This window comes from Lithobates pipiens, unplaced genomic scaffold (assembly GCF_037356315.1).
Source record: "Lithobates pipiens isolate NorthernLeopardFrog02 unplaced genomic scaffold, aLitPip1_a1.2 Scaffold_16, whole genome shotgun sequence".
Taxonomy (NCBI): domain Eukaryota; kingdom Metazoa; phylum Chordata; class Amphibia; order Anura; family Ranidae; genus Lithobates; species Lithobates pipiens.
The window spans coordinates 634,814,953-634,959,131 of NW_027507748.1; the positions used below are offsets into that span (position 1 = coordinate 634,814,953).

The 144,179-nt window shown below is 43.5% G+C and overlaps 3 protein-coding genes across 3 annotated transcripts in view; 2 read left to right on the forward strand and 1 right to left on the reverse strand.

The window, feature by feature from the left end:
* Nucleotides 1-13,500: 13,500 nt before the first annotated feature.
* VPS36 (vacuolar protein sorting 36 homolog) lies at nt 13,501-81,657 on the reverse strand. Its single transcript, XM_077484214.1, has 14 exons — nt 81,407-81,657; nt 63,942-64,010; nt 57,371-57,441; nt 53,019-53,133; nt 49,696-49,785; nt 46,085-46,171; nt 28,405-28,437; nt 28,235-28,312; nt 23,843-23,977; nt 23,683-23,748; nt 21,006-21,070; nt 19,272-19,356; nt 17,256-17,332; nt 13,501-14,339 (listed from the first exon to the last, which is right to left on the reverse strand). The coding sequence occupies exons 1-14, from the start codon at nt 81,500-81,502 to the stop codon at nt 14,246-14,248; spliced, it is 1,161 nt and encodes a 386-aa protein (XP_077340340.1). The 5' UTR covers nt 81,503-81,657; the 3' UTR covers nt 13,501-14,245.
* Nucleotides 81,658-82,347: 690 nt separating this feature from the next.
* CKAP2 (cytoskeleton associated protein 2) lies at nt 82,348-99,028 on the forward strand. The gene is made up of 9 exons (XM_077484215.1): nt 82,348-82,474; nt 87,275-87,359; nt 89,558-89,636; nt 89,913-90,778; nt 92,534-92,777; nt 93,491-93,661; nt 93,998-94,058; nt 95,645-95,891; nt 97,783-99,028. The coding sequence occupies exons 1-9, from the start codon at nt 82,432-82,434 to the stop codon at nt 98,036-98,038; spliced, it is 2,052 nt and encodes a 683-aa protein (XP_077340341.1). The 5' UTR covers nt 82,348-82,431; the 3' UTR covers nt 98,039-99,028.
* A 28,046-nt stretch (nt 99,029-127,074) lies between these two features.
* LOC143983992 (serine/threonine-protein kinase Nek3-like) overlaps nt 127,075-144,179 on the forward strand; it is a 43,543-nt gene continuing 26,438 nt past the window's right edge. Inside the window, 5 exon segments of the mRNA XM_077484217.1 lie at nt 127,075-127,263; nt 135,384-135,505; nt 138,178-138,271; nt 141,700-141,797; nt 143,518-143,601. Of these exon segments, the coding sequence (XP_077340343.1) occupies nt 135,389-135,505; nt 138,178-138,271; nt 141,700-141,797; nt 143,518-143,601 (393 nt within the window). The 5' untranslated portion in view covers nt 127,075-127,263; nt 135,384-135,388.

A 144,179-nucleotide genomic window follows, 5' to 3' on the forward strand; every position in this document is an offset into this window, starting at 1 on the left:
GAGCAAGTGGGGGGGGGGGCAGCTAGGGAGTGAGCACGCACGGGTGCCCCCATGGTCAGCAGCTTTCCATGGGGGAACTTGCCCAAGAGGAGGAGCCAGGAGCGCCAGCGGGGAAATCCCAGAAAAAGCGGATGGGGGCTGCTCGGTGAAAAACCATTGCACAGAGCAGGTAAGCATAACATGCGGAATATAGGAGCAATATCACAGGAACAATGGAGGAGAATCTTAGAGGCATCCTTGATGGTATCGGTCGCCCCGTCACAGAAAATATTGCAGTTAATGTTGTTAAATAGAGCATATTATACCCCCAAACTTTTATTCAAGTTTGGAAAAAGAGCGGATGATTGTTGCCCGAGATGCCGGGGATCCGGCGATCTACATATGCTGTGAAAGTGCCCTGAACTATTTCGTTATTGGGAAGGAGTGATTAAAATCCTGCAAGAAACGTTTGAAATTAGGTTGAAAAAAGCAGTGGTATGTTGGGTTATACTGGGTTATAGGCAGGAGCAGGGTGAAAATCTGAGCACAGCGGTAGCTATTTGGAGGAGAATATTTCAAGCCAGGAAACTGATCGCAACAAGATGGCGATCAAAGGTGCCTCCTACAGTTAGAAATTGGATTGATGCAGTGAATGAAACCCTCCCTAAAGAGAGAGCAGCTTATGCAAGGAGACGCAACCTCAGGGAGCTTGATAGAATGTGAAAACCTTGGCTGAAAGGAAAACATAGTCATTTATTAGGAAATTTAAATATAGGTGGTGCCGATAGGGGGGGGGGGGTCTATTTTAGGAAAAAGGTAAAAGTACCAAATTTATAAATGTAGATAAAAGGAGAAAGTGGGGGTGGGCCATCATTCTTGTGCTCCTCCTGGTGCGTCTCTTTGATGGTCTGCCTTTTTTGGTCCGATTGTCTCTGTTTATAGTATTGTTACGTCTTCCTTAACCACTTCGCACCGGGTGGACATCCTGGGACGGCCTCGACTTTCCGGGGTTATATCTGAATGATGCCTGAGGCTACAGACATCATTCAGATATCGGCATTTTCAGTCGGCGATTCCCTGCACCATAAGAATGATCATAGCGGCTGCTCCACCGCTCCTCCGGTACTTCTACCGACTCACCTCTTCCATTGGTGAGTCGGACACAGGATCCGCCGGCCCCGGATAATGATCATAGAGATTTCCGGCGGACCAGATGGTCACCGGAGTCTCTATGATCGTTCGGAGGCCAGGCGCGATGTTATGACGTCACGCCAGGCCTCTGCATTTAAATAACGGCGCCGCCTTGGCTGGGAAGCCGTGATTGTTTTTTTTTATTTTATTTTAGGCTTCCCAGCCTAGAGGTGAGATGTGGGGTCTTATTGACCCCATATCTTACTGTAAATAGGTCCGATCATGCCATATTCCTATTACAAGGGATGTTTACATTCCTTGTAATAGGAATAAAAGTAATCAATTTTTTTTTAAAGTGTCAAACGAAAAAAATAAAAGTAAAATTAACAATAAATAAAAAAATAAAAAAATTTAAAGCGCCCCTGTCCCCGTGAGCTCGTACGCAGAAGCGAACGCATACGTAAGTCCCGCCCACATATGAAAACGGTGTGCAAACCACACATGCGAGGTATCGCCGTGAACGTTAGAGTGAGAGCAATAATTCTAGCCCTATACCTCCTCTGTAACGCAAAACATGTAACCAGTAAAAAATGTTGGGGATTTTTAAAAACCAAAGTTTGGCACCATTCCACGAGCACGTGCAATTTTTAAGCATGACATGTTGGGTATCTATTTACTCTGCGTATCTTCATTTTTTTTTTAAAGCATGAAACAGGTTTTTTTTCTGAAAAATACCGTGCGAGATAAAAAGTTGCAACAACCGCCATTGTATTCTCTAGGGTATTTGCTAAAAAAAAAAACATATGTAATGTTTGGGGGTTCTATGTAATTTTCTAGCAAAAGAATTATGAATTTTACATGTAGGAGAGAAATGTCAGAAATGGCCTGGGCGCGAAGTGGTTAATTATTATTATTATTATACAGGATTTATATAGCGCTGACAGTTTACGCAGCGCTTTACAACATTAGGGTAGACAGTTAAGACGCTCTCTCTTTGTTTTTAATATATGTTGAGCTTTGGGGACTAAACAAATGTGTGTTTTGTAATGTATATATTTGTTAAGGCAATATAATGCTGTTATGGTTTAATAATGTTGAAATGATTTGTATGGGGAAAAATAAAAAAATAAACTTAATAAAGATTACATAATAATAAAAAAAAATGTATAACTTTATAATTATGTTGGTTATTTTAATTAAAAAAATAAAAATAAAATTAAGCTTTAATGTAGCTTTAAAATAATACCGGATAATCTTGGCATGAAGGTCCCTTTTCTGGCACTAACTATGCAAGCAGCTGCCCTTCTGCTTACTGCACACAGAAGGACGCTTGCTTGGCATGGGTGCCAGGGAGGAGGACAGGGGTAGTGTATGGCAGGGGTCAGCAGCTTGAAGGCCAGTGTACAGGGGGATCAGCAGGGCAGAGCATGGGTGGTCAGCAGGGCAGAAGACAGAAGGCCTGCAGGGAAGAGGATGGGTGGTCAGCAGGGCAGAAGACAGAAGGCCTGCAGGGCAGAGTATGGGTGGTCAGCAGGGCAGAAGACAGAAGGCCTGCAGGGCAGAGGACGGTTGGTCAGAAGGGCAGAAGACAGAAGGCCTGCAGGGCAGAGGATGGGTGGTCAGCAGGGCAGAAGACAGAAGGCCTGCAGGGCAGAGGACAGTTGGTCAGCAGGGCAGAAGACAGAAGGCCTGCAGGGCAGAGGACGGGTGGTCAAGCAGGGCAGAAGACAGAAGGCCTGCAGGGCAGAGGACGGTTGGTCAGCAGGGCAGAAGACAGAAGGCCTGCAGGGCAGAGGATGGGTGGTCAGCAGGCCAGAAGACAGAAGGCCTGCAGGACAGAGGACGGTTGGCCAGCAGGGCAGAAGACAGAAGGCCTGCAGGGCAGAGGATGGGTGGTCAGCAGGGCAGAAGACAGAAGGCCTGCAGGACAGAGGACGGGTGGTCAGTTTGGGAGTGTACAGGGGTCAGCAGTGCATAGGACATATAATATGTTCTTAAAGGCAAACTTAGTATAAGTAATATGTAAACAATAACCATATTAACAATACTCAAGTAATCTGACTGTTTTTACAATTAAAAAGGTCAAAACAGGACGAGCAAGACTAGGATTGTGAAGGACATGGGGAATACTGGGAAAGAACAGAGAAATAAATTTTGCGATTAGCCACTGGGGGGTCCTAAATGGGAAATAAATAGAATCTGCGCCTGCTCTATACAAGGCACACCTATAATATAATCCTTGTACCCACCAAATACCAAATACTGTGCCACATCTGTCAGTCTCACAGACACAAATAAACCTCAGGACAAAGAATTTGGCTAGTAACACACCTGCTGTATTAGAGTGCTGCCACTCTGGATGAAGGGGCATATTTGGACAACAGCATTGTCCATCTTGGGGGAAGGGAGTGTTAAGGCCTGAACACACGATAAGAAAATCGGAAGTAAAATATCACGCGACAAACGATTGGCTGATTATCTGATCAATGGTATAGTGCTTTTTCGACAGCCGACTCCGACTTTTCAGACTACAAAACCTGAAGGTGCAGGCTACAAGTTTTGATCATTATACGTGAACATAACGTGCAATTTTCGTTTAACCACTTCAGCCCCGGGAAGGATTTACCCTCTTAATGACCAGGCCACTTTTTGCTATATGGCACTGGGTTAACTGACAATTGCGCGGTCATGCGATGTTATACCCAAATAAAATTGATGTCATTTTTCCCCCCACAAATAGAACTTTCTTTTGGTGGTATTTGATCATCTCTACAGTTTTTATTGTTTACGCTATAGACAAAAAAAGACAATTAGGACAATAAAAAAAAAAACTAAAAAAAAACTTATTTTTTACTTTTTGCTGTAATACATAGCCAACAAAAAATGTAAAAAAAAACACTAGGAACAGATGATCTCCATGTTCTCCCCTATCAGAACGGGGATCTGCTTTGCTTACATCCCCGTTCTGCCTCTCTGAGAAGCGATCGCGGGTGGCCGGTGGACCCGTGCGACGTATGGGTACTTGGTTTTGCACAATATGGCAGCCCTGCCGCAGTACATATGCAGTGGGTGGTCCTTGAGTGGTTAATTAGTACAGTTTTCGTCTGGAAAAAAAATCGTAAGAGCAAGACTATACATGCTCGGAAACGAAAGAATACATTCCAAAACAATTCAACACATTACATCACTTCCAAAGTTGCATTGTCGTATGTAAATTTTTGTAAATTGAGTAACCTCTTCACTTTCGATATGAGACTAGCATGCAAATAAAAAATAAAAAAATTATCCGTTAAAAAAAAAAATGAATTATCCGTTTGATAATCTCATCAAGTGTACTAGGCTTTAGATTAACTAGCAGATTTTAATATACTAACAAATAGAAGCCGAGCGCGCACTTTATAATCTGTTATAGCAGTAACTGATATAGCTGGAAGAACGTTTATTCTTTCAAAAAACAACATACTAACTGGATCACCAAAAGGAAATAGAAGAAAGAAGCCTAAAAAAGAAAACTAATACAGCTATCACATCTAAGAATTGGTAAACTGCAATATAATAAATGTTTGCTTTTGGGTTTTATTCTGCTTTAATTCTTAATAATAACATGTTTTAACCTAACACTTCAAATCTGACTTTCATCCTACAGCTGTATATAGATATTTTTGCATGGTAACATTGATCCAGCTGGACAAATGTAAGTATGTTTGTGCTATACCTGTGGAATCCCTCTGTAGTAGCGACGTGACTTTCATACCTATGGGAGATCACTGTAGTAGCGGTAGGCGCTGCTACTACAGTGATCTCCATTTGCTTTCAGGTTCCACACCGAGCAGCTGTCCTGTTACATTATAAACCATGGTCGGATTTAGGGTAGGGTGCCCACCTGTCCCGGATTGTCCGGGATTGTCCTACAATTCCCATTTGTGTCCCGTGTCCCAGGCACCTTCATTCCAGGACAATACAGTGTCCCGAAAAGAAATGAGTACACATAGTCACCCTAATAGAAAATGCTAAACTGGTTGCTAGGGCCACCCCGCCTGGTGTCTAGCAACCATTGACGTCACATTCGCACAGTCTCAGAGCAAGGCCGAGGGAAGCAAGGCCTTTATCCGGTGCTGCCCTTAAAAGTTGAGCAAATGAAACCTGATTAGAGCAGGTCAGATGGCATTGGGGCTGGGGACAGTATGATAAATGAGGCTGACAAAGTGGAGCCCTGCCTGGGGGGCAATAAAAAATGAGGCTGACAAATGGGGGGGGAATAAAAAAATGAGGCTGACAAGTGGAGGCAATAAAAAATGAAGCTGAGAGGTGGGGGCAAAATGAGGCTGACAAGTGGGGGCAATAAAAAATGAAGCTGAGAGGTGGGGGCAAAATGAGGCTGACAAGTGGGGGCAATAAAAAATGAAGCTGACAAATGAGGGCAATAAAATGAGGCTGACAAGTGAGGGCAATACAAAATATATATGTAGAGAATGTATACCATCTGTCTAAACTAGTGACCACTGTTTGCTTTTGTTTTTGCAAAAATTCTAAAAAGTATCAAAAATCTGCTTTTTTTCTGCTGGCACGAGGGTGTGCCTGAATGGCAGTTTGGAAATGTGGGGGGTGCTGGGGTGGGCTACACTTCCCCAGATTTTAGTTGTGCCCCCTCAGGCAACCCATGGACTTTATCCAATAGGAGAAGCTGTCTGCAGCAGCTCACACCACACATCCAGTACACTAAACCCCTCCCCCCCCCTACATGGGCAGGAGAGGAGGGAGATCAATGTGCACTGCCTCCTCCCACCCCTCTCCTCCTGTCTGCCATGCCCACACTCACACGGGTCATGAATGGGTCATGTTCAGCAGGCACTGTGCCCACAGAAAGCATCAGCGGATATAATTCCTGCTGTGACCACAAAACATCAGAGTGGCAGTGTGCGTACACCGCCAACCATCTAAATTTACAGACAGTTTGTGTGAAACAGACACAAATAGAAAAACGAATGCAGCCATCACATCAAATGATTGCCATCTGTAATATATTAAATTTTTGGTTTAATACCACTTTAAAGTGGACCTTCAGTTATTTTTTCATCTTTACATCTATTAACTCTCCTGTCCTTGTTGTTTTAACTTTGGATAGTAAAACTTTTTTTTTTCTGCCAGTCAATACCTTATACAGCCCACTTCTTTCTTGTCTGGTAAAAAGCCTAGGCTTATGACATCATGCACAGATCTCTCTCTCACCAAGTCATAAGAGGGCCAATGAGAGCTGGCTGGAGGTGTGCCTCTGTGTGTCTGTGTAAATCCAGGAAGTGAACTGGTAGCAGCTTCAGCTGCCCACAGTTAAAATGGCTGCAGCCAGACTCAGTGGAGGGAGATTTCTGCAGCATATTTGGCAAGTACAGAATCACATTATATATAAAATAATAGGGAAGCTTCAGAATGGCAAAGATGGTTTTATTACAAATTATGTGAGCAGACTGCAGTTCCTCTTTAACCACTTGCCGCCCCCCCATAATGAAATATGACATTGGCAAAGTGGTTTAGTTATCCTGATTGGATGTCATATGATGTGATTAGGATAACAAGCCGTAGCGCGCATGTGGGGTTGAGGGGGGGGTTCAAATCGGTGGTGCTGTGTGTCAGTGTGACACAGCGCAACTCCGATTGTGGTATGGAGCCTCTGATGGAGGCTTCTTACCATGTGATCAGCTGTGACCAATCACAGTTGATCATCACGTGAACCAGGAAGTGCTGTAAATGGAAGTCCTTAGTCTGCACTGATAAGGAGAGCCAATTGGCGGCTCTCCCTGTCAAAGGGGGGGGGGGGGGTCTGTGCTGATGATGATTATCTCTGCTAATATTGATTATCAGTGCAGCCCCCATTAGAGGTGGTAGAGGTGCCCATCAGCTGCCAGCCTGTGCCCCATAAAGAACTCCTGTCAGTGCCCGTAAATGTGCCAGTCAGAGCCCCATCAGTAATGCCTGTCAGTGCCCTTCAGATGCCACCTATCAGTGTCCATCAGTTTCTGTTTTTTTTCCAAAATGTCTGTCTTTTTTAGTTTTTTTAGCAAAAAATAAAAACTGCAGAGGTGATCGAATACCACCAAAAGAAAGCTCTATTTGTGGGAAGAAAATTATAAAAATTTAGTTTGGGTACAGTGTTGTATGAACGTGCAATTGTCATTCAAAGTGCGACAGCGCTGAAACCTGAAAATTGTCCTGGGCAGGAAGGGGGGAAGGTGCCCGGTATTGAAGTGGTTAAGCTGTCCATAAGCAGCTTAAGTTTTGGGTCAATACTGCTTTTGAATGGATCGCACGATAATCTGATTGTTAGTACACACTTTCAAGACTCCGTCACGACAGTTCATTCCATATTATCCGATGGGACATGCACGAAAAACGCTCTCGGACGATATCAGATCGTGCGATTTTCGTTTAATCAGTACAGTCGTTGCTTTAAAATGCAATATAAATACAACACATTACATCACATCCTAATTTTTATTCTGTCGCATGAGAATTTTTCGGCACTTTAGTAAACTATTTTCGATATATAAAACTAGTGTGCAAAAAATAAACCGGATGATCATTCGTCTGATAATCTCATCGTGTGTACCAGGCATAAAGCTGCCCAGTTAACAGTAGATCATCAAAACAACTTTTTTTCTTTGATCTCAGTGAGAAGGAAAATCAAAAAAGGATAGCACATGTTTCATAAATGAATGAAATTCTAACTGTAAATGTGGTTTTTGATTGGGGGGGGGGGGGGGGAATTGTACTTATTGGAAAGTGGGTCTTAAAATTGAACATAAAATTGAAAACACTGGCATGGTAGGTGGACACATTGTACTAATGACACTGGCTGGAAAGGGGCTAACATCTAGGGCAATCAAGGGCTTAAAAGTGTGCCTATAGGTAATGTGTACTGCTTTTTTACTAAAGATCTCTCAGTTTCTTATCCCTGCTTTGCTCCTCTGCACTGAGCTCTGTATTGTTTACCAACACAAAGCTCTGGGCTCCAATTGCACACAGCCAATCAGCGTGTCCCGACCCCCGGGCGGAAGGCATGCATGGTGGTTAAAGAATACATAAACCCTAGAACAAAAACTTAATATATTCCAGCCTATGTCCCTTGATGTGGTGGCTGTGTTTGTTTTCATTTTTTAAGAACATTTTCAGAAAATACAGACACCCCTGTAGAGCTTAATAGAGATGCAGTGTCCTTGTCTCTTCTGTAAATTGAAGTGAAATCCCAAACAGTTATCTTCCTTCCAAGCTATCTTCTGTAAACTACAAATCCTCCTCCACACAGGTATTGGAGATGCAGAAAGGAAGATGTGTCAGTAGTCCAAAACAGAAAAACAATCTGTGTGACAACCATGGCTCCCTCCAGAGATACAGTAGTCAATGTAGCCACCCAGGGAGAGGACGTGTTGTATTTGTAGGATTACCAGGTGAAAATTAACCACTTCGCGCCCACGCTATAGCCAAAAGACGGCTGCAGCGCGGACGCTATATGCCGGGAGGCCGTCCCTGGGTGTCCTCCTTTTAACTTCCCCTCTGCATGCCGCCGCTGGCACGCATGGAAGTTCTGTGCTGGCCGTGTCCCCCGGACACAACCAGTCACAGATCGCTGTAAACGGCCAATCACAGCAGCCGTTTACAGCATGATCGGCGTGCCCAATGAGAGATGATCTCATATGTAAACATATGAGATCATCTCTCATCACCGGCTTTCCCTCCTCACACAGAGACAGCGTGTGAGGAGGGAGAGATGTAAAAAAAAAAAATATATGAAAATAAAGTGCCCATCTGCCCCCTGTCAGTGCCATCTGCCCCCACTGCCACCTGTCCCCAGTGCCATCTGTCATCAGTGCCACCTGTCCCCAGTGCCACATCAGTTCCATGTGTCATCAGTGCCACATATTAGTGCCATCTGTCATCAGTGCCATCTGTCAGTGTCACGTGTCATCAATGCCAGGTATCAGTGCCATCTGTCATCAGTGTCACGTGTCATCAGTACCAAGTATTAGTGCCATCTGTCATCAGTGCCACGTGTCATCAGTGGCACGTATTAGTGGCATCTGTCATCAGTGCCACGTATCAGTGCCATGTCGGTGTCACGTGTCATTGTCCTGGTGCTCCAGGGCCTTCAAAAGTGTAATAGTTAGTCAACAAGTTAGATGTGTAATTTATGCTTCTAGAACACGTAATGGCGCTCCCTGCATGTTGGGCCTCTCTGTGTGGCCAGGCTGTGGAAAAGTCCCACACATGTGGTATAGTAATACTCCGGAGGAGTAGCAGAATTTATTTTGGGGCATTATTTGTGGTATACACTTGCCATGTGAGAGAAATAACCTATTACAATGACAAATTTTGTGGAAAAAATTTAAATAAAATAAAAAATCTTCATTTTGCTAAGAATTGTGGGAAAAAAATGACAACATCAAAAAGCTCACCATTCCTCTTACTAAATACCTTGGAATGTCTACATTCAAAAAAGGGGTCATTTGGGTTTTTTGGTGCCGAAACCGATACCGAAAATGAAAAATACACTAGGCCGAAAACCGAAACCGATACCGAAACAGCACCGATACCGAAAATGACTGTTTTTAAAAAATATTTTTATACAGGAGGTGGTCAGAGACTGGGGACATGGTACAGGAGGTGGTCAGAGTCTGGGGACATGGTACAGGAGATGGTCAGAGTCTGGGGACATGGTACAGGAGATGGTCAGAGTCTGGGGACATGGTACAGGAGATGGTCAGAGACTGGGGACATGGTACAGGAGATGGTCAGAGACTGGGGACATGGTACAGGAGATGGTCAGAGACTGGGGACATGGTACAGGAGATGGTCAGAGACTGGGGACATGGTACAGGAGGTGGTCAGAGTCTGGGGACATGGTACAGGAGGTGGTCAGAGTCTGGGGACATGGTACAGGAGATGGTCAGAGTCTGGGGACATGGTACAGGAGATGGTCAGAGACTGGGGACATGGTAAAGGAGATGGTCAGAGACTGGGGACATGGTACAGGAGATGGTCAGAGACTGGGGACATGGTACAGGAGATGGTCAGAGACTGGGGACATGGTACAGGAGATGGTCAGAGACTGGGGACATGGTACAGGAGGTGGTCAGAGACTGGGGACATGGTACAGGAGGTGGTCAGAGACTGGGGACATGGTACAGGAGGTGGTCAGAGACTGGGGACATGGTACAGGAGGTGGTCAGAGACTGGGGACATGGTACAGGAGGTGGTCAGACTGGGGACATGGTACAGGAGCTGGTCAGAGACTGGGGACATGGTACAGGAGCTGGTCAGACGCTGGGGACATGGTACAGGAGCTGGTCAGAGACTGGGGACATGGTACAGGAGATGGTCAGACAGGGGACATGGTACAGGAGATGGTCAGAGACAGAGAACATGGTACAGGAGGTGGTCAGAGACTGGCGACATGGTACAGGAGGTGGTCAGAGACTGGCGACATGATAAAAGAGATAAGTGCAGCCAGTGTTGCATCCCAGTGATGCAGCCAGCGATGCCCCCCAGGTGATGCAGCCAGCGATGCCCCCCAGGTGATGCAGCCAGCGATGCCCCCCAGGTGATGCAGCCAGCGATGCCCCCCAGGTGATGCAGCCAGCTATGCCCCCCAGGTGATGCAGCCAGCTATGCCCCCCAGGTGATGCAGCCAGCGATGCCCCTGTGCAGCGAAGAGAGCCGTCTGGTTGACTAGAGCGTCGGGAACATCACAGCTTTAATTTCAATAGCTGTGTGTTCCCTGTCACGCGCCGTCACACACAGCCCCTCCCCCTTGTCCAGGCACTTTGATAGACAGATCACCCATCCAATCTGGACAGGTGATCTGTCTATCAAAGTTCCCCGGACAAGGGGAAGGGGGTGTGTGTGACGGCGCGCGACGGGGAACACACAGTTATTGAAATTAAAGCTGTGATGTTCCCGGCGCTCTAGTCAACCAGACGGCGGCGGCTCTCCTGCGCTATACACCCCCCATCATGGGCGGCACCAGGGGCGGGGTGGGGACGGAGCTCTGCCCCCAGGCCCTGCCCCATTTTCGGCTCAATTATCGGCCGTTTTTTCCTTTCGGCAAATTGCCGAAAAGGGCATTTTCGGCCAATATGTTTCGGCGGCTGAAATTTCGGTGCATCCCTAGTTATTTTTACCAAAGATATGTAGCAGTATAAATTGTGGCCAAAATTTATGAAGAGCAATTAATAATTTGCAAAATTTTATCACAGAAACAAAGAAAAATGTGTTTTTTTTTTTTAAATTTTCGTTATTTTTTCATTTATATCGCAAAAAATAAAAAACCCAGAGGTGATCAAATACCACCAAAAGAAAGCTCTATTTGTGGGAAAAAAAGGACAAAAAATTAATTTGGGTACAGTGTTGCATGACTGAGTAAGTGCCCGTTCACACAGGGGCGACGCGACTTGCAGCGCGACTCACAGACGCGACCTGCACACGACTTCAGCGGCGACTTGCAAAATGACTTCTGTATAGAAGTCAATGCAAGTCGCCTGAAGTCGCCCCAAAAATAGTACAGGAACCTTTTTCTAAGTCGGAGCGACTTGAGTCGCTCCTATTAGAACGGTTCCATAGTACAGAATGGAGCGCGACTTGTCAGGCGGCTAAGTCGCCTGACAAGTCGCGGTAGTGTGAACGGGCACTAATTGTCATTCAAAGTGTGAGAGCACCGAAAGCTGAAAATTGGTCTGGGCAGGAGGGCTGTTTAAGTGCCCAGTAGGCAAGTGGTTAAGGAAAAAAGCTAACAACTAATACAGCCACCTCATCTAAGGTCTATTATGCATATTTGAATTATTTTTAGGTTGGGACATAATGGGGGTTATTTACTAAAGGAAAATCCACTTTGCACTGAAAGTGCAGTTCGAAGTAAAGTCGCTGTAGATCTGTGGGGGGGGGGGGGGACACATGCAAGGAAAATAAAAAACAGCATTTTAGCTTTCACATGATTGGATGATAAAATCAGCAGAGCTTCCACTCATTGCAGATCTACCCCTTAGATTTAGAGAGACTGCACTTCAAAGTGGATTTACCTTTCGTAAATAACCCCCATTGTCTCTTACGACATAAAACCTTTTTCCTTTAGGCCTCATTCACACAGACAAGAGTGTTTTTTTGGAAAGGTATGCTGGTTCCTTCTGGCAGAAAAATGCATCCATTTAGATGCATTTATATCAATTGCATTTAGATGTGTTTACACTGATTTCACACGTACATTGGGGAAAACACAGGATCTGTGTGGCCACTGACTCATCTCTGCTCCATTTGTTTACTCTGCTAAACGCAGCACTACATAACAGCCCCCAATGCATCTGTCTGAATGTCCAAATTCATTTCAATTATGCTGAATACAGATTAACCTGCATGCATCTCTAACCAATGGGGTTGGTTTACTAAAACTGGAGAGTGCAAAATCTGGTGCAGCTGTGCATGGTAGCCAACTTCAGTTTGTACAATTAAGCTTTGACAAAATAGATTTTGCACTCTCGAGTTTTAGTAAATCAACCCCGATATGTCTGTGCAGCCATGTGCCCCATTAGAAGTGAGTGGGACTCTGGCACAGGCATACATGCAATACCTGTGCATTCCCATGCCGGTAAAAGATAACCCTGCACAGGGGACGCATGGTCTGCACCCTGTGTGAATGGATCCCTTATTGGGCAAGTAGGGGAGACTGCTGTTAGGCAAAGCTGTAACTGATAACAATGGCTGACGTTTCACTTTAAGCTTAAAGTGTTATAAACCCAGCAGTAACATTAGTCTGTATATGCAGTAAAGCATGCATGTTATACTCACTGTGAATCCTGAGGGGTCAATCCTCTGTATTGTCTAAAAAAGGCTATTTGATCCTGTCCTCTCTGATACTCCCCTACTTCCACTGTCCCCAATCCATCTCCTGATGGAAGAGAGCCTCTGGGTGGACTCTGCACATGCTCAGTTTGGTGTGTATTGCTAGAGATGTTTTTTTTTTTAGAGTGCTTTTTTTGAGGGCCAGTCTGCACAGGGCCAATCAGCACTGTCCAGACAGAGGGTCTTGCAGCCTCATAGGACAGTCAGAGGAGAATGAAAACTCCTCCTACAAGCTTTAACCAGTGCTCGGCAGGACACTGATAGAAGTCACAAGACTGCTATATACTGCTGATGAGAAAAGTTTTTTAGCCATTTATATTCACTAAAATAATTGCATCTCCATGTTCTGTGTACTGTGGGAGACCAGATATAGTGACTGCATGCTCCTAGGTTTAGTAACACTCACTTTAAGCTTTGACAAAAAAAAAAAGCCGATTGACTGCAAGGCACAGTTATACAGCACAATATACTTTCTTAATAGAAAAAAATAAAGATAATAGATTGTAGTTGATATAAAGAATGATTTATTTGCAGATATCAGTTACAACACTGATATTTGTTTTTACACATGACATACAAATCAGAAAGTCTACTACAACCAGTAAAGCCACCGCATGATCAGTCTGACCTTGGAGTGAAAACACCCACTGAAGTATATGAGACTAAACTTCAAGCCACATGATTTCTTCCTGGACAGATTCATCCACTAGGTGATGATTTTTTAGCAGGCTGCTAGATCTAATCACAGGAATATACTTTGGAATGGAAGCCATTTTTGCTTTAAAGTTGAAGGGAATCTGTCATTAAGAAAAATACCTGAGTGAGAAGCCACTGTTAGAAGTTACTATTCTCGAACTCCTGGTGACAAAATAGTACTGCCTGCAGTAAAGCAAAGAATGTTCGCCTTCAGGGACTCAGAACCAGCTTGCAATCCAGAAGACGAAGGATAGCAGCTTCAATCTGAGCGTTCTCACACAGGTATTGTGCTTATGATGGACTCCCTCTACATGGCTGGCAATGTGACCTTTTGTCTTTTTGTCAGTGGTTTAATGATGGTGATATGCCAAATTCTCTATTGCACGTTGCAGGACAGTTGAGAGGAAAGAAGCTCAATTCTCCCTCATGTTCCTCATATAAGTTTTTACTTTCTTTAGATGTCCTTTACATGATCACCCAACAGACAGTACACCTTGTAAGCTCCACAGTAAATCACACCGAACAACATGTCCTCCGACACTTCCCATGTCCGATGTTAACTCTGCGTCAGAAATAGGTTTGGGTAGAAGCGCAACCCTTCCACAGAGTCATCCCGGCAGAGATGTCCCATGTTCTCTGCAAGCAGGAGTCTGCAATAAACAACAACAAGATTGGATGAACAGGAAGGACAACACAATGACCAACTCTGTTAAGGAGCAATCATGAACAAGTAATTAAAGTAGAACTATGCACAACACTTTAATTTTGGATGGAGTAAGGAAGGGTTATAACCCTTGTTAGATTTTTGCCATCTGTGTCCCATTGAGGAGATTTCCCTTTGCTTCCTGTCTCACAGCCAAACAGGAAGTGAGAGGAAATTCCTGCAAATTAAAGGGATCTCTTGGGTCCCCCAGGTCACCAGTACTAGTGTCCCCATTGGAAGATTTCCCCTCTATTACTTTTCTTGGGAAAATCCAAATTTGGGGATTTTCTTCTACTTTCACTTTCAATGATAAAGGTAAACAGGCCAAATAGAGAGGGCAAATCTCTTTCACAGGGGCACAGACAGCAATACAAACTGTTAGCCCGCGTACACACGGGCGGACTGTTCGCCCAACTTTGTTCGTCAAACAGTTTGACAAACAGTCCGCTCAAAATTAGCATGAGCGGACTTGACCACACACGACGAACGAACAGTCCGCTGAAAACTTGCGCGATGACGTGAACGGCACGTACGACGGGACGAGAGATTCGAAGTCCTATACACTGCAATGCAACCTTCGGCGTGTAAATCCTTTCTGAGCATGCGCGGAACTTAGTTTGACGAACAAGCCTACACATGAGCGGACTGTCCGCTCAAACCAAGTTTCAGCGGACAGTCTTACGGAAATTCCGAAAAACTTTGTGCGTCAGACTGTCCGCTGAAACTGTCCGCTGAAGCCCACACACGAGCGGACTGTCCGCTGAAACACTGTTCAGCGGACAAAGTTGGACGAACAGTCCGCCCGTGTGTACGCGGCCTTAGGCGTTCTAATCTTTCTCAATCAAAAAACAAAGAAGAAGGAGGTTTGTCTGCAGTTATACTTTAATTATTGATTAAAATATTGAATGCTGCAACAAATACAGTATCGACAATGTATCATCTATAAGAAACAACATGTAGAAAATGACCATTTAATTTTAAACTTAAAGATTTTTGTTTGATCAATGAGAAACTATCAATAAGATTCTAACCTGGCTGATCAACGTGCCAGCGGTTACATTGATTAAAAGCTGATATATGAATTCAATGGTGAGTCTGTGGTTAGAGGTTCCTGATCATTTTAGTCACATCAAATGATTGATTGAATTATCATATAGATATGTGTATTGCCACTTTAAAGTGATTGTAAAGATTTTATTTTATTTTTTTAAATTTTTTAAATTAAAATAATAGAGGTTTATACTTACCTGCTCTGTGCAATGGTATTGCACAGAGCGGCCACTTATCCCATATTTTGGGGTCCCCCCACTGGCACTCTACACTACATCTCTTTAGCATGTGCCCCCCCCCCCCCCAATGCAAGCCGCTTACTATGGGAGTACATATGTGGGCTTGCTCCTAAGCTGGGCTGTGTGTGTCCATAGATACACACAGCATGGCTTAGCGCTGCCCCCTCCCCCCTCCTTACTATATTTGACTGACAACAGCAGAAGCCAATGGCTCCCCCTGCCATCAGCAAAGCCTGTGAGACCAGGAAGAGAAGACCTGCAGTCGGGCACAGCGCTGGATTGATAAAGGACTCAGGTATACGACGGCCAGTAAAGCCACCACATTATCACAGTCTGGCCTTGGAGTGCAGGGATTTTTACCCTAATGCAGAAATGCATTAAGGTAAAATAAAAAATAAATAAAAATAACTTTAGTGTTTTAACTGGTTCCCGACCGGCGCATGCTGATGTACATCGGCAGAATGGCACAGCTGGGTAAATGGGCGTACCTGTACGTCCCTTTAAATTTGCCGCCATGCCATCGCATGTGTGCCGCCGGCCAGGACCTCCGTGAGTCGGGTCACGGATCCCACAGACTTGATCGCCTCACGGAGAGGAAGAACGGGGAGATGCTAATATAAACAAGCATCTCCCCATTCTGCCTAGTGACACTGTCACTGATCTCTGCTCCCTGTGATCTGGAGCAGAGATCAGTGACATGTCACACGTAGCCACGCCCCCCATAGAAACACTCCCCAGGACACACTTAACCCTTACACTGCCCCCTAGTGGTTAATCCCTTCACTGCCAGTGTCATTTACACTGGAATCAGTGCATTTGTATAGCACTGATTGCTGTATAACTGACAATGTTCCCAAATAACGTGTCAAAATTGTCAGATGTGTCCGCCATAATGTCGCAGTCATGACAAAAAATGCTGATCGCCGCCATTACTAGTAAAAAAAAAATTATTACTAAAAATGCCATAAAACAAGCCCCTATTTTGTAAAGACTATAACTTTTGTGCAAACCAATCAATAAACGCTTGTTGCGATTTTTTTTACCAAAAATATGTAGAAGAATAGGTATCGGCCTAAACTGAGGAAAAAAAAAATTTTTTTTATATATTTTTTGGGGGATATTTATTATAGCAAAATGTAAAAAATAATGTGTTTTTTTCACAATTGTCGCTTTTCTTTTGATTATAGTGCAAAAAATAAAAACCGCAGAGGTGATCAAATACCACCAAAAGAAAGCTCCATTTGTGGGAAAAGAAGGACGTCAATTTTGTTTGTAAGCCACGTCGCACGACGGCGCAATTGTCAGTTAAAGCGACGCAGTGCCGAATTGCAAAAAGCGCTCTGGTCAGAAAGGGGGTAAAATCTTCTGGGGCTGAAGCAGTTAAACCACTTTAAATGGTATTAGCATCTATTTTGTGTTCCTTTATGCGACACAAATGGCACTGGCACAATGTGCACAGGAATGTTGGGTCTATGTGGACATTCAGACATCTTTGTGCACGTTTAGGCTGAAATTAGGATTTTAAGAATCATCTTTCTGTCAAGTTTGTCAGCCAGTAAAACAAATACAAATACCTTTCTTTAGCCAGCAGAACAGACATTCCCACTATTTTGGCAAATTCCTCAGAGGTTAATGATCCCCTTTCAGATACCTGTTAAAAAAATAAAAACAATTATCGTTCTTTTTGATGCTTTGTAATATTCGGTTCATAATTTTAACAATTAATTAAATCTGACCTTTATAAAGATACAAAACACACAAATAAATGAAGCTCTTCATTCATTAATACATCTTCAAATGGATCTAGTAATAGTTGGTCACATTCAATTGGACTTGTTCTGTAATGTCTAGATCAGGGATATGCAATTAACAGACCTCCAGCTGTTGAAAAACTACAAGTCCCATCATGCCTCTGCCTCTGGGTGTCATGCTTGTGGCTGTCAGAGTCTTGCTATGCCTCATGGAACTTGTAGTTCTGCAACAGCTGGAGGTCCGCTAATTGCATTTCCCTGGTGTAGATGTTCATAGCTTCTCCAAGCCACGTCTTCAGTTTTAATGAGTGAGGAGGATACCCCAGCATTTACACCCATAGACAAATGCCAATGATATACAGTACAGAAAATAATGGGCTATTTTCCTGACCAGAAGTGGCTTGGATAAGCTATGAAACACCTTCAACATTACTCCATAAGTCCAGTTGAATGTGACTAACTACTACTAGACGTACCATGACCTGAATAAATGAGAACCTTCGTACATAACATTAAATGTATTTTTTTTTTATAAATGCAAGCAATGTTTAACTTGTATTAGCGCCTCTTGTGGCAAAATAGCAGAGCTCAGACTGGGAGGGGACAGAAGCAGCACTAGCAGCCAATTGGTTGTGCTGCGGTGATTATGTAACAATGATTAACAAGGAATAGAGGTGAGAGCAGAGTGACAGAAAGATGAGATTAACAGTCTTCTGCTTCTCCACCACTGTCCAATAACAGTTTGAGGGCCTGGGACAAGACAGAGATGTCTTACTGCAGCAGAGTTACATTACCAGATAGGGCTGCACCGTGTTGTAGAACTGAGTAAATCTCAGAACTAGATAGAAATACAAAAAGTATGGCGGGTAAATGATGTTCTTTATCTATGTACAGTATGTGTTTGTCTGTAGTTCAGCTTTAAGCTAGGCCATTTAGTAATTGTACACAAATGTTTCCTACATGTATATCAGCCACGTCCAACACAGATCCCCCCAACACTTCAGACCTGTATCCTGGACTGTGCCAGGAGGAATATACAGGCTTGTTTAGTCTGCTTTACCTGAGTCTTCCACTAGGGACAGAGAAGAACACAGAAAGCTGAGCTTAAAGCGGTTGTAAACCCTGTTACACCACTTTTCACTACAGGTGAGCCTATAATAAGGCTTACCTGTAGGTACTGTGACTATCTCCTAAACTTGCACAGTTTAGGAGATATTCACTGTATCCGCATGTGCCGACTTTATCGGCACATGCGCACTGAAGTAACGGCCCGCTTGTGCCATTCCTTCAGTAACTGAGCTCGCAGGCTCATGCGCGGGAATGACGTAATCGCGGCGCTGGTCAATCAGCGCCAGAAATAACTCTGGGAGACATGTCGCCGGTCAATATTCATTCGCTGTTGCAACACACCTGGGTGGGCTCTGGATGCATCCTCTGCGACCAAAGCCCACCCTATTTTGGAGCCTATTAGAGCCTGAGGCTCTAATCAGGTGCTTCAACAAAAAAAAAACGTGGCGACACCCGGGTGCCCCTAATGGATGGGCCACCCCTGGTCTTTAGGCATCTTCATTAGCCGGTGCAGGATGACCTAACTCATGCACAGGAATCAGTCATCCCGGCACACAGAGACCAAGCAGTTCAGTTAACATTCCATAGTAGACTGTGAGGAGGCAGATAGGTATATTTTACTGCAGAAGAGACATTGCACGTCTTTTATGAAATAAATAGCCTGCCTGCTTGTAAGTTTTTTTTTTTTTTTTTTTAAATGCCTTTAGTTTTGCTTCAAGTGAAAGGGTAGAAAACCTCCAGATATATAAGAGCCGTGACTGGTCTTCGTACCGTTTCTAAAGCAGCAGCAACCATTTCCTCTTCATTGTGAGACTGATGTTCAATTACCATGACACCACTATCAAAAATACGCAGCCTGTAAAGAAGAATGAAATTGAATTAGAGCCCACAGGTACCCACACATTGTACACTACTATTCAAATCAAAGACATATATCAATGGTAAAATATATAGTACACACAGAACAAAATGTGGCCGGTGCAGCAGGGACTGGCTGAATTTCAATCTGCGTGTTGTCCTCTCTGCCCCACAGAAGTTGATCAGTAGATAGACTTCTGTCAAACAAGACTACTTGAAAACAGAGAAGTCCCACCGTCAGAACGCAATAGTACAGTGAGGATAAATTTGGGTGAATTAAAAAAAGCTTTAAAAGGATGCCTGTTTTTTTTTTGGGGGGGGGGGGGGGGGGGACTTGCTGGATTGACTTTCACAACTGTCAGGCTAAAAAACTGATTTTGGCCACCAATAATTCATATTATCCCACATCTGATTCATGCCTAACATAGGAACTGCACCCCAATTCTTCACAGAGAGAATGGACCTACTAATAAGAAAAACCCTGCCAGGTCCCTGAATCAGCACCTGACCCCTCTGCTTTAACTGCCCCAGTACCGGCATGTTTCTTCATTTCTAAGAAATTGTGGTGAAAATGAAATCCCCCTTGGGGTGTCTACATTCCAAAAAAAAGGGTCATTTTGTGGGTATTAGCACTGTCCTAGCATTTTTACTTAATATGTTTTATAACAGAAGATAAGGGAAACGTTTTATTTTATTTTTTTCGTTATATAGTAAAAAAAAAAAATATATATATATATATATCAAGTACCACCAAAAGAAAGCTCCATCTCAAAAAATATACATAAAATATATCCGAGTAATTGTCAGTCAAACGCACGTGTAAAACCTGAAAAATTGACTGGTATTAAAGTGCTTAAAACCATTCCCGGAACTGTGGCAATTCATCCCAGCACAGTTTTTCTGGGTATTATCATTAGAATTGCTGGCTGCCTAGGAACTTATTCACAATTCTATACTGCTACCCCAGGAGCTGATTAAAGTATTGTTTTGGTCTTATTCACACAGGCATAATCAGTGCACCCATGCAAAGTGCGGTCTCTGCCTGCATGGGATGCATAGGTGCTCCATGCATCCACATGCAGGCAGCCCCATTCATATCTACTGGGACTCAGTGGCTACACAGATGCAGCCGCTGGTTCCAATTTGACAGCCATGCAGATGTGTGTCCCAGAACGCAGATAGTGTGCATTGGCATAGCTGTCGAATTGGAACCAGCGGCTGAGTCAATGCCATCGCTGCGTTTCAATAGACATTGACAGGGCTGCCTGCATGCAGATGCAGAAAACACCTGTGCATCCCGTACAGAAAAAGATGTCCCTTTGTATGGGTGTACTAATAGGTACGCCTGTATGAATGAGCCCAAAGTGATAAATCAATCAGCTCCTGGGCTAGCAATATTGATGCATAGTTATAAGAATAGGGATAAGTATTAATCTATTTGATAGTGGGGATGGATAAAGTGTTCCCAAATTGGATATAAGAGAGAAAGTGTTACCTAAGACTATGCTCACAATCTTCATACAAGAAACCTTATTTGTCATATAGAAAGGAAAACAGTCAGAGAATGGGATATTCGTGGCACAGGCTGCAGGCAGAAAAACAAAGGCCATGGTAAAAGGGCACAGGAGGAAATGTCCAGTTTCTTACCGCACAGGAAGCTTCAGAGATTCAAACATTTTGCATGCGTTTACTAGATCCTCTGGAGACAGCAACTGCAAGATAGCAACACGTATTCAACATATGTCTATGGTAAAACTAGAATTCTCGGTTTTAAATCGCATTAAAAACTCTTTACTGTGAAATTCTAAAAAATGTCTTAGTAAGTACCCCCATATTTACCTATAAAATTAGGGTACTACGCTAGCACTCAATACAAAAATATTTTAATGTGCCTGTGAGAGTGTTTTTAAAGTGAACAGTTAGGAGTGATTGGGATTGAATATGAATATTATAATACATGTGCTTGTTTATTACGATCTAGACTACAGAACACCTCCATAACTTTCAGGGGGAAGGTGTTCTGTAATTCAGTGTTAGAGAACCCAGGTAAGGCTTACAACACTGCTGTATACCCAAAAGCATTTTCTTCCCAATTAGGATACACTAAGGGAAGGGTTAAACCTGCTATCAGTTTTTTTTTTGGCCTGTGGCTCATTAGGGAGATTTCCCTTCAAAATGTTTCCTTGGTTTCTGTTCTCAAAATTATGGATTTTCACTTTCATTCACCACGACTCACACCTCTGCATTTTTTTGTGCATTTTCAGTTTTGCAGAAACACACTACTTTGAACATGGTTTCCTATGGGTCGCGTTCACATTTGTGCGTTTTAAGGAAAGGGCCAGGGGCTTTTTTTCTGGTTTTTGGTTCCATAGACTTCAATGAATCAAAAACATGTATTGAAAAACGCAAAATGCACCTGGAATAAGCAAGCTGCAATGGTTTAAACCAGGCCTTAGCCTACAATGTATCAATGGTGGTAGACACAGACAGATACAAATGCTTTTATGCAGGAGCCCTTCCCAATTCGACGCCTCCTGTATCTACCAGGGCAGACATACACAATACACCAAGGATGCAACAAATGTGACTGACTTTGTTTAAATAGTGAGTATATCATATCTAAAGTACACAATCAGGATTTGGGAACACACTTTTTTCAACCGTATAATTTACATGTTTATTTTTCTTTAGATCACAAAAAAAACAAGAATGGAGCCACTAAACTTCCAAAAGTCCAGAGCACATTTATTAATATCATCCAATATAGGGAAAGTTCACCTGCTCCTCTTATGCATATAACGCTATCAGGAGCTTAGTCATAGAGACTCTCTGACTAAGCTCCTGATGCAGTGAAACATGTAAAAGGAGACAGTGGACTTTCCCTATATTGGATGATATTAATAAATGTACTCTGGACTTTTGAAGGTTGAGAATCCCTATTCTTGTTTTTTTTTGTGCTACCATTCTGAAAATACTAAATGACTGTCTGACTCATGCAGCAAATTATGCAGCAAAATACCTACATACTTCCACCTATACAGGATTATTTTATTTCTCCTTTTTTTTCCCCCACAGTTTTATATAATATACTGCAAGCTTCTCATTGCACTTCCCAGTGGGGCTGCAGGTTCTGTCCAAATGTAATTCTGTGGTTCTCACTGAATTACCGCAGGAGGTGCTCAGCTTTTTAACCCTTCAGAAGTTCATTCTCAGTAGGACATTGCTGCATGCAATACTTACCCTCTCCATGGCACTGTTGCATCCCCCCCCCCCCCCAAACTCACCAACGTGAAACCCTTCATTTGTCCTCTTCAGGCTGAATGATGGCCAGTATCATTCAACCCATTTATGTGAGCCGGGGCATAAAGGACCTCTCCCCCTGAGGATATGTCATCAAGCCGGACCTGCCCCTCACAGGAAAATGATGAGGTGGGGGGGTGTCTACAAGGCACCAGACTTGTGCAGCATTGAAGGAAGAAGGCCCTTGACATTCAATGACTGGACTGAAGACCCACAATAGAAAGGTAGGTAGACAAAAAGGTTAAAAAAAAAAAAAAACCTGCACACAGTTATCACATCTCTCCTTCACAATCATTATATCTTTACTTCATAAAAGCACAAAGTAACCCTTTATTGATGTTTTCCAGAGTACAAGGCTAATTCACCTGCTTATCTATCGCATTTCATTCTGTTAGGTGCTCTACGAATAAGTTCCTATCTAGATAGCAAGCAAATGTGCTGCAAATTTGAAAATGACTTGCTAAGATATTGCTAGACTTACCAGGCTTCACAAGTTTGTTGCACAATTGCAGCAAGTCCACATTGCATGACTCCAGATCAACTTTCTTTGCAAACATTCTGCAAGTCTGCTGCAAGTTCTGGTTCAGTTATGTTGCACAATAGTCATCCCACCACAGGGGGCACTGTGACTTGCAGAGCTCTTGCTGTAGACTCACCACTGCAACTTTGCTCTTGCTAGAGACTTGCCACACTAATTTGCTACAAATTGGAAAAGTGTCAACCAGAACTTGTGCTTCAAGTGCTCTGCAAGTGTACAACTTGCCAGTGAAAAATATGCAGCAAGTTAATAGACTTACAATTCAACACTGCCACAAATTTGTGGCAAGTTATCCTTACTATCTGGGTAGTGGAGTGAAAATGCATTAGCACAGCAGGTGGATTCGTTTTGTGCCAATAATGGTTTACTTTGGACTTTTATAAAGGAGAGTGGCTTCTTTTCAATCTGTCGAGATGTCATACTATGGAATCAAGTTATATGAACCAGATAGGGTGACAATGGCCACCTTCCATATACCATACATACCTCCATGCCCCTGGCTCTGTTAACTAGACAGTATACTTCTGTAAGAGACATTATACCTCCTCGTTCCTGGAAAAGGAAAACATATTGGATAATAATGCAGCATTGAATATATAATATATGTAGATTCATAAATTAACATATCCAAATTTACATAACGAACCTCTAATGGGTTTTGTAACATTGTGGCCAGCTGCTTTGCCAGTTGCATGTGATAATGAGTGCCCGATCCATGAGTTTCCCGGGTCACTGGATTGGCAATGCCCATGCTCAAGAGGTAGGATTTAAACCGAATGGTCTGAAAATATAAAAAAACAATACATGATTATATTGTTATATGACTAGGAGGAAAAGTCAAATTCATCTGTTTGTAGAGATTTTTTAATTGGCTTCAAAATCTCTGCAGTCGGCTCTGAATGGTCTCGCCAGAAGCTGAGCTGACCTCTGCTACTGAGAATATTACTTGCCTGGCTGTCACTCTAAACTCAATAAATTTGAAAAAGAACTGGAGTTCTGACTTGACTGACACAATAGCTGAACACTTGCTCCAGGCTGGCCACCTAAAGAACTCAAGCCAGAAACAGCCAAGCAGCTGGCAATTTCACAAGGGGAGAGGAATGGCAGGCAGCATATGTCTCTTTTTACAGGTCTCCTTTCATTAGTTGAAAAGGAGATGGCGTATTAATTCTGGCACGATTATCAATAAAATATTTTTGGGAGGGACTGGCCCTTTAAATGGACTTTCTAGTTCACCTGTAATTGTATTTACAGCTTTTGTAAAGTCAATTATTTTTTTTTAAATAACAAACATGTTACAGTTACCTGCTCTATGCAGTGGTTTTGCAGAGAGCAGCCCTGATCCTTCTTTTCTCGGGTCCCCAGCCGACTCCTCCCCCTTGCTGAGTGTCCCCACAGCAAGCGGCTTGCTCTAGGGGCACAAGTGGATGCTCACTCCCTGCCTCTGTGTGTCTTGTGTGCACCAAATGCCTTTGCAAACCCAGATAATGCCTTGTAAAAGGAGCTGTAAACATCACTGTGTTTTGCATAGCATGTGCAGAAAGCAGAGCCCAATCTACTACAGGCTGCCTGCAGAAAATGACATGAGGGGGGCGGATACAAGACCAATCACTCTGTCCAACGAGAAAGCAGCAACAACTGGTCTTTATTACAGGAAACTCCTGTAGAGAGACAGTTTTACACTGGATTACTGCACACATCTGTAAAAAAAAAACCTAGACTAAAGACTCAAGTAAGAATACACACACCTCTTGTATTTTGACAATATTTGCTTATAGCGGAGTTCGGCTTTAATACCCTCTTGGTAGTTCACGTTAATGCCCAGTTCCCCCCTGCATTATCTAGCCCGTCCTTCACCCCTCCTCATTCCATTCTATTCATCCATTGGAGCAAAGAGAAGTACCCAGTTCTGCTGTCAAGATCATGTGACTTGCTACCTTACTCCAATGTGACAGTATTGGTGTTTAAACCTATGTTGTCAGATGGGGCAGGGAAAGAGTCCTCAGCCCTGTGTAAGCCCCAGTCCCCGATCACACTTATGCCCCATACACACGGTCGGATTTTCCAACGGTAAACATTCGATGGGAGCTTTTTGTCAAATTCCGACCGTGTGTAAGCTCCATTAGACATTTTCCATCGCACAAAATTTTAGATTTGGTTCTCAAATTTTCCGACAACAAAATCCGCTGTCGGAAATTCAGATCGTGTGTACATAATTCAAATGCACAAAGTTCCACGCATGCTCGGAATCAAGCAGAAGAGCCACACTGGCTATTGAACTTAATTTTTCTCAGCTCGTTGTACGTGTTGTACGTCACCGCGTTCTTGACGTTAGACTTTCCGACCAACTTCGTGTGACCGTGTGCATGCAAGACAATTTTGAGCCAACATCCGTTGAAAAAAAACACGGGATTTTGTTGTCGGAATGTGCGATCGTGTGTACAAGGCATAAAAGGTTAAAAGGGCTCTGAGCAGTAAAGTGAACCATAGATGGATTGAAGTTCAGGCGGTTCAGCAGAGACTGGCTAAATGACTGTCTCAATAGGCATCGAACATTTGATCGAATTCAGTTGGAGAATGTTGGAAACATTTTCAGGATCAGCAGCTGATCAATGTTCTGACAACAGCAGATGCCGCTGTAAGAAAAATAGGCTCTATTGGGGAATGGGGGGGGGGGGGGGCGTGGATGGAGTAATAAGTTAAGATTTTTTGCATTTTGTTGACTGAATAAAGGAAAAAAAAAAAAAAAAAAAAACGATCTATTGCCGGCGGGAGAGAAGAAAATGTAAGAATTAGATTTAAGTTTAAGTTTTTTAGTCATTTATATGGATGTTGACAATTTACAGCATTTTATATACTATACATTCACATCAGCCTCTGTTCTCAATGAGCTTACAATTTATGAACCAGTTTGGACATAGAAGAGCCAACTTAGAAAAGGAACCAAACTCCATGCTAAACACTAAGTCAGCCCATAGATGACTTCATTTTCTTTCCTTCCACCATGGGTGAAAGGAAAGAAAACCGCTTAATTCCCCCATCAACACAGTCTGTGTTATTGGGGGAATGTCTCCCACAGCGCTGTTGTGTTCTGCCATGGGGGGGGGGGGGAGCATTCCTGGTAAGCAGAACTCACTGATTACTGCTAGAAGCTATAGCCGCTGGCAGTAATTGATTGTAAAGGATCCTCCAGGCAGGTTATACCCAATCGATGGATCGGCTTGGATACAATGAGCCTGTCCATTCATGGATAACATCTCAGCAAGTCCCTGTTGAATAGGCTGAATTTTGATCTATGTATGGCCAGCTTAAGACTGCGTTCACACTAGTGCAAATTCAGATGCAACTTGAGTAGCACAGAAGCATGACAGTGAATGTCACATTGTTTTCAATGGTCCCGGACAAAACATTCTCACATTCGTTTTATGATCCCTGTGGTTTTCTTGCTATATCAAATGGCCCCTGGTGTTTCCGGGTTCATTTTAATTGTTGTCTAACAAAAATGATGAGATTTTAGATTTTTTTTCCCTTTTTAGTTATATTTTTTGCTTATATCCCAAATCCTCACTCCCTCTACTGTTGTGGTTTGTTTTCTTTCAATGGGTCCCATTTACATAAATGCAACTCAGCATTTGGCACACATTTTGGAAAAGGTTCCTGTACTACTTTGGTGCGATTCATCACGATTTTGGCCCCATGGACACAAACCACTTCAAAGTAGCATTCAAGTTGGGCTACTTAATCACACTGAAAGTCTGATCAAAAGCAGATTGCAGTGGTGTGAACCTAGCCCAAGTCACTGTTACCTACTGCGGGGACCAGCTTTAAAGTAAACCTGTTGCCTTGCCCTCCATGGGTAAAGGACAGGTTCATTCCTGCACCATGACTTCCATCTTAATACGATATCCATAAAATAAAATAAAAATAGGAATATTTTAGGGCTGGGAAAATTAAAGATTAATTCCTCGATTAATCGTTAATTTTTTTGATCGATCAACATTCTTTTGATCGGTACTCACCTCTCTGCCGGCTTCCGGGTCTTCAGGGAGTTCCGTCTGAGATTCAGTGATGTCACGGACATCAACGTCACCGGACTCCTCCCCCCTTCCCCAAGTGCCTCCGTCTGCTAATGAAGGGAAGGGGGAGAGGAGTCCGGTGACGTAAATTTCCGTGACATCACTGGACAGCCTGGACAGTGATGGTAAATATGGATGTGGTTAACTGGGATCATTCAGTGAGCTAAGTGTAGGCAAATTTGATAACCTCTGTTTTTAACATTGTTGTAAAAAAATAAAAAATTATTTAAAGACTCTGGTATGTCTGCATGACTGGCTAAAGTGATGGCTACTATAAAGTGACTGACAGTCAATATATAACTTTTTATGTTTTTCTTAAAGTTTAATAAAAAAATAAATAAAAAATGACTTACATCAGTGCTACAGTTTGAATTTAAAACATATTTGTGTGAACTGTGAAGTTAAGTCATGGATTGTGGAAACGAAGTAGTGTCGGGTGATTGTATATAGTGTATGCCACATTTACCACTGATTAATGCAGAGTTGCAATGCAAGGGGATCAGCTAAAAGTAGTTGGATCTGTCTGTGCGTTATAATTAATTGAAGTTAGTCGATGAAATCGATTAAAAAAAATTGAGTAATCGAACACGAAAATTTTAATCAGTAATAGCCCTAGAATATTTTTAATGCCCACAGCAATCATCAATGTCTCCATTTTAAGTGCTGCAAACATGGAAGAGAAAAATAAATAAATAAAAGATTCCGATTCTTGCCTACACGAGGCCCACATTGTTAACCTGCAAAAACAGACTATATAGGATGTGAATTGTAATTTGATAGAAATTTAATATTAATATGAACAGTACAGACAATATATACGATATCCGGAGACATAACAGGTGCAGATGTTATGTCAGACACAAACTTTATGTTTTCCCTGGAAAGAGTCCATATAAAAATACGGTGCTGTTTATCTTCCCAGTTTTACCTGGCAGCCCATGTGTGCACACACACTCTCATACCTCATCTTCTGTGATGTCCCCTTGTTTGTCTTTGATTTTGTTAGCTATCGATTTGGACAGTTCTACCATTTCCTTGGCCTGTAAAAATAATGAAGACAACCATCTTTCACTACTGTGCTGACAGGAAATGGCTGTGCTGGACGTGGACTCACATTAATGTTTCAGCGTACCTTTTCCATCAGCTTGCTCAGATCCTCAAAGGCCTGGAAAACATAATAAAGAACGTATATAAGGTTAATGAGATGAGTCAGCCATGTGCAACATCATCCCTACTAGAACAGATTCTGAGAACTACCTACCTGCAGTGACACCAGCCAAACAATGAGGTTAGATAAAATGTCCCTCTATGAACTTATTATTGGATGTACGCAAGCAGGACAGTGATCCCATTATTTCTTACTGTGGAGCCAGGGCTGTGGGTAAACCGATGGGGTTTATTTACTAAAACTGGAGAGTGCAAAATCTGGTGCAGCTGTGCATGGTAGCCAATCAGCTTCTAACTTCAGCTTGTTCAATTAAGCTTTGACAATAAGGCTGGGTTCACACTGCTCCAACATGGAAGTCGGACAACATCCAATCTGACTTTGCCCTGCCACTTCATGTCTGGCGACTTCAATGAATGGGTTCAGACTTTGATCTGGCCATACCTGGCCCTTTGAGTCTGGTATGAATCTTGAGGGGGGGGGACCTCACACCAAAATAAATAAAAAAAGGGACAAGGGCCTCTTCCTGACAAATCCTGGTGGTGGTTGTGGGAGTCTGTGGGCAGGGGGTTTATCAGAATGAAGTCACTGGATGGCCAAGAAGCTGGCACAACTGTGGGAGCTAGTGTTGGAGAAGGACTGGGTCAGTGGCGGAGAAGACAGCAGGGGGAGGAGAAGACAGAAGGCGAAGGAGAAGACAGGAGGGGGGGGGTCGCTCTCTTGTCCCCCCCCCCCTCTTTTCCTGCAGCCTGCCAGGTTGCGTGCTCGGCTAAGGGACTGGTGTGGATTTTTGGGGGAACACCGCGCCATTTTTTTGGGCGCGGAGTTCTCCTTTATATCCATACCAGACCTGAAGGGCCTGGTAATGGAATTTTGGGGGACCCCTACGCATTTTTTTTTTCAATGACTTTCAATTACTTTTATGTGTATCGTCAGGACCGACAATTCATTAATAGCCGGAACTAGCGCTAGTGCTTTTAAATTACTTTTTTTCCTTTAGAAATGTCATTTTGCTCTGTGACTGTTAAAAACACGGGAAACCTGCTACTTTACAGGCATACTATAGAATAAATATATAATTTCAGGTATGAAATTTAAAGGAATATTTCACTTTTATTGGTTCACATTAAGCATTATTAAAATCACTGCTCCCAAAAAAAACTGCAGTTTTTAAAACTTTTTTTGCATTGATACATATCCCCTGGGGCAGGACCCAGGTCCCTAAACACTTTATGACAATAACTTGCATATTAACCTTTAAAATTAGTACTTTAGATTTCTCCCATAGACTTTTAAAGGGTGTTCCGCGGCTTTTCGAATTTACAGCAAACACCTCAAATTGTTTGCTGTTCAGCAAACAGCCAATGTTCGAGTCAAACTCATGTTCGACTCGAACAGATAGCCCATCCCTACTTGTGTTGTGAAAACAGAAGGATTATTAACAAGTTTGCCATCCTTGTGTTTTTCCAGCCCAGCAACATGCAGAGAAAGAAGTTTGTACATCCAAAAGACTCAATACCAAAGCACTAGAGAAGTGATTCATTATTGTAAAAAGTGTAAAGACTTGAATTATGATGTGACCAAACAAGTGCTCAGAAAATGGATGACCCAACATATGAGGGTGAATTCTGCAATCTTCCTACACCTTACAGCAGATCTTGAACCTGAATTAACCACTTAAAGACCGGAAGATTTTCCCAGGCCATTTTTTGCGATACGGCACTGTGTCGCTTTAACAATTGCAACGTTGCACCCAAACAAAATTGACTCCCTTTTTTCCCCCACAAATAAAGCTTTCTTTTGGTGGTACTTGATCAACTCTGCAGTTGTTATTTTTTGCTCTATTTTTTGGGGGGGAAATTATTTTTATTCACATTTTTATAAAGAAGAACACAGTGCAACCATTGCTCCCCCCGACCCCCCCCCCTTTCCCCGTTGTGCAATGTCCCAAAAATTACAGGCAGTTAAAAAGTATTAAATTACCGTATCAGCATCCTTCCATCAATTAAGGCAGTGTAGACTAGATGAGATATAGAATGGTACACATAATCACTTGGTGGCTGCTAAGCATGCCAGACCATTTCCATTTATGCATTATTTAAACCCCTTATTTACGGAGTGTCATTGGATGAGAGCTTTTTTTTTGCTCTATAGACAAAAAAAGGTTGATGACTTTATATTATATATATATATATATATATATATATATATATATATATATATATATATATATATATATATATACACACACACACACACACACACACACACACACACACACACACATACATATATATATATACACACACACTTTTTTTTTTTTTTTTTTTTTTACTTTTTTATAAAATAAATATCCCCCCCCAAAAAAAAAAATGTCTTTGTCAGTTTAGGCAGATATATATTCTTCTACGTATTTTTGGTAAAAAAATAAAATAAAAAAAATCGCAATAAGCGTATATTCATTGGTTTGTGCAAAAGTTATAGAATCTACAAAATAGGTGATAGATTTATGACATTTTTATTATTTTTTTTACTAGTAATGGTGGCAATGTGCGATATTTAGTGGGACTGCGAGATTGTGGCGAACAGATCGGACACTTTTGACCCTTTCTTGGGGGCCTGTAAAAATGCACTGATTACTGTGTAAATGTCACTGGCAGAGAAGTTAACACTATTGATCAAAGGGTTAAATGTGTTTCTAACTGTGGGGGAATGGGAGTGACTGGAGGAAGAGATACATCGCTGTTCCAAATCACTAAGAACAGCAGATCTGTCTCTCCTCCCCTGTCAGAATGGAGATCTGTCTGTTTACATTGACAGATCCCAGTTCTGTCTCTTGTGCCCTCGATTGTGGGTGGCCGGTGGACATCGCAGCCGCCGACCACGTGCATCCGGTACCCCGCTGTGCAGCGGGCACATGCCTGCTATCGCACCTTAAAGCTGCGGACGTACACCTATGGCGATTTGCGGAAACGTGACGATCTGCTGCAGTATAAATACGGTGGCTGGTCGAAAAGTAGTTAAACAAGGTCTGCTTATTCAGCTCAGGACTCTCCTCATCTTAAAGCTAAATGTAACTGTATCTGAGCACCACAAACTGAAAATGCGTCTTAATTAATTTTTAATAGACAAAGCAAACTTCGCTCATCCTTCCATGTCTTCATGTCTTCATGCTGTATTTTGTTGAGAAATCTCTTTTAAAAACTGCCCCCCCCCCCACATTGAGGGCATGTGGCCTGGCATGTTCCAGGAGCAGGGGTTCCCCAATTTACATATTCTCCTGCTTAAAGGGACACTAAAGTTTTGCGTTTTTTTTTTTTTTTTTTTTTTTTTTTTAATTAACAAAGATATCATACTTACCTCCACTGTGCAGCTCATTTTGCACAGAGTGGCCCTGAACCTGGTCTTTTGGGGTCCCTCGGTGGCTGTTTAAATTGCAAAAGTTCATGCTAAGCCTACCTGTAAAAAAGGCCCTAAGCAACTTGTCAGAAGAGGGATTTGCTAACAGATCAGATGCTTCCCAGAACTAATTAGTAACATGCTACAACTCATCGCTCAAGATAGAGAAGTAAGGACAAAAGGGAACGGCACACACCTAACAGGAACTTCCTCCCATAAACAGAATCCTGCAGCCCCGTCGCCTTATCAGCGGCCAGCAGTAGATGCAGGAAGCTGCGAGAAGCCTTTATTAATTACAACTCAGCCACATCACAACTACTGTGGCTGGATGTCACTCCCATTACCCACTTTACAAAATGTCTTTCTGTGATTTTTATGGTTATTCACGTATTATGAATAAACAGTGGAATGAAAGTGCAGAAATGGGAACAAAACAAGCAGGAAAAATAAAATAAATAACACTGAAAAAATTAAAACGACTAATAAAAAAAAAAAAAAGAAAGACGAAGAAGAGGGCAAATGTATGTGAGTGCCCTCTAGCAGGCTATTTCACGTGGCCCTCGTGTCTGTCCTGCAGCTGTGGCACCCCCTCGTCTCTGCCCCCAGCTTGTCTCAACAGAGAGGACAGAACTCCTCAGCTAGATCCTGCACTTCTCTGTGCACCTACATCACCCCCTCATCTCTCCCTCTCCTGGACTATGGCAGATAACCCCAGTCCTCCTCTGCTCCTCCTCCAGACCCTGCACTGTTTCCCAGTTACTCCCTCAATTTTTTCCTGGTAGCAGCACAAAGGAGGTGCACTGTAATGTAGGTGAGGGTGGAGGATACTTGACTTCTGATGTGGGGGGGGGGTTGGGTGGTCTGGACATCTGCTTATAATTATGAGAATAATACAATTCTGTGCCAGTGAAAAGGAGGGTTGCAGACCTACGGTATCATCCACAAGAAACTTTATTGGAGATTGCTCAGACAGAACACTATGGCAGAACCGTTTTCTGTCTGAGCAGTCTGCGATAACGTTTCTCGTGGATCATGGCAGCGGTGTGCAACCCTCCTTTTCAGACTTGCATCATCTGCTACAGAAGTATAAGTAGGCTCCATGCCAGTCTGCACCTGCCCTTCACAGCTTAAAGCGGACCTTCAGTCATTTTTTCATCTTTCCATCTATTAAATCTTCTGGCCTTGTTGTTTTAACTTTGGATAGTGAAACATTTTTTTCTGCCAGTAAATACCTTATACAGTCCATTTCCTGTGACATCATGCACAGCTCTCTCTCTCTCTCTCTCCTGTGATAGTTTGCCAGGAAAGGAGAGGGGATGAGTCATAAGAGGGCCAATGTGAGCGGATCGGGTGCCTAAAACTGATTTTGGGTCTCCTAGACCTAAACAAGCATTTAACACATGCAGTGCCGGGGCAGCTCCACTGCAAGGGAGCAGGTTTTCTTTTCCCAGAGCTCAGCTTTAATGCTACGGAATACAAAGATGCTTTAGATTACACAATGGTGAATAACTGTTTGGGGGAAGTACTTTTTTCTGTTCCAGCATGATTGTGTCCTTGTGAACAAAACCATAAAGACATGGATTGATGAATTTTGTGTGGAGGAACTTGAGCGGCCCACAGAGCGAGTCCTGACCACATTCTACTGACCAGCTTTGGGGGCAATTGGAAAGCCAATTGAGAACCAGGTCTTCTTGCTTGTGTATGTGTGTGTAATATATATATATATATATATATATATATATATATATGCGCATGAAAATAAAAAAAATGATATACCGTATATAAATGTAATTTCATTTTCATGCATGTATTTATATGCACACACACATGCTGAATGCAAGCAAGCCTAGATGTAGCACTTTACCCCTTAAAAGGTAATGCCCCAGAAGCCCAGACTCGCTCATGGCAGCTGAAGACCTTTCCCAGACTACTTCCCTTAGCAGAAGTCGTCTAGGAATAACAAGATGTATCCGATTCTAAGATCACAGTAAAAAGAATAGTTCAAAAGCAGAAAGTTGTGAACTCGAGTGTTCACAGACAGGAAAATCTAGGAGGAAACTCCAAGAGGAAGCGAAAAAAAAGAAAAAAAAGAAAAAAAAGACCTCTGTTATACAGAACAGCCTCGGGTCTATATAAAGAACATTACAGGAGCTACACACACAGATTTTAAATTCTAACAACGTAAATGTAATATATTGCAGCTTACTGATCCTTAGACATGGAGGTTGCATTAGCTTTTTTTTTTCTTTTTCTTTAAATTGTTTTCCTTTATTTCCACCTGATGATCCAGCCAGTATGACCTCTTTCACACTGCCGGCGCCCGGGCGTCAGAGGTAAAGAGCCACTTTGCCATCGTTTTAGTGGCACTATTCGGCCCCTACCGGGGCGGATTTAAACCCTGCTAGCGGGCAAGAAAGGGTTAAAAACCAGCTGTGAAAGGGTTAAAACCACCGCAAAGCGCTGCTACAGCAGCGCTATGCCGGTGGTATAGCCGCGCTGCCCCACTACTTTCAATAGGCAGGAGCGGTGAAGGAGCAGTGTACACACCACTCCTTCACCGCTCCAAAGATGCTGCTAGCAGGACTTTTTTTTAGTGTCCTGCCAGCGCACCGCTCCAGTGTGAAAGTCCTCGGAGCTGGGAAGTTCTGTAGTTCTCAGGGATAACTAATAAGAATTCAGCACAGGCAGAGAGCACAAGTAGTTATCAGCTGACAAGAATTTTGATTAGACCAGCCGTTTGTTTTGCAACAGATATGAAAAAAGGATGCTGGGATTTTTCAGAAATCCCCGTACGGTCCCACTGAATCGGGGATGGTTGGGAGGCCCCTGTGGTCCTGCCCACGCTATGCCACTGATTTGTTGTTAGTGTTTACATACCTTTTAAGGGAGCGGGTTACAGAAGTCAGTGCAAGCATTACTTGAAGTAATATCATTTCTGAGACATGTAGAGCAGACAACATACGGCTCTGGTATTATAGAGATGCATGTCAACTTGTTTATTTATTTGTTTAACTTTGAACATGTATACCAATGTAAATTACCAGACATAATTGTATCTCGGCAACATGTTCAAGTGATAGTAACTCTATATATATATATTTTAATCACAAACATATCATACTCCCCTGCTCTGTACAATGATTTTACACAGAACAGCCCCGATCCTCCTCTTCTTGAGTCCCCCTACCAGCGCTCCTGGCTCCTACACCCCCACTCAGTGCCCACAATAGCAAGCTGCTTGCTATGGGGCACTTGTGCAGGCTTGCCCCCAAACCGGCTGTGTGTGTCCTCACGGCTCCCTCCTCACTGGCTAGGACTAACAACAACGGCTCCCGCTGCGGTTTCTGAGCCTATGAGGAGGGAGAGAGTCGGGAGAGCTGCTGCTCATGTGCACAGCAATGGATAGAGATTGGGATCAGGGAAGTATGGTAAGATGGGGCTGGAGGGAGAGCTGCAACCTTCTGCCTTTAGAGACACTAATTGTTGATTTCACTTTTTTTTGCATTTTTTTATATTTTAACCACATCAATACAGGGCACTTTCACCCCCTTCCTTCCCAGACCAATGTTCAGCTTTCAGCGCTGTCACATTTTCAATGACAATTACTCAGTCATGCTGTTCACACAAATAGAGCTTTCTTTTGGTGGTATTTATTCACATCTCCGTTTTTTATTTTTTGCAATATAAACGAAAATAGCGGGAAATTTGGGGAAAATAAATATTTTCTTCTTTTCAATTCAAAAGAAATACAATAAAATCGAATTTGGTCATAAATTAGACACAGCCGTCATGTGATCAGGAGGGCAAATCACAGGGCCCTCCTGCCAATCAGAGATGTGTGTCCGGGTGATACAAGCGCAATGGGGTTCACACCGCTGTGCGGGCACGCGATCCATCCTCCTTCCGAGAGATGTTCCTGAAGGAGAGAGCGCCCACCCGTCCGTTTATGTGCAGTGGCCGGGTGGGAAGTGGTTAAGGCTTACATCCAGATTTAAACTTAGACCGCTGAAGACCCACACCAGGAAGAAGCTGGGGAAAAGCTGTTGGCACTGGTAAGGGTTTTGGACTGTCAAAACAAAGGGAAGTACAAAAATGTGCATTTATTATTTTTTATAGCAGGAGCCTGTAAAGTATTGTACCAGTGATCAGCAGATCACTAATGCCATGCAGGACTCCTGCAGATCTGTCAGTGTATAGGCTTGCTTGTACCTCATATGAGGAAGCCGATACATACTGACAGAAAGAATGAATGAAATACCACAGTGCTCCCAGCGCAATGGTAGTTCATTGAAAACTACAAGCCGACAGCCGCAAAGGCTGCCAGACCTTGTAGATTTCCATTCAGAGCGCTGTGGCGGAGCCCCCCACGGCCACTTTTTACAAAAAAAATTTACAGCTAGCAGGTGGAGAATCCCCACTAGCTGGTATAGGGGGAATTAAGGAGGTGTGGGGGCTGGTGCATTCATAACATGTTTCATGTTAAACCCCGAATATGGGTGTTACATGTAACATGTTAAGAACGGTGAACTTATCCTTTAAGTAAAAGTGGTTCTGTTACCAATAGCAACCATTTCTTTACTTTATTTAAAAGTTAACATTTGACTTATTGGTAAGACAACAGCTCCATTTTGGCATCATGTTTTGTAAGCACCCATGCATATCCAAAACTTATACAAATGAAATTGAACAGCTTGCTGTTCGTTCTGTTCCCTATAGTAATATAATAAAGGTAAGTAATTACCAGCTATAGTAAGTTATTTGAATAACACACTAAAAAGTGATAATGTGCATAGTATATTAAAGTCCATAAATCACACTTTGATAGGGTCAAACTATGTGTCGACAGTTGATAACTTCATCCAACACTACATCACATGACAAAAACGTGTCTCCACTCCCCAGTTTGGATGTAAACTCACCAGAAAGATTTGCCTCACACTCTTGTGTTTTGGCAATCAAGCAGTTAACCACCATAGGATTCAGAGGAATCCGGTCAGTGCACGTTCCCTAGCATGTAATATAGGAGAAATAAGACTCCAAATAGTGTGATATCATCAAATTTAAATAAAGCATTTATTAAAAAACATAGCCCGATGGTAATATACTCACAAACAGGATAAAAGTGCGTTCATATGATGCAGATGCCAGAGATACCCTGTCATGGTGGACATAAGGTATAGGTCATTCTTCCCCTGATCTGATCATTCAAAACACTTGGATCGTTACTTCCGGTGGTGTGCGAATGCTACGTACCAACACGTTTCGTCATACCGACTTCATCCTGGGATTGGCTGTATGGCGCGGTAACCGTCTTTAAATACACCCACTTATGCAAATGACAGGAAATTGCTTATCCACCCTCACATTGTCCCCACAGCAATGCTATCTCTAGCATCCACCACAGACATAGCACATTAATCCATATGACTTTAAAACGTCATCACAATCAGTTCACAATTGAATACTTTTCATATAATCAATATACTGTCGATATAATTGGACTGAATATAATGTATATCAATTAAAACGATAATTAAAAGAATCATGAGCAAAACACTTAAATAACGTTCAGAATTGAAATATTGTATATTAACTGGACACTAACTACATATTACAAATATGTAATTGATCAGCATCAATTAATTAACCACTTCAGATCCGCGCTATTGCCAAATGACGGCATTAGCGCGGACCTACATTTCCGGGACTACGTCTATTGACGTCGTCCCGGTTACGAGCGGCCTGCGCGCCCCCTGAGGGGCGCGCGCGGCGCGCTCTGTGATCGGCGAGTCCGTGAGACTCGCCTGATCACCGATCCGTGTAAGGGGTCGATCCCGACCCCTTATCACGTGATCAGCTGTCAGCCAATGACAGCTGATCATGTGATAGAACGGAGCCGGTAATCGGCTATTATTCCTCCTCGCGCTGACAGCGCGAGGAGAGAAAAAAAAAGCCGATCACCGGCGGCCGTGATCGGGACATCAGTCCCGATCACGGCCATCAATACAAGGGACCACCTGCCACCTGCCTGTGCCCACCTGCCTCCCGCAGTGCCATCCTGAAGTAAAATAAAAGCAAAAGTAAGTGCCCCCCGTCAGTGCCCATAGTGCCCACAGTGCCACCCACAGTGCCACCCACAGTGCCACCCACAGTGCCACCCAATCTGCCTCAAAGGTGCTGCACCCCAGTGCCGCCCATCAGTGCCCAGCAGTGCCGCCCATCAGTGCCCAGCAGTGCCGCCCATCAGTGCCCAGCAGTGCCACCTATCAGAGCCACCTATCAGTGCCACCTATCAGTGCCCATCAGTCCCATCTATCTGTGGTACCTATCAGTGCCCATCCGTGCCACCCATCCGTGCCACTTATCCGTGCCACCCATCCGTGCCATCTTATCTGTGCCCATCTTTGCCCATCAGTGCCGCCTTATCTGTGCCCATCGGTGCCGCCTTATCTGTGCCTATTAGTGCCGCCTTAACTATGCCTATCAGTGCCCACCGGTGCAGCCTATCAGTGCCCACCAATGCAGCCCATCAGTGCCCACCAATGCAGCCCATCAGTGCCCACCAATGCAGCCTATCAGTGCCACCTAATCAGCGCACTTCAATGAAGGAGAAAAATGACCCGTTTGCAAAATTTTATAACAAACTATTAAAACATGATTTTTTTTTTTTTTTTTTTGCATCTTTTTTTGTTTGTTTAGCAAAAAATAAAACTCCGAGCTGTAACTAAATACCACCAAAAGAAAGCTCTATTTGTGGGAAAAAAATGATAAAAATTTCATTTGGGTACAGTGTTGTATGACCGCGTAATTGTCACTCAAAGTGCATCAGCGCTGAAAGCTGAAAATTGGTCTGGGACTGAGGGGGGTTTAAGTGCCCAGTAAGCAAGTGGTTAAGTAACCTATTTATTTAAAAATTATTTATAAACCAGTTTAGATCAAGTTCTATATTCATCCTATTAGGTGCCAGACACTTCATAAAAAAATATACATTTAGTCTCCTACTGGGAGAGGTCCCTCACCCGATTAGAACCCCTCCAAGAGATTCCTACCTCACCCTTCCTACCTTATTAATCGAACAGTTGGGACAGCTGTTCAGATTGATAGTGGCTTATGGAATAAGTCTATTTCTTATTCACAGAATAATTATAACCATCAGATTGAGGTTTTTAAAGGTTTGGCCCTAAAGGATCTGGAGAAGTTACAAGAGAAGGGTTAATCCTATCCTATATTAGAGTATCAAGTCATTGGAGGGAAGAAATATCATTATACGCCCAGCTGATAAAGGTGGGGGTGTAGTGGTATTGGATAAAGAGTTCTACCACAACCAATTGCTAAATATGTTGGGCGATAAGAAAACTTATACTAAATAGACTAGAGACCCCACAGACCTTTATACGAAACAGTTAAATGAAATTGTTGAGTGGGGTTTTAGGATGAGAGCTATAAATAAAAGAAAAAAAGATATTTGGTCCCTAGTGCATGTAGGATAACAATAATTTACACGTTTCCAAAGATCCAAGAGTACACCTTAGCCACCTGCATGACCTATTGTGAATGGGATTGGTTAGGTTACTGCAAGGTTGGGGGAATTTTTGGATACATTTTTAGAACGCAGTATACAGAGTACTAAAGCGTATTTAAAAGATACAAAGGATTTGTTGAATGGCCTTGGTGATATTAAATTGGACCTTGAAGATGTTATGTTGTCCATGTGGCCTATTCTATATAGGGAGGACAAAAAGATTGCTGAAGATACGTATAGCAGAACATCCGACTAATATAAAGAACAGCTTTAAATATTTTAGGGAGAAACATAACAGAGACCCCCCCACAGTGCTACAATTTTGTGGAATCGACTGTGTATTTCCCTCTTGAAGGGGTTCTAATCAGGTGAGGGACCTCTCCCAGAGGGAGACTAAATGGATATTTTTAATTTAGTGTCTAGCACCTAATGGGATGAATATAGAACTTGATCTAAATTGTTTTATAAATGATTTTTAAATAAATAGGTTAGTTATGGGTTAATTAATGTAGATTTCATATTTGGAATATGTTGTAAGTGTCCAGTTAATACACATTATTTCAATTCTGGAAGTTATATAAGGCCGCGTACACACGGGCGGACTGTTCGCCCAACCTTGTCCGCTGAACAGTGTTTGGGCGGACAGTCCGCCCGTGTGTGGGCTTTCAGTGGACAGTTTCAGCGGACAGTTGGACGGACAAAGTCTTTCGGAAATTCCGAAAAACTGTCCGCTGAAACTGTGTTTGAGCGAACAGTCCGCCCGTGTGTAGGCTACTTTCGAAATGAGCAAACTGTTCCCGCTCGGAAAGTCCGCCCATTTCGAGCGCGTGTACAGGTAGGCGGGGCCCGCGAAGGAGACGTCGCGGGCTCCGCCGCCTGGAATGGACTTAAAGGGGAACCCAACGCCAAAAAAAATCGGCGTGGGGGTTCCCCCAAAGTCCACACCAGACCCTTGTCCGAGCACGCTACCCGGCCGGCCAGGAAAGGGGGGGGGGGGCGAGCGAGCGCGCCCCCCCTCCTGAGCCGTACCAGGCTGCGTGCCCTCAACATGGGGGGTGCCTTGGGGAAGGGGGGGCCGCGCGGCCCCCCCACCCCAAAGCACCTTGTCCCCATGTTGATGAGGACAAGGGCCTCTTCCCGACAACCCTGGCCGTTGGTTGTCGGGGTCTGCGGGCGGGGGGCTTATCGGAATCCGGGAGCCCCCTTTAAGAAGGGGGCCCCCGGATACCGGCCCCCCACCCTATGTGAATGAGTATGGGGTACAATGTACCCCTACCCATTCACCTGTGAAATAAAGTACAAAAAAAAACACAACACAGGGAAAAAATATTTTATTGCACAGCTCCGGGGGTCTTCTTGCCGGACTCCTCCGCTATCTGTGTGTAGCTCTTTTGCTAGCGGAGGAGTCCGGCTTTCTTCCCCGCCGCCGGCCTCTTCTCCCGACTTCGGGGGTCTTGTCCCCCTCTTCGGTTCTTCTGCCGGGCCACCGCGCCTTCTTGTAGCTCTTTTGCAGGCGGTGGCCCGGTCTTCTGTCGCCGCTGCCTTCCGTTCTTCTGTCGCCGCCTTCGGTTCTTCTGCCGGGCCACCGCGCCTTCTTGTAGCTCTTTTACAGGCGGTGGCCTGGTCTTCTGTCGCCGCTGTCGTCGCCGCCGCCGCCTTCCGTTCTTGTTCTTCTTCTCCTGGAGATGTTGACTCGACGAGCTCTCCGGCCGGAATGCCAGGGACACGCTCCGCTGCCACTTATATAGTGACAATGGGGCGGTGTCACATGGTATATGTCACATGGGTTGGTCACATGGTGACCCCGCCCCCTTACGATGTCATAGTCCCCATGTGACATCAACCCATGTGACCAACCCATGTGACATATACCATGTGACACCGCCCCATTGTCACTATATAAGTGTCCGCACAGCGCGGCTCTGGCATTCCGGCCGGAGAGCTCGTCGAGTCAACATCTCCAGGAGAAGAAGAAGAAGAACAAGAAGAACAAGAACGGAAGGCGGCGGCGGCGGCGACGACAGCGGCGACAGAAGACCGGGCCACCGCCTGTAAAAGAGCTACAAGAAGGCGCGGTGGCCCGGCAGAAGAACCGAAGGCGGCGACAGAAGAACGGAAGGCAGCGGCGACAGAAGACCGGGCCACCGCCTGCAAAAGAGCTACAAGAAGGCGCGGTGGCCCGGCAGAAGAACCGAAGAGGGGGACAAGACCCCCGAAGTCAGGAGAAGAGGCCGGCGGCGAGGAAGAAAGCCGGACTCCTCCGCTAGCAAAAGAGCTACACACAGATAGCGGAGGAGTCCGGCGAGAAGACCCCCGGAGCTGTGCAATAAAATATTTTTTCCCTGTGTTGTGTTTTTTTTTGTACTTTATTTCACAGGTGAATGGGTAGGGGTACATTGTACCCCATACTCATTCACATAGGGTGGGGGGCCGGTATCCGGGGGCCCCCTTCTTAAAGGGGGCTCCTGGATTCCGATAAGCCCCCCGCCCGCAGACCCCGACAACCAACGGCCAGGGTTGTCGGGAAGAGGCCCTTGTCCTCATCAACATGGGGACAAGGTGCTTTGGGGTGGGGGGGCCGCGCGGCCCCCCCTTCCCCAAGGCACCCCCCATGTTGAGGGCACGTGGCCTGGTACGGCTCAGGAGGGGGGGGCGCGCTCGCTCACCCCCCCCCCTTTCCTGGCCGGCCGGGTAGCGTGCTCGGACAAGGGTCTGGTGTGGACTTTGGGGGAACCCCCACGCCGATTTTTTTCGGCGTTGGGGTTCCCCTTTAAGCCCATTCCAGGCGGCGGAGCCCGCGACGTCTCCTTCGCGGGCCCCGCCTACCTGTACACGCGCTCGAAATGGGCGGATTTGCCTCCTCCTTACGTGGGCGAGTCCGTTCATTTCAAAAGTTGAGCGAACTGTTTGGCAAACAGTTCGCTGAAACAGTCCGCTCGTGTGTGGGCAAGTCCGCTCATGCAAATTTTGAGCGGACTGTTTGCCGAAACTGTTTGACGAACAAGGTTGGGCAAACAGTCCGCGCGTGTGTACGCGGCCTAAGTGTTTGCTCATGATTCTTTTAACCACTTCAGCCCTGGAAGATTTGGCTGCTCAATGACCAGGGCATTTTTTGCGATACGGCACTTCGTCACTTTGACAATTGCGCGGTCATGTGACACTAACCAAACAAAAACGCCCTTTTTCCCACAAATAGAACTTTCTTTTGGTGTTATTTGTTCATCTCTGCGTTTTTTATTTTTTGTGCTATAAACAAAAAAAGTTGACAGTTTTGAAAAAAATATATAAAATAAATACAATAATCACAATAAGCATATATTGATTGGTTTGCGCAAAATTTATAGCGTCTACAAAATAGGGGATAGATTTATGGGATTTTCATTATTATTATTATTTTTTTACTAGTAATGGCAGCGATCTGCGATTTTTATCTGGACTGCAACATAATGGCAGACACATCGGACACTTTTGACACATTTTTGGGATGATTGACAATTATACAGCGATCAGTGCTATAAAAATGCACTGATCACTGTTTCAATGTCACTGGCAGGGAAGGGGTTAACTCTAGGGGGAGATCAAGGGGTTAACTGTGTTCCCTAGTGTGTGTTCTAACTGAGGGTGGAGGGGACTGACTAGAGGAGATGACAGATCGTGGTTTCTAGCCATTAGAAACTCACGATCTGCGTCTCCTCTCCGCACAGAACAGGGATTTGTGTGTTTACACACACACGTCCCTGTTCTGCCTCTTGTGCCAGTGATCGTGCGTGGCTGGCGGTTATCTCAACTGGCGGTCATAAGCATGGGCACCGCACTGCAGCGAACACATGCCTGCTATTCCGCTTAAAGGAGCCGACGTACAGTTATGACGGCTCGCAGGATCGTGCCGACCTGCTGCCGTATAATGATGGCGGCTGGTCGGCAAGCGGTTAATTATCTTTTTCATTGATATACATTATATTCGGTCCAATTATATCAACTGTATGTTATTTATATGAAAAGTATTCAATTGTGAACTGATTGTGATGACGTTTTAAAGTCATATGAATTGTAATGTGCTTTGTTTGGATGCTAGCAATATCATTGCCGTGGGGACACTGATGGCGGATAAGCAATTTCCTGTCATTTGCATAAGTGGGTGTATTTAAAGACTGTTGCCAACTGGAAGTGACAAGTGTTTCGAGCGATCAGATCAGGGGGGTGTGGTGTTGGATGAAGTTATCAACTGTGGACACATAGTTTGACCCTATCAAAGTGCAATTTATGGACTTTAATATACTATGCACATTATCACTTTTTGGTGTGTTATTCAAATATCATAGCTGGTTATTACTTACCTTTAGCGCTACTGTTTACCTGTTCTCATTTATATTTGGTAGCCTGTTTGTATACTTTATCATTTGTAAATGGCTGCTTATTCCAATTATACATCTTTGAATTATCATTTTATCCGTGGCGCAGTGTCTAGATGCCATTTTGGGGTGCGTTCTATTTGATCTTGTGGTTTTAGTAATATAACAATGCAGGAAAACCAGCATACAAGTGCAACCTGGGACAAAAATATATGAAAGATAAAGCTGCTGTGTACCGCCGTCATCTACAAAAAAAAAAAAACTAGATTCCTTAACTACCAAAAGAAGAAGAATGAGATGCAAGCTGTGTCAGGCATCTGCTATGTAAAGCCAAGTACAAGCAACACTAATGTAGCTGCCTATTGTCTACACGGATTTGTTGGAGTACACCACAAATTAATATAGGAAAATCCCCAACAATGGCAAGCACAGAGAACAGACATCTAAAAAACTGAGGAATGAATACATGAACAGACTGGAAATATAAAAGCAGTACACAGATACATAAAGGAAATCTTGGACACCATGGGCATCGTTTAACCCCAAAAAATGTAAATGGTTCTAAAGTCAAAACATTTTTTACTTTATTGGATTCCCTTTAAATAAAAAAAGCCCCACTAACTGTCCCCCCCACCCGAAAAACTGGCTCCTGCTGCTATCTAACTCCTGTGATGAGGGAACGTAGAGGTGCCTTGCCTGTTCTGTGAGTGTGTTTATGGACGGGGTGCCCCCATAGGAACAAGGACCTGGTCTGCTAGGGAGGGACCTGGTGCAAGGAGAAGCAGACAGTGCGGGTGGGGAATGTCAGAAGAGGAGGTAAGGGACTGCTCTGTGGAATATCTTTGCACAGAGCATTTTAAAAAAAAAAAAAAAAAAAAAAAAAAAAATTATATATATATATATATATATATATCCTTTAGTATCACTTTAAGCGTTAAGGGTTAAGCTCTAAGGCCTATTCTGCTGTTACGACTTTATAAATTGTGGAAATCTGGCAATTCAATGCAATCAGAAATGGACTGGATCAAGTAGTACAAGAAAAGATGCTATTAAGGTGCTCTGAGGTGGGACCAGACTTCCAACAAACCTGAAAAATGTGTGGGATGCTGAGGGTTCTTCAACAAGCAGGACGGACGACAGGACAGGTCAGCATTTTCTTTACAGGGGTCCCTTTTTATTATAGTTTTTATACTATTGATTCCAGTTGCTTTAAGAGGAACAGCACAAGTCACAAACATAACGGTGAGATATCTGCTCATCTGTGATCATCTCTTCAATTGCAACAATGTTTGGGATACATTTCATTTCAATAGAATGATACTGACTTATTTTTCAGGTTATATTAGCGGTCATTCCATGAAGCATGATACAATTAAAACATTTAAATACAGGACCATAAGGGAATATTTTCACATGTAATGGCCCGTGCAACCCCTTTGAAAGTGATCCACGTTTGACAGGTGGTGAGGAGGTGATTTGTCATCTCCTCTGCACCTGTTTTAACCCTAAAAATGCTGAACCACCCCATACAAGTAAATAGGTCACACTTGGAAGTGGTATTACCTGCCGAATGCGACCTGCGGTTTCAATTTTGTTGCAACCCTGAAGCAAAGCATCATGGTTGCAGCATATGTTTAGCCCTAAGTAGCTACATGTCCTTCTTTAGGTGGACAGTCAGACCGTGGCTCCCTGGCCGTCTGTGTGAATGAGCCCCAATTATAGACTTGTGTATCTTCACTTGGATCTTCACCCATATTTTCAACGTATACTTTTTACAATGCCAAGCCGCAGTACAATAATAAATGGATATATCAAGACTTTAGATTTACAGGTATATTATTTTCTTTTAATTTTCCGTCACTTTCGGTCCCAGCCGCCTAGGTGATTCCATCATAAGGAGATCCTGTGCACTCTTGGGATATCGGCGTAATCTATCCCAGGAGTCTACAGGTTGTTTAATCGTCAAATCTTGTGGATGCACTGTCACTAATGCGCATGTCCGAGATCAGGAGGTGCATGCTGGGTAAACCAGCTGCACTACATCCTGGAACTCAGGACAACTAAGATGGCCACTGCCAGCATTTCTACAGGGGCCAGTAACCAGGACATTTGTCAAGTAAGGATTATAATCACAACATTGATCATATCCAAATTAAATAAAGGGATTTGTACAGATCATGGGGTTGTGTTTATTGAATTTTTGAGTAGGAGACAGTATCTCTAACATTCATATGTGTAGTAGGCCAATTCAATATACAGTGTGAGATGGCCCTGGTAGGTAGGACAGGCATGACTTGTAGTTCTAGCAGCCAGTGAGTGACAAGTCTCTCAATTCATCAGGGCGGACTCTGAGAAGGGTCGGTGTAACACTAACCTCGGAAATGTTTTTGTCAGTCTCCTTTCTTTTCTCTTCCAGCTTTCTCTCAATGCCAACAATCCCAACCGCTTTTATTCTTCCAGCCTGTGTAGGAGAAAAAGGAAAGAGGAAGGAACATGAGACCATTCTTAGGAGAGAACAGAATTTTATGAAAGAAATAATCATTAGTTACAGGATGTAAATATGCATTGACCAGCTGCCTGAGCATTGTTCATAGTGCTGTAAACAGTGCAGCAGCTCACAATGGAAACCTTAATGCTACTTGTACAGTGAGGGAAGAGGGACAGACATTGAGAAGCAACACAATTCACAACAAAAACATGCATACAGCCTTTCACCAACAAACAATCTAGGGTGCAATTCACTAAAGAATTCCACATGCCATATGAAGGTCACGTGATTTATTTTTCAGAAATATTGGATGAAATAATGAGAGTAAATTGGTCAAAGTAAAATATTGAATGCAAAATACAGCAAAATAAGCCACTAAGTCCAGGTCTTTTCTGACACTTTTTATTTTTTTATTTACAAGTAAAAATCTGTATTTTTTTTGCTAGAAAATTATTTAGAACACATTATATATATATATATATATATATATATATATATATATATATATATATATATATATATATATATATATATATATATATATATATATATACACACATACATACATACATACATACATACACACACACACACACACATGCCTGCCCAGTGCACCTGCGCGCCGCTGTCTACGGCGTATGCGCCGTAGACAGCAGTGGCTGTCTTTTAGTACATATCTCCTAAACCGTATAGGTTTAGGAGATATTTCTTGACCTACAGGTACGCCTTAATCTAGGCTTACCTGTAGGTCAAAGTGGTTTGGAAGGGTTTACAACCACTTTAAAAATATGCATAAGCGATTCTTTAAACATTTTTACATGCTACAAAGGAGGTCTAGAGCTAGATTTATTGCTCTAGCTATAACGTTTACGATGATACGTGTCCCATATTATATATATATTTTTTTTTTTCTCCCTTTTATTGTTATTGCATGGAATGTAAATATCCCTTGTGATAACAATAGGCAGTGACACGTACTCTTTAGGCTCCATTCACACTTGTACGGGGATTATGCTGTTTGTTCATTAAGATTCTCTAACAAACCTCCGAGGGCTTCACAGAACAGTTGTATTTATATGGAGATTAAATGACACACAGGTGGACGCTATTGACTAATTAGATGACCTCTGAAGGCAATTGGTTCCACTGGATTTTAGTTAGGGGTATCAGAGTAAAGCAGGCCACACTTTTCAGATATTATTTGTAAAAACTTAGAAAACAATTTATCCTTTTCCATCCACTTCACAATTATTTGCCACTTTGTGTTGGTCTATCACATAAAACCCCAATAAAGTACATTTTTGGTTGCAAGATGACAAAATGAAGAAAATGTCAAGGGGTATGACTACTTTTTGAAGGAACTGTACCAGATCAAAATGTAGGTACTTGCACTAGTTGCATTAAAAACAATTACGTCATGGATTTCTTATACCTAGCTGCATTCTTAGTTGACCTTTTTATATGCTCGGAGTTCAGCTTTAACATTTCCTCAAAGTCGCATACTTCAAGGGCATTATAGATTAGGAGTGGCTGCAACCAAATAACTTGTTGGTAGGTCTGCAAATTTAATCTTCACGCAGTTTATTGTATATTAAGAATTATACTTTCCTTATGTCCCACGGGTTTCATGAGTCACTGAAAAGCAAGTGCTAACTATGCGTATCCTCAGGGAATCCTTGCTTTACATTAAAAACAAAAGGCCAGAAAAAAACAAGCTTGTAAAACTGAAGGAGGTTTTTTACAGGTATGATCACACATAAGCGAGCTGACACGGTACGAGAACAGTGAGCAATCAGATGTTATCGTGTGATATACCGATTCTCTAATCATGAAAACCACAGGAAAATGTATGCTGGTAAATCATTTAGCAGTTTTGCAATAGACCGCTTGCAGAAGCGCTGCTCTCTCTCTTCTCACAGGCTACACTGATAGCAGCAGGAACCATTGGCCATTGCTGCTGTCACTCAAATCCTGTAAGGAAGAGGACTAGAGCTGCATGATTAATCGCGGAGAATCGTTATCGCAATTCTCTGCCTCCCACGATCTCAATCCCGGATTTGAACGATTCTTATAGGGTTAAAATAAGAAATTGGCAGCTTACATCTGAGGAGGTAAAAAGCATGCAGCGATCAATGGTGTCCTTGGCATGCTGGCATCCGTATTGTGGCGTGATGGTGAGGTTGCCTGTATTGGAGCAGAGGGGAAGCCGTCGACCGCGACGGAGTCAGTGTGGAACGCAAATGGTGGGAACCGGAACTGACGTCAGCAAAGAACGTGATGGTGATGCTGTGGATGGGATTGGGCAGTATCGCGTTTTTTCTTCCCAGAGGTCCTGCGGACAGCACACCCTTGCGCCCACAAGCGTATACATGAGTGGCAAGTTCTCTACTGAAATGTGAGTCAGTGTGTGTGTGTGTGTGTGTATTCCTGATCTTAAAAAAAAAAAAAAAAAAAAAAAAAAAAAAAAAATTAAACTACCCTCCCATACCCACTAGCTATGCAAGTCTCGCCCGCATATGTAAACGGCGTCCAAACCACACGTGAGGTATCACCGCAAACGTTACAGCAAGAACAACAATTCTAGCACTAGGCATCCTCTGTAACTCTAAACAGGTAACCTGTCAAAAAAAAAATATATATATATTTTTTTAACCCATTGCCTATGGAGATTTTGAAGTACCGAAGTTTGGCACCATACCACGAGTGTCGCAATATTAAAGCATGACATGTGAGGTATCTATTTACTCGGCGAGGGCGTAACATCATCTGTTACATTATAGAGAAAAAATAAAAATAAATGGGCTAACTTTACAGTTTTGTTTTTTTATTCATGAAAATGTTGTCCCCCCCCCCCCCCAAAAAAAAAATCACATGTGAAAAATTACCACAAATACCGTGTGATATAAAAAGTTCCAACAGGCGCTGTTTTATTCCCTAGAGTGTATGCTAAAAAAACAAAAACAAAAATAAAAAAAAACATATGTTTGGGGGGTTCTGATTAATAATAATCTAGCAAAAAAAAAAAAACATGTTTACAGTTTTTGAGAATCATGATCTTTATTTTCCAAGCAAAAAATGTGTAATTCTCATTTTTTCCAGAATAATGCCGCTCTAGAAGGGACATGGCCAAGATATGCAGTATGTGTCTACAGACGCACATAGCTCAGCTTGGGAGTATGCACGCATGAGCGCCCCCTTAGCACATGGTTTGCAAAGGGGCAACTCCGAGAAGGGCGAGGAGCAGACAGAGCCAGTGGGGGACCGAATAAAAGAGAAGGTAAACCACTGCTCTGTGCAACACCCTTGCACAGAGCAGATAAGCATAACTTGTGTTTAATTTTAATGAATTTTAATGATATATACTTTTTCTGGAGCCAGGAATATAGCAACACAATACAAAATTAGGCAAAAACTTATTGCAACCAATATACGTCCTCAACAGTTCCAGTAGAAGGACATGAAGACTAAAAGGAATGTGGAATATAGACAGACTTTACCTGTGGACCTTTATTCATCTGAATAGAGGGCGAGGATGATGTCCTTTCCCATCTTCTCTGTGTTAACTCCTCTGACAGTCGTCGATTGAACTAAATACAAGACCAATAGTACATGTTAATGCCCCCGACTCTGAGACTAATGATTCTATTGACAGACACTGCTAACAAAGGGAGAAAATCGATATTTCTACTTCTGTTAGAAACTTCTGATCAATGAATAAGAGAGATATAGTTTTGTCAATGGCTAAAAAAAAGCTTTCTTTTGGTGGTATTTAATAACCTCCGGGGGTTTTTTTTGCGCTACAAATAAAAAAAGTTAGAAAATTTTGCAAACTTTTTTCTTCAAAAATGTTGGTCAAATTTTATACTGCTACATATCTTTGGTAAAATTAACCAAAATCAGTGTATATTATTTGGTCTTTGTGAAGGTTAGAGTCTACAAGCTATGGTGCCAATCACTGAAAATTGATCATACCTGATGTACTGGTGGCTTATCTCATTTCTTGAGACACTAAGGCTATTTTCACATTGGGGCTGCCGAGCGTTAACGCTAAAGCGATGCTGGTTTTAGTGGAGCTTGTTCGGCCGCTAGCGGAGTGCTTTTAACCCCCGCTAGGAGGGGGTTAAAGGCTCACGTTTTACGGTGCTTCCGAATCGCTTTTCAGGCGTTCATTTCAACGGGTAGGGCATACAGCGATCCCAAACCGCCCCAAAGAACGCCCTGCAAGCGCACCACCCCAGTGTGATAAGTCTCACTGAAATGAATGGGAGGCAGTTTTCAGATGTTATTTAGAGGCTAAAATGCCTGAAAACCGCCTCAGTGTGAAGTCAGCCTAACAAGCCAGGAAAGTACAAATGCCCCCCAAAGGAAAGGCAGTCCAAGGTATTTAGTAAAGGGCATGGTCAGTTTATTCATGTTTTCTTTTTTTCCCACAATTCTTTGCAAAATGAAGATATTTATTTTCACAAAATTGTAATATTAACAGGTTATTTCTCTCATGTGGCATTTGCATACTTACAACTACACCCCAAAAAACATTCTGCTACTCCTCCCAAGTATGGAGATACCACGTGTCAGACTTTTACATAGCCTGGCCACATACAGAGGCCCAATATGCAGGGGACACCGTCAGGTGTTCTACGGATATAAATTACACATCTATTTCCTGACAACCTATATCACATTTGAAGGCCCTGGAGCACCAGGACAATGGAAAAGCCCACAAAATGACCCAATTTTGGAAAGAAAACACCCCAATGTATATTCTAGGAGGCATAATGAGTCTTTTGAACCTGTCATTTTTTTTCCCAAAAGTTTTTGAAAAATATGGAAAGAAAATGAAAACAAAACGCATTTTTCTATGGCACTGATGGGCGATAATGAGGATCCAGTTATAGGGTGGCACAGATGAGCACTTACTGATGTAGCACAGATGAGGCACAGATGGGGCACTTGGAATAGAAAAAAAAAAACTCACGTAGCCTCACACTGCAGCTTCTCCCTCCTCTCCCTTACGCGATCCATGTGAGGAGTGGAGAGAACTGGACATGGCGCCGGTTTGTTGACAGTGATCGCTCCATGATTGGACACTGAAATTGTACTTTTAATCTCAGACCCAATATCATTTATAAAGATATTAAAAAGTAAGGGTCCCAGCACTGAACCTTGGGGTACACCACTCATAACCTTAGACCATTCAGAGTAAGAATCATTAACCACTACTCTCTGAATTCTGTCTTTTAGACAGTTTTCTATCCATTTACAAATTGATATTTCCAGGCCTGTAGACTTTACCTTACACATGAGCCGTGTGTGCGGAACTGTGTCAAACGCTTTTGTAAAATCCAAGTATATCACGTACACAGCCACCCCTCTGTCCAAGGTTTTACATACCTCTTCATTAAAAGAAATCAGATTTGTCTGACAACTTCTGTCTTTCATGAACCCATGCTGTCTGTTGCTTAAAAAATGTTTTCAGTAAGAACTCATCTATGTGGTCTTTTATTAAACTCTCCAGTATCTTCCCAACTATAGAAGTTAAACTAACAGGTCTATACTTGGTAAAGCCTTTGATCTCTTTTTAAATATGGGCACCACATTGGCCCTGTGCCAATCCAGTGGTAGCATTCCGGTCATTAACAAGTCCCTGAAACAACGGCTTTGAAATGACAGAGCTCAATTCTTTTAGGATCCATGGGTGGATGCCATCTGGTCCAGGTGCTTTATCCACCTTTATTCTGTCTAAATATTTCTGGACCATATCACCTTTGAGCCATTGTGGATCCTTTGGGGCTGTGTCAATACCATTATAGCCACAAGCTTCCCCAAGTTCCTTTGTATACATTTCTACAGCTTGTCTGAGCTTTCAGAAAGCAAGGGACAAGGAGCTGAAATTACACTCTGCACACCTCAGTGGGGAAAGCTCTGAGAACTAATTGGAGGGGAGGGTGAGCCAAGAAGGAGAGCTTGGGGGGCAGGCCCAAGCTGTGCTCTGTGTATAAATGGACAATGTCTATTCACGGGAGCACGCTTGCTCAAGTCCCTCCCTAGCAAGAGGCTTGCTATTGGGGGCACTCGGCAGGGGGGAGGAGCCAGGACCGCCAGTGGGGGACCCAAAAAATAAAAATAAAAGAATCTGGGCTGTTTTGAGCAAAACCATTGCACAGAGCAAGTAAGTATAACATGTTTGTTATTTAAAGAGGAGCTGCACCGAAAAAAAAAATATTAAAAGCCAGCAGCTACTAATATTGCAGCTGCTGACTTTTAATAAAATCACACTTACCTGTCCCAGGGTCGAGCGATGTTGGCGGCAGGTGACGAGCGATCGCTCGTCTCGCTGCTGCCACCGCCGCCATCCTCTGTCAGGGAATCGGGAAGTGAAGCATGACGGCTTCACTGCCCGGTTCCCTACTGCGCATGCGCGAGTCGCGCTGCGCGTCTCTTATGGTCCCCGCTGTGTCTCTGGGAACTGTGTGTTTCCCAGAACACAACGGGGGGGCGGGGCGTCTGCGGGGGGTCTGCGGCCGTCTGGCCGGAAGTGGGTGCAGTTACCTGGATTATCCAGGTAACTGCACCCCCCTCCCCCCTGAAAGGTGCCGATTGTGGCACCGGAGGGGGGGAGGGATCAGATTAGCGGAACTTCCCCTTTAGGGTGAAGAACCGCTTTAAGAAAAAAAAAATACCTTTATAATCACTTTAACAAATTCAACAAAAGTCATATATGGCAAGCTAAACCTACTATAGTGAAACTAAATAAGGAAGAGAGAAATATGTAGATAACAATCAGAACATATAATAGATAGATACATAACGTAATATTTACCTCAATTTGACCATGTTCTCTAAATGAAAGCTTGACGTAAGAGTAGCGGCTAGTTTGGTAAGGTCCAGGTTCTTTGTTTGGAGAGGGTGGGTGGAGATGTACAACAATTTTGGCACTGCAAGCACAGATAACATACACATTTAATGAGGAACTCTGATAGGCACTATTGCCTTGAAAGCCCAAAGCCACAATTTTTATAATAAAATAATAATAATAAATAATAATAATAATATATAAACAGCACTTGTCAACATACTATTTGTAGACAATTTTCTAACACAGCTATACGTAATGAATATAAAGACGCTCTGTGTCCCGTGATGTCCTCCAAGAAAAGGATTTTACAAATGTATCAAAATTTCCATTATTTGCAGCAGAAACAGAGATAAAACTGTGCACAAATTCTAAATGGAGATCTGTAAAATCTTTGCCATTCAAAGTTGATGGAGGATGGAAGAGCAATGAAGACACCGTTGGACAGCAGAATTGTCAGTGTGGGGAGAGGATGCTATTAGATGCATTTGCAGATTTAGATTTGACCGATGAATATCCGTAACATCCTCGGTCATCTCTATTGTATACGAAACCAGAAGCGACGGGTAGTTTGTCACTTACAATTTCTGTAGAATGTAAACAAGTCATTTTTGACTTGTAAAAAGCATCTAATCAAACCAATCTTTCAGCTAGCAACTGGCTTTCTCATGAACGCAGTTCGAGTGGCTAATTAGCTGCTGAATTGCTTTCCGGAACAACGGGAGGGTTCGTACCTTCCTCCCGCCATTCCCCGGTGTTTCTCAGGCTTACAGTTTTACATGCGTGCCCAAGAAACTATCTAATGGGTCACAGGGCTAGCCATAGAGGTTACCAGAACGTCTCTCATCCCCTCTATGGTCTTGAAGAACCAGTGATATCATGATGTCACTTCCGGTCTAGGACTGAAGCAAAGTTGTTGTTTTTTTTTAAAGCAAAGGATTGTTTTTCTTTTTTTACTTTTGCTTTTAAATGTAAAGGGGAGATCTGGGGTCGGGTCTTATTGACCCCAGATCTCTCCATAAAGAGGACCTGTTACCCCTTATTTATTTTACAAGATATATTTACATGCCTTGAAAAAGGAATAAAAGTGCTAAAAAAATAAATAAACTAAAAAAGGGACAGTGTAAAAATAAAATATCTAAGTAAAAAAAAAAAAAAAAATCTAAAGCATCCCCATTCCTCTGTGTGTCGCTCGCAAAAGCAAATGCACACGCAAGTTGTATATGCATAAACGGTGATCACACCACAGGTGAGGTATCGCTATGAATTTTAGAGCGAGAGCAATAATTCTAGCCCAAGTCCTCCTGTGTAACTCTAAACAGGTAACCTGTAAGAAACGTTAAAGCGCAGTGTACGGAGATGTTTACTACTACAGCAATTGCAGTTAGCACATTCCGTTTCATGTCTCTATACAGGATATTCTACTTGCTAAAATAAGATCACTATTCTCAGCTAGTGTCCCTATATTTACATTATATGGTGGGCTCTCTGGGGACCAAGAGCTGAAATATTCACACGGAAACAGGCTGACGTGTGCCAGACACAGATAGGAGATAAATGAAGCCTTTGATAGTCTAAAAGCAGCACATGGAAAAATATAGATCATCAAACATGTAGCAACATATTGCCACTGTCATCAGCAAGAACAACTTGGGGAAGAGGAATATAACTTTTATATTGGAAAAAATAAAAGATTTATTTGTGATCATAAAAAAAAAAAAAAAAATCAATTAAAAAAAAACATTAGTTAAGGTTATGTGAATCGTGTTTATCTAACACACTATACACAAAGATGGAAGTTTAGCCAAACTGAACTTCATGTGTACAAATAGCTGAAAGGTCGTTTCTTGTTGCCACCACAATGGCATTTTCACTTTTCTATTTCCAGTGCAATATGGAGACACAACCAGGGCCATCTTCAAGGCAGGGCAAAAGGGGCAGCTGCCCTAGGCCCTGTCATTGTTGTGGGGCCCAAAGCAGCTGCCTCATACTTGCCAACTATCCCAGTTTACATTCCCTTGTCCCTTGAGGTTTTAGTCCTGTTGTTGTATACAGACGACTCACCTGTAGACCCTGTGTTTACATGTAAATAACCAGCATTCATATGTAAATAGCAGTGACATGCATATGTAAATAGCTGAGGCCAACGGCATTGATATGTAAATAAGGCAGCATTCATATGTATATCATGCCCCTTGCAGTGAGGAGATGATGTGCTGTAACCTACAGCAACCAGTGAGCAGAATTACTGTACAGTAATCTCTAGCAGCCAATCAACAAGCCGAAATCATGTGCTGCAACCTCTAGCAACTAACCAGTGAGCCTTAAGGAGTGCTGTAACCTCTAGCAACCAGTCAGTAAGCAGTAATGATATGCTGTAACCTCTGGCAACCAATCGCAGCCTGATCAGATACAGTAAACTGATTTTAAGTCTAGCTGCTATTTATTGTATGTCTCAGAGAAGGTGGAGAGCAAAATTGCATGGGGGAGGGGGGCCCTAAGCAAATTTTTGCCCAGGGCCCAATCAATATTAAAGACGGCCCTGGACACAACAAGAATGTTTCCTCCATCTAAGTCTCAAACAAGTAGGCAGATGTATTTAAAAGGATTTTTGTGTTTACCATCTCCATGCTTTCTTATGTGGAGGAAAGAGGTTTAAGGATTTGGGAGGTGGGGGGTGCCAGACTTTGAGAGAGGGCTGGAAGCCAAGCTTTGGGTGTCTCCAGATATTGGAATCGAACTACCAGAGAACCGAAAGTGTTTCTTGACAGTCAGAGAGGGAGATAACTTAGCAGGCTGCTCCCTAGGTTTTGTCTTGCCACCAGTAACATCCCTAATGATGTTACCAAGAGCTGGTCTGGAGAGACAATGCAATTAGAAGGCCATGTGGATCAAGTACTTCTTACACAATGGTTCTACCAACCCAGCACATTGTGGCCAAACTGTCCTACACATATGCACTGACATGAGGCACATGCAAGAGCTGAGAAAGGAGGCTTCCAGCAAACTGGCACAGCTAATACTTCATCCATCTGCTCCAAAAATTCAATAAGCCACAGTGGCTAGATCTCTAAGAGATTTAGACCACTGAGACATGGTTTGACAAAGCAAAGTCACAGCAGGACCCACCAGCAAAAAAAGGCTTCCAACTGCTTATTGGGTGGATCCTTTATAGGAAGGGGACTCCTCCACCGATATAGTGAGCACCTTGTTTACGCAAGACACAGCTCGATCCACAGTAGGAAAGAACCATTTCTGAACAAAAACTCTTAGGCCATGTGGATCAAGTGCTTCTTGCACAAAGGTTCTGCAACCCAGCACTTTGGTCAAAAAATCTTACACATATGCACTGACATGAGGCCCATGGGAGGGATGAGATGGGAGGCTTCCAGCAAACTGTCACATCTAACATTTCATACGTCTGCTCCATACATTCAATAAACAGGGGATAAACCACAGTGGCTAGACATCTCAAGAGATGTGGACCAGTCAGACATGGTTTGACAAAAGCGAAGTGACAGCAGGATCCACCACCAAGAAAGGGCTTCCAACTGCTTATCAGATGGATCCTTATGTTACCATTTGGATAAGTAGCTATGTGTGAACAGCAGCACCACCTGTCATTATTTCTTAAAATCGGACAGCAGCCGCTGGTCCCACACGTGTGTGCAAGCAGCGTTTACAGCCGCAGGCAAGAATCCACTGATTTGTGCTGGGAGGCGTCTGAATGTAGCCTTAATTTCTCACAACTGAGCGCAAAAAAGGACATGTGATATCCCATTTTCCAAAGGTTGAAAGGAGTCACCATAGTCAATCCAATGCATCATTGTGTGATCTTCAACAGTATCTCTGATCCCTGCCACTATACTAATAAGCTATACTTACCGATATACTTACAAACACTTGTGGATCAGTAATGGTAATACTCAGTCAGGTTACCAAACTCAAAATCTGACTAGTAGAGTGCCAAATGTGACCCTGCCTAATCACACATATACCCGGATTTACTAAATGAGTCAAATACGTTGACCTTCAAAGTGAATTCTCCCTTTACAAAGGGATTTTTCACATAGTGAATAAGGTGAAACAGAGTAAAGTTAACTTTACAAAAGTATACCCAATCATAAACAAGGAAAAAAAAAAAAAAAGGATATTTGCTTACACATGATTGGATGATTAAAAAATTGGCACAACTTCATTTCATTCTCTAAGCTTGGCGGAGAAAAAAAATTCACTTTGAAAGTAAACATGCTCTATTCCTTTAGTAAATTATCCACATTACTGCAAAATATAAAATGCAATGAACATGAAACACCTACCTTTTTCCAATGCCTCCTGCCTGCTCTTCTGTGAACACAATTTGGGAAAGAGGAATTGCAATGCAGAATTCCTACAAAAGGGAAAATAATACATTAATTTACTAAGTACCAACGTCAATTACCATTTTGCACATGGCACTTAACTGTCCACAAGGACTACTATAATCTGTTAGCTTGAGTTGTTCAGGCGTGGTTTTAAAGCTGCATGCAGAGTGCAGGTTTTTGAGCCTTTGTAACACCCCAATATCTTGAGATTTAAAACATCAAAAGTTTACCACAACTCCCTCCTCCCTGCGACTCCGATATTCCACAGCATGCACAAAATGCACTGCTAAGGTGGCCACACACATAGGAAATCATCATACAATCAATTCAATGCAACTAAAATTACTGAAATGAATAAAAATCTCAACACAAGTCCCTCCATTCGATTGATTTGGTTAGTTCTCAATCTGTGGCGACTGGCTCTGGCAGAATTTTGTTGATTTCTTCCGACTGATTGAATATCTGCATGTGTCCGAAGAACTGATTGTAACTCAGATTGATTAAGTGATTGTTTTACATAGACCATTTATACGATAGATCTTATTTTTGCCTGATATTTTCAGCCCCTCGCAAAATGCAAAACAATGGTGTGCAACACTTTTTTGTGATCATTTTGGACCTAAATCACATATCACTATGTGTAGGACTATATTTTAATTGGCTATATGCTTCCATGTATTGATTGCATTCTTTGCAAGAGCACTCTGAGTTGATGACTTTAAACTTACTGACATGTATTGAGGCTGTCACATCCCTTTTTGCCCAAATAACATTTACCAGCAGTCTAGGGGAGCCTTTCTATACAGATTGTTTTTAATATATTGGCGCTTTTCTGAGCCCCATACAGGGAGGGAAAAACATTTGATCCCCTGCTGATTTTGTATGTTTGCCCACTGACAAAGAAAGGATCAGTCTATCATTTTAATGGTTAGTTTATTTTAACAGTGAGAGACAGAATAACAATAAAAATATCCGGAATTTTTTATTTTTTAAATTGATTTGCATTTTAACCACTTGACCACTGGGGGTGCGCGAGAGCGGAATTCTGGGGGGGACGTCATATGACGGCCTCTCAGAGTTAAGAAACCGCCCTGTAGCCGTAATTCGGCTATGGGGTGGTTGTTAAGTGGTTAATGAGTGAAATAAGTATTTGATCCCCTATCAATCAGCAAGATTTCTGGCTCCCAGGTGTCTTCTATACAGGTAAAGAGCTGGGATTATGAGCACTCTCTTAAAGGGAGTGCTCCTAATCTCAGCTTGTTACCTGTATAGAAGACACCTGTCCACAGAAGCAATAAATCTATCAGATTCCAATCTCTCCACCATGGCCAAAATCAAAGAGCTGTCCAAGGATGTCCGGGACAAGATTGAAGACCTACAGAAAGGCTGGAATGGGCTACAAAACCAATCACCAGGCAGCTTGGGGAGAGGTAGCAACAGTTTTTGTGATTATTCGCAAATGGAGGAAACACCATATAACTGTCAATCTCCCTTGGTCTGGGGCTCCATGCAAGATCTCCCCTCGTGAAGTTTCAATGATTGTGGGAGTGGTGAGGAATCAGCCACAACTACACGATCTCAAGGCATAGTCACAGAAAACAAATGGTAACACACTACGCCATGAAGGAATGGAGTCCTGCAGCGCCCGCAAGGTCCCGTTGCTCAAGAAAGCACATGTACAGGCCTGTCTGAAGATTGCTAATGAACATCTGAATTATTCAGAGGAGAACTGAGTGAAAGTGTTCTGGTCATATGAGACCAAAATTGAGCTCTTTGGCATCAACTCAACTCGCCGTGTTTGGAGGAGGAATGCTGCCTATGACCCCAAGAACACCATCCCCACCGTCAAACATGGAAGTGGAACATTATGCTTTGGGGGTGTTTTTCTGCTAAGGGGACAGGACACTGCATCAAAGGGACAATGGATGGGGCAATGTAGCATCAAATCTTGCGTGAAAACCTCCTTCCCTCAGCCATGGCATTGAAAATGAGGTGTGGATCTGTATTCCAGCATGACAATGACCCAAAACATATGGCCAAGGCAACAAAGGAGTGGCTCAAGAAGAAGCACATTAAGGTCCTGGAGTGGCCTAGCCAGTCTCCAGACCTTAATGCCATAAAAAATATGTGGAGGGAGCTGAAGGATTTAGTTACCAAACGTCAGCCTCGAAAATGTAATGACTTGGAGAGGATCTGTAAAGAGGAGTGGGACAAAATCCCTCCTGACATGTGTGCAAACCTGGTGGCCAACTACAAGAAACGTCTCAACTCTGCAATTGCCACTAAGGCTGGGTTCACACCGCCGCGGCAGCGAGAACCGGATGTGATTCGCACCGCCCTGCAGTGCAAATCACATCCGATCTCTGTGCGATGCGAGTTCAGCCATACAGATAGTATGGCTAAATTCGCATCGCACCCGCCGCAAACTCGCACGGGACCCGTTTTTTGGTCCGCAGCAGAATCGGATCGCATGGGTGTTCACACCATGCGATCCGATTCCTGTCCGAGTTTGCAGATCGCACTGCGATATGCGGACTGATCTGGGGGTGTCATTAACATTTCACTGACACTCCCAGCAGTCCGCATAGGGCATTGTGAACTGCCGGCAGGAGGCATGCAATGCGGGAAAAAGCAGCGGATTCGCGGCGTTCCCGCATCGCTCCGATGTGAACCTAGCCTAAGTATTAAGTCATGTTATGCAAAGGGGTCAAATGTAATTTATGGGAACAGCTCAATCTCGTTATTTGCAGATGATACTAAGCTAAGCAGGGCAAAAATTTCTCCGCAGCATGTGGAAGGTTTAGAAGGTCTAAACAAATTAATGGGATGGGCAACTACATGGCAAATGAAGTTTAATGTAGAAAAATGTAAAATAATGCATTTGGGTGGCAAAAATATGAATGCAATCTACTCATTAGGAGGAGAATCTCTGGGGGAATCTAGGATGGAAAAGGACCGGGGGGTCCTAGTAGATGACAAGCTGAGCAATGTCATGCAATGTCAAGCTGCTGCAAGCAAAGCCAACAGAATATTGGCATGCATTAATAAGGGGAATAATTCCAGAGATAAAACGATAATTCTCCTGCTCTAAAAGACTCTGGTCCAGCTGCACCTGGAGTATGCCATCTAGTTCTGGGCACCAGTCCTCAGGAAGGATGTGCTGGAACTGGAGAGTCCATAGAAGGGTGACAAAGCTAATAAAGGGACTGGAGGACCTTAGTGAAGAAAGGTTACAAGCACTGAACTTATTCTCTCAGGAGAGGAGAGTCTTGAGAGAGGATATGATTTCAATGTACAAATACCTTACTGGTGACTCCACAATAGGGATAAAAAATTTCCGCAAAAGGGAAATTAAAAAGACGCGCAACCATTCACTATAGTTAGAAGAGATGCAGTTTAACCTTAAACTGCATAGAGGGTTCTTTACAATAAGAGCAGTAAGAATGTGGAATTCCCTTCCACAGGTGGGTCTCAGCGGGAGCATCCATAATTTCAAAAAACTATTAGATAAGCACCTGAACGACCACAACATACAGGGATATACAATTTAATACTGACATATGAATCACACACAGGTTGGACTTGATGGACTTGTGTCTTTTTTCAACCTCGCCTATTATGTAATAACTATTTCATTTGTTAAAATGCAAATCAATTCATAACTATTTTGAAATGCGTTTTTCTGGATGATTTTTGTTGTTATTGTGTCTCTCGCTGTTAAAATAAACCTACCATTAAAATTATAGACTGATCACTTCTTTCTCAGTGGGCAAACATACAAAATCAGTAGGGGATCAAATACTTGTTTCCCTCAATGTATATAGTACAAACCTTCAATAAAAATGAATGGGAATTATGGGAGTGCAGAGTACATGTTCAAAAGATTTCATCAGGCTGCTCTTTGGCCTCATCGACAATATTTTGCTTGATCAGAGACATGTAGTACAAGACTGGCAAGAGACACTTCAATATAATGTTACTGCAACCTAGGTGAAGTTATACTTTAGGCCAGATGGCTGAAACGCGTTGGTGTTTTTATTAACTGTACCACCCTTTTTGGAAATAAAGGATAAACATTTTTGCTGACATATCGGAGTATCGGCTTTTCCTGTGATATGACACTTTAAGAAAGGGCTTAGTAGACTTGTGGCCAATAATACAGACAAATGGTCTTTCATACATATAATTGCTTTAAAAAAAAAAAAAAAGTAAACCATTTCTAACCCCTAGAAATATATAGTATACATGTGGCAGCACAATAATATGGAAATTATGCTATCATATACCGGAAATGTCTGCTTACTGGGTTTATCGACTCAATTATCTTATGATACAAAAACAGGAATTCAAAAAAATAAAAAATAAATATTATTATTATTATTATTATTAATATTTTACGGAATCCAGAGGGGAAAAAAATAAACAATCAGCCCCTCAGACAGCTTTTTCTGGCCATGTTCATAACATTCTGATAATTCAACTAAAATGTTAGGAGACTATTATCTCATCCCTATGGGTAGCTTTATTAAAAAAAAAAAAAAAAAATTTTTTTTTAAAAATGTCAGGTACATTCTGCAGAGTCCAATGAGATGTGAAAACTACAGTCATGTGGCTATAAAAGAGACCCTTGTGTTAAAGCTGTGTAAATTGAGAATACTGTGTTGAGTTTGTGTTCTGGATATTTTTTTGATTTAAAAAACATATGAGGCAAAAAAGAAAAATTGTCTGGAAATGGGCATCCCTGGCACTCAAGTCGCAAAGCTAACATACCAAGAATAAGTATTCCTATTTTTTATTTTTTTTAAAGTGACAGTTATTTTTATTTTAGTGTAATGAAATCTACTACTTGTGGTCAGGTGGCTGAAAATAGCCTTAGGCTGATGGTAAAGTTTTGTGAATTGCGTCCTATGAAAGAAGAGCTTAAAGCGGTAATAAAATACACCTGCCTGCCTGTTCTCAGTGGTCTCCAGTATGTAAACTGAGCTGCACATGTGCAGTTCACCTTACAGCACCGGACTGGCCTGATTCCTGTATGCCGGGATGATTAACTTCTAAGCATGCTCAGGTGTGATGTCATCCTGCGATAGCCAATGAAGATGGCCTAAGACTGGAACACAGAGAAAGACGCTGGTGTACCATCACATAGTGTCCCCCATCGGATAGTGTCCTCTGTGTACTGCCCATGCGCAGTACACAGGACACACAGATTCCAAAAATCGCGGAAGATGAACGGCACCTGCGCCGTGAGTCAAGGTTCTAGCCCCACCATCCAAGTGGACATAGAGTCAGAATAAAAAGAGCCGAGCGCAGCGAGGCCATGCCCGAATCATGGCGAGCGAAGCATGGCAAGCGAAGCGTGGCGAGCAAAGCCTGCGAGGGGCTCTCTAATATGTGCAGCCCTATGTCCACTTGGATGGTGGGGCTAGCACCTTGACTTACAGGGCAGGCGCCATTCATCTTCGGAGATTTTCCGAATCTCCTGCTCCGTGCTGCGCCTGCGCAGTACGGGGCGGACACTTCTAGATGGCCGGACGCTATATGGCAGAACACCGGCATGTGACAAGGCTGGTTGCAGGAAAGGTAAGCATAGCTCCCTTTAGTTCCGCTAAAAACTAAAGGCATTTTTTTTTTCATTTTTGTTTGAGTGGAAGCTCTAGATAGATAGCTTCATTTTTGCCATCTTTGTGACATTAAAGTGTAACTAAAGGCAAAACTTTTTTTTCAGTTTTGGATAGAGAGGAGGGATTAGAACACCTGTCAGATTTTATTGCTGTCTGAGCCCCCTTTAGTGAGATTCACCCTCTCTAGTCCTGTTTACCATTATCATCAAAAGTGAAAGTAAAGAAAATCCCAAATTTTGAGTTGTCCCCAGAAAAGTAGTAGTGGGAATCTTCCAGTGGGGACACTAGTTGTGGTGACCTGGTGGTCCCCAAGGGATTCCCTTAATTTGCAGGGATTTCTTCTCACTTCCTGTTTTGGCTATAGGACAGGAAGTGAAAGGAAGTCTCCCCAATGAGACAGAGATGGCAAAAAAATAAAAAATAATCCTCCCTTGCTCTAAAATAAAAAAATAAAAAATGTTGTCTATAATTCTACTTTAAACATGTTTCGAGGTAATGATGTGCTGGTGTGATTTAATGCTCTAACCAACATCTATTCTTCTGGATGGTACACTGATAAGCCGTATTCACCAACGCTTTGTACAGCAAATGCGCATATTCTTGGGAAAGAGATCTACTGAGGGTTTCTTCAAACTACGGCCCTCTTGTTGTTCAGGAACTACATTTCCCATCATGCCTAGCCATGTCAGTGAATGTCTTTTACAGAGTCTCATGGGATGTGTAGTTCTACAATAGCTGAAGGGCCGTAGTTTGGAGATCTGGTCTGAATATACACCCTATGTATGGGTATAAGGTAATAGATGGAAATGGTATTTTGTATTATATTATAAGCACTGATAAAGCGTTGAGTATGAATACATTTAGCATTGCGTCAATTACTTAAAATCCTGGAGTAAACTACTTACATGATTTTTCTGGTCCCTCCATACAAGTCTATGAGTTGTCAGAAGTAGGGCGCCTGCGTCAAACTTGCACTGGTAGAAAATGAAAAATAAGTGTTATTATAATGGAGTTCATGGAGAAAACATGAAAAAAAAATGTAAAACCGTAAAACAAAACCAAAATAAGAAATCTACAAGAAGCAGCATAAAGTGTGAGCTTCTGTTGCTGTACAGATCTGGACTCAGAGATGCCTGGGGTCTCCAAGCAGTGATGTACAATTAGATTAGTCAGGTATTTCCATTGACCCAGTGGGCAAATAACTGACTTGATTCCCCCATCCCCACATTCAATCAGTGGTGCTAATCGAGCCGGGAAAATATGACAAAGCAGTTGTACAGAAGCGACTCAGTAAATCAACCTCTGTAGGATCTCCCTGCCCCATTCATGGTTCGGAATTAGGCTGTTTCAGTGGGGAATGTCAATCCATGTATGGCCAGCTTTAGTTTCTATTTCCATGTGAACAGACCTACCCCTCCGCCTCCTGTAAAAATCGCCAGGGCTACATTATCCACTTCATCCCCGGATCATTTTGCTGGTCAAAGACCAGACCACTTTTTGCGATTCGGCACTGCGTCGCTTTAACTGACAATTGCGCGGTCGTGCGACGTGGCTCCCAAACAAAATTGACGTCCTTTTTTTTCCACAAATAGAGCTTTCTTTTAGTGGTATTTGATCACCCCTGCGGTTTTTATTTTTTGCGCTATAAACAAAAATAGAGCAACAATTTTGAAAAAAAAAACGCATTATTTTTTACTTTTTGTTATAATAAATATCCCCCAAAAATATATAAAAAAAAAAATTTTCCCTCAGTTTAGGCCGATACGTATTCTTCTACATATTTTTGTTAAAAAAATAAATAAATAAATAAAAAAAATCGCAATAAGCGATTATTGATTGGTTTGCACAAAAGTTATAGCGTTTACAAAATAGGGGATAGTTTTATGGCATTTCTATTAATAATTTTTTTTTTTACTAGTAATGGCGGTGATCAGCATTTTTTATTGCGACTGCGACATGATGGCGGACACATCGGACATTTTTGAGACCATTGTCATTTATACAGCAATCACTGCTATATAAATGCAGTGATTCCTGTGTAAATGACACTGGCAGTGAAGGAGTTAACCAGTGGGTGGCAGTGTAGGGGTTAAGTGTTTCTAGGGGTGTGTTACTAACTGTGGGGGGCAGGGCTTTCATTTAGTGAACACTAATCTCTGCTCCAATCACATGGAGCAGAGATCAGCGTCACTAGTTGCTAGGCAGAACGGGGAAATGCTGTTTACAACTGCATTTCTCCGCCGCGGGTATGCCCGCAGCGATCGAGTCCACGGGACCCGCGTCCGGACTCACGGGGGGTCCCGACCGCACGCGAGCGTGCCGCCGATGGCGCGCTCGCGATGGCAGGGCGGCAAATTTAAAAGGACATACAAGTACACCCATTTGCCTGCCCCTGCCATTCTGCCGACGAACATCGGCGTGCGCCGATCGGGAACCGGTTAAATGGCATCGTTGACATCCGGGTAAGCCGGAAGTGGTGTCCTGTCATCGCTTCCGGGTTACTATAACAAACAGCTGATCAAAGCGGAATCCAGCTTTGCTTGGCTGTCCAGCGGCTGGTCGCTTGGGTCTCCTGGTGGGAGGAATACATCCGCTCCAGCCGCTTGTTATGGCAATCAAGCCACTAGTTAGGCGCTCCGATTGTTATTACAAGAGAGCCAACTGCTTGCTCAAAAAAACGATACCGGGATGATGCCTGCAGCCATCATCCTAGTATATACATCTGAAATTCTGGCGACCAGACTCACGGGGGTCCCGCCGGCGGCGCCGCTCGCAATGGCAGGGCGGCAAATTAAAAGGGACGTACAGGTATGCCCATTTGCCTGCCCGTGCCATTCTGCCGACGTCCATCGGCGTGCGCTGGTCGGGAAATGGTTAAACCAATTATTTTTATGTTGAATGTTTAGGATATGCAAACATTGACTTTAAGAAAGTCATTATTAGCATATTGTTAGTTCTACCCCCACAAAATATTTCAGTGATACGTAAATAGACTTCTCACTCTGGCTTCTCATACATTTATATAAATCTCCCTGAAGAATGAGTTTTAATAGCTACTCCTCTCCTCCATAGCTGTTCTCTTCAGGCCCACATGAGGTTTCAATTTGAGAGGGACAGTCTGAAAGCAAACAGTATCTGCTGTGCACTCTCTTTAAAAAAACTCACAGCGCTCTTTGAGACCAATATCATGAGTGCACCCTCCCCTGTCCCAACCTCCATTCCCACCATGAAGGTTATTCTTCTTGGTGCCACAATAGATCTCAATCCTTCAACTAAAGTGAAACCTTCCCACAGGAGAGTGGAGGTGGCATTGGTGGTTTCAAGAGCACTCCAAAGACAGTTTTACGAGGACTCACTTTTTATTAGTACCTTTTCTTTAGTAACCCTCCTTCCTGTTATGGTTCCACTTATGATAAACATAAAACAAACTATAGACTGTTAATTAGCAAACTTCACTTGGCCCAACTGCATCTAGTTTTTAATAGAGATATTCAAACCCTGCCAAGTTTGTATTGCTGCATGTGTATCCACCATTAGGCAGTGTCACTCTTTCTAATTGTTTTGGTGACCACTGTCACTGGTATAGCATATGATGGGAAATCCAAAATATTACAGTTGTCACCAGAACGAAAGTTCAGGAGAACTCTTCCAATGAGGACATGTCTCTGAGACAAGAAGTGAAGGTAATAAGACTTAAACAGCAAAAAAGAAGAAAAAACAGGGAGGTGTGCACCCTTCCCTACTCTATCCTAAACTAAAATAAAAGTTTTGCCCATACATATACTTTATTAGGAAACCAGACATCACAGGCTCACAGGTATACATTAGGGTTGCACTGATACAGTTTTTTTTACCGGTGAGTAAGAGTACCAATACTTGTAAAGAAGTACTCCCTGATACTGATTGCCGTTACCGTGCGGTTTGAGTTCATACAAAATGTATGGGCTCAAATCGCACTGCAAAGAATCGCATACGATTTGAACAGGAATGCAGTGAGAGTCCTGTCCAAATCGCATGCGATTTACTGCACCGCTATTGTGTGAACCAAGTCTGAAGTCACTATGACAAGCCTGGGTTCACACAAGAGCAGTGCAGGAAACTGCATGTGATTCAGACAGGACTCTCTCCGCATTCCTGTTCAAATTGCATGCGGCTCTGTGCAGGTGACTTCTGAAGGCAATTGATTCCACTAGATTTTAGTAAAATATTGAAACCCATTTATCATTTTCCTTCCACTTCACAATTATGTGCCACTTTTTTTGGGCTGGCCCAAGCTGGAATTGGGCTTTAACCACTTGCCGACCGCCATATAGCAATATGATATTGGCAAAGTGGTTCAGTTATGCAAACCAGGAGGTCATATGATGTAATCAGGATAACAAGGGGGCACGCAGTGTGGCGATCAGTGGTGCTGCGTGTCAGTCTGACACACTGCAACACTGATCTAGGTAAAGTCTCTGACGGAGACTCTTTACCACGTGATCAGCTGTATCCAATCACAGCTGATCACAATGTAAACAGGATGAGCCGTGTATTGGCTTTTCCTCACTCACGTCTGACAGACACGAGTATAGGAGAGCCAATCGGCTGCTCTCCTGACAGGGAGGGTCTGTGCTGATTGATTATCAGCGCAGCCCTCCTGAGGATGCCCACCCAGGACCACCAGGGATGGCCACTACTGATGACCACCAGGGATGTCAATCAGTGCCCATTACTAATGTCTGCCAGTGCCTCCTTATCAGTGATGCCCATCAGTGCCATCTATCAGTGTCCATCAGTGGCACATATCAGTGCCACCCATAATTACCCATCAGTGCCGCCTATGAGTACCCATCAGTGTCACATCATCAGTGCCCATCAGTGAAGGAGAAAACATACTTATTTATAAAATTTTATAACAGAAACAAAGAAAAACGTATTTTTTCCAACATTGTCTGTCTTTTTTTTTATATGTTTAGCAAAAAATAAAAATCCTAGAGGTGATCAAATACCACCAAAAGAAAGCTCTATTCATGGGAACAAAACGATAAGAATTTAGTTTAAGTACAGTGTAGTATGACCGCGCAATTGTCATTTAAACAACATCAGCGACAGTGCTGAAAGCTTAAAATTGCCTTGGGCAGGAAGGGGGGGAATGTGCCTGTTATTGAACTGGTTAACATTTGAATATTTCAAAGTCATTTTCTATTTTTTTTAATCTTTAGATTGCACTAAAATAATACTTGGAGATCCTGCCAAAAAAAGTATTTGTTTAAGTGCGTCCTATTATAGGGTGATAATGCTGCATCCTCTTCTTCCATTTCTTTTTCTAGGTTGTCACACATTCTTCTGAGAAAGAAGCCATTTAAAAACCATATGGACATGGAATATTGTTGTCACCATCAGGAAACTCATCCTGAGAAATGTCACGAAGCATGTTAGACAAGAAATGTCTGCAAAAAAGCTGCAGGGGATCAGTTACACTGAGATGCAAAATGGATAGAAAAACACATAAAACAATTATAACACTTCTTTTTATACATAGGGCTTTAGAAACCAAATGCCATTTTATTAGGGCTTACTATAAAACTGCCACTGTATTAGTCATTGGTAAAAAATGTTAATTGGTTTCCACCTATTGGCCATGCAGATGAACTACCTTTCCACCAAAATCCCATACTCCGGACCATACTGACACCTTGTGGTTAAGAAAAAAATATGTTTTTAGGAATTGAGCTTTCAGCCTGGTTAGGTTTGTTGCATTGAATGAAAGTCTTAGATGCATAAGCTCGTTATAAATTTGTAATATTACTAAGTAAAAAGCAAAATATTTGTATGTGGGACTCTCACCTTTCCCAGAATCTAACATGAAGCATCCCACAAACAAGGGACAGCGCTGAGGAGCATTCAAGCATCCCACCCACCAGTAACAATGCTGAGGAGCATTCAAGCATCCTATTCACACGTGACAGCGCTGAGGAGCATTCACACTTTCCACCCATATCTGACAGTGCCAAGGGGCATTCAAGCATCCTCCCTACAAGCGACAGCACCAAGGAGCATTCAAGCTTGCCACCCACATGTTACAGCACCGAAGAGCATGCAAGCTTCCCACAAACATGTGACAGCGCTCAGCAGCATTCTAGCTTGCCACCACATCTGAGAGCGCTAAGGAGCATTCAAGCATCCGCCCTACAAGCGACAGTGCGAAGGAGCACTTAAGCATCCCACTCACAAGTGAGATCGCTAAGGAGCATTCACACTTTCCACCCATATCTGACAGTGCCAAGGGGCAGTCAAGCATCCCACCCGCATGTGACAGTGCTGAAAAACATGCAAGCTTCCCAAAAACATGTGAGACAGTGCTGAGGAGCACGCAAGCATCCCACTCACATGTTGCAGCGCTGAGTAGCATTCAAGCAGCCCACTCACAAGGGACCACGCTGAGGAGCATTCAATCATCCCATTCACATGTTGCAGCTCTGAGTGGCATTCAAGCAGCCCACTCACAAGGGACAACGCTGAGGAGCACTCAAGCAGCCCACTCACAAGGGACAACGCTGAGGAGCACTCAAGCAGCCCACTCACAAGGGACAACGCTGAGGAGCACTCAAGCAGCCCACTCACAAGGGACAACGCTGAGGAGCACTCAAGCAGCCCATTCACATGTTGCAGCTCTGAGTGGCATTCAAGCACCCCACTCACAAGGGAAAACGCTGAGGAGCACTCAAGCAGCCCACTCACAAAGGACAACACTGAGGAGCACTCAAGCAGCCCACTCACAAGGGACAACACCGAGGAGCACTCAGGCATCTCACTCACATGTTGCAGCGCTGAGTGGCATTCAAGCACCCCACTCACAAGGGGCAACACTGAGGAGCACTCCAGCAGCCCACTCACAAGGGACAGCGCTGAGGAGCACTCCAGCAGCCCACTCACAAGGGACAGCGCTGAGGAGCACTCCAGCAGCCCACTCACAAGGGACAGCGCTGAGGAGCACTCCAGCAGCCCACTCACAAGGGACAACGCTGAGGAGCACTCCAGCAGCCCACTCACAAGGGACAACGCTGAGGAGCACTCCAGCAGCCCACTCACAAGGGACAACGCTGAGGAGCACTCCAGCAGCCCACTCACAAGGGACAACGCTGAGGAGCACTCCAGCAGCCCACTCACAAGGGACAACGCTGAGGAGCACTCCAGCAGCCCACTCACAAGGGACAACGCTGAGGAGCACTCCAGCAGCCCACTCACAAGGGACAACGCTGAGGAGCACTCAAGCAGCCCACTCACATGTTGCAGCGCTGAGCGGCATTCAAGCACCCTACTCACAAGGGACAGCGCTGAGGAGGACTCAAGTATCCCACTCACATATGACAGCTCTGAAGAGCATGCAAGCTTCCCACAAACATGTGATGGCGCTGAGCAGCATTCTAGCTTGCCACCCGCATCGAACAATGCTAAGGGGCATTTAAACATCCCATCCACTAGTGACAGCACTGAGGAGCATTCACACTTTCCACCCATATCTGACAGTGCCAAGGGGCATTCAAGCATCCCACTTACATGTGACAGCACTAAGGGGCATTCAAGCATCCCACCCACTAGTGACAGCGCTGAGGAGCATTCAAGCATCCCACTCACACGTGACAGCACTAAGGGAATTCAAGCATCCCACTCACATGTGAAAGTGCTGAGGCGCATTCAAGCATCTCACTCACATGTGACATGCAATAGGAATATGGTGCGATTCCTATCCGAAACACTAACATCCTTTACAGCCAAAGAAGCTGCCATTTTAGGCTTTTTAGCCTCTGTTTGATCTGCAGTTACCATGTTGCCATGTGATCAGCTAAGGCATCAGCCATTTAAAAATGGAACTAAACCCATTAATTTAAAAGTTTCCCAAAACAGTTAGGCCTCGGTCACACCATGGTACAGAGACATTCGTTTTTCTGCACCTATTCTGCAAGGGCACAAAAAAAACAATGGTTCTCTATGTGCCCTGATCACACCACACCATACGGATTGTTTCTGCGCAGCAATCTGCACATGTATGCAGTTTAATACATAGAAAAAAAAAAAAACTGATGCAACATCAGCATTGGTGTGAATAGAGCACATAACTAACGCGCATGAAAACTGATGTCAACGTGCATAAAAACTGACTGAAACGCTTATGAGAACTGATGTCTCTGCAAGTGATATCTGTATTGGCTTTCCCATCAGTTTTCAAGCAGGTATGGTGTGGGGGAGCCCTTATATTCAAGACATGCTATGACTGTTAACCACTTAAGCCCCGGGCCATTTGGCTGGCCAAAGACCAGACAACTTTTTGCGATTCGGCAGTGCTTCGCTTTAACAGACAATTGCGCAGTTGTGGCTCCCAAACAAAATTGACGTCCCTTTTTTCCCCACAGATAGGGCTTTCTTTTGGTGGCATTTGATCCCCTCTGCGGTTTTTATTTTTTGCGCTATAGACAAAAAAAGAGCAACAATTTTGAAAAAAAAAAAACGCATTTTTAACTTTTTGCTATAATAAATATCCACAAAAAAAATATAAAAACATTTTTTTCCTCAGTTTAGGCCAATACGTATTCTTCTACATTTTTTTTCTCAAAAATATCGCAATAAGCGTATATTGATTGGTTTGCGCTAAAGTTATAGCGTTTACAAAATAGGGGATAGTTTTATGGAGTTTTTATTAATGTATATATTTTTTTTTTTACTAGTAATGGCGGCGATCAGCGATTTTTATCATGACTGCGACATTATGGCGGACACGTCAGACAATTTTGACACATTTTTGGGACCATTGCCATTAATACAGCGATCAGTGTGATTAAAATTGCATTGATTACTGTGAAAATGTCACTGGCAGTGAAGGGGTTAACACTAGCGGGCAGTGAAGGGGTTAATATGTATCCTAGGGAGCGTTCTTACTGAAGTGGGGATGGGACTGTGCAGGACAGAACAAACTGTCAGTTCACTGCTCAGAGAACTGCAAAACTGTGTTTACACACAGCTCCCGATTCTCCGTGTGCCCGGCGGCGATCGAGACCTAGTGGCCGTTTATGCTACCACCATAGCATAACGGTTGATTTGCGCAGCCCAGCCATGCTGCCGCAGTACAACTGCAGAGGCTGGTCAGCATGCGGTTAACTGTCACTCTTGCTTCAACTGTCAACTGAGTTGTCAAATGATCCCATGGCTGGGGTCATAACTGATCACATGTGCAGCAGCCTGGTAACTGCACATCAAACAGATTGGGAGTACAAGCAACTGTGACAGTTATTCACTGTATTCCTTGAATGTAACTGTTTTTGGACACCACTCATTTGATGGGTTTAGTTCCACTTTGACACTGGGAGGCGGCTGCCTGATCATGTGACCGCTGTAATTTGCTGTCAGTGCAGTTACATAATCGGAAGTTCCTGATCGTAAAACAATGACCAACCAGGAATCTGTCTATGAAAGCTCCATCACATGGGGTGTTGTGGTGTGAATGGGGCACATGTATGTTCATTAGCAGTGACCTGCCTTGATCTAGGCCCTAAGGACCCATTCACACTATGTGCAGTTATTGGCATTTTTCTGTATGGGATTTCTGCTTATTTTCTCTGTGTTCGACAGCTGTGCGATTTCATGCAACATGTTTTAAAGTGGTAGTAAACGCGGCTTTGTGATTTTTACCTACAGGTTATAATAAAGCCTACCTGTAGGTAAAATAAATATATCTCCTAAACATGCACTGTTTAGGAGATAGTCACTTGTTTGGCGTGCAGTTCCTTCAGAGCTCTGTGCTGTGGCTGTGACTCCCATGCTCATGCGTGGGAGTGACATCATCGCGTCTTGGCTAGACGCCCGGAAGTCCTCAAACCCAAAAGGAAGACCGGTGAAGACAGAAGACTCTGCAGTGGTGACAGGGCACTGCTGGAGGGCTTTGTTTCAAGGTAAGGCTTTCATAATGTGCTAGTATTCGATGCATACTGGCACGTTATAAAATAATGTCAGACGGGTCATGTATGCCCAATAGGTGGCACATCCCAGAGAACGGTAACAAGAAGAAAATGTAATATGGACTGAACTTTAAAGAGGAAGTAAACCCTGATGAGTTTACTTCCTCTTTGATTCCCTGCAAAGGTAAAGCATAATGGACTACTATGCATCGCATAGTAGTCCATTATGTGTCACTTACCTGACACAGGAGCCAGCGAAGTCACCGCTGTCCCCTGTAGTCCGGAGCATCCATCTTCTCGGTGGGTCTCGCTGCTCCAGCGCTGTCATTCGGCGAAGCCGCGATGACGTCACTCCCGCGCATACGCACGGGAGCCACCATTCGCGGCATATCGCCATTGACAGCGGCGCGCTCAGTGCGCCGCTGACAGCGATGCCTGTCTTTCGGCAAATATCTCCTAAACCGTGTAGGTTTAGGAGATATTTCTTGGACCTACAGGTAAGCCTTAATCTAGGCTTACCTGTAGGTCAAAGTTGGTTGTAAGGGTTTGAAACCACTTTAAAAGGCACCATAAGACAAAAATCAGGGGTAAAATACAAAAAAAGTTGATTATACATTATATTAAAAATAGGACAAGGTTTTTAAACGCAATACATAGTTGTATCTGTTTATATTAGTGCAGGGGTTGACAAATTTGCTTGGAATCTAGGAGCCAGCTAAAAAAGTTAGGAGCCAGGTTCCGTAACGGCGATCTGGACCTGTCCCTGGCCTGACATGGAGACGAGTGAGGGGAAGATAGCCCCCAGCCCCCCACATATGAGATCACCTCTCATTGGACACACCGCTCAAGTGCTAAATGGCTGCTGTGATTGGCCATTTAGCATGATCTGTGATTGGCTGTATCCAAGGGACACGGCCAACACAGAACTTCCCCAATGCGCGCCCATGGCGGTGTGCAGAGGGGAAGTAAACAGGAGGATGTCCAGGGACGCCCTCCCGGCAATTGTTGTCCGCGCTATAGACATCTTTCGTCTATAGCGTGGGCACAAGGGGTTAACAAAAGAATGTGACTTCTTTTACTTCCGCCATATCCCCGCTAAGGGTTCAATCAGGTCCGCCTGAAAAACTGACAGGTGAACCTGATCAGACAGCCTTTGTGAAAGGGGCCAAACAGGTAGGATTACAAATAATAATTTTTTTTTCCCTTAATTAAAATTATTTTTTTTTACTTTTAAAAAAGAAATAAAAGCTATTATGAAATTTTATATATATATATATATATATATATATATATATATATATATATATATATATATAAAATTTACCAGCCTCCACACTCATCGTTGGGCAAAAGGCGCCAGATGATGCCTGCAATCACTTCCTTCTCTTCACTTTGAAGCTCCATTAGGATTAGCATTATTGGATGGGTTGTAATTTCAACATCCACCACAAGATGGCGCCAGACTACGGAAAGACTTTAGAAGGCCGCAAAGCCGCGGCCTCAATTACTGGCCGGCGCGGCCCGATGCAAGCGCACGGCAGAGTTCGGGGTCCACACGGAGACAGGATACCCCAGCTGTGTTGCCCCAGGCGCCAGGACGCGAATTCTAGTCGCAAATGCGACCTGGCGCCTGGGGTTTGTCGAGCCCTGTATTAGTGATTACATCAGAGATCATAAGAATACCCATCAAAGATTATGAATGGAAAAATTAACCCCAATAATGCGTTTCAGCTTTTGATAGTCTTTTTCATGGGATTAAAGCGGTAGTAAACCCGCTAATGTTTTTTTTTTTTGTCACCTGCAAAGGAAAAGGCATAATAAGCTAGTATGCACTGCATACTAGCTCATTATGAAATACTTACCTTAGAACGAGGCCCCGACATCTGGCCCGATCCACGCCGAGGGAGCTGACATGCTCCCTCTGCGTTTCTTCCGGGTATCGCGGCTCCGGCGCTGTGAGTGGCCGGAGCCGCGATATCGTCACTCCCGTGCATGCGCGTGGGAGATTTCATCCCGGCCGGGTCCGGCGACTGCCGGGCTTTCAGCCGAGAATCCCCTTGTGCGCATGCGCCGCTGCAGTCAGCGGCGTGTACCGAGGGGAATATCTCCTAAACCGTACAGGTTTAGGAGATATTTTTTTTTACCTACAGGTAAGCCTTATTATAGGCTTTCCTGTAGGTAAAAGTAAAAAAAAATTGTATACAACCACTTTAAATATGATGGGAAAATTCTGGAAAAAAAAAAAAAACAACCACTAAGGAGTACAAAATAGAACAAGAGAAAAAAATGACAAAGATAACATAACATTATATAGAAAAAAGCAAAATACATTAGAACACTCATGATGTTGATGGTGGGGACCAACCCAAAAAAAAAAAAAAGACCTCCCCCCAGACTCCCTCAAGCAACCCGATAGGCAAAGAGGGATTTAAAGGACAATAGCGGCTGGCAGAAATTGTACATAAATATCTCCGCTCAAGAATAAGGGGGGGTGGGGGGCTATATCACTCAAAGTAAATAATGAAATGCTCTTTTTCTTGAGCTGAAATGACAGATTATGATTATTATACACGATTTATTTAGCACCAACAGTTTATGCAGTGCTTTACAACGTATAGGGGGTCAACACAATTACAGTACAATACAAAAGGTACAGGAGGGCCCTGCTCATAGAGCTTACATTCTAAAGGGAGGGGGTGGTGGTACCGGGTTGCTTGAGGGAGTCTTATTATTGGGATGGTTCCCACCCCATCAACATCGTGAGGGTTCCAATTATGTAATTTGCTTTTTTCTGTACTGTTATATTTGTAATTCTTTCTCTTGATATTATATTTTGTACTCCTTGGTTGTTTTGTTTTTTACCCATCATTATTATTAATTTATATAGCGACAACAGTTTACGCATCGCTTTACAATGCATAAGGGGGGACAACACAATTACAGTACAATACAAAAGGTACAGGAGGGCCCTGCTCGTAGAGCTTACATTCTAAAGGGAGGGGGTGGTGGTACAAAAGGAAATACAGTGGTGTGAAAAGTGTTTGCCCCCTTCCTCATTTCCTGTTCCTTTGCATGTTTGTCACACTTAAGTGTTTCGGAACATCAAACCAATTTAAACAATAGTCAAGGACAACACAAGTAAACACAAAATGCAATTTGTAAATGAAGGTGTTTATTATTAAAGGTGAAAAAAAATCCAAACCATCATGGCCCTGTGTGAAAAAGTGATTGCCCCCTAAACCTAATAACTGGTTGGGCCACCCTTAGCAGCAACAACTGCAACCAAGCGTTTGCGATAACGTGCAATGAGGCTTTTACAGCGTCCTGGAGGAATTTTGGCCCACTCATCTTTGCAGAATTGTCCTAATTCAGTTACATTAGAGGGTTTTCGAGCATGAACGGCCTTTTTAAGGTCATACCACAACATCTCAATAGGATTCAGGTCAGGACTTTGGCTAGGCCACTCCAAAGTCTTCATTTTGTTTTTCTTCAGCCATTCGGTGGTGGACTTGCTGGTGTGTTTAGGATCATTGTCCTGCTGCAGAACCCAAGTTCGTTTCAGCTTGAATACACGAACAGATGGTCGGACATTCTCCTTCAGGATCTCTTGGTAGACAGCAGAATTCATAGTTCCTTTTATCACGGCAAGTCTTCCAGGTCCTGAAGCAGCAAAACAGCCCCAGACCATCACACTACCACCACCATATTTTACTGTTGGTATAATGTTCTTTTTATGAAATGCAGTGTTCCTTCTACGCCAGATATACTTGGACACACACCTTCCAAAGAGTTCCACTTTTGTCTCATCGGTCCACAGAATGTTGTCCCAAAAGTCTTGGGGATCATCAAGATGTGTTGTGGAGAAATTGAGACGAGCTTTGATGTTCTTTTTGCTCAGCAGTGGTTTTCTCCTTGGAACTCTGCCATGCAGGCCATTTTTGCCCAGTCTTTTCCTGATGGTGGAGGCATGAACGCTGACCTTAACTGAGGCAAGTGAGGCCTGCAGTTCCTTGGACATTGTTGTGGGGTCTTTTGTGACCTCTTGGATGAGTCGTCGCTGCGCTCTTGGGGTAATTTTGGGCGGCCGGCCACTCCTGGGAAGGTTCACCACTGTTCCATGTCTTCGCCATTTGTGGATAATGGCTCTCACTGTGGTTCGCTGGATTCCCAAAGCTTTGGAAATGGCTTTATAACCCTTTCCAGACTGATAGATCTCAATTACTTTCTTTCTCAATTGTTCCTGAATTTCTTTGGGTCTCGGCATGATGTGTAGCTTTTAAGGATCTTCTGGTGGACCTTACTGTGTCAAGCAGCTCCTATTTAAGTGATGCCTTGATTGTGAACAGGTGTGGCAATAATCAGGCCTGGGTGTGGCTAGAGAAATTGAACTCAGGTGTGGACAACCACAGTTATAGTATGTTTTAACAAGGGGGGCAATCACTTTTTCACACAGGGCCATGATGGTTTGGATTTTTTTTCACCTTTAATAATAAACACCTTCATTTACAAATTGCATTTTGTGTTTACTTGTGTTGTCCTTGACTATTTTTTAAATTGGTTTGATGTTCCGAAACACTTAAGTGTGACAAACATGCAAAGGAACAGGAAATGAGGAAAGGGGCAAACACTTTTTCACACCACTGTAGCTGCAGAGAATGATTTGATGGGGGCGGCTCAGGGACAGTTAGGTGGGTGTGGGATAGGCTTCAGGGAACTCTTAAAGATGGACATGGTAGGGGCTGAGCGGGCAGACTGGGGCAGGGAGTTCCAGAGGATGGGAGAGGCTCTAGAGAAGTCTTGCAGGCGAGCATGAGAGGAGGTAACAAGGGAGCTAGAGAGCAGGAGGTCCTCAGAGGAGTGGAGGGGACGATTTGGGCGATATCTGCAGATGAGGTTGGTGATATAGATGGGGGCGAGGTTGTGGATGGCCTTGTATGTTATGGTTAGCATTTTGAATTTTACATGGTGGGGTAGGGGAAGCCAGTGAGCGGATTGGCAGAGAGGGGCAGCAGTCACGGAACGATTAGTGAGGTGTATTAGTCTAGTAGCAGCATTCATAATAGACTGAAGGGGGGATAGCCTGCTTAAGGGTAGGCCATTAAAGAGGAAGTAAACCCTGATGGGTTTACTTCCTCTTTTTTTCCCTGCAAAGGTAAAGCATAATGGACTACTATGCATCGCATAGTAGCTCATTATGTGTCACTTACCTGACACAGAAGCCAGCGAAGTCGCCGCTGATCCCTGTAGTCCGCCGCATCCATCTTGCTGGTGGCGTCTCGCAGCTCCGACCAATGACAGCGGCGAAGCCGCGATGACGTCACTCCCGCGCATGCGCACGGGAGTCGCGTCTTGCAGCTCCGCCTCTGCCATTCGGCGAAGCCGCGATGACCTCACTCCCGCGCATGCGCACGGGAGTCGACAAATTAGGCAAATCCATTCTTGGATTTGCCGCATTTAGTGCACCTGCACGCCGCTGTCTACGGCGCATGCGCCGTAGACAGCGGTGCCCATTTTCGGGCAAATATCTCCTAAACCATATAGGTTTAGGAGATATTGCTTGGACCTACAGGTAAGCCTTAATCTAGGCTTACCTGTAGGTCAAAGTGGTTTGAAGGGGTTTACTTCCTCTTTAAGGAGAGAGTTGCAGTAGTCAAGGCGGGAAATAATCAAGGAGTGAACGAGTTGCTTTGCGGTGTCATTAGTCAGGAAGGATCATGTTTAATCCCTTCATGTTTAATCCCTTGAAGAAGACTATGAAAAGTTGAAACACGTTGGGTTAATTTATTGCATTCATGATCTTTGATTGATGGTTACAACTAGGTATTGCTTTTAACAACCTTTTGAAGTGTTTAATATACCATATTTATTGGCATATAACACGCACCTTCATTTTAGGAGGGAAATTTCAGGAAAAAAATTCAAATTTTAAATAAAGAACTTTGAAGAAAAATAAGTGTCAGTGCCCATCAATGCAGCCTCACCATTAACCATCTGCAGCCTGATCAATGCCCATCTACAGCCTTGCAGTTGCCCATCAATGCAGCCTGATCAATGTCCATGTGCAGCCTCACAATTGCCCATCAATGCAGCCTAATCAATGCCCATCTGCAGCCTCACAGTTGCCCATCAATGCCCATCTACAGCCTCGCAGTTACCCTTCAATGCAGACTGATCAATGCCCATCTACAGCCTCACAGTTGCCCATCAATGCAGACTGACCAATGCCCATCTACAGCCTCACAATTGCCCATCAATCCAGCCTGATCGATGCCCATCTGCAGCCTCACAATTGCCCATCAATGCAGCTTGATCAATGCCCATATGCAGCCTCACCATTGTCATGAATGCAGCCTGATCACTGCCCATCTGCAGCCTCCCCTCTGAGGCATCAGTAATCTGAGGTAACAGGGAGGGGGGCGAGACGAATGCCATCAGATTACATACAGTGAGTTCCCTCCTAGGCAGCCCAAATTGCAGCATCGGCGTATAAGACGCACACACTATTTGCACCCGATTTTCAGGGTTAAAAAGTTTGTGTTATATGCCAGTACAGTAATTGTATAATAAACTTTTTAGCATTTTACCCGTGATTTTTGTCTTATGGTGCCCATCCATATTACATTTTCTTCTTGTATACATTATAAGATTACCTTGCAGGAGGATTTTTTTTGTTTTTATTCCAGAAGTTTACTACCCGCTTTAATAATGTCACACCGCAATCAACAGAAACGCATGTAAACGCACACAAACACACTGCACCTATCACCCACAACATTAAAAGAGAAGTATGTTTTTTTTTTTGCCTGTTTCATACTTGCCTACATACTCCCCAGGCACCTCTGCACTGAGAATTGAGCGATTAAACATCACCAATGGCTTGGTTCCCACAGCTCCACAAGCAGAGAGCTGCTGGCTGTCAATTTGAGCTGTGGAGGGGGTGGGAGCAGCTGTCTCAGGCTCTCAGTAGCTCTCTGAGAGGCTGAGACGGGCATCAGTCCAGGCACCTGGCGGATCCAGACTTTATTATCAGGATGACACAGTGCCTGGACTGATATCTGTGATGTCGGCAGAGAGCGGACTTCAGCCCCCTATCTGCTGAAAACGGGTCACAGAAGAGCAAAACGAATTGCACTCCTGTGACCCATAAGAGAAGCCCAGCAAACAAGCTCAGGAAGAAACATGCCTTTGCAAAAAAAAAAAAAAAAACTTTGCAGAAAAATACATATAAACACGCACAGAAGTGCAATTAACTGTAGTGTGAATGGGCCCTATGCTGGAACTAAAGCCTGTGAATACTCTCCTCTACCTCAATCATTATTATTATACAGGTGTTATATAGCGCCAACAGTTTGCGCAGTGCCTAACCAAAATCATGTGACATCTATGAACTCCCCCACTGGCAATGACATCACAGACATCCCAACCTGCAAAAACTCATTTCAGGGAGGTGCTCACCTCCTACGGAAAAATATTATTTAAATCACCTTCTCAATATTTTTTCGCAGTGCTTCTGAGGAAGGGGTGGGGGTGGGTGGCAGTGGACGAGGTCAGTAGTTTTTTTTTACTTTTAATAATTGATTTTTTTACATTTAAATTTTTTTTTTTACAATGCTTGTTTTTATTTTTTTACACTTTTTCATTTTTTAGATTTTTTTTTTTTGGGGGGGGGGGGGTCTTTGGTGAGATGTCAGGGGTCTAAACAGACCCCTGACATTTCCTCTTTGAGACAGACAAAGATACTGAGGACACAGAGTCCCCAGTCCCTTTCTCAGCACTAAAGATGAATGAATAGGAGACAGAGGCTCCTGTCCATTTTATAAACTGAGCACCGTTTGCTCTGCTCAGTAATCACAGGACACAGGAGCGATCTCGCTTACTGGGTCCTATTACTAGTTCCCCCCACAGCTGGTGGGAGTAAAGGGGGGCCAGTTACGGTTGACAAGGGGTGGCGGAGAAGGACACGGAGGGGGATGGGGGAGAAGTACACAGAGAAGCTGGGGATGATCGGTGTGCAGCAGGAGGGACAGCCGCCGCACCGATCGTTTCCGACTGAGAGATCGGGAGGCGCTTGCGGGTGTGCGGGAGTCTCCTGCACCTTCTGGGAGACCTGGGATGTCTGACAGGATGTGCAATTGCGGGGAGTTCGGCTGTTTTGATTGGCCAGCACAGAATGATACAACTGCCATACATTCTCATGGGAGATCAATTCTGCATGCGCAAAAAAAGAGACTGTGAACATTGCAGAAGTTTGTGTCACCACAGAACTTTCGCTCCACTTTATATACAATGACAGGTGCCCTTTAAAACAAAACCCCCCTCCCAATTTCCCATAATGTGATGTCAGGCCCCCCTGCCAGAAAAATGCTTGAGCATTAATAGTGATTTATTGTGGTCATTGTCTGTGTAAATAAAGCTCTATGACAGCCAGCACTGACCTTATCCTCCCCATCTGACAGGCGCACCCCTCTCTGCTGGATCACCAGTGTCTCCTCAATCTCCAGCAGCCCAGTACACCACGAGAAGCGATCCATACCCACAGATGACACCGGGCCACCAACAAGGAAACCAGACCCAGGCTCTGACTTCAGCAGGAAGTCAATACACCGCGATGAAAACAAACCCCTTCCTAAAAAGGAGAACCAAGATGCAGGACGTCGGCCATTGTTTTGAAGCTCAAAATCTTATGAAATCTAATGGAAGGGAGTCAACAAAATGGCTCCTTGCGTGGGGACAGATTTTTCCCGAACAACCAATGACACGCTATAACATATGATCGGCCGCTAAAGCAACCAAGTGACAAGTTCCAACTTTCCTTCCTGAAAATCACGTGACCGCAAATAGTGCACTGGGACCTTTATACAATACAGAAAACCTATACTGGAATGTATGGCGGTAGTGCGGGGAGGGGGGGTGTGAATGGGTGAAATTGTTCAGCCAATCTGTCGTCATTCATTAATCACCATACCCGGTGTTCCGTCAGAATCGGCGACCCGTCAGGTTAAGACAAGTCTGACAGAACGTCAACAATTGCGTTCCGGTGTCCTATCATATAGAGTCCCCCATCGGATAGTGTCCGCTGTGCATGCGCAGTACACAACAAACAGATTGGAAGCTTCTCCTGCTCCGTACTGCGCAAGCGCTGCGCATGCGCAGTACGAGGCGGATGCTATATGATAGCAGAACGCTATATGCCAGAACACCGGCCACGCCCACCAAAGCTAACCCGGCCTTATTGGCTCAGAAGAAAAACTCTGTATATCACGTGACAAATACTTTGAACTGATTGGTAAAGCGGCAATAACATGGTATTTAGCCAATCACAGCCTCTACGTTTCTGGAGGAGAGTTGTGAGTGGAGAAAAATATAATCGGGAACCAATCGCGCAGCGGGGAAGGCGGTGCTATAGACGGAACGGTTTTCAAACTGTCTTAGGAGAGGAGTGAGTGTGATAAGTAGAGAGATGGTGGCTGTGACGGCGGTGCGGAGGGGATTGAGGAGTGCAGGTGAGTGGGGTACACAGGCGTGTATGGGGGGGGGGGGTGTTCTCTATAGGTCACCCGGCTCAGGATCTCGGTGATCTGAGGCTTCTCTGTACACGTCCCTGCATGTCCTGGAACCTGGACAACGGAGCTCACATGGACCAATCCTAGTCCTTCTCTTTTACCCTCCAAATAAAAGCTAAAGTCTGATTGGTCGGGACGAGCAGTACTCTGATTTACCAAATGAATTGAGACCCTTCCCCTGTGAGGCTCCATTCACAGCTATGTGAGAAATGCGTGTTTTCCCAGAATGTATGCAAAACGCGCTGAAAACCTGCGGCACGCTTCTGCTGCCATTCATTCTCAGGCCTCCTGTACACACCGGACGTTTTCCTCCTGGCAGTACAGTTTTGGCAGAAAAAGCAATTGAGGTTTAGCCCTTGTTCACATTGACTGCGGCTTGGAAATCGTGTGACCTTCATCTGAAATCGTGTGATTTCAAAGCTGCATGTCAGTGTGACTTATGTGACATGTGCACTTGACTATTTAAGTTGCACCCAAAATCACCAAAAGTAGTGCAGGAACTACTTTTGCCAGTCGGGTGTCGCACCGATTTGAACAGTGCCATTGCCAGCAATAGGCTGTGACTTGTCATGACATTTGACCAGTCAGATCACGTGACATGTCGCTCCAATGTGAACGGGGTCTTGGCCATACGTGGGCACATCGAATGCTTGGGCATCAATAATAATCTATTCTGGCCACTGAAATCAATTAAAGTGGAACTTTATTCCGAAAATTTAAAAAGGAGCTCCAGTCTGGGCAAAAAATAAATAAAATGTAGCTGCTGACCTTTTTAAAGTAATTGTAAAGCTGTTTTTTTTTTTTTTTTCTTTCACAAACATATCATACTTGTCTCTCTCGCTTTGCACAGAGTGGCCCCCGATCCTCGATTTCTGGGGTCCCTCTGCGGCTCTCGCTGCTCCTCCCCACATCGCCTAACCCCCTAGGAGAAGTGCTTTCCTGAGGGGGTTAGCTTGCGGGCACACTCCCAAGTCCAGCATTTGCATCCATAGACACGAATGCCGGATTCCACCCCCGTGCCGTGTCACTGGATTTGATTGACGGCAGTGGGAGCCAATGGCTACCAGCTATCAATCTACCAATCAAGTGCAGAGAGATGCACAGCGTGTCCTCACTGTTGGAAATTCCAGGTAGGTAAAACAGGGTGGCTGGGGGTCTGGTGACTGGCAATTTTTTCACCTTCATGCATAAGATGCATGAAGGTGAAAAAACTGGAAGGTTTACAACCCCTTTAAAGTGATTGTAAAGGCTCGTGTGTGTGTGGGGGTTTTTTTTTTTTTTTTTCTATAACAACAAACCTGCCATGCTTACCTCCTCTGTGCATGGATTTTGCACAGAGCGACCCAAACCTTTTTTTCTGGGGTCCCTCGGTGACGCTCCTGGCCCCATGGGGGCATTCATGCGGGCGCGCTCGCTCCTGAGTCCTGCTGCGTCCATTGACAGACAGTGGGACTTGGCCCCGCCCCCCAGCTCCCATGTCACTAGATTTAATTGACAGCAGCGGGAGCCAATGGCTCCTGCTGCTATTAATCTATCCAATGAGGACCCGGGACTGTAGCCGGAGTTGCTCTGCATGTCCTCTGCACTATAACAATCAGGTTCAGGTAAGGGATGGGGGGCAGCTGCAGCATAGAAGGTTTTTCACCTTAAAGTGGGAGTTCTGACATATTATTTTTTATTGTTATTTTTTTGAAGTCCGCAGCTACAAATACTGCAGCTGCTGACTTTTAAAATATGGACACTTACCCGCCCAGCGTGCCCGCGATGTCAGCACCCGAAGCCGATCTCTCGATCGGCTCTCGGGTGCTGTTGCTGCCATCTTCGGTATGGGAATCAGGAAATTAAGCCTTGCAGCTTCACTTCCAGGTTCCCTACTGCGTGTGCGCGAGTCATGCTGCACAATAAGGATGGTCCCTGCTGTCTCTGGGACCCATGTGTTTCCCAGCAGACAGCGGGAGCCCCGCAGTAAGTGGTGTAAATCTATGCTCAGAAGTTGGTGCAGATACCTGTATTATACAGGTATCTGTACCCCCCACCCACCTGAAAGGTGCCAATTATGGCACCGGAGGGGGGGGGGGGGGTTCTGATGAGTGTAAGTTTCACTTTAGGGTGGAGCTCCACTTTAATACATAGAATGCATTAAGGTAAAAAAAAAAAAAAAACCTTGAGACTTTACAACTCCTTTTGATATAAGGATGCTTACCTGTCTGGGGATCCAGCAAGGTTGGCACCTGAGCTGCTTCAATTGGCTTTGGTATCTTCACTATGGGAAATCGGCAGCAAAGCCTTCAGGCTTCACCGTCCATTCTCTACCACACATGTGCGAGTCACGCTGTGCTTTCTGAATGGTCCTATTGTCTTCTGGGACCTGTGTGTGTCCCAGAAGGTGTGGGGGGAGGGGCCAGACAAACTTGAAGATCGCCACGGTGATCTTACCAGAAAGTGAGAGCGGGTACTTGTGAAAACCAGGTATTCGCTGCCAACCCCTCCCCCCTCAAAGTGCCAAATGTGGGGGTGGGGGGGGGGTGGCTGCGCCGCTTTAAGTCCCGCTAGATCACTTCACGCTGGCCCCTTTTGCAGGTATGGCTATGCATTCACCCCTAAATGTTTTCAGCTCGTAAAATGCCCAACAAGCAAAATCCCATTAATTTCAATGACACCCGTTCACATCTGAGCATATTGTCACCTGAAGAAAAACGCCTGAAGCTCAAAAAAGTACATGAGCTTCTATTTGGGCCGATTACAGGCGGTTTTCTGCTTTTTACATGGGTGACCTTTTTGCCCTGTGCAAAATCATGGCAAAAATACAGTAAAAACGTGTGACTGTCTGTCTGAAAACAAAACGCTCAGTGTTATTGTCATGCTAATGCAACCTAAAAAGCAGAATTAAACCCTCCTATCTGTTACAGCCAAGGATGCTGCTTCTGTTTGATCTGCAACTGCCATGGTGCTGCACATGTCATCAGTTATGACACCAGATATTTGATGTTTTGGTTGAGGACACAAGAAAATGTGAGGTTAGAGATCCCAGCATTCCAGCAATGGGTTTAGTTCTGCTGTATGATTTACTGCTGTTTAGGGGCTCTAGGCTTCAGAAAAATGTCAGCCTCCAGCAAGAAGAAATTGGCACAATGTTGGAGGCAATTTACAGCACACACTAATTTTGGTAGCATAATTATTAATATGGAATGTATGTTCCTATTTTTAGCAAGTTGTTGTGGGTAAAGTTCTAAACGTGCCCAGATTTTGGACACGTTTTGGCACGTCAAGCCTTTTTTCTGCCAAAACTTTGTTGCTCCTGGACGCACTGGCAATGGGTTTTGTTTCTGCCTCTAAACTCCTCTAAAAGCCTATGTGTGCATGGACACATAGGCTAACATGCAGGGATTGGGGGCATAAACTACATCCATTATGCATGAGGCCTGCATAAAAAGCTCAGAGAACTGGGGAAGGAACAGCAGCACACTGGTCTGCCCAGTGAATGTCTGTTCACCCTCTTACAGTTTTGGCATGAAACCTAAGGCTGGCTGTAGATGGTTACTTTTTTTATTTATTTTTTGATCAGCCAGTAGGCTGATCATAGATTTTCTTAAAAAAATAAATAAATAAAGATTTCCCCCATCTATACAAGTGAGATGGATGAATCCTCCACATTGTACAGTTGTATTCTGACAGTGGGACTCCTCCACTGTCAGATTACACTGATTTGTGGCTGCAGCTGATTTGACAAGTTTTTCAAAAGTCGATCGTTCGATTGACTTCTTAGGTGGATCGAAATTCAGCTGAGCCGGCTGGATTTCCATTTGTCTATGGATAGCGTAATACCATACAGAATGTTCGAGAGGTGTGGAAAGGATGTTTTCTTTCCCCATTTCCACCTCTTGTGCTTCTTTGAGCTTTATAATAATACATGGGACAATCCTGAGGTCAGCTCCCAACACTGATCACTAGTGGTCTGCTGGTCTATTCTGGCGATTGAACACACTGACTCTGGGGAGCTCCTGTTATGTAGGAATAGTGACCTGCGCTGCCCTCATAACACACCTGCTGATGTTCTAAAGGGCTTTGCCCAGTCTTTGGGTCCTGGTAGAGACCTTCACCACATCTGTGCATGCGCTGGTGTTTGCTTGTGCATTCAAAAATGTGGCAGTGTATCCTGACTTCCTCCTAAGGCTACATTCATGCTGGCGATTGAACAGCTCACAAAAACTCAGCGCAATTATGTGGTTGCTATTGTCTTTTCAGTGTCTTGCTTATTACTGCAGCTTAGGATGGCCATTCAGTATACTATTATCTTGTACAATTTTTTTTATTTTTTTTTTATTTTTTTTCCCCCTTTTTAGATTAACCAAAACAATATAATTTGAGGTCCAACCCTAATCACTTTCAATTTGTATGCAATCAGGCAGGCCCTTGCACTACATAGTTGAAGGTAAATCTAGAGGAAATCTAGAGGAACTTGATCAAGAATATTGTATAATGTATGGCCAGCTTATTTAGAGTCCGGCATTTTTATTTTTATAAAGCCCATGAACACAGCTGCGTGTTACCTAGGTTTAGAATTTTATCATCACTGTGATGAAAAACTAAAGTTCATTTGACCGGGATAACAATTAGGAAAAAAAACAAATAATCATCCTTAAAAATTTAAAATTAAATTCTACTGGTTTCTGACTATTTTAGGACTTCACTAGATTAGAAAGGCTGTCAGATTAATATTTGTCTTTTTTCCTAAACTAGAGCCAAGGAAAAAACTTCCAGAGGTCGACATGCCTAGAAAAATGGCTCTAAAATCCAAGAAGCCTGAGAAATCGAATGAGATCCGGTAAGTAGTCTTATACTGTACGGTATTTTAGAAAACCCAAGTTCGATGAGGAAGGAGCATTTCCAAGTCCATCTCCTACATGGTGTGCCCTAGGCAAGCAATTCTACTAGTTATATCACTTGCTCCATTATTAGCAGTCAACTCGTGGATTGGGATTTGTGGTGCTTTCTGTAGTGGCACTGATTATTTTTCATTTTTTTATTAACTGTTTGCTTATATTGTGATCATTACTGTAATAAGCAATTATTTTCACACTATGAATGGCATCCATTCATTTGCTATTGTGTACAATTGTAATAGCTGTGATTGGCCATAGCTATTTCATGGTACAGGTCCAGTGTGATTGTCCCTAGACCATGTGATCATAGTAGTACACAATGGCTATGAATGAGAGCAATTGTTTATAAGTGACATGTGATTGGTCACAGAGATCACATGGTAACGGGGCCACACACAGCAGCCCAATATAATGATCTGTGTCCAGTGAACGTAGTGGGTCACAGATTACACTGCTGTGTGGCCCCTAGGGTACATACAAGGTGCGCAAGTGGGAGCAAGTCATATGAGGTCCGCCCAAGATAACAGAGCACCCGACTGCCCACATTATTATAATCGGTTGGGTGGGAAGTGGTTAATCGTACAGTAGACCATATGTGTTCCTAACGCAAAGTGCCTTGTATTTATACAAAGGACTGCAAGTAAGTGCATTGCATGTTCCAAACATATCGAGGTGAGGTGGGGCAGCTTAAGAAGGCTGAAAAATGTAAACTCACAAAAAATAGATTTGAGGAACATCAAGGGGTTGATTTACTAAAACTGGAGGGTGCAAAATATAGTGCAGCTGTGTATGGTAGCCAATTGGTTTCTAACTTTAGCTTGTTCAATTAAACTGATTGGTTTCTGTGCAAAGCTGCGCCAAAATTTGCACTCTTCAATTTTAGTAAATCATCCCCTATAGAAGTGTATGTGTATGGATTATTTTTGGAGCATAAAGATATTATTTAGTGTCCCTGGGTTTTTATTGTTTTGTTCTGTTTTATGCACCTTAGTGGTTCTTAAATGACAAATTTAAAAATATTGGTGAGGGGATGCACTGGACACCTTTGCTGCCATTGTGCTATATGCTGGGTGTCCAGTGCGCCCCTGTGCCTTTCAGGAGAGGTGGACTACCTCCAGGCTCACCTGCCCTCTGCCTATCCATTATAATGCATGTTCTTCTATTTTGAAGACTCGAAATTTGGAGTTAGGATTGCAGATAATACTGGGGTGCCGTGAAGTGGCTCTGCAGCTTACACATGTATTTGCAAATAAAATCCCTGTTTTTAATGCAAAGTGTAAGACCCCTTTTCAGGCATTTTAGTGTTAAAAAATAGCACCTGTAAAGTGCCTCTCAAGCCTCCCCAGTGTGAAAGCCCGAGTGCTTTCACACTGGGGTGGTGCGCTTACAGGACGTGGGGAAAAAAGCAGCATCTTTAGGGCAGTGTGCGAACAGTGTATACACCGCTCCTAAATCGCCCCTGCCATTGAAATTAATATGAAAAAAAAGGGGGGTTAAACCGTGCTTAGACCTGAAAAATTACAAGGCTGCTGCTCAACTGTGGGATACAGACACAGTCAATAGAAAAGGGAAAAAAAGAGCTGCGCCAACAAATAAAAGTAACGTCACAATTGTCAGTAAACAGCACTACATTCACCATGAAGTCTTTCACTTATTAAGTTAATAAAAGTCCACAGTAAAAGAATCGCTCAGCATCAAATGAATGCACCACAGTGATTCCACGCAAGTATCAAATATGTGCCCAGCCACCGACAAGAACCTCTCGTCTATACCAGATGTCTTGCTTTCCCACGGGCGACACTTCATATCCTGTAGGTCATTACGGTGCTCTACACTCCCATTAGCACACAATGAATACGGTATTAGATGCAACTTCTCTAATGAAAAAGATTTTTTGAAAGAATCCAGATCGCTGATAGGCTGGTTAGTAAGTTGAGCTGGGAATTGTCTTTGGATTTGCTTGACATGAAAACAAATAATGCAAATTCATTTTTATATTTTCTGACGTTTTAAAGAAAATTTTTTTTTGACTGTGAAATATTACTTTAAAAAAAAAAAAAAAATAACACAATAAATACACATATGGAAAGTAAGCATTTCTAAATTAAATTTACAATGGCGTGTGTGTTCTCTTCAAAAGGTCTCCTTTGATTGAGCGGTCCAATACAGTTCCGCAGAAGAAGTCTGCAGCAGTGAAAGCAGTCCTGGACCAAAAAACAGTAAGTGTTTGCTGTAGCATATTTAGTAGAGGAAATGCCTGTGTGGACATGATTCCGTCTTTCTGAGAACTGCATCCAAAACGAATCCTCAAACGCAATCTTCCATGATATGCTGTCACTTCCGGTGAGGAACTCTTCTAAATGCTGTTATTGGCCTCTGCTTTCTTCGTACATATCCCCATACCGTGTATTCTATGCTTGATGTAGTATTGGTAAGATGACTTTGATGGGTTTAATGTATGTAATTCCAATTTTTTTTTTTTTTTTTTTTTCTAGATTAAACCCATTAATAAAGAAAACATCCGACCAGTTGTGAATAAAGATGGCAAAACTATGACGTTCAGCCAGTCTTTTTTGAAAACAAAAACTCTAAAAGAGAGAGAGCTTAAGGATGGAAAGCAAAAGGAAGAATCTGCCAAAGCAGAACAGAAGCCGGCAGTTAAGCCTGTTCTTGGAGCTTATCGTGGGAAAATTGTGCAGTCCAAGATCAATTCTTTTAGACAACCTTCTGAAACCAGGAGCGATAAAAGTGCAGCCCCAGAGCTTAAAACCATTAAGCAAAGAGCAGCGGCCAAACCAAATATACCTACGGCTAGGAAGCCAATTGTAAGGCCATCTTCTGTCAATGACATGAAACCAAAGCCAAATGTTCCACCAGTGACATCACAAGTCAAGACATCCACTATCAAGAGCAAAGCCCAACCTGGGACTACAAGAAGAACTACCCATGTCATCCCCACCACCACTATCAAGAGCAAAGCCCAACCTGGGACTACAAGAAGAGATACCCATGTCCTCCCCACCACCACTATCAAGAGCAAAGCCCAACCTGGGACCACAAGAAGAGCTACCCATGTCATCCCACCAGCCACATTACAGGCAAAGGCATCAAGTACTGCTGTTGCCAAGAGCAATGTTTCACACGTGACCATTAGAAGGACCACCCACATACTTAACCACAAGAAGTCACTGGGAGAAAATGTGCCGCAGGAACCTGAAGTGCAGAAAAAGGGTTCAGACTTGGCTGGTATGCACAGCAAGAAAAGAGTAACAATTGGCCCTGTAAGCATCTTGCCCAGCCACCAGCGACCTTCCATTGTTGGCAAATACCCAAGAGTAAATGAAACAGCAGAAGAGCGCAAGTACGTTGCGTGTGTTTGGATTATATTTTTTAATTTTTGTATTTTTTTTTTTTTTTTTTTTTTTTTTTTTTTAAGCTTTATTCTTCTGTAAATTCCTATGTCAATAGTCACATTTTAAAACTGAAGTCCAATGGGCTTATTTTTAAGGCATTGTAAAGAGCTCAAGTAGGGCCATGTTTAGACTTGTGTCTAAACGGCTAAGTCTCTGAAAAGTGATCTGTGTTCAGACTGCTTTTCACCGGCATTTGACAGGCAATGAGGATGGATTCTGTTGCCTCCTTGCTGCCTGCTTTTAACCCTGTAAATGCCCCTCCAGTGTGCCACAACTGCAAGATCCTATGACTAGGCTGTACATGGGCCTTTACTTCTACAAAAGTCAAAGGTACAACCCATTGCATTTTCAGCATTGTCAGTTGAATGACGGGAAGCGATCCTTCATAAAAGGAGGGGGAAGGGCTTACTCCTCATTTGGGGTGAGAGTGTTGGCCTTGTACACGGCCTGGGTTAAGTATCCTAGGGGTTCCACTTAAAGACTATCCTTGGCTATCTGCACATCAGCATTGGGACCTTTTTTGGAAGGGTCTAGGTCAGGTTCACTATAGTTTGTTCATTGCACAGGAGTTTTCATACTTTTCATGCTGGGTTAGTTTCAAGTCAATAAAGATTAGTAGAAACTTTCCAATAATCTTTTAGTATAATTTAGATATTGTAAATGAGTAGTTTAATGAGAAAAATAAGCATGTTAAAGTCTATATGCAAGAGTCAGACTACGTGTTTCTAGCTTTATATAGATGGATGCGTTGCAGAAATGTCTTTTGCTGCATGCATGGGTCTATAAGAAAAAAGTACATATGTATAGCAAATGGGAGCACTGATTCTTCTCCAGGTAAACGGGTAGTATATAGACTGCTAATGCTATGAAGGCAGCTGGGGAATTATATGTACAATAATAAACCCTGTATGTACCATGCTGGCAAATCTTTATCAGTTGTAAACTTGATGTGCACACTGACTATCCTAACAGAGGGTTAAAGCAGTAATAAACCGTAGTTGTTGGGGGAGAAATTCTACTAGCACATTATGAGAGACTTGCCTTTAGAACGAAGCCCTCCAGCACCACGCTATTACCACTGGCGGGGGGGGGAGGGGGCTGACCTCTTTCCCCCCCCCCCCCCCCCCCCCCCGGTCTTCCTTCCGGGTTCGTGTCTTGCGTGTGTGGTTGGGGGCACGATGACGTCCCTCCCGTGCATTTACAGCACAGGACTCTGAAGGTTCAGCGCTGACTGTCAGACCTTCAGTGCGCATGCGTCGGTAACATCACCGGCTGCATAGCTCTGAGCAAGTTTAGGAGATATTCACAGTACCTACAGGTAAGCCTTACTATAGGCTTGCCTGTAGGTACAAATGGTAGAACAGAGTTTACTACCACTTCAAAGCACTCGAGAGAGTTAGGTGAGGGGCAAACATAGATGCAGGCATCTGATGTGCTCCTTATCAACCAATTACATCAGTTGTTAAAATGGCAGGTTTCATCCGCTCACTGGCTTGTAGACAATTTTTGGGCAGTTTTTAGACATCTTGCGAAGGCACCCCTGAAGAACCCAGAAGGCCTCCTGATTGAAAAAGGCTGATTTATGGGATATTGTAATCCATATGAGCTTGTGTACAGCTTACTGAAAAATAGAGGCTAAGCATCATGTGGGTGTAGTTTGGTTGGATAAGTTTATGAATGCAATGATTTTTGTTTGTTTTTAGGGCTCGTCTAGCGCAGTGGAGAGCATCGAAAGGAACGGTAATAAAAAGGCCCCCATCTGTGGCTCCACTTTCTACATTGAAGGTACAAAAGGATGAGCCGGTGATTAAAAGTGAACCTGAAGAACCAAAAGAAGAAGAACCTCGTCGGCTGTTCTGGGCAACTATGGCAGAAGAGGATGAACGGGAATGGTTCACTCTAAAAGTCAACCAGATCTTTGCAGAATGCCAGAAGTTGATTGATGAGGTATATCCATCTTCCATGTATACACCGATACGTGTGTGTGTGTGTGTGTGTTTATAATTATATATATATATATATATATATATATATATATATATATATATATTATGATACTACTTCATTATTTATATATTTTTTTTTTTTTTTCCTCTCTCTCTCTACGCTGCTGTAGTATTTGTAGCTGCTGATTTTATTTATTTTTTTCCCCAAAAAAAATAAATTCAGACTTAACTCTGCTTTAATGTATATCAATGAACATTTGGGTTCTGATTCAGAATAAAGAAAAAAAGGGGATTTTTATCCCCCTGTTATAATGGGTAACTAATTGCTTTTACGAACGGTTAGTCTAGGTTCACAATTCTGCAGGTCCGCAACAGAACACTTACAAAAATCACAGGTGTTCCCAACCCATAGGCAAAATGCACTGATCTTTAGTGGAGGTGGCATTAATTTTTGACGGCACCCCCACTCATTGGCTTTTTTGCTGTAGCACCATGCGCTTTTGTGTGTTGAAATTCTTATACAGAGTCTGGGATTTTTTTCACTGTTTTTCTATGGATAGGGTAGCCCATTAAAATGAATGGGCTGTGCTACCTACAGAACGTTGGTTGCACAATGCACAAGTGTAAACTTTGCCTTTAAATCATGTTTGGAATTGTTGTTGCCAGAACGATAACTTTTTTTTTTTTTTTGTTTTTTTTTTATTCTGGTCATAGGGTATTCCGAAGGAAGAAATCCTATCCCTACTGGAAAAGCAGATTGAGAATATTCCAGAAGCAAAGAAGCTTTCCAGATATTGGGAATGTCTGGCACGTCTTGAACAGAGGGAAGGGCAGCCGTATAATGTAATTGACGTGTGTGAGAATGCAGTGGCAGCCGGGGCACAGGTAAAAATAACTCTAGAAAATCACTTCTGTTTAGACTATGCCATGTATACAAAGTCTTCTAACAAGTAGGACAGATTTTATGGATTGGCTAAACCTGTAATCTTGATAAGAATCCACCTTTGTTGTGTGTTTATGGCCATAGTTGAGGATGGTCTCCTTGTAACCCTCCCTCCATATTTGCCCTATCGTATTTTGTAGCTGATATGGAGGTAACTAGCAGGAAGGATGCATAATAATTAGGACGTATGGATTTTTTTTCTCCTTTTTACTATTTTAAATGTTTCTCAGTTAATTACCTAAACCCCTCTTTCTCCTCTTTTTTATGATGTTGTGCAGCCTCTAGAAGAGCTGAGAGCTATTCTTGCAAACACGTTGGAACAGTTGAAGACTGAGCCTGGTATGTGTTCTTTTGGATTTTAAAGATTCATTAGTTTCCACCTTTTTTAATAACAAACGTCATACTTGCCTGCTTTGTGCAGTGGTTTTGCACAGAGCAGGCCCAATCCTCCTCCATCCTCTTCTCAGGTCCCCTGCCAGCGCTCCTGGCTCCTCCTCAGCCAGTGCTGTAATATCAAGCTGCTTGCTCTGGAGGCCTGCCTCTATGCATCAACAAGACCCCACGGAGCCACTGCTCTGTTGCACCCAGCCCCCTGCTCTCTCCTCATTGGCTAACTAGCTGTAATCTGTGATTGACAGTAGCAGGAGCCAATGACTCCCCCTGCTATCTCAGCCAATGAGGAATGAGAGACCTGGGAGAAGATTAGCTCTTGCACACATCACTGGATCAAGAGGGTGCTCCAGTGAGTATTTATTTTTATTTTTTGGGAGTGGGGGCAGGGCAATGCACACAGAAGGTTTTTCTTAAGCCTTTAATACCACTTTAAGTGCATTTTTATTTACATTGCAGAGGCCGCAGGCAAGCACTCACAAAGGCCAATGACTTCAGTAATATTTTTTTTTTTTTTTTTTTTTTTTTTGTGTGTGTTTGCCAGTAAAACCTGCAAGGCAAGGGTCATACTTTAAACAGAATTTCTTATGAAATTAAATCCTTATGCTGCTAGCATTAGTAAATAGAATGTAAAGTATATCATATTTACGTGTTCTGGATTGTGTTCTGGATTGCAGGAAGTAAATGCTACATTAGGCATCTGCCCTTACTCAAAATGGCCACGACCAGAAATGCTGCTAGAGAGTGTGTTTCAAAATGATTTCTCAACAAAATAAAATAAAGCATGGAGACATGGATGGGGGTGTTTGCAATTTGAATTGAATTAATTACAATTTTAATTAAATTGCATTTTAGTTCCACTTTAAGTGACTGTGTATCCTCATAGTAGCAGCCATAGCTTGACTCAACAGATTTAGTTCTAGGTCAATAAAGATATACATGTCGTCTCAGAGCCATCGCTGACCAGAGACTAGAATGCAATCTGTGAGTCAGAATAACTGGATCCTTCAAAGGCAAATGAGACCAGAGCAGCAAATCTGTTGCTATTTGGAATAAATGTTTGCTTTCCATGCCACCAGATTCTGCTGTGTTGTTGTGGCTTTTTTTTTTTTTTTTTTTTTTTTGTAATACTGTCAGGGCTGGTGGATATAACCAGAGTGCAGAGGGGGGGACAGGCCTTTGACAAATCTTAAGTGTGCCACCAGTGCTGGAGGAGTTCTGTGTTTTTTTTTGTTTTTTTTTTTTTAAGTATGTGAAGTCAAAACAGGTACCAGTTCCTGTTCTGAACTCATCTTTTTAAATATGTTGGTTTTCCATAATTTTTCTGTCCCAGTGCCAATGGTCACTAAGACAGCAACTTCTTCTTCCTCCCTTTTTTATTTATTTTTTTTTTTTTTTGGCTTGTGAGCAGGGGCCGATACTGCAGTCTTGGAGAGTCTGTAAAAAGTCAGCAGGTGATTTTTGCCCACCGTTTTTTGGCTGAGTTTATGCTGAATAAACATGTAATATGTCATTAATCTGTGCTGTTTTTACAGGAGAGACGCAAAAGAAAGAGAGTGAGGAGGAGGAGGCTCAAGAGGTAAAGGCTGAAGTAAAGCCTGAACCTGAGGATTCTGCTATGATGGAAAAAAGACAAAAGGGAAGGAGGAGAGCAATGAAATTTGAACCAAAGAGCCCATCCACTCCTGAGAAACCATCCAACTCTCGAGGAACTCCAGAAAAAGGAGAGGATACATCATCTGTGATTAGATTTAACATTACTACAACCCCTCATTTGGAAAAGTAAGCTCTCCCCTCCCTGAAAGTACATGTTGAACTGATGACATTCTGTTGGTGTACTGTGTCTTCAAATGCTATTTATTTGGAAAAAATGCACTATTTTATTTCTCTTTTTTTTTTATGCAGAAAAACAATACATAACCCATATATATCATATTATTATTTTTTTTTTTTTTTTTTGTAAAATATAAAACATAAAACATATTCTCACACATGTCGTGATTTTAAATTACACATGCTCGTGCAATGGCAACAAACAACGTAAATTTTACTATCCATAGGGGACGATTTAAAAGACTTTACAGATTTCAGAGGCGGTCTAGTGCTGGAATTAGTTCCCATGATCGGACATTTGCATCGATACCTCACGTGTGGGACGATTGCCCCTGAATTCCTCCTTTTTTGCCCTTGTAAGCATTCAAAACACCAAGATCTGTGTTTTTGAATACTTTTTTTTTTTTTTAATGGCACCGCTGACATCCGGGTAAGCCGGAAGTGGTGTCATGTCATCGATCTGGGTTACTATTGCAAATGGCTGATCAAAGCTGGATCCAGCTTTGGTTGGTTGTCTGGCGGCTGGTCGCTCTGGTCTCCCGGTGGGAGGAATATGTCCCCTCCAGCTGCTTGTAATAGCAATCGAGCAGCTAGTTAGGCTCTCCGATTGTTATTACAAGAGAGCCAACTGCTGGCTCAAAAAAAACGATACCAGGATGATGCCTGTAGCCAGCATCCCAGTATATACATCTGAAATTCCAGCGATGTACAAGTACGTCGCTGGTTGTTTAGTGGCAACTAATGGATATCGAGATAACAGCGCCTGGTGGTGCTTGATGATCTGGAGTGTGGTCTGCATCGGACTGTCCGTCGGACCAACTTTTCCAACTTGCCGGAAATAATAACAAAATGCTCCGATCGGACATACTCCGATGATGTGTAGAGAATTCCGATCGGACAAAGTGCCACGCATGCTCAGATCAAATTCCTACATCAAAGCTATTGGCTACTAGCCTGAACGCAGTCCCATCGTAACGAAATTACGTCATCACATTCTGAAAGATCGGATTTTCCAACAACTTTGTCCGACCGTGTGTATGCAACAGTTTCGGACAAGATCCGTCGGACAAAATCCGACGGATTTGGTTGTCGGAATATCTGACCGTTTGTACAAGGGCTAAGAAACAAGGACCACCAAACTTGTGGTGCAGATAGATCAGGGACCAGCCAGCCTAAAAGAAAGGGGAGAAAAAGGGTGGGTTTAAATCATATTGGAAGAAAATAAATCTTATTGGAAGGCTAATAATCTTATTGCAGTAAAGGAACTCCATTTACAACCAGCGCTGTATTCATCAAAAAGAGCCTTCCCTTCCTCAGAAGACAAACCTATTCCACAACATCCAAGTTTTAGAGTAGCCTTTGCGTTTTTGTGCTGTGAAGATTAGGTCCTCCATTTTATTTGTCTTCCACCTTTTTAAGCCAGAGACCAATGGTCGGCGACTGTGGACTCTTCCAATTTAAGGAGTTTAGGAGGTGATGGACAATCTATCTTTTGTAAATTTTTGTTGGAATGGTAGAAACGTGGAGAAGAAAAAAGGTTGGATCATTCAAAATTTGTACAATCTGTAAACTTTTGAACAATCCTCTCCAGTAATGCTCAAGCTTTAGAGGGGACAAGGGGCAAATCCCTATCGTCCGAGCAGTATTCCTCTAAGGTGGTGAGCTATCGACTAAAGTCCCTTGGATGGAGGTGGTAAGGAATGTAAAAAAATTATGTAGTTGGAGAGCCCTGATTTATACAATAAAGATCCATTAGACTATTCTAGTATGTTCCTTTTTTTTTATAGTATTAACAATTGCCTCAATGTATATCATTTTATTAATGTATTTGTTTTACCAGAATGAGAAAACTACAGATGAGGGAAGGAGGATCCAGCATCAAGGGTTACAAATTTTTAACCCCTGTCAGACGGTCCAGCCGCTTAGAAAGAAAATCTCATATATTTCCAGACATGTTGAAAGATCACGATCCTTGTATTGCTGGTATTGCCCAACTGGAAAACCTGGAAGATCCCCAAAGCTGTCCCAATGCATATATCTTCCGTAAGAACGAGGCACTCAAGGAGATCAATGCAAAAAGTTTAACAAAGGAATGAGCCATCAACAGACCATGGACTGAATGGCTAAAATGCACCTTTTTTTTATTTTATTTTAATCTGTATACTGGTTTATACACTCAATGGACTATCACAGCAGCACACTAATGTCCTTGTCTGGTGTTCTATTTTTTTTTCCTCCATATATGAATGTGGCTTGCTTTTGTAGATGCGCTCTCATGCCTTTATAACGTCTGCTAGTTCTTAGGGAATTGATTGGCTGGTTACTGATTGAGTCAACATAATATCTACCTTTGCAGTAGAGCTTCACAATTATTCAACCCCGCCCCCCCACGATCTCTTGCAGAGTTTGCCGATTTATTTCATATTACAAGTAGAGAGACTTTATCCGCTCACTCAGCTGTCAAAAGAAAACATCCGGGCAGTCTGCCAAGTTTTTTTAACATGAAACATTGTAACTAATGCAGGCCATACATAGGTCGAATTTCGGACAAATTTTCTTTCCAAAATCAGAAAATTCTTTTTTTTTTTTTTTTTTTTTTTTTTTTTTTGTGATCCGATGATGCCACCGTTGATTTTCAAAATTCAGCCAACCAAGCCTTTCAATTTCACCTCATGTTGCTACAGAAAATAATTTTTGTGGCCAGGAATCTTCTTTTCTCTCCATAGATTTTCTTTTCTTATTACATTTCTCGCACGATTCTCCCATCATTGATTTCCAACATGTCCGATTCCTCAAATTTAGATTTTCACATGAAAATCGGCTGTTGCTGCAGCCCATTATGGTGTGAAATTCATACGAAAATTCTTAGATGCAATTTTCGAAAGAAAATTCTTTCGAAATTTGAACCGTGTATGGCCGGCATTACTCTTCCTATAAACTTGTGTGTAAATAGAAAATCCAGGCAGTCTGCCAAGTTTTTAAACAACGTGTAAATGCAGGAAGTTTAACCACTTAAAATCTAAATATTTTTCTGACACTTGTTTATTAAGGTAAAATCCAATATTTTTTTTAGAAAATTACTTGTAACTCCCCAAATATATATATATATATATTTTAGCAGAGACCCTAGGGAATAAAATGCCAATTGCAGCAATAGACATTTTATTCCCTAGGGTCTCTGCTAAAATATATATATATATATATTTGGGGAGTTACAAGTAATTTTCTAAAAAACTTGGCAGACTGCCTGGATTTTCTTCTTTACACACAAAAGGTTCTCTTTTTCTTCTAAGAGGGAAGTTGGTTACAATGTTCATTTTAAAACTTGTTATATGAAAGAATACGGCAAACTCTGCAATAGAGATCGTTAGAGGGGTTGAATTTTGAATTTTTAACGATTAATTGTGCAGCTCTAATAGGGTACAATTGTACCCTTTTGTTGGCAGTGTGTTCCAATAGTTTTTTTTTTTTTTTTTTTTTTTTTTTTTTACCCTTTTTTTTTTGTTTTTAAAAGATGCACTCTAGGTGTCTCTGGGGTTTTAAAAAGCTATTTAAAGACTGCCCTGGATTTCTTTAATGCCCACTTGAAGTTTTCTACAAACCCACACCCCTCATTTCAAATGTGGAAAATTTAACAGGCTTTCAAAGTTTTGGATGGCATTTTGATCTAAGAATGCTGCATTGCCACTAATACAGCCTATCTGCCACCTAGCAGAGGCCTTTGGCTATGAGCTACTATCTCTGTGACAACAGCCATCTTGCTGCAGTGGCCTGGCTCACCCCTACTGAGAGAACAAAAGCTCTGCAGTCGGTGAAGCTTAAGCTGAGTGCACAGCTAATGGTCTGGCTTGACAGAGCATAGGGAACTGTTACATGGAGTCCACTGCTCTGAAATCGATTGCAAGAAACCTTAGTTGCAGCCAGCTGGTCGTTTTGGGTTTGGTGTTTGTGTGTTTTTCAAATGAAATGGTTTTTGTTTTTTCCTTCTTTTTAGCTCTGTCCAGGCTCATCTAGATGTTTCCCAGCCTTCCTCAGAATAGGAAATAAAACAAATCAAATTAATCTTTCAGGTGTTGCAAATAACCTCTGTGCTATTGCCCGACGCTATGGAAAACATGGCTTGTGTTGGGGGTCATAGGAACCCAAATTTTTTTTTTTTTTTTTTTTTTTTGTGTGTGTCTGCAAGTTTGTTCTGAGAAACAGTGGGGGGGAGATTTACTAAAACTGAAGTGTGCAAAATCTGGGGCAGCTCTGCATAGAAACCAATCCGCTGCCAGGTTTTTTATTTTTTATTTTTTTTCGTCAAAGCTTCATTGAACAAGCTGAAGTTAGAGGATTGGCTTCTATGCACAGCTGCACCAGATTCCGAGTGCTTCAATTTTAGTAAAATCCCCCCCCCATGTCTAAGTACTTATGTGACTTCAGTGTTACTCTGTTTAGGACCCACTGGGGGGGGGGGGGGGGATTTACTAAAAGTGGAGCACACAGAATTTGGTGCAGCTGTGTATAATAACCATTCGGCTTCTAACTTCAGCTTGCCCAATTAGGCTTTGACAATAAGCCTAGGTTCACATTGATGCGATTTGACATGCCAAATCGGTGGCTATTGCTGGCAATGGCACCGTACTACTTTTTGATATTTTCGGGGTGCGATTTGTATAGACATCTGTGCAGGAACCCGCACAGATGTCTCTGAAGTCTGACATGCGGGAATAAAAGCTGAACTCTCACAATTTCAATCCTGCTGTCAGTGTTAACCCAGGCTAAAACCTACATGCTGAATGGTTACTATGCACACCTGCATCAGATTCTGTGTGCATCAGTTTTAGTAATTCTTCCCGATTTTATGAAAAGAATCTAAAAGAAATGGCTGTTTTACAGCAAGCAGTTGTTACCTTCCAGTCCAGAAAAAAACAAACGGATAAAGTCAACCCAGCAGCATACCTGCCATATAACCTATAATAACTGCTAGGTTGCCTTGATTCAGTTCACTGTTTTTACAGTCAAATGCTGGTGGAATTTTAGTTGAAAGCTGTGCCGTGTATGGCCAGCATAAGTCTGCCATTTGGACAACTTTAGCAACTGAGTAGTTGGCAAGTGTACAAAAATGTATTGTTTTGTCTCCATGTATTTTTTCCTGTACTGCTTCGCTGTAATAAACAGCTGTTCTTGTACCAAGTGTGGTGTGTTTTGTGTAGAGGGCTATATTGTGCACTGTCTATGGGGAAGGGGTTGAAGTCTTTGCCATCTAATTCTTGTGCTAGGCATACACAGGTAGGTCATGCGTCGCCTGTGACAAAAGATGTAGTAATTGTTCCCTTTAACATAAATGATTAACACTAAATTCTACCCAGAACTTGTTTCAGACTGGCACAAAACAGCATGACATCCAGGCAACAAGCATTTGAAAGGTCCACAAGGCAGGCCCCATATTTCCTCAGTTAGGCTGGATTCCCACCTATGCAGTTTTAGTGCTTTTTGCATTTTGCAGATTTGCACTACAGTCCATTTAACATGGTTTCCTATGAAACACGTTCTGTAGTGCAAATCTGCAAAAAGCACAAAAAATGCATAGGTGTGAATCCAGCCTTTAAAGTTGAAAATTGCACTGGGAGAAATAGACTGCTGATAAGAATCTGCAGCTGAGAGGCAAAGCTACCATCTCTGAGCTCATGACTAAATGCCTCCAAGCCAAAATCCTCTTGGTGCTGACAAAACCTCCAGTGCTGTGACCTAGGCTTGCCTAGCTGTACCTGTAGTGGCACATGGCACCATTTTGTGTCTGGGACCAGATGCAGCCAACTGTCTAACAATATGCAATTATTGGAAACCCAGCCCAAATAATTCATAGACTAGTTTGCAAGGGAGAGTTTTGTGCGCAACAATGCACCAACCATATTACAACTCCCCCTCTCTTCAAAACACAATCCTTCTCAATTTACAAAATGTTCTTTTTCTGTAGGGACACAAATTTCGTTTTTTACCCTAGACCAGTTGTCAACAGCCCCGTCCTCAGGGCCCACTAACAGGCCAGGTTTGCAAGATAACTGAAATGATATCACAGGTGATATCATTTGCTGCTCAGTGATTGCAGTATTCTAGTCTACATCTCCCCAAGGTAATGCATAAAACCTGGCCTGTTAGTGGGCCCTGAGGACAGGGTTGATGACCACTGCCCTAGACTATATGTTCTGCTCACAGTTGGAAGTTTTGCCTTGCAGTAAAGATGCATTTCTACTGGGTGCATTGATAGACACAGAATTCAGATCCTGGCATGCTATACTGCTATCTACTGGAGAATTTGACACTGGCAAACAAAACCTGTAACTTGGACTAACGCCTCATCTATCAAACGTACCCTATGTATAAGGTGGAGGTCTAGTTAGCTTTGCCTAACCAATTGCCAGGCCTGTTTTCTGAAAAGATTCTTTGTGAGGCACTACAGTCTCCTACTGTCACCTCCTAATTACAGGGGTCCCTTTGGACCTTATTGATGTATTATGTGCTACCCAGCAGTTAAAAGCTCAGCCTACTGTCTTTCAGCGCTCCTAGTGCTGCAAGAACCTTTTGGCTGGATTCACACCTATGCATTTTTAGTGCATTTTGCAGATTTGCACTTCAGTCCATTTAACATGGTTTCCTATGAAACATATTCTGTAGTGCAAATCTGCAAAATGCAAAAAGCACTAAAAATGCAAAGGTGTGAATCCAGCCTTCCACCACACCCACTATTTGAGATTTTCCTCCATGCAGACTGGAAGCACCCTCATTTGTCTTGGGCCCCACTTAAGTGTTGGAACCATTCTTTGAGAGGGAATTTGTTAGATGGTGGTCTAAACCCATTGGATTTACCAATGACCCACCTTAGACTAATAGCCAGGTAGGGGGCAGGCTTACTTTTAAGGGTTCTACTGACCGGAGGTCGGGTTCTGTTTCCCCCACAGTGTCGGCGACACTATTCTTTCAAATTGTAGCAGAATGGGTAAGATCCTTTTTTTTTTTTTTTTTTTTAAAAGGATCTCGCCTCCACTGGAGTAGGCCCCTTTTTAATTGAGCAGGTTGATCTGATGTCTGGAGCCTTTTGTTTTGGCTGTGCTGGGTTTTTTTTTTTTTCCCCAAGAATATAAACTTGTCTCACATAGGCATCTGGTATCTATTCAGATTTGTAGCGCACTCTTGTTAAGATACTGGGATGCTGATGTCTTATCCAAAGAACATCTGAGTTGCTTGGCCTTCAACGGACATTGGGGTTTATTTACTAACGCTAGAGAGTGTAAAATCAGCCTTACCTCTGCATAGAAACCAATTGGCTTCCACGTTTTATTTCCAAAGCTGAATTGAACAAGCTGAGGTTTGAAGCTGATTCGTTTCTATGCAGAAGTGAGCCTGGTTTTGCGCTCTCCAGCTTTAGTAAAGAAACTCAATTGTCTCCTCAGGAAACTCTATTTCTGGGAACATTAACGCCTGTGTTTGGCCCAGTGCTTTTTTTTTTTTTCCTTAGCATCTTCACAATGCGATATCCGGTGCCCTCTGATAAACCGTAGGTGTCGTGGATCAAAGTGAACATCTCCCTAAAGGGCGTAACTCCAGCAAGATCCAGCTGAATCTGACCCTGTCAGTTTTTCTCATTGGAAACTGTCACCTGTAGGTGGGGCTAACCCCCATAGTTTCTTGCTACAATAAAAAAAAAAAAACTGCAGGATTACCCTTCAGCCCCTTGTCAGCAGAGGGGGTTACCCCCTCTGTTCCCCTCTGCAGTAGTGTTGGGTATCCTCTCTGATGTTAGAAGAAAAACAAACTCTCTTTTTAATCTATCACTATTTTCTCAACTAATGTTCACCTAGTTGCTGAACAGATGTCTGCCTCTATGAACCACATAGCGTCTGGTGTGACCACTAAGCCCATCTGTTATGGCCCATACACACGAGCAAATTTTTCGTCTGAAAAAACCTGGATGGTTTTTCTGATGGAATTCCGCTCAAGCTTGGCTTGCATACACACGGTCACACAAGTTCTCTGAACTTTGGACCGTCAAGAACGTGGTGACGTACAACACTACGACGACCCGAGAAAATGAAGTTCATTGTTTCTGAGCATGCTTAGGAATCTTCTCCCTGTACCTGGGGAGTTTGCCCCCCTTTTGGAGGTTACCTCTGCTTTTGTGAGATTCAACCAGGGTGGGTCTCTTGGTTCGGACTTTGTTGGACACAACCAAGATACTTTTGTGTCTTTGAGAGCTAGTCAGGATAATACAGTATGGTTCATTCTTTACATACCCTGATGCTGCACCGAATCTGAGGGATTGTTCTTGCCTTTGGTCAAGTTTATTATTGCTATGCTGATAAAACTCCTGTTCTATAGATGCTGCCACTGCACTGAATCTAAGGGATCAGGAGCATTCCCAGACTTGTCTTGTGACAAGAGATCGGTATGATGTTTCTTGGCAAGATCCCTCTGGGTTTTCATAGTGCTGTACTGTGTACTGGTGGTTGTTTCAGCATCATCCTTGGCTGTGGTGTTTTTTGTTTTTTTTTTCCATTTCTCCAGCCTGGGGCTATGGTCTACCCCTAGGCCCTACTTACCCTGGTGGAGCCATTTCACTTGCATCCTAACCCTTCAGTCATGATTACTTTGTGGAATTGTAGTATAAATGGTTAAAGTTGAATACTAATTATATGTCCACTGTAAGTTTGGGGTTAATTCAATCTGAAAATTTTAAGTTGTTATGAATCTTCTTCTGTTGTGATCAGTCAATCTCCAGATGTATTGAGACGCAGACAATTTATTTCTGATGTGGCACACAACAGGCAGAAGCTTACAAGGCAGAAGATGCCGTAAGAATTGCACAAAGGAATGTATATTCCTCCTAATACCTACAATAATGCAGCCTCTACGCTTCTATTGGCTGAGGAAACATAGCGTGCCTGGTACACGATGGTACTTTATTTTGGCTAATCGCGGTTTCCTGTACAATGTCATGCTACCATATATAGTAAAGCCTAATCATCCTACAACTTACTATGGAGTTAATTAAAACAAAACGATACAGCAAGTTAATACAACAACGTGCTCAGACGTCATTTTAAAAATCAGTCTCAGGGTTATTGTTTTTCTAATAGTCACACAATAAACATTTAAAACTTTTCTAACAATGAGATGATGGGGGGGGGGGGGGGGGGGGTGGTGGTATGAGATGATGGGGGGGAATGGTATGAGATGATGGGGGTGATTGGTATGAGATTATGGGAATGGTATGAGATGATGAAGGGGTTTGTTTTGAGATGATGTGGGGGTGGTATGAGATGATGAAAGGGTGGTATGAGATGATGGGGGGGTGGTATGAGATGATGAAGGGGTGGTATGAGATGATGGGGGGGTGGTATGAGATGATGAAGGTTTGTTTTGAGATGATGGTGGGATGGTATGAGATGATGGGGGGGATGGTATGAGATGAGATGATGAGGGGATTGTATGAGATGATGAAGGGGTTTGTTTTGAGGTGATGGGGGGATGGTATGAGATGATGGGGGGTGGTATGTGATGATGGGGGATGGTATGAGATGATAGGGGGATGGTATGAGATGATGAAGGGGTTTGTTTTGAGGTGATGGGGGGGATGGTATGAGATGATGGGGGGTGGTATGTGATGATTGGGGGATGAGATAATGGGGGGATGGTATGAAATGATGGGGGGGATGGTATGAAATGATGGGGGGGATGAGATGATGGGGGGATGGTATGAGATGATGGTATGAGATGATGGGGGGGATGGTATGAGATGATGGGGGGATGGTATGAGATGGGATAATGAGGGGATTGTATGGGGGGATGGTATAAGATGATGAAGGGGTTTGTTTTGAGATGATGGGGGGGATGGTATGAGATGATGGGGGTGGTATGTGATGATGGGGGGATGAGATGATGAGGGGATGGTATGAAATGATGGGGGGGATGAGATGATGATGGGATGGTATGAGATGATGAAGGGTGGTATGAGATGAGATGATGAGGGGATTGTATGGGGGGATGGTATGAGATGATGAAGGGGTTTGTTTTGAGATGATGGGGGGGGTGGTATGAGATGATGGGGGTGGTATGTGATGATGGGGGGATGAGATGATGAGGGGATGGTATGAAATGATGGGGGGGATGAGATGATGATGGGATGGTATGAGATGATGAAGGGTGGTATGAGATGAGATGATGAGGGGATTGTATGGGGGGATGGTATGAGATGATGAAGGGGTTTGTTTTGAGATGATGGGGGGGGGGGTGGTATGAGATGATGGAGGTGGTATGTGATGATGGGGGGATGAGATGATGAGGGGATGAGATGATGAGGGGATGGTATGAAATGATGGGGGGGATGGTATGAAATTATGGGGGGATGGTATGAGATTATGGGGGACAGTATGAGATGATGGGGGGGACAGTATGAGATGATGGGGGGGCGGTATGAGATGATGGGGGGACGGTATGAGATGAGGGGGGGGCAGTATGAGATGATGGGGGGGCAGTATGAGATGATGGGATGGTATGAGATGATGGGGGGGCGGTATGAGATGATGGGGGGATGGTATAAAATGATGGGGGGGATGGTATGCGATGATGGGGGGATGGTATGAAATGATGGGGGATGGTATGAAATGATGGGGGGATGGTATGAGATGATGGGGGGATGGTATGAAATGATGGGGGATGGGATGAGATGATGGGAGGATGGTATGAAATGATGGGGGGATGGTATGAAATGATGGGGGAATGGTATGAAATGATATATTTATAACAGTAAAGTCAATTTATATAGTGAAATACAGGACTTACAACTCCGTCTGAGTACTTAGATCTTGAATTTTAAAAGCAGCAGCAATCCTGCTCATCTCACAGGTTTGCTAATCTGACAGAAGTTCGCTGCTTTTAAAATTCAACATCTAAGCAGTCAGACGGAGTTCTAAGTCCTGTATTTCACTACAGCAACTCACTTTACTGTTATAAATAGGTGTAAAATGCTAAACTCACCCCAGCAATGGCATCCTCCCTGAAGATCCGGAGGTAGCTGATCAGGGTGAGCCATCGGGGTTGTTAAGTGTTGCAACTGTTTCCAACACTTCAGCCCCTGTCTACATTACTGAAGATGTTTTCTCCTCCTCTTTGGTGGAGCTGGAGGAAAGACTGACTGCTCTAATCGCATCTTCCCAGCATGGGAGAAAGTACAATAGGTCCTCTGCTACCGCCCAGGACCCTCAAGCAGAGGATCGGTGGGCAGGGGAGGATGAGGCCCCCTCAGGGGACCGTGGGGAGGCTGACTCCTTTTCTGAGGAATCTGTGGTGGAAGAGCCTTTTTCAGCTTCACAATGTGAAAAATTGCTGGTACAATCACTGACAGAAATGGTTCACTCCACATTTAAGCTACCCTTAAATGAGTCAGCTGAAAAAGCCACTTCTTGTTTGGGTTCCCTAAAGCCTTCCCAAGCTATGCATACTTTTCCTGTCCATCCATTGTTGGAACAGCTTATGTATTCTGAGTGGGATCACCCAGATAAGCATTTTCTCCCTCCTGAAAGGTTTTCTACACTTTATGCTATGGAGGAAAAATTCACAAAAAGTGGAATATACCGGCAATTGATGCGGCTATTTCCTCTGTGAATAAAAAAAATGAACCTGTGCGGTAGACAATACTCAAATGTGCAAAAATCCTACCAAGCAGTGTAGAATGAGAGGCGCTAAATACTCAGTGAATATGCTAATAATACACAATCTCAACTCAAATGTATCCAATGAAGTATACACATAACATAAATAACATTGATTGTTACCACTTTAAACTATAAAAAGGGTCCTTACGCTAGATCCATCCAGTTTTGGTGACATGGCAGTTATATTCTGAGCTACCTTTCTTCTGTACGTATCTTAGTTTCATGTACACATCGTTTTTTTGTTATTTTTCAAAGTGCCTTGACTGTTGGCATGTGTACATCACCCTGACGAACAAGTGGATCTGTTTATGTACCATCTTCAATGATTACGTGTACCACCTTTGCTCTAATAAAATCTATAAAGTGAAGTGAATAGTTGCAATAAATTCTATGAATAAGCAAATAAATAAAGTGTCCAGTTTTAAAACACAAAGAGTCCAACGTTCATTAGATAGTGACCAGTGAATCAATTATAATTATAATTCATAAAGACTTCCAGAAACACTCCTCCTCCACACCGCCGTGACTGTGACTTCAATCCCCTTATGTGCACACAATCACCGGCTGATTATGCCTCACACTGCCGTGTTTGGCTATAGACGCTTAACCACTTGCCGCCCGCCATATAGCAGAATGACGGCGGCAAAGTGGTTTCAAAATCCTGACTGGGCGTCATATGACGTCCTCATGATTTTGAGCCGTGCCGGGGGCGCGCATCACGGCGATCGTTGTTGCGGTGTGTCAGTCTGACTACGATCTCGGTAAAGTGTCTCCGACTGAGACTCTTTACCACATGATCAGCCGTGTCCAATCACGGCTGATCACAATGTAAATAGGAAGAACTGTTGATCGGCTTTTCCTCACTCGCCTCTGTCAGACACGAGTAGAGGAGAGCTGATCGATTATCAGCGCAGCCCCCCCGAGGATGCCCACACTGGAACACCAGGGATGTCACCAGACCACCAGGGATGCCCAGCAACAGGTATGCCACCCTAGACCACCAGGGATGCCAGTCAGTGCCCACAATGGATGCCAATCAGTGCCCACAATGGATGCCAATCAGTGCCCACAATGGGCATCACTGATTGGCATGCATTATTGTTTGGCACTGATTGGCATCCATCAGTACAATACAATACAATGCTGCCTATCAGTGCCCATCCGTGCCACCTATCAGTGCCCATCCATGCCACCTATCAGTGCCGCCTATCCATGCAGATCTGTGCTGCCTATCCATGCCCATCTGTGCTGCCTATCCATGCCCATCTGTGCTGCCTCTCCATGCCAATCCGTGCCAGCTATCAGTGCCAATTTGTGCCACCTATCAGTGCCCATCCGTGTCGCCCATCAGTGCCACCTATCAATGCCACATATCAGTGCCCATCAATGCCACTTCATTGGTGCCCAGTGCCGCTTTATCAGTGCCCGTCAGTGCAGCCCCATCAGTGCCCATCAGTGAAGGAGAAAACATACTTATTTACAAAGTTTTGAAACTGAAACAAAAAAAAATATTTTTTTTCAAAATTGTCGGTCTTTTTTTATTTGTTTAGCAAAAAATAAAAACAGTAGAGGTGATCAAATACCACCAAAAGAAAGCTTTATTTGTGGGAAAAATTATAAAAATTTAATTTGGGTACAGTGTATACATGACCGCGCAATTGTCATTCAAAGTTCGACAGCTCTGAAAGCTCAAAATTGGTCTGGGTAGGAAGGTGTTTAAGTGCCCAGTATTGAAGTGGTTAAAGCCTCTTTTCACAGGGATGAAGAGTGACAGATCTTCAGGTGTCAGTCAGAGGCAAATGCACAGCTCCCAATAAATCCTCTTTTCACACTCCACATGTAAATGAAAAAAACACAGCCTCCGATAGTGTAAAACCTTCACACACTTTAATCAGGGACGTAACTATAGGGGGTGCAGCAGTGGCGACCGCAACTGGGCCCTGTGATGCAGGGGGCCCATGCAGCCCCCTCTACATATGGCCGACAGCAGCATAGACAGCTAGGGGTACCAGTGCACCATGCACACGGGTGGCTGGAGGTGGAGGGTGACTAGCAGAGCTCCATGCTCGACTATCGCACTGGCTGCTCTTTAGTTGTGCATTCCCCGCATGACCTGTGTCCTCAGCCGCCTCCTCAGAGTACCCCTCTTCTGCTCCATGCATTGCCGCTCAGTCCGATGTCTGTTCTCCCCAGCCAGAGTCCCGCCCCCCCTGAGTCCGGCCCACACTGCACTGCATAATTCTCCCGGGTAAACAAACTTTATGCACACAGATGCAGTGCAGCCCTATGAGAACCGACTCCCCGGAGGACACTGCAGGCTTGTCTGCCAGCCCCCCTCCTCCCCATCATACACAGATGATGAAAGGTCTTTCTGGGAGATATGCTGATCGACCGTCCAGCACACGGGATGGAGCCCAAGCCAACATGGATGAGTGCGCGGCCTACAGCTTGGTCATGGTGAGTGAGAGGACCCCATCCCCCACACACCATTACATACCCCCTCCATCTCCCCCTGGGGACAGGGACCCCTTCTCACGTGGGGACAGGGACCCCCACCTCCCCTGGGGACAGGGACCCCACCTCCCCTGGGGACAGGGACCCCTTCTCACCTGGGGGCAGGGACCCCTTCTCACCTGGGGGCAGTAACTTCATCTGCCCTGGAGAAAAGGACCTCATCTCTTCTGGGGACGGGGACCCCATCCTGCCTAGGGACAGTCCCCCAATGGGGTACCTAAAAATAAAAAAAATAAAAATAAAATAAAAATACTGATACCAGTGGTGGAACTACAGGGCTCACAAAGGTCATACCTGTGACCATGCCCTGGAGTTCCACCGCCGGATCTCGGAGGGAAGGGCCCTGGCTGGGGTTCAGGGGGGCCCTTCATGGTTTCTTGCATCGGGGCCCTGAAGGTTCTAGTTACGCCACTGACTTTAATCTCATAAAATTTCACTGCTTTGCACTCACATGTGGAATATCAAAGGCACGCCATAAACAAATTGCACAGCACACCAAGACCAAAGTATCTGGATAATGGATGGCCCCAGCAGACCCGGGGCTTGCAAGATAGCAGCTGTAAGGCTCACCACTCCTCATCCCAGCCCCCGTCAGTAGCCACTTGGTGTATGTTGGTCAGCATTCCGTGGGATTGGCTACCCACCAGAGCGATCCCCTTGGGCGGAGAGAACACATCCCACACAAGCACATTTCCTGTGTCCCCATCCCATCAATACACCAGCCCTTGGCAGATCCAGTGCATAAGCAATGTAGCAATACATAATATAGGAATATATATATATATATATATATATATATATATATATATATATATATATATATATATATATATATATATATATAGGAACTTACTAGAGCTATAAACTCCCACAGTCCCTCAGCGCATAACAAGCAGTACTGTCCCCATACATTAAACAGCTACAGCGCCTGGCTTAAAAAGTTCCCACAGGTTTGATTATACAGAGACTTGGACACTGTTACACTGTAGCGGTGTTAAAATTGGTTTTTGAGGGGTATTTTTAATGTATGTTTAAATTTGGTTATGGCACTTTGAAGCAAATCATTTTGGGTTATATGCATATAATATGATGTTTGCATGACTATTGTTATATAGGGCTCTCTCTGGTTAATCATTCAGCTTTCTTACTACCATTAGCTGTGCCTGCACTGTGTGATTGGTGGGGTCACGCTGAGGCACAGGAGATGTGTGCTTGTGTGCTTGTGTGCTGGTGCATCAAGACTTTTAAAATACCATTTTAAAATATCCTTTTAAGATTTTATTTTGTAACTTTTTAGGATTATTTTAATATGCGGGTTGATAGGATGTTATGTCCAAATCTCTGTATACTAAAACTTGTGGGAACCACTTCAGTCCCGGACCATTTTGATGGCCAAAGACCAGACCACTTTTTGCGATTCGACACTGCGTCGCTTTAACTGACAATTGTGCGGTCGTGCGACGTGGCTCCCAAACAAAATTGACGTCCTTTTTTTCCCACAAATAGAGCTTTCTTTTGGTGGTATTTGATCATCCCTGCGGTTTTTATTTTTTGCGCTATAAACAAAAATAGAGCGTCAATTTTGAAAAAAACTCATTATTTTTTACTTTTTGTTATAATAAATATCCCCCAAAAATATATAAAAAATATATTTTCCCCCTCAGTTTAGGCCGATACGTATTCTTCTACATATTTTTGGTAAAAAAAAATCACAATAAGCGATTATTGATTAGTTTGCGCAAAAGTTATAGCCTTTACAAAATAGGGGATAGTTTTATGGCATTTTTATTAATAATTTTTTTTACTAGTAATGGCGGCGATCAGCGATTTTTATTGTGACTGCGTCATTATGGCGGACACATTAGACATTTTTGACACATTTTTGGGACCATTGTCATTTATACAGCAATCACTGCTATATAAATGCAGTGATTCCTGTGTAAATGACACTGGCAGTGAAGGGGTTAACCAGTGGGTGGCAGTGTAGGGGTTAAGTGTTCCTAGGGGTGTGTTACTAACTGTGGGGGCTGGGCTTTCATTTAGTGAACACTGATCTCTTCTCCAATCACATGGTGCAGAGATCAGCATCGCTAGTTGCTAGGCAGAACGGGGAGAAGCTGTTTACAACGGCATCTCTCCGTTCAGCCGCCCCGTGAGTTGATCGCGGGTATGGCCGTGGTGATCAAGTCCGCGGGACCCGCGACCGGAACCATGGGGGTCCCGACCAGCATTAAAGATTGGACGTACGTGTACGCCAATATGCCTGCCCGTGCCATTCTGCCAATGTATATCGGCGTGCGCTGGTCGGGGACTGGTTAAGGCAGGCGCCGTAATACACTTGTTTTGTTTTTTAGTGTAAGCACAGTGGTGATACACAGGTGTGAGGGCGGAAGTGTTTATTATTGTTTTTGACAATACTTAAATGCTTAAGGATCCAACCGATAAAAGATTGGAATTCCTGTTAAAAAGCAGGAACAGTAACTCAACCAGTGGTGGCAATAGGTGTATGTCAATCCCGAAAGGACCAGTTGAGACAAGTGCTCAAGGTCATCCCGATCAGCAGGCATGGGATTTAGCCGAGCTACCAAGGGCATTATGTTTTGCTATTGACGCTATTAGAGATTCTTTTAGGCTTCTCTCCTGACGCTTGTGCATATGCATAGAATCTTATGGTTGAAAAAAGTACCCTTTTGCCAATTTAGAAAAGGAATAAACGTCCTTAATTTAAATGGGCTCCCTCTCCAAGGTCAGGGGCATCAGCCTCTAGGCAGTCACCACGGCCTCTGCCATCAGGTTCAAGGGGTAAACTTCAGGGTCAACCCCAGGGACAGAAGAAGTCTTGCGGAAGGAAATCTACAAAGCAGAATACTAAGGCCTCTTTATGAAGGGGCGCCCCCACTCATGCGAGTGGGGGGAACACTTCTGCAGTTCTCAAGGGTCTGGCAGGAAGAATTTTGGGACAGATGGGTGTAGTTCTAGGTTACAAACTAGAGTTCCGGGAGTTTCCGTCTCCTCGTTTTCTGAGGTCAAATGTCCCCAAAGATCCAGAGAAAAATAAGTTTATCTTTCAATCTTTAGACCTGCTTTTGTCTCAAAGAGTGATCATGGAAGTTCTCATTGAAGAGCAGGGCTTGGGGTTTTATTCAAACCTCTTCATGGTGCCAAAACCAAATGGGGTTGTCAGACCCATCCTAGATCTCAAGGATCTGAACCAATTCCTAAATATTCGCTCGTTTCGCATGGAATCCGGTCACTAGTCTCCATCCTGCAAGGAGGAGAGCTTCTGGCATCAATTGACATCAAGGATGCATACCTGCATGTCCCTAATTTTCCCACTAATCAGAAATTTCTATGTTTCGAAGTAGAACAACTAGATTTTCAGTTTGTAGCTTTGCCTTTCGGTCTAGCCACTGTACCCCTGGTGTTCACAAAAGTTCTGGCCCCTCCTCTGGCCAGACTAAGGGCTCAGGGTATAACAGTTACTGCATACCTAGATGACCTGCTCTTGATAGACAGGTTAGTAGTCTGCTTAGACAAAAGCGTGGCCACCACAGTCAACTACCTGGAAAGCCTAGAGAAATCTTCCTTAAAAACATTAAGGCGGCTAGAATACTTGGGTTTGATCATAAATACAGACCAGAAAAGTGTATTTTTGCCACAAGCAAAGATCAGCGCCATAAGGGAGCTGGTCCGGGTCATCAGAGCAAAGAAAGATCCTCCTATTCTCCTTTGCATGGGGTTGTTAGGAAAGATGGTGGCTTCGTTTGAAGCTGTTCCCTATGCTCAGTTTCATTCGAGATTGCTGCAACACAGTATCCTATCCGTCCAAGCCTTAGACCTCACAATGCATCTATGTCCAAGGGTGCGTCAGAGCCTCAGTTGGTGGTGGTTAACCAAGAATCTGCAGAACAGGAAGTCCTTCTTACCAGTCACATGGAAAGTGATAATAACAGATGCCAGGCTTTCGGGTTGGGGAACAGTCCTGGAGGAGGCGACTGCCCAGGGGAAGTGGTCAAGATCCGAAAGGACCTTTGCCCATCAATATTCTAGAGATTCAGGCAGCACGATTGGCCCTGAGGGCCTGGACATTCAGATTACAGAATTGTCCTGTCAGGATCCAATCCGACAATGCCACGGCAGTGGCCTATATCAATCACCAGGGGGGCACAAGAAGTCTTCCGGCCCAGAGAGAGGTAAACCATATCCTAGCTTGGGCAGAAAATCATGTTCCTTGCCTATCGGCAGTCTTCATTCCAGTAGTAGAAAATTGGCAGGCAGACTACTTGAGTCGCCAGCAGTTGTTCCCGGGTGAATGGTCCCCCCTAATATCTTCCTGGCAATATGCCAGAGATGGGGGATCCCGGGTGTAGACCTATTCGCATCCAGGTTCAACAAAAAGATTGACAACTTTGCGCCAAGAACAAGGGATCCCCTAGCAGGTGGGACAGATGCCTTGGTGACACCTTGGGATCAGTTTTCACTGATTTATGCATTCCCTCCTATTCTGCTGCTTCCACGACTTCTTCACAGGATCAAACAGGAAAGGAAGTCGGTTGTTCTTGTGGCCCTGGCTTGGCCCAGAAGATCTTGGTATGCAGAGATCGTAAAGATGGCGGTAGGGGACCCATGGACTCTTCCACCATGTCTGGACCTGCTCTCGCAGGGTCCAGTATTCCATCCTACCTTACAAGCACTAAATTGAATGGTTTGGCTATTGAAACCCACATTCTGAGGAAGCGTGGGCTGTCAGGATCAGTTGTATCTACTTTGATTAATACAAGAAAGCTGGCCTCCAGAGTCATATATTATAGAATATGTTTCCTGGTGTGAATACAGGGGTTAGCATCCCAGAAATTATGTCATAGGCATGGGCGTCCACAGGTAGGGACAAGGGGGGTCAAGTGCCCCCCTGGAACTAGGGATTGGATCATAAATTCAGCACAGTTGCGTCGCTATCGGGCAGCCCGCACCCGGGTGCCACCTGAGAATGGGGTACACCATTAAAGTCCTGTCAAGTCCCTCCATGAGTGTAGTGTGACTTTGGGCTCTTTTCCCTGCTCAGTCCAGCAGAGAAAACGTAACAGCACTGTGAAAGGAGAAAGGCGATGTGCGGGCTATCAGAGGTTTCCCCCACTCACCCCCCCCCCCTTCTCCTGTCAGGGAAAAGAGATGGCGGCTCTTACCAGGTTCCCTGCCCAGCTTCTTGCCTGCTCCATTCCTTTCCTATTGGCCATAACTGAGGGCCAATCAAAGGAGACTAGGAGAGGAGAGCATCATAGAACATGTAGTCCCAAAGATTGGCGGCTCCATTTTCTACAGGGAGGAGGCTACAGCTCGATCAAGAGAGAGATTGAGAGACTGCAGCCTGGAAAAAAGCAGAGGGAGAGAGCACTACAGGGCAAAGAATAAGGAGTGTGGTGGGCAGAAGCCAGAGAGAGAGCCACGCTGCCCAACACCACCAGAGAGAGCCATGCTGCCCAGCACTACCAGAGAGAGAAAGACTGAGCCACTACCAGGGTACAGACACGCTACACTACTGACCAGAGTCGCCCCGGGGAACCCAGAGTGAGCAATTGTCTAGCCAGAGGGATCACTGCTGTAGTTTCGCTGGGTCTGGTAAGAGGGTCTGTTGTCCATTATCCATTACTTATCCTAGGGATGCTACTATGTCTACAGTCTCTGACCATGATAATGTGATAATTACATTGTCAAAAAGGGGTGGTGCATGGGTGACCCTAAAATAATGCCCCCCCCCCCCCGAAAAAAGTTCTGCGGACACCCATGGTCATAGGTACAGTGCCTTGCAAAAGTATTCACCTCCTTGGCATTTTTCGTGTTTTGTTGCCTCACAACCTGTAATTAACATGGATTGTTTGAGGATTTGCATCATTTAATTTACAGAACATGCCCACAACTAATAGGACAAATAACAAATAGGACAAATAACAAATAGGACAAATAACAGAAAAAGTCAATGTGCATAACTATTCACCCCCCTAAAGTCAATACTTTGTAGTGCCACTTTTTGCAGCTATCACAGCTCCAAATCGCTTTGGATAAGTCTCTATGAGCTTGCCACATCTTACCACTGGGATTTTTGTCCATTCTCTCCTTGCAAAACTGCTACAGCTCCTTCAAGTTGCCTATTTTGTGCCTGTGAACAGCAATCTTTAAGTCTGGCCACAGAATTTCTATTGGATTGAGGTCTGGGGTTTGACTAGGCCATTCCAACATATTTACATGTTTCCCCTTAAACCACTCAAGTGTTGCATTAGCAGTGTGTTTGGGGTCATTGTCCTGCTGGAAGGTGATCCTCCGTCCTAGCCTCAAATCACACAGAGTGATACAGGTATTGCTAAAGAATATCCCTGTATTTAGCACATTCACCTTTCCCTCAACTCTGATCAGTTTCCCAGTCCTGACTGCTGAAAAACATCCCACACCATGTTTCATGGTGAGGATGGTGTTCTTTGGGTGATGTGATGTGTTGGGTTTGTGCCAGACATATCGTTTTCTTTGGTGGCCAAAAAGTTCAATTTTAGTCTCATCAGACTAGAGCACCTTCCTTCATATACTTGGGAGTCTCCCACATGCCTTTTTGCAAACTCAAAACGTGCCATTTTTGTTTTTTGCTGAAAGTAATGGCTTTCTTCTGGCCACTCTGCCATAAAGCCCAGCACTATGGAGTGTACAGTTAATTGACCTCCTATGTGCAGATACTCCGGTCTCTGATCTGTTACGCTGCAGCTCCTCCAGGGTTACCTTAGGTCTCTGTGCTGCCTCTCTGATTAATGCCCTCCTTGCCCAGTCCCTGAGTTTTGGTGTTCGGCCGTCTCTTGGCAGGTTTGCTGTTGTGCCATGTTCTTTCCATTTGGTTATGATAGATTTGATGGTGCTCCTAGGGATCATCAAAGATTTGTATATTTTTTATACCCTAACCCTGTACTTCTCAACAACATTGTCCCTTACTTGTTTGGAGAGTTCCTTGGTCTTCATGGCAGGGTTTGGTTAGTGGTGCCTCTTGCTTAGGTGTTGCAGCCTCTGGAGCCTTTCAAAAAGGTGTGTATATGTATTGACGGATCATGTGACAGTTAGATAGTACACAGGTGGACATCATTTCACTAATTATGTGATTTCTGAAGGTAATTGGTTGCACCAGAGCTTTTTATGGGCTTTGTAACAAAGGGGGTGAATACATAAGCACATGCCAATTATCAGTTTTTTGTTGCTGAAAAATGGTTTTATGTATATATTTTTCTAATTTTACTTCACCAACTCAGACTATTGTGTTCTGATCCATCACATATAATTCAGATTAAAAAAAACATTGACCTAAAGGCTATAATGTAACAAAATAGGTAAAAAGCTAAAGGGGTGAATACTTTTGCAAGGTACTGTAGAATCCTGGCCTTTCTGCAAGTAGGGTTAGAGATGAAGCTGGCCTTGAGTACTATCAAAGGCCAGGTCTTGGCCTTATCGGTATTGTTTCAATGAACACTTGCTTCGCATTCTTTGATCCATAGCTTTAGCCACCCTTAGGACTTGAATTTAGTTCTGGTATTACAAAACAGCCTTTTGAGCCAATACGACATATTCCCTTTCCTGGCAGCCATATCTTCTGCAACAAGGGCATTGGAGTTTGCTGCTCTTTCTTGTAAAGAGCCATATTTAATTATTCACAAGGATAGGGTAGTATTGCGTTCTCATCCTAACTTTCTACCAAAGGAAGTGTCAGGTTTTCTTCTAAACCAGGATTTTGTTCTACCTTCATTTTTTCCAGAACCCTGTTCTATGGAAGAAAAGTCGCTGCATTTGCTGGATGTAGTGAGAGCAGTCAAAGTCTACTTGAAAGCGACTGCTCAGATTCAAAAAACAAATGTTCTAAGAAAGGACAGGCAGCAAGGAAGTCTACTATTTCTAAGTGGATTCAGCAAGTAATTGTTCCAGCTTATGGTTTGAAAAGGAAGATTCCACCTTTTCAAATCAAAGCGCACTCTACTAGGGCTGTTAGTGCTTCGTGGGCAGTGCATCACCATGCCTCCATGGCTCAAAATCTGCAAGGCCGCAACTTGGTCTTCGGTCCATATGTTCACTAGATTCTATCAGGTGGATATAAAAAAGACATGAGGATATCACCTTTATGCACAGTGCTGCAGTATAGGTCCTCAAGTCTGATGGCGCCCTGTTTTTTTGTTTGTGTCTCCCTCCCCTCAGATAGCATTGCTCTGGGACATCCCATATAGTTATTACTATGGCGCTGTGTCCCGTGATGTACGATAAAGAAAATAGGATTTTTATAACAGCTTACCTGTAAAATCCTGTTCTTGGAGTACATCACAGGACACTGAGTTCCCTCCCCTCTTTAGTTACACGTGTATTGCTTGGCTACAAAACTGAGGTACTCCCAGTAATGGGAGGGATTATATAGGGAGTGAACTTCCTGTCTTAGGGTATGCCAGTGTCCATCGCCTAAAGGTGACCTATATACCCATATAGTTATTACTATGGCTCTGTGTCCTGTGATGTAATCCAAGAAAATTATTTTACAGGTAAGCTGTTATAAAAATCCTATTTTCACTGGCAGGATATCCAAGAAAAAAAAACTTTGCAACAGATTTACAAAAAAATGATTTGCTTATCTTAATGCATTCTCTGCATGAAGGTAGAAAACACCCCACCATCTGCCCTACCTACCCCCATCCCTAAACACTTACCTTACTACTGTCACTGCTCCAGTATTGTCTCAGATACATCATCTCTTCCCTCACTTTTTGTTTTCACAGGAGAAACTGAGGGCAGCAAAGCCATGGGCTTGTGATCAGTTAAAATCCTGTGAGGAGGGAGCAGGGGCATGGCTTACTGGTGCTATGTGTGTCTATGGACACACACAGCCCAGGTCAGGTGCACGCACATGCCTTCTTAGCACCTGGCTTGCTAAGGAAGCACCCAGAGAAGGGAGGCGCAGACATCATTGTCGGAGGACTGCCAGAAAAGGTGGTAAGGGACCTTTCTGTGAAATACCATGGCACAGATTAGGTACGTATTATCTCTCTTTTTTTTTTAACGACTTCATGCCCGGGCTATAGACGGCCGGGTGATGGCTTTCCCATCCTGACTGGAGATCATATGACATTCTGTCAAGAAGCGCCGGTCCCATGCTGCGGGGGTCATGCAGCGGCACGATCTGTCACTGCCCATGTCCATGGGACATAGCTGATGACTAATCAGAGTACCGGTTCACTGCAGGTACCATGTGACCACCGTCAAAAAATGACAGCAGGTCACATGACAGTTGTACACAAGCGATAGTTTCCTTTCATGCCATTCATAGTACATACATCCCAACTTTTGAACTTCAGTATGAGGGACACCAGATGGAAGGGATCTATAGCACACGAAGCATGCCACAGCAAAATGTGTGTGGCCAAACTCTTAAAAGTGGGAGGGCTTATGCAGTGGGGTTAAACAAAACCTGGGCTTCCTTATTTCCATACAGTGGTCAGCAGTAAGAAGGGTCACAAGGGCAGAGGACAGGGATCAGCAGGACGGAGAACAGGAGTCAGAAGGCAGGGTACAGGTATAAGCAGGACAGAGGACAGGAGTCAGTAGGGCAGGGTACAGGGGTCAGCGGGACAGAGAACAGGAGTCAGTAGGGCAGGGTGCAGAGATCAGCAGGACTGAGGACAGGAGTCAGTAGGGCAGGGTGCAGAGATCAGCAGGACGGAGGACAGGAGTTAGTAGGGCAGGGTACAGAGATCAGCAGGACAGAGGACAGGAGTCAGTAGGGCAGGGTGCAGAGATCAGCAGGAGGGAGGACAGGAGTCAGTAGGGCAGGGTACAGAGATCAGCAGGACGGAGGACAGGAGTCAGTAGGGCAGGGTACAGAGATCAGCAGGACAGAGGACAGGAGTCAGTAGGGCAGGGTACAGAGATCAGCAGGACGGAGGACAGGAGTCAGTAGGGCAGGGTACAGAGATCAGCAGGACGGAGGACAGGAGTCAGTAGGGCAGGGTACAGAGATCAGCAGGACAGAGGACAGGAGTCAGTAGGGCAGGGTACAGAGATCAGCAGGACGGAGGACAGGAGTTAGTAGGGCAGGGTACAGAGATCAGCAGGACAGAGGACAGGAGTCAGTAGGGCAGGGTGCAGAGATCAGCAGGACGGAGGACAGGAGTCAGTAGGGCAGGGTACAGAGATCAGCAGGACGGAAGACAGGAGTCAGTAGGGCAGGGTGCAGAGATCAGCAGGACGGAGGACAGGAGTCAGTAGGGCAGGGTGCAGAGATCAGCAGGACAGAGGACAGGAGTCAGTAGGGCAGGGTGCAGAGATCAGCAGGACGGAGGACAGGAGTCAGTAGGGCAGGGTGCAGAGATCAGCAGGAGGGAGGACAGGAGTCAGTAGGGCAGGGTACAGAGATCAGCAGGACGGAGGACAGGAGTCAGTAGGGCAGGGTGCAGAGATCAGCAGGACGGAGGACAGGAGTCAGTAGGGCAGGGTGCAGAGATCAGCAGGACGGAGGACAGGAGTCAGTAGGGCAGGGTACAGAGATCAGCAGGACGGAGGACAGGAGTCAGTAGGGCAGGGTACAGAGATCAGCAGGACAGAGGACAGGAGTCAGTAGGGCAGGGTACAGAGATCAGCAGGACAGAGGGCAGGAGTCAGTAGGGCAGGGTGCAGAGATCAGCAGGAGGGAGGACAGGAGTCAGTAGGGCAGGGTACAGAGATCAGCAGGACGGAGGACAGGAGTCAGTAGGGCAGGGTACAGAGATCAGCAGGACAGAGGACAGGAGTCAGTAGGGCAGGGTGCAGAGATCAGCAGGACGGAGGACAGGAGTCAGTAGGGCAGGGTACAGAGATCAGCAGGACGGAGGACAGGAGTCAGTAGGGCAGGGTACAGAGATCAGCAGGACAGAGGACAGGAGTCAGTAGGGCAGGGTACAGAGATCAGCAGGACAGAGGGCAGGAGTCAGTAGGGCAGGGTGCAGAGATCAGCAGGAGGGAGGACAGGAGTCAGTAGGGCAGGGTACAGAGATCAGCAGGACAGAGGACAGGAGTCAGTAGGGCAGGGTACAGAGATCATCAGGACAGAGGACAGGAGTCAGTAGGGCAGGGTACAGTGATCAGCAGGACAGAGGGCAGGAGTCAGTAGGGCAGGGTACAGAGATCAGCAGGACAGAGGGCAGGAGTCAGTAGGGCAGGGTACAGAGATCAGCAGGACGGAGGACAGGAGTCAGTAGGGCAGGGTACAGAGATCAGCAGGACAGAGGGCAGGAGTCAGTAGGGCAGGGTACAGAGATCAGCAGGACGGAGGACAGGAGTCAGTAGGGCAGGGTACAGAGATCAGTAGGACAGAGGACAAGCATCAGTAGGGCAGGGTGCAGAGATCAGCAGGACAGAGGACAGGAGTCAGTAGGGCAGGGTGCAGAGATCAGCAGGACGGAGGACAGGAGTCAGTAGGGCAGGGTACAGAGATCAGCAGGACGGAGGACAGGAGTCAGTAGGGCAGGGTGCAGAGATCAGCAGGACGGAGGACAGGAGTCAGTAGGGCAGGGTGCAGAGATCAGCAGGACAGAGGACAGGAGTCAGTAGGGCAGGGTGCAGAGATCAGCAGGACGGAGGACAGGAGTCAGTAGGGCAGGGTGCAGAGATCAGCAGGACGGAGGACAGGAGTCAGTAGGGCAGGGTGCAGAGATCAGCAGGACAGAGGAAAAGAGTCAGTAGGGCAGGGTGCAGAGATCAGCAGGACAGAGGACAGGAGTCAGTAGGGCAGGGTGCAGAGATCAGCAGGACGGAGGACAGGAGTCAGTAGGGCAGGGTGCAGAGATCAGCAGGACGGAGGACAGGAGTTTAGTAGGGCAGGGTGCAGAGATCAGCAGGACAGAGGAAAAGAGTCAGTAGGATCCCTCTGGGTTTCCTTTAGTGCTGTACTGGCCGTTGTTTCAGCATCATCCTCAGCTGTGGTGGGGTTTTTTTTTCTTCTCTTCCATTTCTCCAGCCTGGGGCTAGGGGTCTACCCCTAGGTCCTACTTACCCTGGTGGAGCCATTTGACTTGCATCCTAACCCTTCAGTCATGATGACTTTGTAGAATTGTAGTATAAATGGTTAAAGTTGACTACAGATTACATGTGCACCGTAAGTTAGGGGTTAATTCAATCTTGTAAGTGGTTTTTGCAAGATATAACTAATAATGAAGAAAGTTGGCATGTGAAACCAACTTGCATAGCTAACAGTGCAGATCTTTGTGCAAAGGGAGAACTGGTACCATAAGACAAAAGGGAAGTTTTATTATTAAGATATAAAATAAGTTATTACAAGTTGCAGTTATCCATAACAAGTTATGATCATCTGTGTCTTAGGTCAATAGACAGGTTAAATTGATCAGACTGAGATGCTCCCTTAAACACGCTTGGGCACCTGGTCAGCATTCAGTTTGCCACTCCTGATAACCACAAGAACAATGTTAATACACCAAAACCAGGCTGTTTTTTTGCAGCAAGGTATAAAAGCTGGAGATTTACCTTCGGGCAGTTCGGAGCCTCATCTGTGGATGGACACATTGCGCACAACCTCTTTTGTTCCTGATAAAGTCCAAGTGTTGCCACAGATGTTTGAAACTCTTTTTGTGATGTATCATTCTTTACTTCGTGCAATTGCCTTGCTAATAATATGTAATATTGCGTTATTGATCATATGTAGCACTGCTTAATTGACTGTGTTTATAACGTTAACTGCTAATCATAAGAAAATAAAATGAATCATTGATTCTTGAGTTAACTTCTTTCCTGCCCCGTTGGTTAGGTAATACAGGAATCAAAGCTTGGACTTCTGTGGCAGACTTAGGAAACCCTTCTCATTCTTATAGGCCGTTATTTCTTGCTGATGTGAAGTTTTCCCTGGCGAGTCTCGCTTAGTGGAGTTAGTTGTTTCTCTCATCCTAAGGGGTGTAAAGCTTTAGGGCCTTCCTACTTAGACTGGATAGTGTTTCTCACTAGGACCTGTTTTGTTCTAGGTTCCTTCTAGGGACTTGACCCCATTCTTTGTGGACCACATTTGTTTGTTGGTAATTTTTCTTCTCTGCATGGGAATTATGTTGATGCCCTTGGGTACTGGGTTCCACATAAAGCGCTTTCCAGAGTCCATTCTGGTAAGACGCTAGCTGTGGAGAGCTTTCTATGTTGTTGGCATTCCCGCAGCTTTTGGACTGTCTCCGAAGACTCACTCTATGAGTAGGCCGATGGGGGGTGGGCTGAGCACTGGGAGCTACCTCATATACATTGGTCGCTGGTTAGCTTTAAATTTGGGAGGAGTTAACAATGAGACATTAAACACTGATATCATCCACTGGATTTCACGCCATTTAGTGTCAAAGAAGCATCTCCTCACTGCTGCTCCTACTTTGCAAAGGAAACGGCCCCTCATAATGACAAATGGCGGTACATTAGCTGTACCAGATATAGGGCATGCTTTTGTCAACAAGCATAAATCCCTGAAAGTGGCTTTTGTGCATCCAAGGATTTATGTATTTATGTAAAAATACATAAGGGATCCAAATAGTGAACTTGGGGTTGTTATTTGCTTTAACTTTGTCATCACAGAGGACAAGGGGGAGCTCTTTACATCTGGAGGAAAAGAGATTTCATCACCAAATATGGAAAGGCTTCTTCACAGTAAGAGCTGTGAAAATGTGGATAAGACTCCCTCAAGAGTTGGTTCTGGCCAGCTCAGTAGATTGCTTTGAAAAAGGCCTGGATTCTTTCCTAAATGTACATATTATAACTGGGTACTGACATTTAAAGGAAAAGTTGATCCAGGGAATATCCAATTGGCTCTCGGGGGATCAGGAAGGAATTTTTTTCTCCTGCTGTAGCAAATTGAATCATGCTTTGCTGTGTTTTTTTTTTTGCCTTCCTCTGGATCAACTGTGTGTATAGAATTGTGTATATTGTATGATTTAGTTTTTTTGTTTAATGTTTTTTTGTTTAATGTTTATTAGAATTTTTGCATATATACAAACAATAAAAAAAAAAGAAGAGAAAGAAAACTTTGTCAGTGGTCAGACTATTCATCAGGTAATTCACATGCAATCACAAACATACATGTAGACTTCCGGCCCTACAGTAACTATGTTTGACTTAAACTATGGCTATACAAAATTTTCACCATATTGTATATCAACTGAAATTGACCATTTATAAGACATGAAAAACAATTAGGCCTCTCTCACACAGATGATCCGTTCAGGTCCGCCTGTCAGTTTTTCAGGCGGACCTGAACGGATGCTCCATAGAGGTCTATGGAGCATCAGATGTTAGCAGTGACATGTCCGCTGACATCCAAGCAGCTCCGATCCGAAAAAATTGTGACGGAGGAAAAAGCAATTTTTCCATCCGTCATAGGATCGGGGGACGACAGACACTGCGGTCCGTCGTCACCCGATCTCCCATAGGGGAGAGCGGCGCTGTGACAGGTCCGTCCCTGCACAGTGTGCAGAGACAGACCTGTCATCTTCCTGCTCAGGGAGATCGCTCCAGTGATCCCTGCTGAGCAAGCACATATCCGCCCCGTGTGAAAGGACCCTAAATGTTACCAATTCATTTTTTTTCTATTGGTTGAACTAGATGGCATATACTCAATTTCAGCTTTTTATTATTATGGGCTGTTGTACGTCACAGTTGCATTACCTTGGCACACAGAAATAAGGATGCAATTTATGCTGCATGCCTGAAATCTATCCAAAGCTAAAAAAAAATATGTTGGAATACTACTATGAAAATATTGTAATAAAAAATACGTTTTAGTTACTCTTGTATCTCTGCGTAGAAATCGGGCGCTGTTTATTCCTACATACACAGTATTAGCATGAGATTGTACAATCCAACCCCACCATCACCATTGCCATCTGACCAATCATAGTAAAGAAAACCATGAAACTGAAGTGTGGAAGCTTATGACATTGGCCCCTTTATTTGGATTTCAAAACAAACATGATAACCTTGAGGCCGGGTTCGCACCTATCTGAATTGGATGTGGGTTTCTCCGCATTCAATTCACATAGAAGGAGAATGTGAATGGCTTCTTATGGAGCTGGTTCATATATCTCTGTTGGGGTTGCGGAGCGCGCTGCACAGAAATGTTGTGCATCTTTGGCTCTGTTTCAGGGACAAATTGATGCATAGATTTGGCCCTGATTCATCCCGCAGTCGTTGTCTTTCCCCCCCCCCCCCCTCAGCCACAACGGAGATATGAGAACCGGCTCCATAGAGAGCCGGCCACAATCTCCTGTCATGCGAATTGGGAAACCCACACCCAATTCACATAGGTGTGAACCCAGCCTTAACCTTTGTTATGCCATAACCTTTAACATTAAACACACAGACTAATATCACCATGAAAACTTTAACCAAACCACCTGCTCAGTCTTTCAGGACTCGAGCACCAAGTAGGTGTACTAACCACCAGGTACCACCATAAACACCGTCCACCCACAACTTCCACCGAAATTTCCCCACTCAGTCTTTTAGGACTCAAGCACCAAGTAACTGTAACCATAAACTGTGTCCACCCACACTTGTGGGACAACATTACTCCAATAAAGTTAGAGCCGCAACAAAGGGAGGGGAGATGACAGTTTGATTGAAGATTCAGACTGTTGTACCAGACCACAGATGTTGCCACATATAAAGGAAAACACTTCATCCCCATTGGTTTCTTGCTTGGCTTTCAAATTTTGTTTCTAAGCTTTCTTTTTATTTTTTTATAAACTGGTCAGGATAAAAGCGGTCATTAAAGGGGTTGTAAAGGCTTATGTTTTTTCACCTTAATGTATCCTATGCATTAAAGTGAAAAAAAAAAAACTTGTAGTCATTGCCCCCCTAGCCTCCCTGTTTTACTTACCTGAAACCCAAATTTAGTCGGCGCATCCCCGCCGTCCCTCTCTCCACGGGCTCTTGATTGGATAGATTGATAGCAGTGCAGCCACTGGCTCCTGCTGCTGTCAATCAAATCAAATGAAATCAGGGGCGGGGCCGAGTCCTGCATTCGGCCTCTATGGACGCTGAATTTTGGACTCGGGAGTAAGGCAACCCCCTTAAGAGAGCGCTTCTCCCAGGGGGTTATCTAATGTGCAAGAGCGGCCGAGGGACCCCAGAAATGGAAGTTTGGGGCCACTCTGTGCAAAATGAGCTGCACAGTGGAGGTAAGTATGACATGTTTGGGGTTGTAAAGCTTTGTTTTTTATTTTCTAAATGGGTTCCTTTAAGCTAGTGCATTGTTGGTTCACTTACCTTTCCCTTCGATTTCCCTTCTAAATGTTTTTTTTCTTTGTCTGAATTTTTTACTTCCTGTTTCTCCTCAGTAAACTTCACACCATCATCTGAGCGGTGTTTAGTCATCCAGAACAGCTTAATGAACAGCTCACTGAGGAGGAACAGGAAGTGAGAAATTCAGACAAAGAAAACAAAAAAAAAAACATTTAGAAGGGAAAACGAAGGAAAAGGTAAGTGAACCAACAATGCACTAGCTCAAAGGAACCTATTTAGAAAATAAAAAAACAAACCTTTACAACCCCTTTAATTAAAAAAATAAAAACCGATCCTTTAGTATCACTTCAACTTCTGGTAATAGCTGTCTTCTGTGCCTTCTTATCAGTGACCAGGATGTGAGGTGGCCCCAGGACCTGAAAAATAAACAGAGAAAGCCAGCAGAGAGATTCTGTACCTAATTCAATTAAAGCTCGAAGACCGTACAGAAAGGAAAGGGGGGGGGGGGGGTGACAGTTCCCATGAGGACACTTGGTTAGCTCTGTGTCCCTTGTATTAGATTTGAATGAAAACTATGCAAAGGACAAGGGCCTTCTGGGTAAATACCATGATTTCACCATGGACAATTTGCAGCTGACATAGTCTGTCTGTAGGAGTGGCTGGGAGGACACACAGGAAGAGAGAGCGGTTACTGAGCACACCCAGGAACACACGACTGTGTCTGATGAATGTATTACTGGCTGAGTACACACAATGCTAGATCCATGCACTGCACTCTGTAGCAACACAACACAGTCATCTGCATGACACTGCGCTGGACACGACAGCTGACAGGCTTTGACCACTGAACGGTATGATCTGCTGAGCTCACTAATCCATTGTGCATTATATAATGCTAGGCAGTTGATAGCAATGAATGCAAGCATTGTTACAAGCAAAGCAGCAGCATTTTATGAATATCAGCCTGGGGCAAAGGAACTGCTGGACATCTCTATGATACCAAATACTATATCAGGGAAATGCTGTGTTTGAAAGAGAGTTATTAGTGAAAGCTCAGCGATGACCGAAGATAACGAAAGGGTTTGTATGTTTTACAGCTATGTATGTTTAACCCGAGCCTCTTTCCGAGATTTGTTGTTTACAAGTTAAAAACGATGTAATTTTCTAGCAAAAAAAAATGAACTCCCAAACATTATACTTCTTTTTTTTTCTAACACCCTAGAAAATAAAATGGCAGTCGTTGTAATACTTTCTGTCATACCATATTTACGCAGCGGTCTTACAAGCGCACTTTTTTTGGAAAAAATACACTTTTTTTGAATAAAAAAAATAAGACAACAGTAAAGTTAGCTCAATTTTTTTTATGTTGTGAAAGATAATGTTACGCTGAATAAATTGATACCCAACATGTCACGCTTCAAAATTGCGCCCGCTCGTGGAATGGCGACAAACCTTTACCCTTAAAAAATCTCCATAGGCGACTTTTAAAAAATTATACAAGTTGCATGTTTTAAGTTACAGAGGAGGTCTAGGGTTAGAATTTTTGCTCTCGCTCTTCCGATCGCGGCGATACCTCACATGTGTGATTTGAACACAATTTTCATATGTGGGTTCTAGTCATGTATGCGTTTGCTTCTGTGCGTGAGCTCATCGGGACGGGGCGCGTTTAAAACTTTTATTTTTTCTTATTTATTTTACCTTTTTTACACTGTTTAAAAAAAAAAAAAGAAGTGTCGCTCTTATTCTTATTTTATGTAAGCATCCCTTGTAATAGAAAAAAATATGACAGGGCCTCTTAAATATGAGATCTGGGGTCAAAAGACAAAAAAAAAAATACAATTTACATTAAAATGCAATAAAAAAAAAAATGTAATTTAAAAGAGATAGGGGGGGGGGGGGAGGGCCCTTTTAAGAGCTATGGGCGAAAGTGATGTTTTGACGTCTCCTCCGCCCTGCAGTGATATGGAGACGGGGGGGGGGGGCATATTCCCCTCACTCATCTCTATACCCAGCAACGTGACACAAACGCGTTAGCCTGCACCGCTGCCGACAGCGGCGGAGGGCACAGGATCATGGCGAGAGGGGGGCCCCCTTCCGCCAACCGATAAAATTAATCTTGCGGCGAGAGACCACTTTTATCTTAAACCGTACTGCTCGCTAAAGACGAGGATACTGGGGTTATGGCAACTAGCTGCTACCATAACCACAATATCCCCCTTCAAAGTACCGATGTATAACGATGGTGGGCGGTCTGGAAGTGGTTAAATTGGCAGGCTCTTGACAGCGAGTCTAGGTGCACATTGGAGCAATTTGACATATCAAATCCCATGCCAAATCAGTGGCAATTGCCGTCAATGGCACCATCCAAATGGGTGCGACGCTGCATTGATTTCAAAAGTCGGTTCTGTACTACTTTTGGGGACTTCGGGGTGCGATTTCCATAGACATCTGTGAACCGACCGCACCAATGTCTCTGAAATCGCCGCCCCCCCCCCCCCCCCGCAGTCGGCACTGACATGCAGGAACAAAATTGTGCGAGTTCAGCTGAACTTGTATGATTGCATTCCCACCGTCAGTGTAAACCTGGGCTAAAGAAAAGCATTCAAGAGAATTTACACTTGGAACAATGTTACTGTGTGTTTCAGGCAAAACGTTGCATCAAACAATAAAGGCTTGGCTCACATATGAGCCAAATGCAGATGACAGCAGGGGTTCCGGTGCGTCCTGGTTCACCGTTTTTTAGGTCAGATTTCAGCCCGAATTTTGGGCAGAATTTGGACCTGAAACGAACCAAGACGCGCAGGACCCGCTGCAGAGATATGTGAACCGGCTCCATAGAGAACCGGTCAAAATCTCCTGCTATTGCAAATTGGATGTGGGGATCAGTCATCCAATTCGCAATGGAGTGAACCCAGCCTTAATCGTGCAGAAATAATAGTGTGCTATCTGCTGCAACAATATTCAAGCAGGGATGCTCTAGTAGTTGTACCGCTGATCCAGTTTAGGCCTAAAGGCTAACTCCACGTTTGTAGAATAAAAATATCAAAGGAAAAAATATAGCGTATACAATTACTACACAAGCCATGCTGTAATTTTTTTGTAAAGCTGAATGCAATATGGCTACCTGGAAAAGTTCTGTACACTATTGGTGGACAGATGTCATTTTCTGCTTGTGTGATTTGCTTACCGATTTTTCCAGAAGTCTGCACTAAGATACAAGTCAGATCTCGGGCATCCCATGCATCAGAAATGTCAGGTTTGGTGAGATATTCCCTAATAACAATAATTTGGGTTACAAATTTCTAAAGGAATGCAGACCCTGCAGCTTTCCTCAGAGCACTGAGAAGTTTAAGGATGTGTGGTATGTTTTTTTTCACAAACGGGCTTACTTACCTCCATGCTGCAGCTGTCCCATGCGGTCCTAACACTGAGAACTGGACGATTACATGACTGCAGATCGCTCAGGTCTGCTTGGAGTGGCGGGCAGCAACTGTCAGTCACTGCTCTCCATTTTGCTCCTTCAGCACTCATTGGAGCACTAGGCAAACGAAGAGCTGGCTCTGGCTCTCAGCAGCACACAGAGGTTGAGCCTGCTGCCAGTTAGGTATCCAGGTGGATCCTGACAATATTGTTGGGATCCTTCCAGATCCTTGAGCTGCTCTATGACTTCAGTTGATAGCAGGCAGTAGCCCACTATTCGCTGTCTACTCTGGGCCAAAAAAAGTTAGTGCACCCCACAAGAGAAGTATGACCAAAAAAGCTTTGGTCGTAGTTCTATTTTAATGAACCAATCACTCCCATTCACACCAACACCAACAAAAGGTAGAACTCTGCCACATTGTTTGTTAAAATCCCTACAATGCACATTGACCACCAGAGGGGATTTTTTTAGTGGTGAGGAGATGAGGCCTCTGTCAGGTTTTTATTGCTGTATGCATCCCTATTAAGGAGATTGACTTGCTGTACAGGCCCATTGGTACTATCCTGTTGCAGTAACGCATGCCTTACCGTAACACATGTTAAATGTGTGTGATGCATTGCCCTTCATTCTGAATGCAATACCAATGCACTTGCATTGCAGTGCTGGTGTGACTGGGCCCTAATTGTCCAGACCAGCAATGTCACAAAGGAAAGAAAGTGAAAGTAAATGCAAACTTTGAAACCAGAACAGGAAGTGGGGAAATCTTCCACTGGTAGCATTTGTTCTCATAACAACTTTTTAAGAATTTATTTTCCTTATATTGGAATGAAATTCATCACTTCACATCATTCGTTCACTTCCCCTTGAATGTACATGACAGGAAGTAAAGACAATTTCACAAAGATCGCAAGGGGAAAAAAAAGCACAGCTGTTTTAACCCTTTCATGACTAAGCCTATTTTTGGCATTTGGTGTTTACAAGTTAAAATCCATATTTTTTGCTAGAAAATTACTTGGAACCCCCAAACATTATATATATTTTTTTTAGCAGAGACTCTAGAGAATAAAATGGTGATTGTTGAAATATTTTATGTCACGCGGTGTTTTAAATGCAACTTTTTGTGAAAATAGACACTTTCATGAATTAAAAAAAAACCGAAACAGTAAAATTAGCCCAATTTTTTGCATAATGTGAAAGATAATGTTACGCTGAGTAAATAGATACCAAACATGTCACACTTTATAATTGCTCGCACTTGTGGATTGACGACAAAGTACGGTACCTAAAAATCTCAATAGGCGACGCTTTAATTTTTTTTTACGGTTACCAGGTTAGCGTTACAGAGGAGGTCTAGTGCTAGAATTATTTCTCTCACTCTGTCAATCGCGGCGATACCTCACATCTGTGATTTGAACACCGTTTACATATGCGGGCGCGACTTCCGTATGCGTTTTCTTTGCTTCGAGAGCTCGCGGTGACGGCGGGCGCTTTAAAAACATTTTTTTTATTTATTTTAAAATGACTAAATTGTTTTGTAAAAAGAAAAAAAGAAATTGGTCACTTTTTTTGCTGTCACAAGGAATGTAAACATCCCTTGTGACAGTAATAGGTGGTGACAGGTACTCTTTATGGAGGGATGGGGGGTCTAAAAGACCCCCCATCCCTCCTTTACACTTCAATGTATTCAGATCGCCGAAAACGGTGATTCTGAATACCGGATATTTTTTTTAAAACCAGCGCCATTGGCAGCCGAGTAAACAGGAAGTAACGTCATGACGTTGCTTCCGTGTTTACTATTAGGATACTGGAACGAAGCCGATTACGGCTTCGTTCCAGTTCCTCCCCAGCAGCCGGAGACAGCGGATGTGGAATCAGTGCTCCCGATCGAGCGGGAGCACCGGTAACAGCAGCGGGAGGCGGCGGGAGGGGGGACTCCCCCTCCCGCTCCTCCGGCATAACAGCCGAGCGGCTTTTAGCCGCTTCGGTGGTTATGGCTGGATAGCTAATCGCCCACTGGTAAAAACGGTACCGGGAGGATGCCTGCAGGTGCGGGCATCATCCCGGTATACCCCACGGAAGCAGAGTACGCAGATCTGCGTACGCTCGGCGGGAAGGGGTTAAAGTGCTTGTAAACCCTTGCATATGTCCAGTGAAGTGATTGGCCTCAGGTGATACACAGAGATGAAGCAAATCATCCTTCATAAGCTGTACCAGTTTATCTGCATTCTTCTCTTCTCTACAGCCATTCAAAGTCTAGAAAGTATAATGCTTGTCTGAGAGCTCAGAAAAAAAGGAGGTGGATAGCTGAAGTTACACTCTGCAGAGCTCAGTGAGAAGAGCTTTGAGAGCTGATTGGAGAGAAGGGACACACCCCCTTCACACAGCACACAGGAACAGAGGCTGTCAATGAGCTTGAGCTCCCTCCCGTCACCTTTTTACTCTTGGTGTCAGGAAAACTTGTCAGAAGTGAATAATGCTGATAGCAGAGGAAGGAGGCAGCAGACAGAAATGACACTTAGTGCTCTTAATTATACGTCTCTATATTTTATTATTATTATATTATACGGTGGCACTTTGAAGTGGAATATCGTTGTTATAGCAGCAGCCATAACCCCAGTATCCACTTCTTCAGCAGGTAGTCTGCTTTCAGATAAAAGTGGTCTCTGCGGCAGATCACTTTTATCGGTGGCGGGAGAGGGGCGCGCTCCAGTGCCCTCCACCGCTTACCATACAATAGCAGGACCGAAGAAACCTCAAAACATCATCACTTCTGCCCGTAGCTCTTAAAGGGACATTTTTTTTATTATTGCATTTTAGTGTAAATATGAGATGTGAGGTCTTTTTGACCCCAGATCCCACATTAAAGAGGTCCTGTCATGCTTTTTTTCTATTACAAGGGATGTTTACATTCCTTGTAATAGGAATAAAAGTGACACAATTATTATTTAGTTAATATAATTATTTATTTATAATTTAGTAAATATAATTAGTTACGAGAGGTTACTGCACATTATTACTGCTCACTGACTGGTTGCTAGAGGTTACTGCATATTCTTACCGCTCAATGATTATTTGCAAGAGGTTAGTGCACAGCATTACTGCTCACTGGTTGCTAAAGGCACATCATCTCCTCACTGCCTACATGCTGTGGACTGGGGAGGTGAGGGGACCCATCAATAGACAGAAAACTCATAGAGATCCTAGGATCAGTGGAAATGCTGGGGGTAGGGGGGCTGTGACCAGTGGCAATGCTGGGGGGGTTGATGGGATCAGTGGTGGGAGATGGGATTAGTTAGGAGGGAGTACACTGTGGCAAATTATGAATCATTTAGAGCAAAGCTGGAATTCTTTGGCAAGTATATAGTGGGGGATTCTACACTGACCACCAATGTCAGTGAGGATGATGTACTCAGGGAATTTACAATGACCACCATGTAAGGTGACACATCTACACCGAGTACCAAAGTAAAGGGGATTTACACTTACCACCAATGTAAAAGGAAATGTACACTGATCATCCATGTAATGAAGAAATTTCACTGACAGCCAATGTAATAGGGGATTTTACATCAACAACCAATAAAGGGGAATTTCTACACTGGCCACCAATGTATGGGGGAAATTTTTCATTCATCACCAATTTAAAGGGGGCTTCTACATGGGCCACCAATGTTGGGGAGGATTTAAAACTCATCACAAATGTTTGGATTTTTTTACCAATATAAAGAGGAGTTTCTACACTGGCCACCAATGTAATGGGGATTTACACTGACCACTAATGCATTCACAGTAACCACCACTTCTAAGGGGGGGCATTCGCCCTGACCACTAGTGTGAATGAAAGGATTGTACACCAATCTCCAATGTAATGAGAAGATTTAAAATGACCACCAATGTAACTGAGACATTTAGCCTACGTTTCCATTTGTGTGTGTCGGTTTTTCTGACACCACAGAAACGTGCTGCCCTTTAGCAGATACACAGCATTAATTTGTTAAGAACACCCTCACGCATCTGCTGAGAACAGGGCCATCTTTTTAATATTGATTGGACCCTGTGCAAACAAACATTTCCTTGGGCCCCCTCTTCCACGCAATTTCGCTCTCCACATGCTTTGAGACATATAATACATAGCAGCTAGACTCCACATCAGTTTACGGAATCAGATCAGGCAGCGGCCTTCAAGGTTTTTCACCTCAATGCATTGAGGTGAAAAACCTCCTGTAATGCTGCAGCCCCCCCCCCCCCCCCGAGCCCCCGTTTTACTTACCTGTACCCCCCTCTATCTCGTCTCTGGGACGTGCACACAAGCAAAAGCCGGGTCTCGGGCTGCTGCCAATTAAATCCAATGATGAGGGGTCGGGGCCGAGTCATACATTTGGTTTCTATGGACGCTGAATAAATGACTCTGGAGCGCATTCGCAAGGTAACCCTCCAGGAGAGCACTTCTCCCAGGGGGTTATCGAATGCGGGGAAGAGCTGCCGAGAAACCCCAGAAGATGATGTTCAGGGCCACTCTGTGCAAAATGAGCTGCACAGTGGAGGTAAGTATGGAAAAAAAAACAAAGCTTTAGTGTCACTTTAACCACTTGCCGACCAGCCGTCGCAGTTGTACTGCGGGAGAATGGCACGGCTGGGCAAAGCGACATTATGTAACGTCACTTTGCCCTGTGGCCACTAGGGGCATGCGCACGCCCTCCTGCTCGCCCGCTGAGCCGATGTGAGTGTCCGGCGGTCGCAATCACCGCCGGGCTCCTGCGATCACTTGAGGCACACCGAGAACTGAGATCCGTGTGTGTAAACATTAACTCCTTGATTGCCCCTTAGTGTTGACCCCTTCTCTGCCAGTGACATTTTTACAGTAATCAATGCATTTTTATAGCACTGATCGCTGTAAAAATGCCAATGGTCCCAAAAATGTGTCAAAATTGTCAGTCTCCGCCATAATGTGGCAGTCCCGATAAAAATTGTAGATCGCCGCCATTACTAGTTAAAAAAAAAATAATAATAAAAATGCCATACGACTATCCCCTATTTTGCAGAATCTATAACTTTTGCACAAACCAATCAATATACACGTATTGCAATATTTTTGGTTAAAAAAAATGTAGAAAAATACATATCGGCCTAAACTGAGGAAAAAAATAGTTTTTTAGTAAAAAGTAAAAAATAATGCCTTTTTTTTTTTTTCCAAAATTGTTGCTTTCTTTGTTTTGTTTATAGCGCAAAAAATAAACACCGCAGATGTGATCAAATACCACCAAAAGAAAGCTCTATTTGTGGGGAAAAAAGGACGTCAATTTTGTTTGGGTGCCACGTCGCACGACTGTGCAATTGTCAGTTAAAACGATGCAGTGTTGAATCACAAAAAGTGCTCTGGTCAGGAAGGGGGTGAAATCCTCTGGGGCTGAAGCATTGTGTGCTAGAGAGAAGTAGCTTCTTCATATAATTTATAGCCAGACCACTTATGAATGTTGGGACACAGCAGATGTAAAGCACAGTGAATCAGAAAATTTGAAGACTAATACAAGATCCTTTGTTTCCTGACAGTAACAATGGAGCACTACAAGATTCTCAATGTTATTGGAGAGGGATCATTCGGAAGAGCAATTTTAGTTTGCCACCAAAACACTAATCACAACTACGTTATGAAAGAAGTACGACTGCCAAAGGTAAGGAAAATGTTAAACTGGGACTTTCTAGTTAAAAAGTAATGCATATTTAATAATGGAATACAATAACTAGCATGTGGTGTTCAAGTCAACTAGAATGTTTTCCTTCTACTGCAATGCAGAAGATGGTCCTGAATCTTCACGTATATAGACCAACCTCTACTGTATCACTGAAAATGAGCTATTGAATTCCAATAATCCTCACTATAAAAATCCTATCTAAACCTAATTACTAACATTTCATTTAAGCGTCAACACTGTCATGTAATTTTAAAGGTACAGAGACGACACTCAGCCCCGTCGACATATGTTGCACATGCATGATTCACTGTCATGATCAGCAAAGCCGTCCAGAGCAACGATGTGCAGCCAATTCTGGGTAACAGAAAGCAATTGAGAATCAAAAAGGATGGAAAAAAATTGAATACACGATTTTATGAAAAGAAAAAAAAAAACTTTTTTTTTTGATACACGTATGATACACAGTGCTTTAACAAACTACAAAAGTCAGCTAATGAAAGCTTTATAAACAGGATGTTCCTAACGGGGCCTTCCCCCAGGACTGTTGTTAGAAACCACAGGGCCCCATACAGCCAACCTGACAGGGCCTCCCCACCCATGTAAACATGGTTTACTATGCTTCAGTTATGAATGAACATAGTGAGTGATCAGTACCAATCACTCAGTGTATTCATTCAGGAAAGGAAGAGGCTAGTAAATATGACATTTACACTTCTTCTACTCCCATCCATACTAAAAGATCTTATTGTGTGCTTACAGCTGCCAGCAGGAAGTAGAGGAGGGAGGCCAGCAACATCACAGGGGTGGGGGACACAGGGGGCTTGGACAGCAGGGAGAAATGTATTGTTCACAAGGAGTGTGATTGTTGTGGCAGAGGAGGCAATTACTGGAACAGATCCCCTGTATGGCTCTCTCTGCAACAGCTGAAAGCTGGTGGGACTTCTCTTCTGAGAAGGAGATGTCTACCCAATCGAACCAAGTTTTAAGGTTAATTTCATGCTTCCTGATTTATTTATTTATTTTTTTACACTTTGTTTAGACATAGTTGTATGGAGGGAGGTGACAGATTCTTCCTTTTTCAGAGGGATGCAAGCTTTCCCTGTGTCAAAAAGGTGGCAAAGGAACAACTGCCAATAAGTTCTCGAAGGGATGTAGGAATTGTGTAAAACTTTTTTCACTTTGGATAGCGTAAGGGAGGGTCATAACCCCTGTCAGTTTATTATTTATTTATTTTTTGCCACCTGTGTCCCATTGGGGGGATTTCCCTTTTTCTTCCTGCCCCATAGCCAAGACAGGAAGTGAGAGGAAATCCCTCCAAACTAGGGGCAATCCCTTGGGGACCCCCAGGTCACCAGAACTAGTGTCCCCATTGGAAGATTTCCCCAGTATTGCTTTTCTTTAATTTCACTTTCGATAAGAAAGGTAAACGGGACAAATAGAGAAGGTGAATCCCCTTAACCGCTTCAGCCCAGGAAGGACTTACCCCTTCCCGACCAAGTCCTTTACGGCACTGCATCGCTCTTTAACTGACAATTTACATCCTACACACACACACACACACACACACACACACACACAGCTTTCTTTTGGTCTTATTTGATCACCTCTGCGGTTTTTATTTTTTGAGCTATAAACAAAAAAAAGTGACAATTTTGAATAACAATATTTTTTCCTTTTTGCTATATCCCCCAAAAAAATTGCAATAAGCGTATATTGATTGGTTTGCGCAAAAGTTATCGTATCTACAAAATAGGGGATAGATTTATGGCATTTTTATTATTAATTTGTTTTTTTTTAGTAATGTCGGCGATCTACGCCAATCTTTTTATTGTGACTGCAACATTACGGCGGACAGATCGGACACTTTTGACACTATTTTGGGACCATTGACATTTATACTGCGATCAGTGCTATAAAAATACACTGATTACTTTGTAACTGTCACTGGCAGGGAAGGGGTTAAACACTAGGGGCGATCAACGGGTTAAGCGTGTTCCCTCAGTGTGTTCTAACTGTAAGGGGCATGGGCTCACTAGAACATGCCAGCGCTCACTGTTCCCGATCACTGAGAGCAGTAGATCCCTGTCATGTTGCTAGGCAGAACAGGGAAATGCCTTGTTTACAATCTTCCCGTTCTGCCTGGATCGCGGGTCACCAGCAGACATCGAGTCAGCGGGACCCGTGGGTGTGCACACACCCTCTAGCCATCGATGACGGAGTGATGTACGGGTGCGGCGTTTTGTTCACCTGTGCCATTCTGCCAACGTATATCGGTGTAAGCCGGTCGGCTGGTTGCCACGAGCAGCACGTCCATTTTTGTTTTTTCTGTGTTTTCTTTTATATTCGTGGATGTAAAATATATTGAATAATGTAAATGAGATTTGTCAAGTATGACACTACTGTGGTAGCGATACCGACTTTTAGTAGCAGAATTTTTGTTAGATGCAGCAATAAATGGATGAGTTATGAAATCCTAGGATTTTAAATTTGACATTTACAATTACGTTGTAGATCAGGTAAAGTAAATAAAAGGGAAACTAATGTCATTTGTCTTTTATCACTGTTGCAAGACATGATAAGCATTTTTATGTTCTGGTTATGTACCGGCGTTCAGCACTAAAGTTAAAGAATTTCAAAATGTATGTTCTCAGTCCTCAGGGGCAAGTCAGGATTCCAGACAAGAAGCCATTCTTCTGGCAACAATGAAGCACCCCAATATTGTGAAATTCAAAGAGTCATTTGAAGGTATAGCATATAATACATTTTATATTCGTTTATTGCTATTCTTCCGTTTTCCCTATGATCATGATAGTTTTTCTCATTCTACCAAAACGGCACTTACACATGCAATGTACCCATTTAAAGCGGAAGTAAACCCATCCATTAGTTTAAAAAAAAACGTTACATTTCCAGCACATGCCGGGAATGTAACACTCCCATTGGTTGTGCTCTCAACCAAACTGTCAAACCATTCAACGTCTGATGTCATACCTGATCACTTTTGCAGCATCATGGCAGTTGTAGATCAAACAGAGGATGCCAAGATGGCAGCTTCCTTGGCTGAAAATGATTTGCGGGTTTACTTCCACCTTAAGTGTGTGAGCGAACAAAAAACCTATTCAGTACACCTAAGCGATACAGTACATTTCCCCCATATTGTGCCCCTTTAAGAACCCTGAAAGTGTAGAAAATATATATATTGACCTGCCAAAATTCCAGGGAGCTCCCAACTTCCTGTTTGGGCCAAATATGCTGCCCGTGCTGCACTACACTAAAATCTTAAGCAGTGTTGTCAGCCCTGCCTAAATTCTCACCTGCTGCACTACAGGAACACCAGGACATGAGTAGCGAAAGAGGTGAAGCCCATCAGAAGAGCACCAGACAGAGCTGACAACACGGCTTGGAATTCCAGTGTAGCAGCAGCAGTGTTGTCAGCTCACTGCAGATGTTTTTTGATTATAATTTTTTTGGGATAAAGTACAGGGTGGATTAAACCCTAGTCAGTTTATTTTTGCCTCCATGTCTGTATCTCATTGGGAATATTTACTTTCACTTCCTACCTCAGAAATGCAACAGGAAGTGAAAGGAAATCTCCCCAAAGTGAGAAGCATTTCCCGCTTAGATTGCTTTCACCTGTACAGATATAGACAAATCTATAAGTTTGGATTTCCCATTATTTTTTATCAATGTGTAGCACTGACCCCCCGAAGGAGCTGCTGATTTTATTGGGCTTACCATTACCTTCTTGTCTGCTTCTCCGTCTACGGGTTCCCGTGGTAGATGGCCCAAAGAGATGTGGAAACTGACACTGAATCTTTTTTTTGGGTTATTTATTTGAAACCGAAACAGAGTCTCTCAATGAAGGGTAGAGAGTTAGGAGGAAGTTCAGGTACTTTAGACTGCAAAAATGGAAAGTCTCTTATAGAAAAATCCAGAAAATAGCAAACGTTTCACAGCTGGATTTTACAACCCCCAGATATATCTCCTCTCACTAGGCCTAGCAGCCGGTAGGGTGTTAAGTAAAGTCTCTGCCACAGATTTGAGTGTAGGATATTTGACAAAGTCTCTGCCACAGACTTGAGTGTTGCTGAGGGACGTAGACAAATTTAGAGAGCTATCATACGGTACCAGTATCTCTCAGCTGATCCGGCGATACCGTATGAGCATAGATCCATGTAGTGTCCTTCAACTAAGCCTCCAGGCTCCTTCAGAGAAGCCAGCCTTGCGCACGGCCTTCTCCTGAAGAGTCCTCCCCTGGGGTTTCTCCAGTTGCTGGGCCTCTCCCTTCAGATGAGATGGCACCGGACCACCTTTGGATCAATAGGCCCCCGAAATCCATTCAGGCCTGTCCCTGCAGTTGCTTTGCCTCGGGCTAGCCAGCCCCGAGACTTTAAATGCATGGTTCCGCACCCCAGGCCAGGAGGGCCATGGGGCGGGTCAGGAGGACCACCCGAACCGAACAGGCAGAAAATATTCTTCAGACCCCCGAAGCACGTGATGTTGGTACCTTAAATACCACCTCCCAGAATGCACAGCAGGAGCACACTCCCACTGGGCTGGTTCCGAAAGAACAGTGGCATTCAATACACCCAGCTAAACTGCGTTCTTACTCTTGCTGGCGGTGACAGCAACACCTGTGGTCAAGGAGAACCCAGTGCAACCCAGCTGGACTGGTACTGAAACCGGAAATTTAGAGAAATAGTCCCAAAACCCAACAATTTTCAGGAAAATTTACTTTGAAAAACATATAGCGCCTGCTCGTCAGGAGCCAGCGCTACGAATGCTTACCAGGACCAATAGGAAAGGTGAATCTCTCCAGTATTATTCAACAGAAATAAAATAAAACCAAGAAGGTAAACGCTGCACTAAAGAGAACAATCAAATAGTAGAAAGCTGCCAGCACTATAAAGCCTGATACCAAACTCCAAATAGTAAAGAATATATATACCGTATTTATTGGTGTATAACACGCGCCGGTGTATAACACGCTGTCTTGCATTGCAGCCTTGTCAATCATATCCAGCCTTGCATTGCAGCTTTGTCAATCATTTGCAGTCTTTTCAGTGCGTTTGCCATTTAAAAATGGGGCCGCCGAGATACAGAGCAGATGTCCTGTGTATCTCGGCGGCGCTCGGTAGTTCTTGGCCGTTCTTGGCAGCTCTCGGGTATTTTCGGCCGTTCTCGGCTATTTTTGGCCACACTCGGGGGAGACGCTGTGAAATTCCGAATCCATTTGTTTGCTAATACGCTGTTTGATGATGATCTATCCTGTAAGTGCAATTCTTTTACTTTATTAAAATTTGCCAAAAATACTATGCTATGGAAGCCATTTCTATTTTCGCCTCGTGAGCGAAACAGTTATTACCCAGCCAAAACTGGTAGTCGGACGAGCCGGTAATCAGGAAGCCAGGGATCAGCATAGTCGGAAGTCAATGATCAGGAACCAGAAGGGTCGTCAGTTGTCTTTAACAAGTCTTTAACAGGAACTCAGCAGAGACACTAAGGTGAAGGCACGAGCCCACCCCAACACCATTCAAATAACACCATTTCTACAGTAAGCCTAGGTTCACACTGACAGTGGGATTGAAATTGTGCGAGTTCACCTGAACTCGTATGACTTAATTCCCACGTGTCAATACAACTTCAGGGCGATTTCAGAGACATTTGTGCGGGTTTCTGCACAGATGTCTATTGAAATCTCACCCAAAGTCGCCAAAAGTAGTGCAGAAACTACTTTTGGGAATCAGTGTGGTGCTGCAAATGCGGCGTTGCGCCAATTTGGACGGTGCTATTGCAGGCAATAGCTGCCAATTTGACATGCGATTTGACATATCAAATCGCATGCCAAATCGCATCAATGTGAATCTAGGCTCAAGCATGAAGGTGGTAATATCCTGTTATGGGGAAATATGAAAGTCTCACAATGGAATGCAAAGCTGACAGAGAAGGTAAAATATCTAGGTACAAAGATTGACTATAAAATGATGTTGGTTGCATCATTAGACTGCTGGAGAATGGAAAAAAAAAAAGTAGCTGATCTTGCATCTTCTTGTTTAGTCGCACTCTGAACTGTGTGCTGATATATCACTCTTTTTGACTTCAGTTGTGTACAGTAAATTTATTGTCTTCAAATGCCTCTATGAAATATTTCCACCTCTGTTTTTCTTTGACAGAGAATGGCCATCTGTATATAGTGATGGAGTATTGTGAAGGAGGTGACCTGCTGGCAACCATTAAACATCAGAGGGGAAAACTTTTTTCTGAACAGACTGTGAGTGCGGGACATTTTTATAATAGCCTAATGTATATTTAACCCGTTTTTATTGTACATAACTGGGACATAGACATCACTATACATGATAACCTTTCACTAGAGACTGTCTATATTGGTGTGTGAAAAGATAAAGTACTTACTACTGGGATGGAGATAACCATGTAATATGCAATAAAAACATATCTTAACTAGCAATTATTTCCTTTTAATGTAGCACTAGAGACATTCCCTTACTTATCCAACAATCTGTTTCTCTTTTAAAAGAAAAATCCTACATTACCTCCATTATAAAAAGAAAAATTCTCTCAAAGAGACTGGGAGAACTAATTGGATACACTTTGACTATCCTAACCCCAGTAAAAAAGTGGTGTGTGTATATAATATATATATATATATATATATATATATATATATATATATATATATATATATATATATATATATATATATATATATATAATTTTTTTTCTTTGGTAATCGCTGGTCTACGCTGCCACAACTGGTCTAACCAAGTGGACTAAGGATTCCACCCACGTATCTACTGACACTCTTCTAAAAACATAGCGTTTGTCTTGGGGCAGGATCACAGCTACAATGTACCGGGAATGATGCTTAGGTTCGTCCACCATTCTTACATATTTCCACATCGCTGTCACCTTTATGGGCCTAGGCTCCTCATCTTGCTTGCCAAAGTGTGGTCACCCAGATTTGCTTCATGCTTTCAGGTTGTGCCCCAGGGTTAAGTGTTTTTGGCACTCTGTGCGTTGTACCACCAGACATTTAATAAACTACCTACCTCTGACCCCTGAATGGGCACTTTTTGAAGTAATTGACTTCCCAGGTACTAGGATCTTCAAGAGGCTACAAACAACTCCTCACTATTATATCCCTTGCAGCACGGATAAACCTCCTCCATAAGTGGATCTATCCAGAACTCCACACTATATCTTTGTTGATCGCTAAACTATCTTATGTTTTTCACATGGACTGGGTAGAGGCCTCCTACTTGTTGGCACGCAACAGTCTATAATGAAGTGTTTCCAATATACCCAGTGGTATCAAACTAGATAGCTAACCCTCCAATTGATTGTGTATGCTCCACTTGATTGGAGATATCCGTTAAAAACCTGGTAGTTAAGACCTCCCACCTTTCCAATTCCACCTATCAATTTTTAACTGACAACTGTCCATCCTGGTGCTCGCTGTAAGTCCTTTCTAAGCCCTGTTCTACTAGTTTACTATTAAACTGTTTTTTTAAGAACTGTATATATTGTAATTTTCAATTCTTTCTTTGGCCAAATGTTGCAGCCCTTGACATTTTAAATGCATTCTCACCTTGTGTGTGTGTGTGTGTGTGTGTGTGTGTGTGTATGTGTGTGTGTGTGTATATATATATATATATATATATATATATATATATATATATATATATATATTCTATATTATATATATATATATATATATATATATATATATATATATACACACACACAAAAACATGTCTTCAGCACAAGTGATACAAATTAGTATGGCTAGAAATCTTAATAGGACTATTGACTTTACAATGGGCAATTGCAGTTGGGTTATATAAATGACAACCCTTTTCCCTTAATAATCATAAAATGTCAGTACTGAGCCAAGCCTATGTAGTATCCTGAGTATCCTCATCATTGATATTTACTATCATATGTATATGTTTGTCTTGTGTCTCCTGCAGATTCTGCAGTGGTTTGTACAGATGTGCCTGGCAATGCAACACATTCATGATAAACGGGTCCTACACAGAGATATTAAGTCCAAGGTGAGTCCTTTAACATGTACTGGTCATCTGAACGCAGATCCCAGACCTGACCAGGCTTATATAGGATGAATATTGGCAATAATTATCAGTGTATGGAGAGAACATGACAATAATGCCAATATGAAGTATTATTATAGTCCTTATATCCTCCATGTAGGCTTGATGAAGAACATCTAATGTTTTTAGATTTAGCTTTAAGCGTATTTATAGTCAGTGTTGAAGGTTAGGTCATTTTATAAAGTTTAACAGCAGTTAGAATGACACATTAATTGCACAGTGTCTGTGTTTAGATTTGTGCACCCTCTCTTGCCCGCATGTTAAACGTTGGCATGCAATTGTATTCATGTAGCTGCTGCGTGTGCATCCACTTCTATGGGCTGCTGGCACTCGGCTCTGAAGTGGATGCGATAAGGCACTAAAGCTGTGTTCACACTATTGTGAGCACTCTAAAGAAACACACTACTGTTTAGCAGATGTGTGGAGGTGCCATTAATCCTTAAAGGCACCCCCACACATTGGCAAACTGCCTGCATTTTCATGCATACGGTGCTGATTTCATGAGGTACAATTTTCAAAGA

What these genes read in the sequence shown, in the direction of transcription:
- VPS36 (XM_077484214.1), bottom strand. Translation starts at nt 81,502, where the DNA reads ATGGATCGCTTCTCGTGGTGTACTGGGCTGCTGGAGATTGAGGAGACA. An exon ending in TGTCAGATGGGGAGGATAAG is followed by an intron (nt 64,011 to 81,406) that starts GTCAGTGCTGGC and finishes ATTTTCTACCAG; the next exon opens with TGCAAGTTTGACGCAGGCGC. An exon ending in GGGACATCACAGAAGATGAG is followed by an intron (nt 23,978 to 28,234) that starts GTATGAGAGTGT and finishes TTATATTTTCAG; the next exon opens with ACCATTCGGTTTAAATCCTA.
- CKAP2 (XM_077484215.1), top strand. Translation starts at nt 82,432, where the DNA reads ATGGTGGCTGTGACGGCGGTGCGGAGGGGATTGAGGAGTGCAG. An exon ending in GAGGGGATTGAGGAGTGCAG is followed by an intron (nt 82,475 to 87,274) that starts GTGAGTGGGGTA and finishes TTCCTAAACTAG; the next exon opens with AGCCAAGGAAAAAACTTCCA. An exon ending in ACAGTTGAAGACTGAGCCTG is followed by an intron (nt 94,059 to 95,644) that starts GTATGTGTTCTT and finishes CTGTTTTTACAG; the next exon opens with GAGAGACGCAAAAGAAAGAG.